Below are 144,179 nucleotides of genomic sequence, written 5' to 3'. Positions count from 1 at the left end.
AATCATGCTCATAGGACATACTCTATATTAACGTGTTTGCCCCTTTACCTAGAAACAATGAATTAGGATTAAATACTTAGCACCATGCCTATAGGATTCTATTAATTGGCTCAACTGCTCGTACTACCATCCATGATCTTAATACTCCTCACCTAGAAATCATGACTATAGGATACATAAATAAGAACATATATTGTCTAATCGTTGTGCTGTTTAAAATAGCCTAAAACATGATCATTTAGAAATCCTGCCTATAGGACTTAACTAACGAAGTATGTTTGAGTTATCCATGGATGAGTTCTGAACTTGATTAAGTATGACTGGTCATCTGCGATTCCACATAGAAACTATGCGTTAAGTTTAATTAATTCAATGCGCATTAGCTCATGACTGCCCGTCCCAATTTTACAACCAGAAGAGCATGTTCGTATGGCCTTTCACCTATCCCTTCTGCCTCTGCCTCATCATTGTTAATTATTGTTATCTTGACATTCTTACGAGTCTATTTGTGGAGGTAAACATGAGACCCTTTGTGCTAATTGTACTTATATGGAGTCCTATTTGTTTAAATTATGTGGCGCCTAGTCTTTTAATTTGAGCATCTAGGACGAGTCTAGAACTACCTATGTAGAGGTCCAATGCCTCCTGGACTATAGGCATGGGAAGGGTAGGCAGAGTAGGGTACAACTTAGAATTAAATTAGTATGCTTTAGGTAAATAAATTAAAGATAGTAATCGGGTAGTTGGAGATGATAGTCTCTGCTTGCCGGATAATAGGAGCAATCCTTGCACCTTAAGGGTTGTGAAGTATTATTTATGTTGCATGGGTGATCCTTTAGGCTTAAATGTTCCTTATATACATAGTTTGTTGAAATCTAGATTTAACTAAGTTGTATCTTGTAGCCAAAAGAGTTGTACCAATTAGTATTAATGAATGAAGTATATTCTCCCGAATTATTCCTTCTACATTATTTGCGTATTACTTCTTCGATTAATTATTTCATTCCACTTAGAATAATTAATTGCTTACCTAGACCTTTGTTCCTTTAATTCAATAGTGGATTAGCTTGTGTGCTCACTTAGGATAACAAACTATAATTCGATAAATCCCAGATAGCAAAAAATTTAGCCGGGAACAATAGTTGTGGACCTCGAAGAGTGCCTAACACCTTCTCTTCGAGCTAATTTGAGCTCTTACCCGATATTTGGTGGCCTTAACTAGTTAAAACAGAGTTATTTGTAAATAGGTGCCCTAACACACCTTAAAATCATTAGGTGGCTACTCTTCTCTTTTAATACCCATTTAAAAGAGTTGTCACGCGTCGAAACCCGCTTTTCACAAGAAAATGGGGTGCGACAATGTCTACGGAGCCTCTAAACTGACATGAGAAAAAATGGAAGTCCCAGTGAAGGCCTGGGCTATAGCTCAAAATAATGTACAGGTATCAATAAAACATAAGATCCCCAATGTAGAGTAGGGCTCACCAAAATCAGCTAAAGGGAAGGTCCGCTCCTATCAAGAATTTGTGCCGCATGTTGGGGTACCACCTGCATCCATTAAACATACAACGTTCCGGGTAAAAGGGACATTAATACATATAGAATAGTACTAAAATGTAAAGCATATAGAATAACATATGAAAATGTTCTGGCTCAGATAAGAGTTAAATGAAGTACATCAAGAAACTACGAAGCGACCTATAGAATCACATGTCAAGTCTTATCATACTTAAGTCATTCTGAACTTCTTTGGATCAAGTGAGCAATGCGAGCTATGTGTGGGATACAAAATATAATGTAAATGTAGCAATATGTACAAAGAAAGACAAAGATAAAGGCACATATGTGTTTCACCAGACCGTCCATAGGGCCTACCTTTGCCTACGTTGAACTGTGCATCTCATTAGTCCGTCCATAGTTAACCTTTACTATGTGCCTATACGTTTCACCAGACCGTCTGTAGGGCATGTAACAATATGCACAAGTGAAGGACAACAAAAGTGGCACCTATGCATTTTATCAGACCGTCCATAGGGCTCACCTTTACTATGCACCTATGTGTTTTACCAGACTATCCATAGGGCTCACCTTTACTATGCACATATGTGTTTCATTAGATCGTCCATAGGACATGTAACATATGATTATGAAAATTACCATTCATGTATAATATATACAGAGTTAACATTAGTTATTTATGGAAATGTTACAAATTGATTTGATGAAGTCACTACCGGTGAGAGAGATACGTTTGAGTCACATGTAGTATAGATTTCTCATGTAAGTACCTAACCATTCTCGACGATCACGAGGAGTACTATAAGACCATATGAAAGCTCAAAGCAATATGAATAACATTACCTTTAGAATCATAAGATTCCATATCATTGCAATACTTTAAATTTATGTTCATAATCATTTGGGAACCGGGGACATTCTTAACATGTCCGTCATGTGGAAACATAGTTTAGTATACTAGAATATGTGTGGAGAATCAATGAATAGATTAGAATGTCACATGGGCCTAATTCATCATTGTAAGTTTTATCATCGTTTAACATAGAAAATATCTCCTTCATTTCATAAAGTACTTGTTTGTCATCTTAAGGTCATTAACCAAGTTCATCATTCTTGGAGACTTAACATCAAAGTCGTTAGCATTTATTATTTTAGAAGCATAAATGCTATAATTGAAACCATTGGAAAGCCTTAACTTAAACTTCCTGCTTATTTGTAACTTGAATCTTTATTACGTTATCACAATGACAATATCATGGTATGTGGAACTGAATATGTGAAGAGATTATATGGATAGTATATAGACGCTTGGCTCCCCCAACTATAGGCTAAGAAGGGGAAACCATGAAGTTATGATATCATGAATGGGAAGAGAACATGAAATTTCTTTTAAGCAATCCTATGAGAAAGAGTTTAGCGGTACATACCTCAAATTCGCCCCTTAACAATACTATGATAATCTACCACGCTAAACAACTTCAATCTACAATAATGTAATCCGATTAGACCAACATTAGTAAGAATTTTCATGTTCAAGATTATTTAGGCATTTTATCAAACATCTAATATGCATATTTGTCTGCACCCTATTATAATAGAATTTCTTCATCTAACAACTACCTTCCATATTAATAGTTTACCTTAATATCATCCTTAATTAATCCACAACCTCCATTAGCACATGCATGTCCAACAATTCACTCCCAACTCATCAATCTCATCAATTAACCATTTTACAATCTATACAACACCAATACAACCAAGGTTAGGCACTTATTCTTTCCAATCACCCTCCCAAAAGTCCAAACACATATTTCTTAGATAAATAATTATAATAATGTAGTTAGAGATGGTAGACATACCTTTTGTAGTCAAACTCTTAAAAATCCTAACTTGTCGTGTTCTTGACCAATTTGAAATTTTGAATGGAAATCTTGGTACATGGGAGGGGTGTATAGGATAGATTCCGTTTGTTAGAGCAAGCCCTAGCTCAAAGAAATAAGTTATCCACTCTCTCTCCCTGACCTTGGGGGTATTTATAGGGTCCCTGTGTGTGCTGTCGCGCCCCTGGTCAAGTGAGCGTACACTTGGGGAGAGACGAGTCAGAAAACCTTTCTTCTGTGTGTAGCTGAGCACGCAGATAGGACAATGTCCAGTAAAACAGCCATAACTTTCTATAGAAATATGAAAATGATAAACAGTTTAATGTGTTGGAAACTAGCCTCAAAGAGCTTTCGTTTAAGAAGCACCTCACCACAAAAATCAATATACTGTGGGAGTTGTACTCCTTTGAAGCTGAGTCTTATGCGTACTCATTTGAAAGTTTAGCCCATTGCATAGTTCCCAACTTGGCTTAGTTCTAGGGCTCTCCTTAGACCCTAAACCACTTTCAATACACCTCCTACATTTACTATCATGATCATCTAAGTTTGTTGTAGTCCATAATCTGTGGAAGGCAAAACAGAAATTAAGCGACTCTTGAGTATGCTTTAAGGCCTCAGACTTATAGGAAATTTTGAGGGGCCTTACAATCTTACTCGCTTAGGATCATTCATCCCCGAATGATGACCTAAAACCGGTGTGACGAGTATGAGTCATTCAAGCTCCAATATACTCTTAATCCTTTGTTACTCACCATCAAGCCTCAATGCTTCAAAATTTGACTAACCCCCCAAATTTTCAAAACTTTCAACAGACTTTCCTTCATTTCTGGGACAATACACATGTCATGGAATCACAACAACCAACCTAAAAGAACATCACCAAGCCTTACCAGTCATCACAAGCATGAAAAACATTGAACATAATATTTCTACTCTATTCCGGACGTCGACTTACATTACATGAAAGGTAGTACATGAATAAAAGGAACTTCTACTAACCTATATATACCAGAATTTGGCTCTTCAAACAAGTGGGGATATATTCTCCTCATATCTTCCTCCGTTTCTCAAGTGGCTCTTTCAGTATGTTGGTTCCGCCATAACACCTTGATGGATGCAAGTTCCTTGGTTCTCAGCTTTCGAACATGTCTATCAAGGATGGAAACAAGAACCTCTTCATAGGTCAAATCTTCATTAATTTCAATAATCTCCACAAGGGCAATGAGTGACGGATCCACTTGCTTTAACAGGGACACATGAAACACTGGTGCATGGAGGACAACTTTTGAGGTAATTCAAGCTCCTAAGCCCAATGTATTATAGACTCATTTCCCTTTCTTAACAAATACATAATGTCTTCATGGGAAATTTTTTTAGAAATATCCATTCATTTTCCGCAAACTCCAAATCGCTATGCCGAATATCCGAATAGGACGTTTGGCGACTTTCAGTCTTCTTTAACCATTTCTTGACGATCTTGACTTTCTCCATAGCTTAGTGAACGAGGTCTGGTCCTATCAACTCTACTACACCATCTTCGAACCACCCTAAAGGACTCTCACATCTCTTACTATACAAGGCACCATACAACACAATAATAGCCCAGTACACGGTAAAATCTCAACCACGACCTTCATTGGCCTTAAACTTCTCGAAACACATTACCGTAATAACTCGTTGCCTTAAATGCAACTTGACATACTAGGGTACATCACTATAAACACTATATGACTTCCCCTGTTATACCTAAATGTCTACTTTGAAAAGACAACTTAAAATATGATCTTCAGATTTCTAGAATCACCTTTGAGCCTCATGTAGCATTCGTGAAACATCCTTACCACATTTCTCTATGCTTGGAAGATGAAATCGATAGGTTGAACATAACTAAAATCAACTTGAGTTTCCTCACATGTGAAAGCTTATGTACATGCACCTATAGAGTGACTAAAGGCATACACCTCATTACATACTTTTATCTTACATATAACCCCTTAGACGTCCTACCATCACTAACCTGGCAAGGTCGACTATGGTTCCTCGACCACGCCGTGTGATGGTACAATCCCTATAAACCTACATTCCTACTATAGACTCTCCAACCTGAGTAGGTAGGGGGAACGGCTCATGAAGCTATTCCAGCTCAATCCCGATCCCATCCCAGTTTCCAATGCCATCTTACCTCATCATACCCATATGAGCTAAACTTACTAGGGTTGGAGGTTCACACATGTAAAAAGTATAATTCCATGATCAAACATACAGGGCATGAAACTCTATGGTCATATTCATTCAAACACATCATAGAATGAGGTGGAGGAAGTTGAGGGACTTACTTGTTGTCCTTTGATTATTGGGGCAGTGCTTTAGCTGATGACCCTTGACTCCACACTGATAACATGCATCAGTACCATGACGACATACCCCAAAACGATGGATCCTACACTTAGGACATGGGGAACTCTATTGCGGCTGAAAGTTCCCGCCTGACTGAAACTATGGATAAGGTCCCCTATTGCCCTGGTCTAGCCTGACACGACCCCACTGTTGCTGACCAGGACTTGATGGTGGTGCAATAGCTAAAGACTGGGCAACTGACTATGACGGTCCAGATGACCATCTCCTAAACAATGCCTTTCCACTACCACCACTACTGTAGGAGCCACTAAAATTACCTACAAACCGGGACTTCTCGTTTTTTGTCTGGCTCCATCCCGCTTTTTAACTTCTAGATATTCGTGGCTTGAGAAAATGCCACCATATTCCCATAATTGATACCAGAGTTCAAGGCTGCTGTAATGGCCTCATTTATGACTAAAGGATTAAGGCCTTGCACAAACCGGTGCAACCTAGCCTCCATAGTAGATAACATGTAAGGAGTATACCTCGAAAGAATCACGAACATCATATGGTAATCTCACACACTCATATTACCTTGCTTCAAAATCTCGAACTCAGCAGTACAGGCTTCCCTAGTCTCAGCAGGAAAGAAATTGTCAATAAAAGCACTTGTGAACTCATTCCACTTTGTCGCAGAGTCACCTTCCTTGCGGGACTTTTTCCACAACTCATACTAAGTATACGCCACTTCCTTTAGGCTATAAGAGGCCAATTCCACTGCTTCCGTCTCAGTGGAATGCATAACGCGAAGGATCTTATGCACCTCATCAATAAACTTCTGTGGGTCCTCCTCTGCTTAATACCTGTGAATCCGAAGGATCCAATTGGAGGAATCCATTCACCCTGGAACTATCAAAATCTCCTTGGTGATTGGAGGAAGCAGATGTAGCATTCAGTCTCTGAGCTTGGGAAGCCACTATCTGAGTCAACAATTAGATGGCTCCCCTAAGGTCTCTGTCGGAAGCACTAGGATCAGAGAACGAAGCTGGAGGTGGAACTAAAGTATAGGTGGGAGGAGGCATCTATACATTCTTAGTCGGAATCTCAACAGGAGTACTAGAGGTAGGACGTGCACTAGCTGGGGGAGTACCTTGACCCCCTGTGCACTCACTTGCAGCATCAGGCACTTCATTAGCTGCCACTCTTAAGGTGGCATTTGCCCTTTGGCTACTCTTCACCTTCTTCCTAGGCGCCATGTACTGAAATTTAGCATAACACACGAGTTAAGAGGACAGACTTATAATCAAGCTCTATCGCACGATCTAGAGTGTCAAAGAAGCGTGACATTCCTAAATGCCCAAGTAGCCTCCTAATTATAGATGTGGTTGACTTCACACTGATAAGAAGAACTCTACTAGACACGGCTCCGAGACATCCTAGGATAATTTAAAACCTTAAGCTCTAATATCAAGCTTGTCACGCCCCGACCTCGGGGAGCAGGACCGGCGCTCAATCGAGGTATCCCCGTCAAGCAAGCCTACTTGGTGCCTACTATCTACCATTATCCATGAATGCTTTACAAAGAAATAATGCATACATGTTAACCAATAATATATAGAGAAACATACTACGTTGATCTTCCATTATTTAATCAATCTCGTTAACAGTTGACAAAACATTACAAGCCATTAAAATTCTTTAAGTGGAAGCAAAATGACGTACAATATCTCTAATCCCCATATATATACATGACCCACAATATGTCTACGGAGCCTCTAAACTGACATGAGAAAAACATGGAAGTGCCAATGACAAGGCCCCAAATATACCTCAAAATAATGTACAAGGATCGATACAACATAAGAGCCCCGATATAGAATAGGGCTCACAAAAATTAGCGGAAGGGAGGGTCTTCTCCTATCAAGAATCTGTGCCGCTTGTTTGGATACCACCTGCATCCATTAAAGATATAGCGTCCCCGAAAAAAGAGACGGTAGTACATATGAAATAGTACTAGTATGTAAAGCAGACATAATAATGTATGAAAATGATGTGGCTCAGACTAGAGGTAAATGAATTACATCAAAAAACTACGAATCGGCCTATAAAATCACATGTCAAGGCTTATCATACTTAAGTCATTCTGAACTTCTTTGGATCAAGGGATCCATACAAGCTATGTGTGGGATACAAAATATAATGTAAATATAGCAATATGTACAAATATAGACAATGAAAATGACACATATATGTTTCACCAGACCACCCATAGGTCCTACCTTTGCCTGCGTTGAACTATGCATCTCACCAGTCGGTCCATAGCCAACCTTTACTATGTGCCTATGCATTTCACCAGAACGACCATAGGGAATGTAACAATATGCACAAGTGAAGGACAGCAAAAGTGTCACCTATGTGTTTCATCATATCGTCCATAAAGCTCACTTTTACTGTGCACCTATGTGTTTCACCAGATCGTCCATAGGGCATGTAACACATGATTATGCAAATGACCATTCATGTATAATATATACAGAGTTAGCATTCATTTAGCTTATGGAAGTATTACAAATCGATTTGATGAAGTCATTACATGTGAGAGTGATACGTTTGAGTCACATGTAGTAAAGATTTCTCATGTAAGTACCTAACCATTCTCGATACCATTCTCGACAATCACGAGGAGTTCTATAAGACCATATGAAAGCTCAAAGCAATATGAATAACATTACCTTTAGGGTCATAAGATTATGTATCATTGGAATATTTTAAATTCATGTTCATAATCTTTTGGGAACCGGGGACGTTCTTAACAAGTTTGTCATGTGGAAACATAGTTTATTTCACTAGAACATGTGTGGAGAATCAATAAATAGATTAGATGGAATGTAGACCGAATTCATCATTTGTAAGGTTCATCACCGTTTAACATAAAACAACTCTCCTTCATTTCATAAAGTACTCGTTTGTCATCTTAAGCTCATTAGCCAAGTTCATCATTCTTGGAGACATAACATCGAAGTAGTTTGTATTTATTATTTTAGAAGCATAAATTCAATAATTGAAACCATTGGAAAACCTTAATTTAAATTTCCTTCTTATTTGTAAATTTGAATCTTTATAACGTTATCATAATGGCAATATCATGATATGTGGAACTGAATATGTGAAGACATTACATGGATAGTATATAGCCGCTTGTCTCCCCCAACTATAGGCTAAGAAGGGGAAATCATAAAGTTATGAAATCATGAATGGGAAGAGAACATGAAATTTCTTCTAAGCAATCCTATGAGAAAGAGTTTAGTGATACCAACCTCAAATTCGCCCCTTAACAATACTATGATAGTCCACCACACTAAACATCTTCAATATACAATAGCATAATCCAATTGAACCAATATTAGTAAGAATTTCCATGTTCAAGGTTATTTAGGTATTTTATCAAATACCTAATATGCATATTTTTCTACACCCTCCTACAATGGTATTTCTTCATCTAACAACCACCTTCCATACCAATAGTTCACCTTACAATCATCCTTAGACAATCCATAATTTTCATTAGAACATGCAAGCCCAATTGTTCACTCCCAGCCTATCAATCTCATCCATTAAACTATTTTACAATCTCTACAATACCAACACAACCTAGGTAGGAACTTATGGCTTCCAATCACCTTCCCATAAGTCCTAACACAAATTTCTTACATAAATAATCATCATAATTTTGTTAGAGATGGTAGACATACCTCTTGTACTTAAACTCTTGAATCCAACTTGTGGTGTTCTTGACCAATTTGAGAATTTGAATGGAAATCTTGGTTCATAGGAGGGGTGTATAGATGGATTCCCTTTGTTAGAGCAAGCCCTAGCTCAAAGAAATATGTTAGCCACTCTCTCTCCCCGACCTTGGGGGTATTTATAGGGTCTCTGTGTGCTCTTCCGTGCACCTGGGAAACTGAGCGCACAACTGGGCATGCAGATGAGGCAAAAAACCTTTCTTCTGTTTGCTACAGTGCACTTGACAACCCTAGCGCACAAATGAGCACGCAGATAGGACAGTGTCCAGTAAAATGGCCATAAATCTCTATAGAAATGTAAAATTGACAAACAGTTTGATATGTTGGAAACTGGCTCAAAGATCTTTCATTTGATAGGTATCTCACCACATAAATCATTTTACTATGGGAGTTGTACTCCTTTGAATTCGGGTCTTACGTAAACTCATTTGAAACTCTAGCCCATTACATAATTCGCAACTTAGCTTAGTTCTAGGGCTCTCTTTAGACCCTAAATCACTTCCAATACACCTCCTACATTTACTATATCTAAATGTGACTTCTGATGACTCTGAGTCATCAAAAATGGCTGAATATGCTTTACTTTCTCTACAGCCTGATGGACCATATCAGGTCCAAGCAAATCTGATTCGAACCATCCGATAGGAGATCTACACTTACCTCTTTAATCTATCCTGGCAAGTCCAAATATTCTACACGAACTTATCTAAGGGCTCAAAACATATACAAAAATATCACAACTCAAAATTAAGGTTGAAATTAAACTTATGAACTCTTAACTTTACAACTTTTATGCAATAGTGTTAAATCACACCCGAGCCCCTCGAGTCCTAATCCGAACATACACCTAAGTCCAAAATTATCATATGAGCTAATTGGAACATTCAAATCATTAATCTAAGTTGGTTTACTCAAGATGTTGACTTTGGTCGGCTCTCATAACTTACGGCTTCAAGTTCAAGTTTTAAGTATTTCGAAATGCTCCCGAATCCTTCGGGACCCAAACCACCCATACCCGTAAGTCATAAATCACTAAATAAACCTATGAAAAATTTCAAATAAGAGAATAAGATTCTAAAACTCAGAACAACTGGTTGGGTTGTTATATCATTAAAGGGCTCATATTAATGATCACACCCAACTATACCTTATAAAAAGGACTAAGCTGCCGTTGCAAATATAACCTAGTTTACAAGTCCGGAGTCGAATCCCAAAGAGAACTAACGCTTAGCTATAGTTGTTCAATATTGCTAAGAAACACAAGTCCAAATAATTTTCTAGTTTTAAAGATTTGATTTTTTATTTCTACTAATTAACTAACAAATATTATAAACTAGTAAAATTATCAACTAACAAGGATGAAATTGGAGACAAGCCTAAAGAGGTCTAGAGTTATGATTTCACCAATTGTCGGAATCCTTCCCGCTACGTCTTCAATAATTTTGCCTAAATATTCTCTACCGATCTTGAGTACTTCGGGTGTCCTAATTCTCCCTCGAGCAACTATCACAATTTACTAGACGTATTCTCTCGAACTATGCTAGCTAGCACTAATTCACTGCTCACTACGATCGCACCAAGGTTTGGTTATCTCCAATCCCACCTTTAAACCCTCCGTATTGATCTCTCACATATGTTAGGAGTGATGTTGTTCAACAACTACCTAAATGTGTACTCTCTCTCGGGCAATATACATACTAAATAGGCACAGTTAAATGATTGTCATTCAATCAACAACAATAAACACGTAGTTGAACAAGTAGAGAAATCCAACGGCTCAAATATATAAAAACATAACAAGAATTTATCCTACAAAAGGTTCTATCAAAACTCTAGATAACAAATTAGCTATTCATAATAGTTTGCAAAATTACAATACAAGAATTCATAACCAATAATGAAAATAGGAAGAAGGAAGTGAAAAACTCATAGAAGAAATCTCTGTCTTGCTCCTGGCGTGTTCTTGCATTCTTAAGTCGAAATCCCATCTCCAAAAACATCCCTTTTTGTTGAATCTGCACTAAAAATGGCTCTCCTCATTCAGACATGTTTAGGGAGAATTTATAGGCTAGGGATGAAGTCCTTGAGTCCAAATATGGGTCGGAGTCTTTTAACCCGCTACTTTTAATTACCTGGTTATAGACCTCGCGAAGCCTGGTCTGTAGCGCGGTCAACCTGGCTATAGACCTTGCGAAGCCTGGTCTGTAGCGCGGTCAACCTGGCTATAGACCTCGCGAAGCCTGGTCTATAGCGCGGTCAACCTGGCTATAGACCTCGCGAAGCCTGGTCTATAGCGCGGTCAACGTGGCTATAGACCTTGCAAAGCCTGGTCTATAGCGCGGTCAACCTGGCTATAGACCTCGCGAAGCCTGGTCTGTAGCACGGTTTGGGTACTTGTCATTTTTGTGCTCTTTTCTTGCATTTTCGTCCTCTTTTTGTGCAACCTTCACTCGTCTTTGTCTTCTAATGCTACTACACATAAAACAACATAATTTAGCTCAAACGTCGCACAATTAACCACTAAACTAACAACATGTAAGGCGAGTAATATACTAAAAGTATAGCATTTCGGCCTAACATCACCACCCCACACTTAAACATTGTTTGCCCTCATGTCAACCACCAATTAACACTAACCTTGAGCACTTTATTTTCTTTTAAAACATCTGAAGCACACCATACCTATGACTATGGTTGATAGCAACAATTATACTTTAGCATATGCCTTCAACACACACTTCCCTATACTCTATGCCATACTTCAAAAAATTATTTAACAACAAGACAACATGCGTATAGCAAACCTAGCCTCATAAACCGACTCAATATCACAATGCATTTGTGGCTTGAACACTTAACATCATAGAGACATCTAATAACGTCACATATCCCTTACGAAACCATGTGCCCTCACCACAAGAACATGAGAGTAAGTTGAATCCACACATTTGAATCAAATGCTCAAATATATTTTAAGGACTCACATATATCAAAGAAATTTCTCACTCTCACAAAGACGTCACATGCATGCACAAAGTACCATAGGCTTGCCCATTATGTAAACCTCCACTAATGTAGGCTTGCTCGATCTAAAATCAATTAGGACTTTTTCATGGTTGTAATGTGGGTTACAGGACGGGTAGAATATATTTTAGGAATAGTGGCTAGCCCTCCTAAGCACTTTAACACATCACAAAATTAACTTTAAGCGCAAATTCCTCAATCCCCTTCAATTTCACAAACAAGATCACCCCAAAAATATTCTCTCTTTCCTAAAACACTACTTTACATTATACCCCACTAGCAAGAACAAGATAATAATTTATTCATCTATATTTTTCCTTCTTTTCTTCTCTTTTAATTTTTACTATTATTTTCCCTTTTCAGTTTACGCTAGTGGTGTATTATTTTACAAAATAAGTGCACCCTTCTTTCTTTCATTGGTTCTACTCGAAAGCCACCCCACACTTATTCCTTACTTCTTCTAGCGCTCATTTCATAATTAAAGTACTTTAAGAGGTAAAAGGATCAAAATAATGTCAAATAAGAACAAAAGAGTATAGGCTCATAATGTGGGTGTCAAATTAAAGTCTATAGGCTCAAAAGAGTTTACTAGGGATAGATTTTATTTGTGGTAGAAATTAAGTTCAAAAAGATAAAAGAAAGCCTAAAATCATTTTTCAAACCAAGCATGCCTAGGATTTCGCTTCAACTCACATGCCGTGCAAGTTCTAGACTCAGTTACAATGACATGGACTACACAAGAAGATCTTACCACACATGGCACATGATTCACTAAGGACGGTTCCATTCCGATTCTCAAATAATTGCAAGTATTCACGGAGCCACAAAATATTAAGCATCAAGCACAAAGTGAACACGAGCCAAAAAACGAAACATAGGCGTCAATAGACATGATATCTAACTCAACAAAGCATCATAAGCAACTTCAAACCATAGGGAAGGTAATACACATACTAGAGCTTAAATATGCTACTATCAAACTAGTCAAAGGCGCCTAGCAAATCTCATTCTTCCCATCCTTTTATTTCCTAAATCCTACTCTACTCTAAAGATAAAAATAACTACTACCCGGTTCAACTATATCCAGTGGAAAAGAATTGAGGCACAAAGAAAAACCACAGGGATAATTACTACCTAAAAGAATAAAAAGACATATTTTTGGATTTTTCTATTTTCTCTAAAAATTTTTTTTGTATTTTTGGTTAGACTTTAAACCCTCAAGAAAATTGTCTAGGATATCCATCATCGGGAAAAGTCTAATATTTTTCTATTTTTCTAAAAAAGCATTATTCAATTAAACAAATACAGCTAAAATAAGCATAGATAGTCATCCAGGCAATCTCCTCACCCCACGCTTAAAATTATGCATTGTCCCCAATGCACACCATACTAATAAGAGGGTAAAAGAAACTCCCTGTAGGCCAAAGCACTAACAGCTCATGGGGTACTCAGACTTCTCCCAGGCCTGGTCCTTCGTGTGGGTACCTTACACTTAGTTCCAACTATCTGGTTTGTTGTTGCATCCTTCCAATAGCTTTGCTTTCCATGCTCTTAGAAAATTAAAAATCGACACTACAAAAATAATATAATTAAAAAAATAAAAATAAAAATAAAAAAATAAAAGAAAGCAGTAAAGCTGGGTTGCCTCTCCACAAGCGCTTGATTTAACGTCGCTGCACGACGTGAGTCACTTTTTGCCTCCAATTCGAACTTATGAATTGGACCCTAAGTTTTGATTCTACTCTATGATCATGCTCTTGGGGCGATACGAATTGTTGTGAGCCAAAAATTAAATGATTCTTTATGCACTTTTTGGTTTTCAACCGAGGAGTGTCACTATGCCTAGACGGCCTTGAAAATTTCAGAATATAGGGCTCATCTACCTCTTCCTTTGACTCTTGCATTGGCTCATATAGATCAATTTTTATTTCACCATCTGAACATAATGTAGAGAAGTGTTTGGAATGAGGTCCAACGCGCTCAAATACATGAACTTCAAGATTTTTAACCTCCTCAACACCATTCACACTAGAATCAACTAAATTTGTATCTTCAACGTCCCTGGTTGTCTCTAGTATTACTTCTTCAACATCGGCATCCTCAAATTCTAGTTGGTTAGATTGTTGGTGTTCTACTCTGACCTCCTTCATTAGAACCTCAATTTCGGTATCTAATTCATGCTCTTCTTGGCTACTATCCAAAATATTGGCTTGTTGAGCATTAAATGCTTCAACTAGTTGACTCACTTGTGCCTCCAGGTTGCGAATAGTAGCATCTTGCCTTTGTATGTGCAGTTGTTTCTCATTATTTTGTTCCATAAGGCACCTTAGCATATCCTTTATCTCTTTCAGGTCATCATCCCTAGGTTCTTTGTTCCTATTAATTTCACAAGAAAAAGAAGAACCATCAAAGTAAGGGGCTGGGGGAAGATAAAAAATATAAGCACAACCATGAAAGTGACCATCTTGACCACCACACATATCACACACATTCCATACATAAGATTGAGTTGGTGCACAAAACTCGCTCTCGGGAATATTTTGATAATTTTGCCATGGGTGGTTTCCTCCACAATATGCATAAGGAGGATCAAAGGTAGAATTATCAACATTAAAACTCTCATAATTCCAAGATGTCATGTTTCTAAAATCAACAAGTGAAACAAAAAGTAAAAAAAACCAAATACAAGAAAACAAAAACAAAAGTTCGAACTTGCAACCAGCAATATGTACACCTACAGCTACACCGTTAGTTCTCCGGCAATGGCACCAAAATTTGATCACACCCAACTATGCTATAAAAAGGACTAAGCGGTCATTGCAAATATAATCCGGTTTACAAGTCTGGAATCGAATCCCACAGAGAACTAAGGCTTAGCTATAGTTATTCAATATTTCTAAGAAAGACAAGTACAAACAATTTCCTAGTTATAAAGATTTGATTTTTTATTTATACTAATTAACTAACAAATATTATAAAGCAGGAAAATTATCAACTAACAAGGATAAAATTGGAGACAAGCCTTGTCACGCCCCAAAATCGAGGAGCGCGACCGGCGCTCAACCGAGTGAACCCGACCGAGCAAGCCTGTTAGATTTCATTCTACCCAAACTCATCCATGAATAGAGATAATACATATTATCATTAATTAGACGAAAATATGTTCATGTCTACAATACCAATTCATCTCCAATAATTTTATCATTTTTAAAGTCTCAAATGGACAAGTAATACATCCACAACATAACATAGCTTGTCTTTCCCCAACACCAATACACAACCCACACTATGTCTACGGAGCCTCTATAGATAAAGAAGAGTACAATGATAATGCCGGAAATAAGGCCCCGGCTATACCTCAACCATAATACATAGAGAACAAAATATACATGACCCGGGATGAAGTGGGGCTCACCAAGTCAGCTGGGTAGAAGGTGTACTGCTATCACTGATCAATGTCTCCTGCTGTAGAACCACATGTATCTATTTAAAGATGCAGCGCCCCCGGCAAAAGGGACGTTAGTACCGTCGAATAGTACTAGTATGAAAACTAAACACCAATTTAAGAATTTAGAAATACAAGATAATTATGATGAACCAGTGCGGCAATAGAATAATATAGATAACCGCCTCAACCATAGCAAGCTTATTAAAAGCTATCAACAACATTTATAGGATTTAAGATGAGATCCTTTATAATCATCATCACATAAAGCGGCCCCGCCGCCTCACCCGATGTATGCAGGTGGAGGTGTACGTACAATACCACAACTAAAATCAAGCGGCCCTACCGCCTCACCTCAATGTATGCGGGTGGATGTATAACCATAGTACCAAGAACCTACACAAAGCGGCTATGCCGCCTCACCCTAATGTATGCGGGTGGAAATACATCAACGATATCAATACTAACACAAAGCGGCTATGCCACCTCACCCCAATATATGCGGGTGGTGGTGCCACAACAATACCAAAATCATACACAAAGCAGTCGTACCGCCTCACCCCAATGTAAGCGGGTGGAGGTGCAGTCCCACAATATCATAATCCCTACACAAAGTGGTCATGCCGCCTCACCCCAATGTATGCGGGTGGAGGTGCAGTCCCACAATATCATAATCCCTACACAAAGCGGTCATGCCGCCTCACCCAAATGTATGCGGGTGGAGGTGTATCACAATCACAATCTTTACACAACTTGGCATAATACCTTTCACATAAATCACGACTAGAAATTATAACATGTGGATACGTAATCCATAGTTTATGACACATCCTCAATTTATAATGCAATATGATAAGAGCATTTGAAACACGGATTGAACATATATCTTCATCACAAAACTTATCGAAATAATCGATTTATAATCAACATGTCGGAACTTACAAGGATAATGAGAATTCCAACTCTAAAAGAAGAGTTTAGCCAAATACCTCAATTGAGCTTCCTTAAACTCTAAAAGGTTCCGGAATTCTTAGAAACTTCAATCTATTTTAGAAATATAACAAATTGAACCACAATTAGGAAGATGATTATGGTTCTAGCTCATTTGAGCATTTTATCAAACACTAGGTGTGCATTAAGGTTTCAAGGCCCTTTCTATGGAGGATTCCATCATCCCACAACCCAATCTTTACCATTTTTAGCTCAACAATCTTCCTACATCCTTTGATAACACATGCATGTAAGATAACCAATCCTCTTGCCCAGAAATTATCTTGCTTATTATTCATTTCTACACAAAATTCAAAATTAAGGGTTAGGGTGTAGAATCTTACCTCTAGGATGAAGACCTAGTGAGTTTTCATTCTTAATCTTCCAAAACTTGGGCAAGAATTGAAGGGCAAATATTGGAGAACACCTTCTCACTCTAGGGCACCCTCTCTCACTCTAAAATGTCAGATAATAGCTCAAAAATGACCCAAAGAGTGTATTTAACGAAATAGGGTCGGGTTTTAAAAACCCAAAAATGGAGCTCCGGAACAAGGTATGCGATCGCATAACCGATATGCATACCGCATATCGGTCGCATAGTTGGTTACAAAATAGCCAAAAGAACTGTCTGTGTTGCTTCCAACTGACCCAATTAACTGCCTCACTTTGCGTCCATTATGCGGTCCGCAGAGTGGTTCTGCGGTCGCATAATGGACCACAGAAATGCACTGTTCCACCAAATATTTTCCTTTACTTTCCGGTGCATTGTTCAACCCAAAAGGTCCGAGCCGCGACGAGCACGTAAGCCTAGTCCGGCACCATGAAACATTATTCTCTTTGCAAATTTTACCAGGCCCTACACTTAAGTACTTTGAATTTTTTCGGGGTGTTACATTCTCCCCCGCTTAGGATCATTCGTCCTCGAATGAGGGTCAAATTTTGTTATTAGCATCTTATGCAACTCAGTCTTTCATACCACATACCAGCAACCCCAAATTTGACTAACTCCCTAAATTTTCAAATATTTCGCCAGAGTTTCCTTTGTAATTAGGCCTATCCACCTGTCAGAGAGCCCCAGAAACACATCCTAACAGCATAAACATAATCCAACAACGTAACATAATACAAAACAACACCAACTGTGGCCTCACAAGCAATTATATTACCAGAACGGAACACCCTTAACACCAAATGTACAAGTCATACATATTTCATAGGAATATCCCTTAGCATTTTCATAAGGCACAACTCATAATTACATGGTTATTCAAATAAATAAGGATATGTTTTCTTCATATCTTCTTCTGCCTCCCAAGTAGCCTCTTCAACCTGTTGGTTTTGCCATAGCACTTTCACGGATGTAGTTTCTTTGTTTCTCAACTTTCGGACTTGCCGATCAATAATAGAAACTGGAATCTCTTCATAAGTCAATTCTTCATTTACCTCAATAGTCTCAACCATAACAATGACTGTCGGGTCTCCAACTACTTTCTTTAACATAGACACATGAAACACCGGGTGTACTAATGACATCTCAGGTGGTAGCTCAAGCTTGTATGCTACCTCACAGATCCTCTGAATGATTTTGTACGGTCTGACATACCTCGGACTCAATTTCCCTTTCTTACCAAATCGCATTACACCCTTCATGGGGGAAACTTTCAAGAATACCCAATCATCTTCTTGGAACTCCAAATTCCTATGACGAACATCCGAATAGGATTTCTGATGATTCTGAGCAATCTTCAACCGCTCCTTAATGATTTTAACTTTTTCCATAGCCTGATGCACAAGGTCTGGCCCTATCAAATCTGCTTCCCCAATTTCAAACCACCCAATGGGAGATCTGCATCTCCTACCATATAAAGCCTCGAACGGTTCCATTTGAATGCTAGCATGATAGCTATTGTTATATGCAAATTCTATGAGTGGTAAATGATCATCCCAGCTACCTTTGAAGTCTATAACACAAGCGTGCAACATATTCTCAAGCGTCTGAATAGTCCGCTCTGCTTGCCTGCCAGTCTGCGGATGAAAGGTTGTACTAAGATTCACTTGAGTACCCAAACCTTGCTGAAATTTCTTCCAAAAGTTAGCAGTGAATTGTGCCCCCGATCAGAAATGATGGAAACTGGGGTGCCATGCAACCTGACTATTTCTTTTATATACAACTGAGCATACTGCTCCACTGTGTCGGTAGACTTAACCAGCAAAAAGTGTGTTGATTTCGTGAGTCGATCCACAATCACCCAAATTGAGTCAAACTTGCGCAGAGTGCGTGGTAATCCTACCACAAAGTCCATATTAATCATTTCTCATTTCCACATTGGAATTTCTATATTCTGTGCCAACCCACCGGGCCTTTGGTGTTCGGCCTTCACTTGCTGACAGTTCGGACATCTTGCTACAAAGTCCGCCACATTCTTCTTCGTATCATTTCACCAATAGACTTCCTTAAGATCATGATATATTTTCGTAGAACCTGGGTGCACGGAATACCTAGAAGTGTGAGCTTCAGTCATAATTCTTTCCGAAGACCATCCACATTTGGAACACAGAGTCGCCCTTGGTACCTTAGTGTACCATCATCCATGCCAAGAGAAAAGGCCATGGTCTTATGTTTATGAATCCCCTCTTTCAACTGCACCAACAATGGATCGTTGTATTGCTTCTCTTTGACTTCCACAACAAGCGATGATCCAGCCTTATTTTGCACAATTACCCCTCCTTCACTAGAGTCCGCAAGACGAACTCCCAAACTAGCTAATCGATGAACTTCCTTGGCTAATGGCCTCTGATATGCCTCCACGTGAGCCAGACTACCCATAGATTTCCGGCTAAGAGCATCTGCCACAACATTGGCCTTTCCCGGATGATATAGAATATCGATGTCGTAGTATTTGAGTAACTCAAGCCATCTTCTCTGCCTTAGATTCAATTCCTTCTGCTTGAAAATATATTGAAGGCTTTTATGGTCCGTGAATATATCAACATGAACCCCATATAAATAATGACGCCAAATTTTCAATGCAAATACCACTGCCGCAAGTTCTAAATCATGTGTTGGATAGTTCTTTTCATGATTCTTTAGTTGCCTAGAAACATAAGCTATTACCTTCCCATGTTGTATTAATACACATCCAAGCCCGATTCTTGAAGCATCACAATACACCACAAATCCATCTATATCCTCTGGTAGAGTCAACACCGGTGTCGTAGTCAATCTTGCTTTCAATTCCTGGAAACTCTTTTCACAAGCATCTGACCATTGGAACTTAATTGCCTTCTGCGTCAATTTAGTCAATGGAGAGGCAAGAGTAGAAAACCCCTCCACAAACTTTCTGTAATATCCAGCTAAGCCTAAGAAACTGTGAATCTCTGTTGGAGTTGTAGGCCTCGGCCAATTCTTCACCGCTGAAATTTTCTGAGGATCAACCTTAATTCCCTCACTAGAAACTACATGACCCAAGAATATGACTGATTCAAGCCAAAATTCACACTTTGAAAACTTTGCATATAACTGGTGCTGATGCAGGGTTTGCAGAACTACCCTGAGATGATCGGCATGGTCTTCTCGACTTCGTGAATATACAAGAATATCGTCAATAAACACTATCACAAAAGAGTCGAGGAATGGCTTGAAAACGCGATTCATAAGATCCATGAAGGCTGCTAGGGCATTTGTTAGCCCAAAAGACATCACTAGAAATTCAAAATGCCCATACCGGGTCCTAAAAGCTATTTTCGGAATATCCCGCTCCCTGATCTTCAATTGGTGATACCCGGATCGTAAATCAATTTTGGAGAAGTACCTAGCACCTTGCAATTGGTCAAACAAGTCATCTATCATTGGCAGTGGGTACTTATTTTTGATTGTTACCTTATTAAGCTGCCGATAGTCAATACACATACGTAGTGACCCATCTTTCTTTCTTACAAAGAGAACAGGTGCACCTCAAGGCAACACACTAGGTCGGATGTAACCCTTTTCTAACAAATCTTTCAATTATTCCTTTAGCTCCTTCAATTCTATCGGTGCCATTCTGTAGGGTGGAATAGATATAGGATGTGTGTCTAGTATCACATCAATCCCAAAATCAATCTCCCTGTCTGGTGGGATCCCAGGGAGTTCATCCGGAAAGACTCCCGAAAATTCATTCACAACAGGCACGGACTCAAGTGTAGGTGCCTCGGCATCGGTGTCCGTAACCCGAACCAAATGGTACATACATCCCTTGTTGATCATCTTTGTGGCCTTAAGATAAGAAATAAACCTACCCTTCGGCACTACATCATCACCCTTCCACTCAATAACTGGCTCATTTTGAAATTCGAACCTAACAGTTCTGGTTCGGCAATCAAGCTTGAAAAAAACATGAATAAAGCCAATCCATCCCCATTATCACATCAAAATCGACCATTATCAATTCAATAAGATCGGCCACGGTGTCTCGACCATGCAATGTGATAACACAATACCTATAAACCCGCGCGGCCAAAATATACTCACCAACCAGAGTAGATACAGAGAATGGCTCATAAAGTTGTTCTGGTTCTATCCAAAATTCCATAGCAACATAAGGTGTGACATATGACAAAGTGGAACCGGGATCAATAAGAGCATATACATCATGAGATTGGACAGTCAATATACCTGTGACAACATCTGGAGAAGCCTCTGATTCCCGACATTTCCGCATAGCATAAAATCTGTTGGATCCTCCCAAATTTTGTGCACCACCTCTAGCTGCACCACGCCCTGCAGGTGCTGGGGTGCCTCGAGCTGGAGGTGCTGTGGATGTAGTAGCTGCAAAATTAGCTGGTTGTGCCGCGCCTCTACCAATATTTCGGCGGGACGAGCGGCAATCTCTCTGAATGTGACCCCGCAAACCACACCCATAGCATACTGGTAGGTCCATGAAACAGGACCCAAAGTGCATCCTCCTACACTTAGGGCATGGAAGTCTCTGCTGATGAAACCTTTTGTCGAGCCGACCCTGCTGGTGGGCTCCTCTGTTGCCCTGACTGGGTCCAGATGACTGTGCACCCATTGAAGACTGGGCGAATGATTGGGATGGTCCTGATAACGCTCCCCAGAATGCCGATCTACCACAACCACCACCGGAAGAACCACCAAAGTTGCCCGCGGATCGGGCCTTGCTGCTACTCTGACGCTCCATTCTATTCTTCAATTTGCGGGTCTCTGTGGCTTAAGCAAATGCCACCATCTTACCATAGTTCATATCGGAATTCAAGGCAGCTGTAGAGGCATCATTGATAACCAAGGGGCTAAGGCCCTGTACAAACTTGTGCACTCTAGCCTCCATAGTGGGCAACATGTGAATAGCATACTTGGACAGGAGTACAAACTCCATATGGTACTCCCACACTTTCATACTACCCTGCTTCAGGCTTTCAAACTCAGCGGCACGAGCTGCCTTAGTTTCAGCAGGCAATAAATGATCCATAAAGGCATCTGTGAACTCACCCCACCTTGCCGGAGGGCTTCCCTCCTCACGGGATTCCTTCCACAACTCAAACCAAGAATAGGCCACCCCTTTCAGGTGGTAGGAGGCCAACTCTACTCCCTCCATCTCTGGAGCATGCATAACCCGGAGAGTTTTGTGCATCTCATCAATGAAGTCCTGGGGGTCCTCCTCAGGATCAGTACCCATAAACACTGGAGGATCTAACTGAAGAAACTTGTTCACCCTGGAACTAGCAGATTCCCCTGGATGACTGGAAGAAGTAGGCCCAACACTCGATCTCTGGGCCTGAGAAGCCACTAACTGTGTCAACATTTGTATGGCTCCCCTAATATCAATATTAGACACACCAGAATCGAAAGCTGGAGCTGGAGGTGGAACTGGAATATCAGTTGGAGGAACCGTTGCACCTTCTGTAGGTGTAGGGACAGGTGCAGTCTGATCAGATGTAGTAGAGTCAGGCAGTGTGTAACTGAAGGAATATTCTCACTCCTTGGGTGCTCACCCGCATCATCAATTATAGGGTCAACTGCCACTCCTGGGGTGACATTGGCTCTTTGGCCAGTTCCTGCCTTCTTCTTAGGTGCCATGTACTGAAAATTAGAGCAACGCAGGAGTTAAAGGAGGAACAATCTTACAACCAGCTTTATCGCACGATCGAGAACATGAAAGAAGGGTATTATTCCTAAATGCCCATGTAGCATCTTAATTATAGATGTGGTCGATAACACACCGATAATAAGGACTCTACTAGACACGGCTCCGAGATATCCTAGGACACTTTAAAACCTTAGGCTCTGATACTAAGTTTGTCACGCCCCAAAACCGAGGAGCGCGACCGGCGCTCAACCGAGTGAACCTGACCGAGCAAGCCTGTTAGATTTCATTCTACCCAAACTCAACCATGAATAGAGATAATACATATTATCATTAATTAGACGAAAATGTGTTCATGTCTACAATACCAATTCATCTCCAATAATTTCATCATTTTTAAAGTCTCAAATGGACAAGTAATATATCCACAACATAACATAGTTTGTCTTTCCCCAGCACCAATACACAACCCACACTATATCTACGAAGCCTCTATAGATAAAGAAGAGTACAATGATAATGCCGGTAACAAGGCCCCGGCTATACCTCAACCATAATACATAAAGAAAAAAATATACATGACCCCGGGATGAAGAGGGGCTCACCAAGTCAGCTGGGTAGAAGGTGTACTGCTATTACTGATCAATGTCTCCTGCTGTGGAACCACATGCATCTATTTAAAGATGCAGCGCCCCCGGCAAAAGGGACGTTAGTACCGTCGAATAGTACTAGTATGAAAACTAAACACCAATTTAAGAATTTACAAATACAAGATAATTATGATGAACCAGTGCGGCAATAGAATAATATAGATAACCGTCTCAACCATAGCAAGCTTATTAAAAGCTATCAACAACATTTATAGGATTTAAGATGAGATCCTTTATAACCATCTTCACACAAAGCGGCCCCGCCGCCTCACCCGATGTATGCAGGTAGAGGTGTACGTACAATACCACAACTCAAATCAAGCGGCCCTGCCGCCTCACCTCAATGTATGCGGATGGATGTATAACCACAGTACCAAGAATCTATACAAAGCGGCTATACCGCCTCACCCCAATGTATACGGGTGGTGGTGCCACAACAATACCAAAATCATACACAAAGTGGTTGTACCGCCTCACCCCAATGTAAGCGGGTGGAGGTGCAGTCCCACAATATCATAATTCCTATACAAAGCGGTCATGCCGCCTCACCCCAATGTATGCAGGTGGAGGTGCAGTCCCACAATATCATAATCCCTACACAAAGCGGTCATGCCGCCTCACCCCAATGTATGCGGGTGAAGGTATATCACAATCACAATCTTTACACAACTTGGCATAATACCTTTCACATAAATCACGACTAGAAATTATAACATGTGGATATGTAATCCATAGTTTAGGACACATCCTCAATTTATAATGCAATATGATAAGAGCATTTGAAACACGGATTGAACATATATCTTCATCACAAAACTTATCGGAATACTCGATTTATAATCAACATGTCGGAACTTACAAGGATAATGAGAATTCCAACTCTTACAGAAGAGTTTAGCCAACATACCTCAATTGAGCTTCCTTAAACTCTAAAACGTTCCATAATTCTTAGCAACTTCAATCTATTTTAGAAATATAACAAATTGAACCACAATTAGGAAGATGATTATGGTTCTAGCTCATTTGAGCATTTTATCAAACACTAGGTATGCATTAAGGTTTCAAGGCCCTTTTTATGGAGGATTCCATCATCCCACAACCCAATCTTTACCATTTTTAGCTCAACAATCTTCCTACATCCTTTGATAACACATGAATGTAAGATAACCAATCCTCTTACCCAGAAATTATCTTGCTTATTATTTATTTCTACACAAAATTCAAAATAAAGGGTTAGGGTGTAGAATCATACCTCTAGGATGAAGACCTAGTGAGTTTCCCTTCTTAATCTTCCAAAACTTGGGCAAGAATTGAAGGATAAATATTGGAGAACACCTTCTCACTCTAGGGCACCCTCTCTCACTCTAAAATGTCAGATAATAGCTCAAAAATGACCCAAAGAGTGTATTTAACGAAATAGGGTCGGGTTTTAAAAACCCAAAAATGGAGCTCCGAAACAAGGTATGCGATCGCATAACCGATATGCGGACCGTATATCGGTCGCATAGTTGGTTACAAAATAGCCAAAAGAATTGTCTGTGTTGCTTCCAACTGACCCAATTAACTGCCTGACTCTGCGTCCATTATGCAGTCCGCAGAGTGGTTCTGCGGTCGCATAATGGACCGCACAAATGCACTGTTCCACCAAATATTTTCCTTTACTTTTCGGTGCATTGTTCAACCCAAAAAGTCCGAGCCGCGGCGAGCACGTAAGCCTAGTCCGGCACCATAAAATATTATTTTCTTTGCAAATTTTACCAGACCCTACACTTAAGTACTTTGAATTTTTTCGGGGTGTTACAAGCCAAAGGAGGTCTAGAGTTATGGTTTTCTCAATTATCGGAATCCTTCCCGCTACGTCTTCTGTAATTTCGCCTAAGTATTCTCTACCGATCATGAGTACTTCGGGTGTCGTAATTCTCTCTCGAGCAACTATCATAATTTACTAGACGTATTCTCTCGAACTACGCTAGCTGGCACTAATTCACTGCTCACTACGATCGCACCAAGGTTTCGTTATCTTTAATCCCACCTTTAAAACCTCCATATTGATCTCTCACATACGTTAGGAGTGATGTTGTTCAACAACTACCTAAATGCGTACTCTCTCTCGAGTAACATACACACTAAAAAGGCACAGTTAAATGATGGTCATTCAATCAACAACAATAAATACGTAGTTGAACAAGTAGAGAAATCCAACGGCTCAATTATATAAAAACATAACAAGAATTTATCCTACAAAAAGTTCTATCAAAACTCTAGATAACAAATTAGCTATTCATAATTGTTTACAAAATTACAATACAAGAATTCATAACCAATAATGAAAATAGGAAGAAGGAAGTGAAAAACTCATAGAAGAAATCTATGTCTTGCTCCAGGTGTGTTCTTGCCTCCTTAAGTCGAAATCTCATCTCCAAAAACGTCCCTTTTTGTTGAATCTGCCCTAAAAATGGCTCTCCTCGTTCAGACATGTTTAGGGAGTATTTATAGTCTAAATGCGGGTCGAAGTCTTTTAACCCCGCGACTTTTAATTACCTGGCTATAGACCTCGCGAAACCTGGTTTGTAGCGCAGTCAACCTGGCTATAGACCTTGCGAAGCTTGGTCTATAGCGCGGTCAACCTGGCTACAGACCTCGCGAAGCCTGGTCTGTAGCACGGTTTGGGTACTTGTCATTTTTGTGTTCTTTTCTTGTATTTTCATCCTTTTTTTGTGCAACCTTCACTCGTCTTTGTCTTCCGATGCTCCTACACATAAAACAACATAATTTAGCTCAAGCGTCGCACAATTAACCACTAAACTAACAACATGTAAGGCGAGTAATATATTAAAAGTATAGCATTTTGGCCTAACGTCAATTAACTTTTGGGACAGTTAATAAACCAAAAGTCCATATCAACCTTTAAATACTCTTTGAGGCCAAATCCGTTACCAACCAACTTCATAAACAGATTCCAAATATTTTTCCTCTCAAATCCTTCTTATTCTCCTTCTCTCTCTTTCTCTCTCATCTATCTCTATACTTCTCTCACATGAATATCTCTTTCCTGACTCATTTCCTCCATTGTAGATAAGTTGGAACTTGGAATTTGTGAAGGGAATGGACACTAATAAGATATTTTCACCCTGTTGTTGTTTAACTTTTATCATTGTTTAAGGACTTTGTGCAAACTAGTCTCGGGGTATAACTTTGGTAGATAAGTCTTTTCAGAATAGCAAAATTTTCCTAGTTCATAAGTTATGATGGGTGGGGCATAACTTAGTACAATTTATTCAAAAATTAATTTCAGATTGACAAAGTTTGTTTTGTTCATTAGTAATGACAGGCGGGTATAACTTGTACAGTTAATGCTATCGTCATTTTACATATCTTTCTTAAATTGTTCACAAGTGTTGACGGATTGACAAAATTTATTTGTATTGTTCAATCATTTACAAGTTTTGACGGACTTAAAAGAAGTGACATTATTTTCATTCTACCTATTTTTTAAAACTGTTCACAAGTGATCTATTATCTTCTACGGAATCAATGTTCTTCTCCACATTCTACAAAATCGATTTAGCAATTCCCGATAATGATCAAACATCCACATGTACGCACGAATCTATTCATCAACTTTTATGCAGCCACCCATGAATCAAGAAAATGCAATTATAGGAGACGGAGCATATACCATTTGAATAGCAGATTGATACATGCGTATAAAGACTATTTCTGTTCATATAATGAATCAAAAATCACATTTTCGCCCCAAAGCAAAAAATAATAATCAAGGTTTAAAGGGAAGTAGGCCCCATTAATTTAAGGAGCAAAATTATCTGGGTTACTAAAATTACATGCTTATCAAGTGTTTAGACAAGTATTGATACAAACAACTCACAGTTGATAATAGCCATGTATTTGGATTAAGCCATAATCCACTAGAGCAACTTATTCTGATGATAACTTTCTTAATCTACACTGGTTAGTGTACTCAATCATCATAATTCATCATTTCGCCGACTCAATTACAAACAATGGATAAACACAAGTAGCACCAAACATAAATAAAATGTTCTACAAAATTCGCAAATATGTAACACGACTTGGAAGATGTAAGGAGTCCAACTACAATTTCAGGAACACAGTCGCCGTAACCCAGTGCTTAATAAAAGATTCAAGTACGATGAGGATTTAGGAGAGTAATTGTTAAAAAAAGGTTATGGAGAATAGGATTTATCAAAGTTTGAGGCGTGTCAAGAACACTGTCCTTAAGAATATTTTGTCTACACAATAAAGAATAAATTAGGCGTGTCCCCCAAGATTCAACAAGTTCTTCCAATTATTAAACCGGGAACAGAACTAGCACAAAATTCAATAAAGAAACCCAGCATATAGGAGGAAGAAGAAGATTCAGAAAGTTGTGTCAGAAGATTGTGTCTTTAGCTCTCCAAACACCATGTTTATATAGGTGTTGCTCCAACGGCTAATTTCTAACGGCTAGTTTGACTATTTTAAGATGAGAGAAAGTTAATAAAAATAAGGGACACTTCCTTTTGAGATACCCACAAATTCCAACAATCCCTCACATATCTCAAAAGGAATATAATAATAAAGAGGGAGATTATAATTTGCTGAGTTTCGGGTATAATGAGATACATCCGGTGTCTTATTAACTATGAACCATATATACATAAAATAAGATTTAACTTATAGAATAATTGGTGACGTTGACAACTTCTATGCACCAAAAATTCTTGTTGTAAGCTAGAGATCTTATTCATCATATAACACCCCCACAGTTTCTGTTGTTATCGCGGTTTTGTGCTAATAGGCCATACGCGTGCCTAGTATTTATGAGTGCTCTAGAAATTTTGCGACAAATTTCATAGGAGCTGCCCCACTCCACACTGACACACCTCCTTTTTCCCAAAGAGATAGGGGATAAGGGAGTTTTTCCACTTAAAGTGACATTATTCAAAATGGGATTATTTATTTAATTCAGAGTCGCCACTTGGAATAATTGTTATGGTGTCCCAAGTCACCGGTTTATTTTAGAATCCCAAATCGAGGAAAATGACTCTATTTTTGGTCTGCAAACACAGAAGACCGGGTAAGAAATTCTGTTAATCCGGAAGAAAGTGTTAGACATTTCCGGATTCCGTGATTTTAGTACGGTCGCTTTAATCATACCTGGCTAAATTAAATTATTTAATTACGTATTTTAGAACCTATGTACATTTTACCTTTTACCGCTTTTAATTACTTGATTATAGCGTTATGGAATTATCTCGAAATGAATCATGCGTACATGTACCCATTTTGTTCGGGTGTCAAAATCGTGTTACGCGTACGTGTACACAATCCATAACACTTAATTATTTCCTAAGATTGTTTGGTCAAGATCGCGCGAACGCGTACCTTGATTTATTTTGAATTATTTTGAGAATCGTAATTATGTCACGCGAACGTGTACACAATCATGATAATAAATTAATTTAGAGCGTGCCTAAAGCAACTACGAATATTCATGGGTCAATTAATTTTCCTAAATTTTAGTTAACATGTGAAAGGTCATAGATTATGGAAAGAAGATTTGGAGAAGACGTGCATCACTATTCTTAATGGGCTCATATTAACGTAACAGCTCGCAGTCCTCTGATTTAAAGGCTAATTATTTATTCAAATTTAAACTAGCTAGTAAGGTTCTGATATTTTGCCCCATCTTTAAATAACAGCCCCTTTTATTTAATAATTCTAATTTTTTGCCATTTTATTCTTTTTATAAATGTAGCCTCTATTTCGTTTCAAAGCCATAGCCACTTAAATTAATATATATATATATATATATATATATATATATATATATATATATATATATATATATATATATATATATATATATATATATATATATATATATATATATTAATTCCTATGACTAAACAAGGAACAACAATGTCAACACTTGGATCTTAATCATAACAAATGAACATCAACTTACTAACGATAATCCACACGAAATAGGCAAAGAACGAGGATGAATTTAATGATAAGGTAATACCTCAATGACATATAATCAAATTGACAAGAATAGATCCAAACCGTGAAACATCTATAAAGAAATAATTCATGGCATTTTTCAAACAGAACAAAAAAAATACATAAAAGGGCCCAAAGCAACAACAATATATATTATCCCAACATTCTGAATTTAAAGGAACCATTAATAGATTCTATAAACATAAAGCAGCTTAATTTTATGCCATAGTTTAAAACATGAATCAATTCTTCATACGAGCAGAAATACAAGCATTTAGTATGTACCAATTGTGATTTCATATCAAGACAAAGCTGAAAATACAAATGTGAGAAGACACATACCTAATTTCTCTAAAATTAAGTTTATAGAAGAGAAAGCCAAATAAAGGCTAAAATGACAAGCCGAAAATCAACAGCAGCTCACCAAAGCAATATCCACAGCATCAAGAAAATCCAGGAAGAAGAGAAGTTGAGCTTTTAAATCAGTTTTTTTCAAACCTTCTTTTGAATTCTAAGTTTCCTTCAGTTTTTTTCAGCTTTTAGCCAGTGTCAAATAGAGTCAGATTAGTGTGAATTTATGTGTGTGTATCGACTGGCCTTTTTTAGAAGAGAAAGAGTGAGGTTTGTCGATGAGAATGGGGGTGGCGACCGAAAGATTGAAGAAGGAGAAGGGGAAGGCTGTTAGCGTTTTTTCAAAATGGGGAGTCCGATATTCTGAGAGAGAGAGAGAGAGAGAGAGAGAGAGAGAGAGAGAGAGGGGGGCGTGAGAGAGACGTGTTTTTTTTAAGGGGGGTCTCCGTCGTTCTCTGTTGGAGAAAAAGAGGTAAAATTAGGGTTCCCTTAATAGAGTGGGGGAGATGAGTGTTTTAAGAGAAGAGTATGGGCCAGGCTATGGGTGGATTGGGCTTCTAAAGAGATGGGCTTGATACAATTGCAAAATTTATCACTTTGGACTCAAATTTTAATTAAAACCAATTTGTGTGGCTAAACTATTATATATATTTTACTCACTAATTGACTAATGACCTAATTAATTAACTAACCTAAGAATACATTTTTTTTTATTTTTAGATATTTATATAATGCATTTAACAATATAATTAAATCCTAAAATGCAATTTAAAATCTAAAATGCTATGAAATTAAGATTTGAACATTTTTATGATTTACAATATTCCTAACATGCATAAACAATGTGAATAAATGCAAAGTAAATAAAGAAAAACTTCTAAAATTCATAAAAACAACAAAAAATTATTTTTGGATTATTTTTAGGAGTAATTTCCTATGTGGGGAAAAAATTAGGTGATCACACACACTCGTATAGGTACACTCATCAAGTGTATTTTGCAGCGCAATACACCACCTACAAAAGGCTATGAATTATTGGATTAAGAGTTTAATAACTCAGCACACATTCCTTGCAGTCTTGCACTATATACATGCACACCATAGGAAGAAACATAATTTAATAGTGCATATTTGATCAACCAATGACTTGTTATTACCCATATGAACCTACTTCATATATATGATCTCCAATCACATAGGTTGGGCTACCATCATTCTTGATATATCTCAAATTGGCAAAATCCCAACCCCTCGATGTTTCGCATATAAGTCAAAGGATCGGCCAAATCCTCTTTTGACTACACATAATATGTATAAAAATTTCTCTCTAAGCAATTGCTTTATCACATTATATCTCAAGAAAATGTGTTCACTCTTCCCATTGAAAGATTTATTTTCTTACAATGGCTATTGCGCCTTGGCAATCACAATTCATCAACACAAATATTATCAGCTTAATTCCTAGTGGAATATTCACCAAGAGGTTGCTTAATCAGCCTCATTGCCATGTAATTTCAATACCATAATAACCCACTAAAAGGTGATCACACAATCACTAGTGAACTTTTTCTCATCTGAATCAAATTTTCAATATCATCACTGTATCCTTCAATACAGTGGAAAATTCACATACAGAATACTAATTTATAGTATTTCTCAACAACAACAACAACAACCCAGTATAATCCCACAAGTGGGTTAGTATATCTCAAGGCATAATATCATCTCTAATAAAATGAAACTTGACTTCCATACAAGTGCGTTTTGAAACATCTTTCAACACATATAGGATTTTGTTTTCCTTTTGGTATTTTCCATACTATAATACCAAAGTGAAAAATTTTAAATATAGAAGCAACTTTATCTTCTACAGGAATATCTCAAATTAGGAGGAAACAAGTCATAATTCAACGATTATTTTATCCAAACGACTAAAAGACCCGAAGCAAAATAATTTTCTGAGTCAGAAGCACAATAATAATAATAATAATAATAATAATAATAATAATAATAATAATAATAATAATAATAATAATAATAATAATAATAATAATAATAATAATAATAATAATAATAATAAATAAATAAATAAAAATAAATAAATAAAAAATTCTCTCACTCTGTAAAAATATTTCTGTATTCAGTTTTTATTTGAAATAAAATCAGAAAAGGTCACTTGGCCACAACCTCGGCAGTCTCAGGTACTATTTAATTATTATAATTAAGATATTCATTTAGCCTAAATGATAGGCTAAATAGTGTTGTGTTGAATTTATGCATACTAGTCTATTCTTAAAACATGTTTTGTCGCTAATTTTATACTATATCACCCAATGATTCTGAGGTTGAGACTGTAGAGTCCAGGAAGTCTAACAGTCCAGGCAGTAAACCTTGGTTATGGCAGCATAACCGGTGGTCCTTAAGACTGGTATTAGCAAGGTGGGCGTTGAGAGTCATAAGGAGGACCGTGGTTTAAGGTTTTCTTGATAGGACTGTGGCTTGATAGGGCTGATGTCTCAGTAAAATATTATCCTATAGCTCCATTGAAGCGATCCGGTATTAACTTGGTATCAGAGTGTCACGACCCAAAATTTTGACCTATCGTGATGGTGCCTATCGTGGTACTAGGCAAGCCAACATTTATGAAATAACTCACACTTAACAGAAAACGGATTTAAAACAATTTAAATGATAATAACTTCTCATAAACAGGATAGAAAATCTAAAAATACAACGCGGGAATTCCCAACATCGGGGTGTCACTAAGTACATGAGCATTTATACATCACAAGTCTGGAAAACACTGTTTAATATGGTCTGAAACTAAATACAATAAGAGGAAATGTAGGAAGGAGAGACAAGGTCTGCGAAACGCCGGCAGCTACCTCGAAATCACCAGAAGATCAACTGTGTGCGGAAATCAACACCCACTATGTCCGGGAACACCTAGATCTACACACGAAGTGCATGGTGTAGTATGAATACAACCAACTCAGCAAGTAACAATACTAAATAAAGAACTGAAGGTAGTGATGAGCTTTACAGTTATAGTTCAATTACAGTGATTTTTTTTAACATGGAAGGTAGGCATGCTTTCAAGTTCGACAATAAGGGCCAAAACAGTAATTTCATGTCAAGTTCAACTAAAACAGAGTATAATATCTTTCAAAAATTATAAAGACAGTGATACATGGCAGCTAAGTGCAATAAATATGAAATCAAATGCATCCTCTTAAGGCCCCAGTCACTCAGCCCTCCCATTCACTCAACACTCGGCATGTCGCACTTGCACTCGCACTCAGTAGGTACCTGCGCTCACTGGAGGTGTGTGCAAACTTCGGAGGGGCTCCTTCAGCCCAAGTGCTATAATCTGCATGGACAACTCACGTGTTGCACGGAAAACTCACGTGCTATAATATAATATCTGGATCCACACGGACAACTCACGTGCTACACGGACAACTCACGTGCTATAGTATAATATCTGGATCTGCACAGACAACTAACGTGCTACACGGACAACTCACGTGCTATAGTATAATACCTCACAATCAGGCCCTCGGCCTCACTTAGTCATCAATCTCTCCAGTCTCTCGGGCTCTCAGAACTCATAATAAGCAACCCAGAAAGAGATGATATGGTGCATCAAAATGAACAATAGAGACCGAGGTGTAATATACAAATAAATTATGACTGAGTACCAACAGCAATTTAGTAGATAATTCAACATGTACACGATCTTTGTGGGTCCCTACAATGCCAACACATAGTCTAAATATGATTTGTGGTTAAATTTCTCTAATACATAGAGAATGTACAGATAACAACAGATTATACAACTACACAATTCCACAAAATTTGACCAATTCGCAATTCCTACGGTGTACACCCACACGCCCGTCACCTAGCATGTGCGTCACCTCAAAACCAAATACATGACATGTAATACGGGGTATCGTACACTCATAAACAAATTTAGAACTGTTACTTACCTCAATACGAGCAAATCTCTACTCCAACACACCCTTGCCTCGCGAAACGGCCTATGAATGCCTCGAATCTAGCCATAGACAATGCGATAAAATCAATACGGGCTAAAGGAATCAACTCCATAAGAAAATGCTAAGCTATTAATCAAAATCGAAAATCGGCTCAAAAATCATCCCCCAGGCCCACGTCTCAAAATTAGATAAAAGTCACAAAACCCGAAAGGCCACTCAACCACGAGTCTCTCCATACCAAATTTATCAAAGTCCGACACCAAATCGTCACCCAGATCCCCAAATCAAACTCTCCAAATCCCTAGCCTCAAACTCCCTATTTACAACTTAAATACAGACAACTAGGTGGGAAAATCAATGGAAGAGAAATATTATTGATAAAAAATGAGCACAAGGGACTTACCTCAAGAATTCCCTCGAAAACCCTCTCAAAAATCGCCTAAACCGTGCTTGAAATATTTGAAATGAAGCCAAAAATCGCGAACCCTTATTTTAATAATCTGCCCAGGCTTTTCGCACCTGCGGCCAAATATACGCACCTGCTGAACCGCTTCTGAGGTAAATCCTCTGCTTCTGTAGAAATCACTTAAGTCCCCCAGGCCCGCATCTGCGCTCCAGGTTCCGCACCTGCGGAGGTGCTTCTCCGGCCTTCTACCCGCTTATGCGAAAACAACCCTCTCTCTAACCTCCGCATCTGCGGAGCCTCGCTCGTACCTGCAGGCTCGCAGATGCGGTTATCCCTTCGCACCTGCACCCTGCCCAGGCCAGCCCAGCTCCGCTTCTGCGTAACACCAGCCGCATCTACGGCATCGCAGGTGCGGAAATAACCTTGCATCTGCGACCTCTGCTCACTTCCTCCCTGGCCGCTTCTGCGGTTCCTTTCTTGCTTTTGCAAGAACGCGCCTGTGATTCCTACTCCGCATGTGCGATTACACCATAAGCTGGTGAGCTTTAGCATTCCCACAAACTTTAAATCGATTTGATAATCATCTGAAATCAATCTGAGGCCCCCGGGACTTCAACCAAACATACCATCAAGTCCCAAAACATCATACGAACTTAGACTAGCCCTCGAATCACCTCAGACAATATCAAAAACATGAATTGCACATAGATTCAAGCAAAATAAAATTCAAACTTTCAATTTTTACAATCGATGTCGAAACCTATCAAATCACGTCTGATTGACCCCAAATTCTGCACACAAGTCACAATGGACATTACGAACCTACTCCAACTTCCGGAATCAGAATTCGACCCCGATATCAAAAAGTTCACACCCGGTCAAACTTTCCAAAAATTTCAACTTTCGCCATTTCATACCTAATTCCACTACGGACCTCCAAATCACAATCCGGACATGCTCCTAAGTCCAAAATCACCTAAGGGAGCTAACCCAACCATCAAAACTCCGTTCCGGAGTCGTTTACTCAAAGATCAACATCCGGTCAATCATTTCAACTCAAGCTTTCAACCTTGAGACTTAGTGTCTCATTTCATTCTGAAATCACACCGGACTTGAACCGACTACCCCGGCAAGTGACATAACAGATATAAGGTATACAAATGAATAGTAAATGGGGGAACGAGGCTACAACTCTCAAAATGACCGGTCGGGTCGTTACACAAATCCATGTGAAAGAGTAAAAATAGGTGCTAAGTTCAACACAGGTTTTTCTAATGAATATCATTAGGAAGCAAACTACTGTTAAAAACAACATGAAAGAAGAGTATGATATGCCCCAATAATTAGATCTTCTTAATAAATGGATGATTCCTAGAATACAACCTAAGGTTATATACCAACTAGGTACCTTTGAAAAATTTGGTTTAAAACTAGTTAAAACTACTGAAGAGACTATCACAGTAGATAGTGATCATGCTACTTTTAGATTATTATCTGAAAATGATTTAGCCCCTTATAGGGAAACTCATTAATTTTGGCACTTTGGTTTAATACAAGTTGCCTTCAAGCCACTTACTTTAAGAGGCTTACCTGAAAGCTTTATAGCAGCTCTCAGAGATGGCAGAAACAAAAACTAGAAAAAAATCCCCTATAGGGACAGTACAGACCAGTTTGGCCTATGGCCCTATTTATTTTAATGCATATCCTAACTTGCAAATTTTTTTTGAGTGATGAAAAGTCTTTAAATGCTTTAATATTGAGTATTAAGCTTCATGGTTATGACTATATGCCAGGAACAGAAGTTATATGTATCGGTTATAGGATTTATTACAAACCTTTATATACTTTAAATCCTATGTGCAAAATTATAGATTTCAAAAATGAAACTATTCTTATAGAAACTAATTATTTCTCTGGAATATGGTCAGACAATAGTGAGACCATAAGGACCATACTCCAAAATCTTAGATGTCATACTTTAATAAATTTTAGATGGTATAAGGATGTTTTCTTATCCAGGGTAATAAAATTACCAGAGTGTAATAGCACTCACTGGAAGTCCAAATTTATTGATAGACTCCCAACACTCTTTGCTGAAAGGGTTAGAAAAACTCTTCGTGGGACAGCAATGAGTATAGATTATAATAGCTATTCCTATGGAAAGCTTATTAGTGTATGTACACAAGAAGGCTTAGCTCTATGCAATGAAATTAAGTTAAGCCATGAAATTAAGAAGCACCGTCTTAATGAAAGATAACAATTAGGAGAATTCTGTGAACAATTTGCCATAGATATTCCTAAGGATAAAAAGGTGTCTCATAGACAAAAGAAAGAACCCAAACCTTATAGGTATAAAACAAATAGAGGATCTTCTGATAAGAGATTTGAGCGAAAAGATAAGAGAAGAAAGGCTTATAAGCATAGAAAGGATTTTATAAAATCCAATACGCCTAATGCATGTTACAAATGTGGCAGGGTAGGTCATTATGCTAGAGATTGCAAAGTCAAGGATAAGATTAAGAACCTTGACCTAGATGATAATATTAAGGACTCTTTACACAAGATTCTGTTAAATTATTCTCGGGACAATTTACCAGAAAATAGTGATAGAGAAGATTCATCAACTGATGAAGATCTAAGGGCTCTACCGGAGGAAGAATACCTTTCCTCAGAAGACGAATGTGTAATGATCCGGCCGGTCGTTTTGAGTAGTATAATACCGTTTCCCCATTTACTACTCAAATTGTGAATTTCAGTTGTTATTTGGCTTGCCGGGGTAATTAGTTTGGGTCCGGTGAGGTTTTGAAATAATTTGGAGCACTTAGTTCCAAGGTTTAGAATTTAAGTTGAAAAGGTTGACCGGATGTTGACTTAGGTGTAACGACCCCGGAGAAATTTTGCTAAGGAAATTAAGGTTTGGTGGTGCCGAGGTAGATAAATTAATACAAAAATTATAGAAATTTCTCGCGTCGAGCTTGCTCGCCGCAGCTCGGACTTTTTGGGTTGAACAATGCACCGATGTGTAAAGGTAAATCTTGTCGGAAAAGGGTCATTTTTGCGACCACTATGCGCTCGCAGAATCACTCTGCGGACCACATAATGGTCGCAAAGTGGATCAGGTGAGGGGCAAGATTTGAGAAAAATCTGCGGTGCACTATGCGACCGCAGAACAAGTATGCGGACCGCATAATGACCGCAGACTGGGTCAGTAACGCCCAGCTTTGGAGGCCAAATTATACGGCCGGTATGCGGACCGCATACCTGTTATGCGATTGCATAACTGCATCGGAGCTTCCATTCTTTCTAATTTTTTACCCGACCCAACTTCGATTTATAGCCCTTGAAGCTCATTTTTGAGCCAAAATCTAATATTTTAGAGAGAGGTGAGAGCATTTTAGAGAGAGAAAGTGAAGACTTAGTCATTTATCCATCAATTCTTGTTCAAGGTTTGAATATTTCACAAGGATCTTGCTAGGGCTTCAAAGAGGTAAGAATTTCTTTCCTCAATTCTTCAATTTCGGGTTTGGAGTAAAAATGGGTGATTAATAGTATGATTCTTGGGTGTAAGAGTATTATGTATACATGCCAATAATGTTGTGGAAGGATTGTTAAGTTCAAATGAGTAAGGATTGGGTTGAAAATGGTAGAAATCTTCATAGACTTTAATTGAAGATTTGAGAGTCGAGTTAATGTCGGATTTTGGTGAAATTTATATGGTTGGACTCGTGGTTGGATGGACGTTCATATTCTGTAACTTTTTTTTGGGTTCTGAGATGTGGACCCTACATGAGATTTTTGAGTTAATTTCGGATTTTATTGGAAAAATTAGTATTTGCTTATGGAATTAATTACAATAATTTGTATTGACTGAATCGAATTAATTGTGGCTAGATACGAGGCTTTCGGAGATCAATTCTCATGGCAAGGGCATAGCGGAATAAATAATTACACGGGTTGAGGTAAGTAACAATTATAAATCTAGTCCTGAGGGTATGAATTCCCGGATTTTGGTATCATGTGATTATTTTAGAGGTGGCGCACATGCTAGGTGACGGGCGTGTGGGCGTGCACTGAGGGGATTGTGACTTGGTCCGTCCCGAAAAACTGTAAAGTTGAATAATTTATTGTTATCTATATGATCTCTATGTGTTGAAGAAATGTGACTATAAATCATGTTAGAAATCATGCTTAGGCTATGCTATAGTACTGTTGAGACCCGTAGAGGTCGCGTACTTGTTGAATTATTTGCTAATTGGTGTCTTGTACTCAGTCATGATTTTTTTTGCATATTATACCTCAGTTTTTCTGGATATTTGTTGATATACTATGTTATCTTTGTTTAGGCTGATCTTTGTGATTTCTGAGAGCCCGAGAGACTTGAGAGGTTGAGGACTGAGTAAGGCCGAGGGCCTATCGGTGAGGTAAGGATATTATGGCACGCGAGTTGTCCGTGCAGGATATTATAGCACGTGAGTTGTCCGTGCAGATTATGGCGCTTGGGCTGTAGGAGCCCCTCCGAAGTCTGTACACACCCCCAGTGAGCGCAGGTACCCATTAAGTGTGAGTGCTGAGGGTTGAGAGTCGAGTGGTTGAGCTGTTGTGATGAGCTGAGTGACTGTTGCCTGAGAGGCTGTACTTGCTTTACATTTGTTGTTGCACTTGGTTGCTATCTGTCATTGTTGTGAAATCTCTGAAAAAATTTATATCCGGATTACTTGAAATTGAACTGGATAAAATTGATTTGACTTAAACTGCCGGATTTGAAAGCATGTCTATTCTTTGCTGGAACTACTGAAAGTGAACTATGACTGTGTAGCTCGTCATTATCTTCAGTTCCTTAGTTATTATTGTTACTTGCTGAGTTGGTTGTACTCATACTACATCCTGCAGTTCGTGTGCAGATCCAGGTATTCCTGAACATAGCGGGTGTTGATCATTTTGCGCAGTTGATTTTCAGGAGATTTTGAGGTAGCTGCCGTGTTCCGCAGACCTTGTTTCTCCTTCTCTATCTCCTTGTTTACTGTATTTGGTCTCAGGCTATTATAGACCGTATTTTTCAGACTTGTACTCATATTAGATGCTCATGTACTCAGTGATACTAGATTTTGGAAGTGTTGTATCGAAAATTGCTAGATTTTTGGTATTGTATTAAACGTTACATTTTTAAATTTAAAGGAAATCGTGGGTTATTGATGTTGTTGGCTTGCCTAGTACTGAGTTAGGCGCCATCACGACAAGTTAGGATTTTGGGTCGTGACATCCAAATTCTACCAATGTGTGTGCCAAGACCTGGTGTCACAAGTGTATTAGCATCTAGTAGATTATACAAAACCTCAAATACTGTCTGAAATAAAAATAGACAGAATGAAAAAAAAAGTATAAAGAGAGACACTAGTAGCTGCGGAACGGATCAGAGAAACAGCTCACCACTATGCCTATGGATAACGTGGGTGTAAGACAATAGGTCCCCCACTAGTACTTGTCTCAGTTCCTGCACAAAAAGTGCAGCAAGTATAGTATGAGTACGTAAACAACGTGTACCCAGTAAGTATCAAGCCTAATCTCGAAGTGGTAGAGATGAGATGGCCGACTTTGACACTCACTATGGGACAATTTAGTCAATGAATGCTTAATTGATTAAGTTGGCTTGCTTAGCCGTAGTGTTGGGCGCCATCACGACCTATAAGTGAAATTGGATCGTGAAAGAATGTGGACCCTGCAAACAGAATCAAGATCAGTGTTGTAATGACAACACAGATGATGAATGTTTTAATATTTATTCTCAATTCAAGGACTTAGAAGTCAATGTCCTGACTAATGATAGTTTATTCGAACTTCTCAGGGTTATTAAAGACCCAGAATTAAGGTCCCAGATTATTGATCAAATGGACAAAATTCGGGATAATATTCCTACAAGTCCAGAGATTGAAGAAATGCCTTCTCAAAAGGGACCATATATAATGTCTGATGTCAAAAGGATTTTAAAAGAAAAATCCCAGGCCATTGATAGGCCAACTACTGTTCAAGACCTGAAAAAAGAGATTAATAATTTCAAAGGAGAAATCTCAGACTTAAAGGCTTCAAATATAGCCTTAGACAAGAGAATTATTAGATTAGAAAATTCTCATGTCCCTATAAGTCAGGAATTCAGCACTAATATTACTAAAGAAGGTTTGGATAATATCGATGACGGTACCTCTAAGGATGCGACAAGAAGTGATTTTCTAGGAGTAGTTAATATGGCTGATAATGAGTTTTTACAAATATTTCAGCTATTTACTACTCAAAAAGTTTTAATAAAAGTTACTCTTTTAATAGATTATAACTTCAAAAAAGAGTTTACTGCTTTATTTTATAGTGGTGAAGATTTAAATTGTATAAAGGAAGGAATAATACCTTCAAGGTATTTTCATAAAACTACTCACATATTAAGAAATACTAGTGGTGATAAGATGTGTATTTCTTATAAATTATCAAAAGTTTATATTTGCTAAGGAAAGGTTTGTATACCTAAAACTTTTGTCTTGGTCAAAGATATATCTCAGGAGATCATATTAGGAGTCCCATTTTTCCATCATATAATTCCTTTTACTAGATGGGATGCCAAAGGTTTTACATGAACTTATAATAATAAAGAAATTAGTTTTGATTTTATAACTCAACCATTTAAAAGATATTTAAATGAAATAACTGAGAATATCTCTGCAAAAAATAGACAAATTGATTTCTTAAAAAATAAAATTTGTAGTCTTACTATTGTAGAAGATTTGAAAAACCCAAAGCTTATAGAAAAAATTAATTTTTTAAAAAATCCGTTTTCATTACAAATATGTGGGGATCATCCAAACCAATTTTGGAATAGAAAAAAGCACATAGTTAGTCTTCCCTATGAAGAAGACTTTTCTGAAGATAATATTTCTACTAAAACAAGACCTTGCCAAATGAATTCAGAATTTTTGGAATTATGCAAAAAAGAAATAGATTCTTTGCTGCAAAAAGGTCTTATAAGACCTTCAAGGTCTAAATGGTCATGTACTGCTTTTTATGTTAATAAACATGCTCAACAAGAACGAGGAGTTCCAAGGTTAGTTATTAATTATAAGCCCCTTAATAAAGTTTTAAAGTGGATTAGATATCCAATCCCTAATAAAAAGGATTTATTGAATAGATTGCATGATGCCATAATATTTTTAAAATTTGATTTAAAATTAGGTTATTGGCATATTCAAATATTTGAGCCATATAAATACAAAACTACTTTTAATATCCCAATGGGTCAATATTAATGGAATGTCATGCCTTTTGGTTTGAAAAATGGGTCAATATTGGGTCAGAAAATAATGAATGATATCTTCATGCCTTATAAAAATTTTATAATTGTTTATATTGATGATATTTTAGTATTTTCAAAAAATATTGAAATTCATTTTAAATATTTGGATCTTTTTAGAAAAATCATAATTCAAAATGGCTTAGTCATTTCTAAACCAAAGATGGCCCTTTTTCAGACCAATATAAGGTTCTTATGTCATAATATTCAAAATGGAAGAATAGTTACGATCCAAAGAATATTGAGTTTGCATCTAAATTCCCTAATGTCATAACTGATAAGACTCAACTTCAAAGGTTTCTGGGAAGCCTTAATTACATTTCCTCTTTTATAAAGGATCTTGCTAAGGATACTTCAATTCTTTATGAAATATTAAAGAAGAATCCAAAAGCATGGACTGATGATCATCGTAAATCAGTCAGACGAATTAAGCAGAAGGTTAATTGTCACGGCCCAATTCCATATCAGGCTGTGATGGCGTCCAGCACCGTTGCTAGATAAGCCAACAATGAATAACCTAATGATTTCCCATTTTAACGATTTTTTCCACGTAGTGATCTTTACTTTTACTTAAAAGATTTAATGAAAATCGATTTAAATGATTAAATGAAAACAGCGAGAAACATTAATAACCGTAAGAACAAAACCCAAAATCATAAGTCTACTATTACGTGCCAAGATCTAGTATCACAAGTATATGAGCAACTTAGTAGAATATACAAAAGATATCTATCCTACTGCCTGAAAAGGAATAGACATAAACAAAATAAAAAGTGGGACTTCGGCATGCTGTTGAACGACTCGGAAGGGCAGCTCACCATGGAATCTCGAACCCAGATCAAGAATGCGCGCCGGATGGATATCCAGATGCACCTGCCTCAGATCCTGCACAGTTAAGTGTATAAGTATAGCGTGAGTACATAAAACAATATGTACCCAGTAAGTATCCTGCCTAACATCGAAGAAGTAGTGACGAGGGGTCGACTTGACACTTACTAAGGCTAATGATAATAAATTTAAAATTACAACTGAGCATGGATTACAATAAATATACTAAAACTCAACAGTAAGTGGTGGCAAATACCCTTTTTCACAATTATAAATTCTAAATTTATCTTCCATTTAAACATTGGAGCAATATCAGTTATGAGTATAAAAGCCCAAAATATTCATGCACAAATAACGCCGAGGACGTACGGCCCGAACCAACATAACGATATTTAAATTGTGTACTGCCGAGGGTCGAACGGCATGAACTATAGGTGTATCTATTTAATCTGCCGAGGTGCTCGGCCCGCTCCACTAATAGAAAACACTTAAAGAAACACAAGTTTTTTAATAGCAGTCAAGTATTTTATCCATACCCTTAATTAAGTGAAACTTATCCCTTTGGGATCCTCTTACAATTATGGACATTTCGATTTAAACAATTCAATTGACAAGTAAAGGCGCAATTATTTCAAGTATGGCATGATGGGGGTCCTAGACTACCTGGACTTTAGCATAAGCAGTAGCTACGCATGGACTCTCATCACTTCGTACGTACGTAGCCCCCCATAAATAGTCACATATATAAGTTAATTCGCCTATGGGGAAATTTCCCTCTTACAAGGTTAGAAAGGAGACTTACCTCGTCTCAAAGCCCACTCCCCAATTCAAGATCGTGCTCAATCCTCCAAAATTGGTGCCAAACGACTCGAAACTAGTCAAACATTATATAAATTAATCAATTTATGCTCAAAAGTTCATACCCCCATTATTAAAGCAATTACCCAACCCTAAATGCAAGATTCCTAAAATTTACCCCCGGGCTCACGAGCCCGGATTCCGGTAATTTTCGAAGAAAGTTGTTACTCATAACCTTAGGAACATAATGATATGATTTTCACTAAGTTCCATAATAATTTTTGTAACACCCCAGAAATTTTCGAAGTACTTAAGTGTAAAGCCCGGTAAAATTTGCAAAGAAAATAATATTCCATGGTGCCGGACTAGGCTTACATGCGGCTCGGACTTTTTGGGTTGAACAATGCACCGAAAAGTAAAGAAAAAATTTTTGGCGGAAAAGTGCATTTCTGCGGTCCATTATGCGACCGCAGAACCACTCTACGGACCGCATAATGGCCACATAGTGAGGCAGTTAATTGGGTCAGTTGGAAGCAACTATGCGATCGACTATGCGACCGCATAACTATTATGCGGTGCATTATGCGACTGCATAACAGCTATGCGGACCGCATAGTGACCGCATACACAGATAGTTCTTTTGGCTATTTTGTAACCAATTATGCGACGGATATGCGGTCCGCATATCGGTTATGCGATCGCATACCTTGTTCCGGAGCTCCATTTTTGGATTTTTAAAACCCGATCCTATTTCGTTAAATACACTCTTTGGGCTATTTTTGAGACATAATCTGATATTTTAGAGTGAGAGAGAGTGCCCTAGAGTGAGAAGGTGTTCTTAAATTATTTTTCTTCAATTCTTGCTCAAGTTTTGGAAGATTAAGAAGGGAAGCTCATTAGGTCTTCATCCTAGAGGTAAGATTCTACACCCTAAACTCTAATTTCGAAATTTTCTGAAAATGGGTAACTAGCAAGATAATTTTTGGGCATGGGAGTTGTTTATTTTACATGCATGTGTTATCAAGGGTGTAGAAAGATTGTTGAGCTAAAAATAGTAAAGATTGGGTTGTGGGATGATGGAATTCTCCATAAAAGGACGTTGGAACCTTAATACACACTTAGTATTTGATAAAATGCTCAAATGAGCTCGAACCATGATCACCCTCCTAATTTTGATTCAATTTGTTATATTTCTACAATAGATTGAAGTTGCTAAGAATTTCGAAATATTTAGAGTGTAAGGAAGCTCAAATGAGGTATGTTGGCTAAACTCTTCTCTTAGAATTGAATCCCACTATATTCATATAAATTATGTAAGTCCCGAGTGATTCATTATGAGACTGGACATTCCGAGTAAGATTGGGTTGAAAGATATATATTCAACAAGCATCCTAAATGCTTTATTCATGTTATGTTACCAATTGAGGATGTGTTAAAATACGGGTTACTCATTAATAATGTTTCGACTTTAAGTCAAGTTCAAATGAAGGCTATTATGCCAGATTTTGTGAAATATCTCTATGTGCCTTAGACTCTAAATTGCTCACATGTGTACTACACACCTTGATTTGAGTTGTATTTATTGTTGATGATAATAATGATATTTGAAATTGATAAAGTGAGCATGAAATACTGAATATGGCCAACGTGCCAAGAATGACCTTATAATTATGGCCATTAGTGCCAATGAAATAAAAATATGTTTAAAGTAATATGAAATGCGATGATTTATATAAAAAGGTTGATGTCTCAAATAAGACAGCCTAGCCGGTCGGGTCGTGATCGGACACCATGTCGCACACATGGTGGTGATTGTGCTGGAAATTGTAATCGAAATTGTGATTGTGGTCGATGTCCCTAATGGATAGCCTAGCCGATCGGGTTGTGATCGAACTCCGTGTTAAAGACAGTGGTATTGATATTTAGAGAAATTGTGGTTGATATCTCTACTGAGATAGCCTAGCCGATCGGGTCGTGATCGGACTCCGTGTTAAGAGTACGGTGGTACTGGTTTTGTGAATAATGGTATTGTGAATAGCGGTATTAGTATGGTGAATTATGGTACTGGCATTGTGGACAATGGTATATCAATACTAAAAATCTCCCAATGTGAGATATGGAAATTAATTTGAATACTGTCTTGATCCTAAATTAAGGTTTGATGTTGATTAAGGCTTTCATTGACATTATGATACTCTTGTTTGTATTATTTGTCATTCTATTGAGAGAATGTTTAGTTATATATACTAGTGCTATTCGACGGTACTAACGTCCCTTTTGCCAGGGGTGTTGTATCTTTCAATGGATGCAAGTGCTTCCACAGCAGGAGATATTGATCAGTAATAGCAGTGGACTTTCTTCCCAGCTAACTTGGTGAGCCCCACTTCATCCCGGGATCATGTATCTTTTGTAATTTGTGTATTCGGTTTGAGGTATAGCCGGAGCCTTATTGCCGACATTATCATTGTACTCTTCTTTATCTATAGAGGCTCCGTAGACATAATGTGGGTTGTGTATTGGTGTTGGAGAAAGACAAACTATGTTATGTTGTGGATGTATTACCTGTCCATTTGAGACTTTAAAAATGATAAAACTATTGGAAATGAATTGGTATTGTAGACATGAACACATTTTCGTCTAATTAATAATAATATGTATTATCTCTATTCATGGATGAGTTTGGGTAGAATAAAATCTAACAGGCTTGCTCGATCGGGTTCACTCAGTTGAGCGCCGGTCGCGCTCCTCGGTTTTGGGGCGTGAGAATTTTCATGGTAAAATCCCATTTTAATCAACACCTAGGTTTTTCATCTAAACCCATGGATTCTACAAATTTTTATGTTAAGATCTACCCATAATCTATATATTAAACTCACATTAAGTAGAAATTACTTACCTTACAAAGCTAGGTCGAAATCCCCTCCTTCAAGGCTCTCAAATCGCCCAAGAGTGAGATAAAAATGTGATAAAAATGGCCTAAGTCCGCATTAAATGAACCCTCACTGCCTAGCGACTTCTGCACCTGCGGTGCCTTGGCCGCATCTGCGGTCTCGCACCTGCGGCAATGCCTCCCAGGTGCACTTTTCCCCCACCTGGCTAGTCTCCGCATCTGCGGACAGAAGTGGCCACTTCTGCGGGCCTAGTCGCACCTGCGACCAAGGCTCTCGCACCTGCGGTCGCGTAGGTGCGCCCAATCTTCCGCATCTGTGATCCCTGGGCTACCCTTGATCTCTCGCTTCTGCGGCTCGTGGCTCGCACCTACGGCTGGCTAAGCGCAAGTGCGATTATGACAGATCTGGGAGCTTCAGTTGTGGCTCCATGATCCCAATTTGGTCCGAGCCTCGTCCGAGCGACACTCGGGACCCCCGGGACCCCGCCCGGATATACCAACAAGTTTAGAATATGCGGACTTGCTCGAACTCTCAGAACACATGAAACAACATTAAAAATAAGAATCAAATTCCAAAGCCAGTTGAATCAAACTTATGAACTTCAAGTTCTTCTATTCACTCAAAATGTGCCGAAACGTACTTAGACTACTCGGATTGATACTAAATTTTGCGTGCAAGCCTTAAATGACATTATGGAGCTATTCCCGGTCTCGGAATTCAGTTTGGACCTTGATAACACCAAAACCCGTTCCAAACCAAATTTAAAGAACTTTTTAAAACCTTCAAGAACTAACTTTCACTATTAGGCGCTGAAATGCTCCCGGGTCATCCAAAACACGATCCGAACATACGCCCAAGTCCAAAATCATCATACGAACCTATTAAAACCGTCAAATCCTAATTCCGAGGTCGTTTACTCAAAATGTTGACCGAAGTTAAACTTGGCCTTTTAAGCCAACCTTAAGGAACCAAGTGTTTCGATTTCAACCCGAACCCCTTTTAAATCCCGAACCGACCATCTCCGTAAGTCATAAAACAGTAAAAGTACGTACGGGAAGTCTTATTTAGGGGACGGAGTTCTAGAAAGCAAAACAACAGGTCGGGTCATTACATTAATAATCTTCCATGTCTTACACTTGTTAATCCAAGTTGGGCAAAAATAATTGAAACCGATGCCTCAGATATTGGATTTGGTGGAATATTAAAATAATGTTATCCAATTAATAAATAAGAATATCTTGTTCAATTCTATTTGGGAAAATGGAATAATTTCTAAAAGAATTATGCTACTGTGGCTAAGAAAATCCTTGCCATAGTAAAATGTGTATTAAAGTTCCAGAATAATTTATACAATCAGAAGTTTTTAATAAAAACTGATTGCCAAGAAGCAAAGTTTATCTTTAATAAAGATTGTAAACATGATATTTCTAAATAGATGTTTGCAAGATGGCAAGCCATGTTAGCTCCATTATATTTTGAAATAATTTATAAAAAGGGAACTGATAATAGACTCCCTGATTTTCTTACTAGAGAATACTTGAATTAATAATCTCTCTATTTTTGTATGACGGGATATGAGACCCGTATATAGGCTTCTTCGGGGAAGAGGATGAGGAAGGACACCTTCCTATGGCTGAGGGAATATCTTTGCCCAAATTGGAAACCAGCAGTTAATAGCTGCTAATATAGCAGAAACATCTGGGATTAATACTAGACACCCGATGTACAAAGAATTCCTGGATTTTATGAAATCCAAACAAGGTAATAATGATAATCCATCATATCCATCGGCCTTGACAGATGATAGTCATGAGGCCATTGAGGTTTATAACCGAAATGAGAAAAAAGAGTTAATAACTCTTTTAAAACAGTCTGACCTAAAATGGAAGGATAACCCTTGGCAACTTATGGCCAGGTACTTTGATACAACATCATATGCTACCTTTACATATAAGTATAGGATGCATTATGAATTGGGCCTAACATCTACAGGCTCAGCTGAATTTTAGCACTTTTACCCTGCTAATACAAAGAGAATTTATAATTTCTCTAAAATTATCATAAAAGGATTCTAGCCTCAGATGAATGGGGGCTTAGTACATTCAAGGAAAGGGAATATGCCCATTCTGAGCAAAAACTCCCAGTGAAATTTAATTATTGGGATTACGTGGAAAGCTTTAATAAAGCTTTGATATATGAAAATGCTAATAAAAAGCATTCTTGGTTCATAAAGCTTTATTCTAATATGTATGAACAGCAGATCCCGAATTGGTTCTGCAATTGTGGATATTATATGGTCCATCATTGAAAATCCTTGCAGAACAGTTTAAGAGTTTATAAACTCAATTAATAATAATAATAATAATAATAATAATAATAATAATAATAATAATAATAATAATAATAATAATAATAATAATAGTAATATCCATTTGTTTATCATCTATTACTCTTAAAATTCCAGAATTACTGAAAAAGTTGGTTTATTTGTATTTCTTCAGTGTTTGCAAGTTCGAGTATCAAGTAGCAAAACTATTAGATTTGATATTCTCCATAAGAACAGTGTAAGAAATATCCTTAAGATTGTTGAAAAAATTGGTTACGGAAAATAGGATTTATCAAAGCTTGAAGCGTGTCAAGAACATTGTCCTTAAGGATATTTCACCTACACAATAAAGAATAAATTAAGCATATCCCCCAGAATTCAACAAGCTCTTCTAGTTATTAATATGGGAACAGAACTAGTAGAAAATTCAATAAAGAAACCCAGCATATAAGAGGAACAAGAAGATTCAGAAAGTTATTTCAGAAAATTGTGTCTTTAGCTCTCCAAAGACCATGTTTATATAGGTGTTGCTCCAACGGCTAGTTTGACTATTTCAAGACGAGAGAAAGTTGATAAAAATAAGGGACACTTCCTTTTGAGATACCCACAAATTCCAACAAAAATGTCAATTCAGAAGGACTTCTACATTGATTTTTATTTATTAAACAAGACAAAATGGCTTCCTGGCCACTTAAACATGCACCAGTTTGCCAACTCGGTAAATAAACTTACACATTTTCCATTTTAACACCTCAATTTGATGAACCGAATACTAATAAACACTTCTAATTGAACGTGATCTTACATGTGTAAAATGTGGGGCCTACTTTTTAAAAAATACAATTTACCAGATTTTAAATTTCTTTTCTTTTCTTTTCTTTTCTTTTCTTTTCATCTCTTCCTCTTCACCATAGCAACAGTGAACCTTCTAAGATATAACCTTCAACCATCAGTGAGAACCACAAATTGAATACAATAATAGTGCTGAAGAGGTATCCAAACTGGCATAACAGTTTCAAGAACGCGGGGAAGGGTCACCATAAATGCAAATGAGATCTGTGGGTTCATCAACACCGTCACCAAACAGTGGCAAATATTTCAAGTGGAGTTGGCCAGACGAACGATCTACAGAGAACAAATTTACTTTTCTATAAATTTAATTTCAGATGTTTGAGAAGTGTTTGTGGTGTATTTGGGTGTTATCTAAGAGAGGTGGACAGAGATAGGTAGTCGTCGGTGAAGTGTTTTAGGCCATAAGATTCCTCTTTTATGGTAAAATATGATGATGGTCGTGGTCTGATTTTTGCGGTGGTGCTTGCCGATTTTATTCCTCTGCGATGAAGGTTCTGGTGGTATTAAATTTAAGGTGATTTTTAATGGTCAAGATTGAAAATAGAGGTTGTTGTAGAATTTTTTCTTAAAAATCTTTTCTGATGGTAAGGAGGATGATGGAATGGTATTGATTTGATGGAGTTGTGGTTTTTTAAAAGAGTAAGGTTGGAGAGGAGAGGTTTGTGGACAGAAATGGCACGGCGGGTGAAAGACCAAAAATTCAAGAAAGGGGGAAAAGGAGGATAAGGGAAAGAAAGGTTGGGTAGGGGCATAGGGGTAGGGAGTAGATTTTTAGTTCTATTATTTTTAATCTTTTCTTTTGTAATTGATGTTTTCTTTTCCCCACTTTTTAGTATTTTTTCCACCAAAATTCTATTCTAACGCTCTTTATTAGCGTGATTGTCACACACTTTGGCCACATCAACCCGTTGTTGCCACATAAGCATAGTCAACAGTCAAATATGTTAATTTGTATTCAGTTCATCAAGTTGAGGTGTTAAAATAAAAAGATATAAGTTTATTTACCGGATTGGCAAACTGATACAAGTTTAAGTGGCCACTTTGCAGAGATAAGGTTAAAGTGGAAGGTCTAACAGATCCTTTGAAGCATTACCATAGTACCGAAATTTGCATATCAGTTCAAAACTTAATGCAACGCTTCAACCACCTAACCCTATATAATCAGTGGGTAATGTACAAAATTGTAAAAGTCTTCACATACACCTACCCTTATTATTGGAGGGGTGACATTTCAGTAACTTTGTGCTCCTAAACAAAAATTTGGTACACAGTTCTATATTTTATTTATATCAGTGGAGATGAGATATAACTGCAAAAGCAACTTAATGCCATAAAATAGTTTGCATTAAATTCCTGCAATCAAATACTCTTCTTTTTAAGATATACATTTCAACATTACCTTTAAGATGTACATTTCAACATCACCACTGTCGAATTACATAAAGGAGCACTTGATAAAGAAGCTAGCATGAAACAACAATTATTAAGGAGTTTGGACGATTTTTGGGTGAGTTGCAGCATAAATAGAACTTCTTGCATCAGTGTTGAGGTGGGAAAGAAGATGCTGAACATCTGGACGCAAATTTTCTGCTGCTCTTCCAAAAAGAGCCAAAATTTCAGATCGAGGTTTGCTAGACGCTTGCACTGGCCCTCCCTGCCCCTCGTAATGAATTACATGATGCCTGAGGAAATAAATTGTTTAAGCATGGCAATAAAGTGACATGTGAAGCAAAAGGAGGCTGCAACTGCTGAAGAATAAATTAAAAATGCAAAAACAATGCATCAAAGAAAGCTACAACTTTTATAGATAAGACACGGAGAAGAAAAAGATTCTTACAGGAAGTCAATAAGATCAGTGATTTCGGTTGCTTCAATAGGTGTTGATAGCTGTGAGTTCCTCCCAAAGACATCCACCAAAATATTCAAAAGCAGCGACAGTGTCTACAAGATGATTTTCCAACAGATGGAAGCGAAAGAAATGGAAACACAAATGACTTTAGCAATGTGCTCACTTTCCTAACTTAAACCAGTTCCAAAATAATTAATCGAAAATAAATTATGAACATATTCACATACTAGAGATATTTACGACTTCCATCATCCCTTGTCCATGAGAATGTAGAACATAAGAAAGATCTGGAGTGACTTTGATGGATACATATTTCTATCCACATTGTTATAAACATGAAGACCCAAACTGATGCGGATAGACGAAAATAACCCAGTAAAGTTGATGGACTTTTATGCCCTTTAAAATCTAAGTATTTTTAATGGAAAAACCAAACTTGTCCAGAAAGGAGAAAAATTTTCTAAACATTAAGCAGAGATGGACTTCGATAAAAATTAAGTGCATGTGAGCAAACTTTAATATCTGTGTCCAGGCCTCGCGACTATGTGTCCAGTGTATATTCACTTTCCTAACTTAAACCAGTTCCAAAATAATTAATCGAAAATAAATTATGAACATATTCACATACTAGAGATATTTATGACTTTCATCATCCCTTGTCCATGAGAATGTAGAACATAAGAAAGATCTGGAGTGCCTTTGATGGATACATATTTCTATCCACATTGTTATAAACATGAAGACCCAAACTGATGCTGATAGACGAAAATAACCCAGTAAAGTTGATGGACTTTTATGCCCTTTAAAATCTAAGTATTTTTAATGGAAAAACCAAACTTGTTCAGAAAGGAGAAAAATTTTCTAAACATTAAGCAGAGATGGACTTCGATAAAAATTAAGTGCATGTGAGCAAACTTTAATATCTGTGTCCAGGCCTTGCGACTATGTGTCCAGTGTATATTTACTTCCAACCCCAAGATTTTAGGGAAATGAGCAATGTACAATGTTTTATCTCTCTGTTATTATTCCCCGGTACTTGTGTTGGTGGCCGGTAATACGTACCCGGTGGAATAGTCGAGATGTATGCAACTATGTTACTCGGACTCTTCAAAAATGTTGTTGGGTGCGTGTCGGATCCTCCAAATTTAGTACATTTTTGAAGGATCCGACACGGGTGCGGTAACACTTTTGGAGAGTCCGAGCAACATAGGTACGCAAGCTAGTCCGGACACCACCATTATAGAGCATCGTGACTGACTATCAAAATCCTATATAGGAATTCAGGATCAGACCTAGACTAATCTTCAAGAGGAGATGGGCTTTTAAGAATGGAAATAACGACTAAGAGCAGGTTGCTCTAGCGTGGTCGGTTGGATCAGCCACATCGATCGTGGCGTCCGCCCAAAGCATTATTTGCCGATCATTGTTGAGCAGGCCGATAAGAGGTCCCAGGTTCAGCTTTCCGATCAAGGCCCTATCAAAGCACCGACTTGCAAAATTTAAGCAACCTATATAATATAATTCGAATTCTCAAGACGCTTTTGCTTCGTTCTTAACTTAGTATACACCGTTCATTCATATTTTCTTTTCACAGGGAGTAAACAAGGAATATTATGCAGGAGAATGACATGTGAGCATAAAATAAGCTAGGTTTTCCCTGAATACTGTAAATCAAATTCAAATCCCCTAAGTTAACCCTTTACTGATCTCACATTAAGAGAAAAATGAACATTAACTCGAAAGATTTTGTACCTTACTGAAAAGGGTGTGAGCATTGGCCAACCTCGGAAGCAAAGGACCCATAATACGAAATGCTATTCTTAATACCGCAACAGATGTCACAGGCCTAAGGTGCTTAATGATAAGATGAGTTCCCTCGAGCCATTCTTGTGGTAGGTTACAGAAGAAAGCATGTAACAGTGCAACAACATTACCTAGAAGACCAACAATTATGTCAGTGGGCTAGAATTTCACATAACAGAAAGCAAAGTTAAGAAAGGCAAAAAGCAGCTAAGTTATACCTAGAGAAAGAAAAGGAACACTGATTGAAAGAAAACATAACTATCTCAAATGCAGTGTTATCAAAAGCGATCACTTCTCGCTAAAGCCACTGAAGTGACACGAGGATTAATGCACTTCAGCATGTCGACCCAATGTGCTTCAATGATGTGCTCAGATTTTGCGCTCAAATGCAAGTCACTTGAGGCGAGAAGCAGTCACTTTGTTCGAGCATTTCTTTATTTTTTTTTATTGAGAAGATAACAAATTGAAAGCCTTTAGGAGTAATAGATAATGAAAATTTAGGAATTGACTTATTAAGGAGGACTCTGGAAGGATGCTTAGTACCGGAAAGGAGTATCAGTTACTCCCAAAACTAATACAAGTATTTTGATAACAATAAAGAGCATTTCAATGGTATGCAGACATGACCACAACTGCGCCTTGCTGGCTTTAGTGCGTCCTGTACTGGAATTATTTAATCCCCTGTTTTTAAGCTAGTTGACAACTCTTTTATAATTAAAAGGTGAGAAATAAGAAACATTATATACATTCCCTTTTGCCTGACCTACTTCACAGTTTAGATCGTCTCATTTTTCCTTAACTGGAAAATTTACCATGTTCAAGAATTCAAAAAAAAAAAAAGAGGATAGTATGCATTTCTGTTACTTTGATCCCAAAATAGAATCTTTACATAAATAAATACATATACATATACATATACATACATATAATACATAGCCAGCCCCTTAAACTTGTCACTAGTTTTTCACTTAAACTCCTCAACTGCAGCAGTGACCTTTTAGACACTCGAACTATATTTAAACTGTCTATTGAGCACCTCATGCTGACTTGGCACAAAGTGTGAATCTCACCCAAGTTTGAGCGCGTGAATGAATGAAATAAAGGTGGATGACTAAAAAATATCCAACATCTTACTCTCTCTCCACACTTATCTTCCTTCTCCTCCATCTCCGATTAGTTCCGGCCACCATTTTTTACCCCCTTTGTTTTATTATTCCTTCTAATTAACACCATTAATTACATGAATCATTTGTTATTGTTTTAGATGTTGCATTTGAACAGCAAGCAACGCACATCAGTTCTCTTCCATAGACCAACTGATACAATTTCTCCATATTTAGAAGTGATATTTCAAACTACAACAACATGAAAGCAGATGAAATCAAAAGAAAGAAGACTGCTATACTGCTAAAGCATCAGAGAACTTGCACTAAGCACTACAAATGCATTCACCCCTTTGGAAAGCACTCATTCCCCTTTTTCATCTTTGTATTATTCGACCACAATTTTGAGCGCCATTCAAGTTACCTTCTAATCTAGTATCAAATTGCTAAGTGATAGCCAAACAAAAGAAAAAAAGAAAGAAAGAAGGAGAGAGAAATAGAGATAGACCCACATCAAGATTTCGGCTTCTCTGATCCTCATAACCAAGAAAATCGAACCCCTTTTGATTGCCTATTTCTGTCCCTAACAAGATTAAGATCAACAACTTCCCCAAACTAGTTAACATAGGAAGGAAAATATTAACAAGGAAGGGCAATGAAGACGAAGCAGGAGGAGAGATGAAGAAATCGGAGAAGGGTATTTTGTCTTTCTTTATTTTCCACATGTCATTAAATGATTCGTTGGTCTGCTATGTTTGAGCGCTTGACAATCATGCGGTAAACTTTTGTGGAAGAGTTTATATGAGGTGCTCAATAGGCACAGTTTCAATATAGTTCGAGTGTCTAATAGGTCACTGCTGCAGCTGAGGTGTTTAAGTGAAAAATAGTGACAAGTTTAAGGGGCTGGCTATGTATTTGGCCATATATATATATATGTACATATACATATTCATACATACATCCATACTTCCTCCGATTCAATTTATGTGAACCTAATTGACTTGGCACGAAGTTCATGAAAAAAGAGACTTTTGAACTTGTGGTGTAAAATGAGGCACATACATTTTGTGTGGCTATAAATCATTGCATAAAGGTAAATTGTTTCCATATGTATTTGGCCATATATATATATGTACATATACATATTCATACATACATCCATACTTCCTCCGATTCAATTTATGTGAACCTAATTGACTTGGCACGAAGTTCATGAAAAAAGAGACTTTTGAACTTGTGGTGTAAAATGAGACACATACATTTTGTGTGGCTATAAATCATTGCATAAAGGTAAATTGTTTCCAAATATGGAAAGGGGTCATTCTTTTTGGCACGGATTAAAAAGGAAATAGGTTCACATAAATTAAAACGGAGTGAGTGTGCTCGCGCGCGCGCGAGTGTATATATATATATAGAGGGTTTTGCTAACCTACCACATAGTTGTAGTAGGTTAGTATTGTATACATCTTTTGTTTTCCTTAAATACCCCTAACAGCATGTTATCAATGCATAAGTGAGATGGATATTTTTGTCTTTCTACCCAATTTGGTTTTCCCCCTTTCTCTCTCACATTTTGCTCTTCCCAGTCTCTGCGAAGTGCAAACTGGGTGGACCTGAATCTTTTCTTTTTCTTATAATTTTGCTTTATATCCCGATCTTCTCCATTTATATTTGCTGCGAAAGGCTTATATTTCCTAGGATTTGTTGTCCAGCTTTATGGAGTATAAAGAAAAAAAAAAAGGGCAGCCCGGTGCACTAAGCTCTCGCTATACGCGGGGTCCGGGGAAGGGTCGGACCACAAGAGTCTATAGTACGCAGCCTTAGCCTGCATTTCTGCAAGCGGCTGTTTCCACGGCTTGAACTCGTGACCTCCTGGTCACATGGAGTATAAAGGACATGAAAAAAATCAAATCATAATCAAACCATTACTCCGTTGATGGGAGCAATTTACACTGCTGAAAACATTATAGTAGAAATGTCTTGAGACCTTTCTCATTTACTTTGTTTTGAGGATTAATAATGGAAAAGTAAAATGAGTACAATTACTAATGGAAAGGAGGAGTCACCGGAGAAAGAAATAAAGATGAAGAAATAAGAAATAGGGAGGGTGATTCATCGGTGGGAATTGAAAAAAAGAAAACTTCGCCAATGGAGAAGAACAAAACAGACGGCCTTTCTGGCTGTGAAGGATGAGGGTTTTCGGTATTTTTGTTGGAATGACAAAAACTCCCCTGGTATTAAAAGGACGGTAATGTTTTTAGGAAGGGCAAAAAAATGAAAGCAAAAGTTATAGAAGGTAAGCAAAACCCATGTAGATATATTCCAGTTACTGCTCTTTCGGGAAAATAACAATATTGGTCCATGAATTATTACATTATTCCAATTTTAGTCCCCATATTATTCAACCAGTATTTTAAAAATCGGGGGCGTGAAGCGGGGCATTTTACTTAACGTGAGCCGAAGCATAAGCCCCGAGACATTGAGCGTAAGCCCCATGAACCTTTAAATTTTTCAATTTATAAATTAATAAAATAGTATAATAAGCACAAAAAGTATATAAAGTATATTAAAAGTTTAAGAAAATCAAAAAGGATTAAGAAAATATCTAGCATTTTCTTATAAATATAAATAATGCAATAGTGTTAGTTACTATGAGATAAAAATCAACTATCATGCCTTATCTTTCGAACAATTAAAAAATTACAATTTACTGAAAGATATTATCAAACTACACAGTTTACCTCTCTAAAAGTTAATAATCAATAAACTTTATCAGTAATGTAATTTAAAATATTATTCCTTAATAGTAAATATAAAATTGCTTGTAAATAGCAAAATAATAAAAGTCTGATAATTTTAAGAGACATAAAACTAAGATATGAAGACCTATAATAAGTGAAGATGTAAATCTTGACTATCTATTTTCAGAAGAAATATTCAAATGATATTCATCATCCCGATTTTCTCAATTAGTAAATATGCAATACCATGACTCATTATTTTGAGTTACTCTCAATCTTCATATTTCTACAGATGAGTAGAACTTTAATCATTCATTTGTTAGTGTTAGTTTACAGATATGTATAGTGTAGTCTTATCCCACATTGAAGAGGAGTAATATCTCCTTGTAGTGTATAGCTATAAATAGGGACCTCTTGTATTGTATTTATTATCCCATATCAATAATATATTTTCTCTCGTACTTTCTCACATGGTATCAGAGCATTAGTGAGAAAAGATCGTTGTGCGTCATTCCAGCCTTAACTGGGAAGAAAGAACTTAGTCATCGTGCAATTTTTCCGGTGAGCTAAGGCTTGTCTAAGTGAAAGTCACTTTCTGTCGGTGTTGTGCTAAAACCAACACCACCACGAGGTAGATCACCCTCCGACGACCAACCCCTGAAACTTTATCTGGTAGAAAAGCCGCCACGCTCCTCCACGCGCTGGCAACAACTTTTCCGGCGAGGGTTCCAGCCATTTTTTCGCGAAGCTTCTTCAGGACAGTGTGCTCTCCTCAAAATTCCGAGCCTACCCATCTAATTCAAATCAAATTCCGACCACTTTTATATTTTTCCGGCGTGAACAGTGACCTTTCCGGACATTTTTTGAAAATATTTCTTCAGGACAGCTTGCTCGCAAAGGAATTCCGAGTCTATCCATCCTGGTTATGACAAATTCCGACAACTTTGGAATTTTCCGGCGAGCTACAGTGTTTCCGGCGTGAACAGTGTTTTCGGCGCAGAGCAGCGTTCTGTTTTCCTGCCATAAACAGTGTTTTTCAAGCTATTTCTTCAGTTTTCTCACAGGAGTTACATATTTCCACTATTTCAAGTTAACCCTACTACTTGGGAGCTTGTTCCTCTTCCTGCAGGTAAGTCTATTGTTGGTTGTCGTTGGGTTTATGCAGTCAAAGTCGGCCCGGATGGCCAAGTTGATCGGCTTAAGGCTCGTATTGTTGCAAAAGGATATACTCAGATTTTTGGGCTTGATTATAGTGATACTTTCTCTCCCGTAGCTAAAGTAGCATTTGTTCGTCTCTTTTTGTCCATGGCTGTTGTACGTCATTGGCCTCTTTATCAGTTAGACATTAAGAATGTTTTTCTCCACGGTGATCTTGAGGAAGAAGTTTATATGGAGCAACCACCTGGTTTTGTTGCACAGGGGGAGTTTAATGGTTGTGTGTGCAGATTGCGCAGGTCACTATATGGTTTGAAACAGTCCCCTCGGGCTTGGTTTGGTAAGTTTAGCACAATTATTCAGGAGTTCGGCATGACTCGTAGTGAGGCTGATTACTCTGTTTTATCGGCATTCTGCTCCTAATCTGTGTATTTATCTAGTGGTTTATGTTGATGATATTGTTATTACCGGTAATGATCAGGATGGTATTACTAATCTGAAGCAACATCTCTTTCAGCACTTCCAGACTAAGGATCTGGGCAGATTGAAGTATTTTCTAGGTATTGAGGTTGCTCAGTCTAGCTCAGGTATTGTTATTTCACAGCGGAAGTATGCCTTAGACATTCTTGAGGAGACTGGAATGATGGGTTGCAGACCTATTGACTCTTCTATGGATCCGAATGCTAAGCTTCTGCCTTGACAGGGGGAGCCTCTTAGAGACCCTACGAGATATAGGAGGTTGGTTGGCAAATTGAATTACCTCACAGTGACTAGACCTGACATTTCTTTTCCGGTGAGTGTTGTATGTCAGTTTATGGATTCTCCCTGTGATAGTCACTGGGATGCAGTTGTTCGCATTCTTCGGTATATAAAGTCAGCTCCAGGCAAAGGATTACTATTCGAGGATCGAGGCCACGAGCAGATTGTTAGGTACACAGATGCTGATTAGGCAGGATCGCCTTTTGATAGATGTTCTACGTCTGGATATTGTGTTCTAGTAGGAGGTAATTTGGTCTCGTGGAAGAGCAAGAAACGGAATGTAGTTGTTCGATCTAGCGCCGAAGCCGAATATCGGGCCATGGCTATGGCGACGTGTGAGTTAGTTTGGGTCAAGCAGTTGCTCTAGGAGTTAAAGTTCGGAGAAATCAGCAAGATGGAACTAGTGTGTGATAACCAAGCTGCTCTTCATATTGCGTTAAATCTGGTGTTCCATGAGAGGACTAAACACATTGAGATCGACTGTCACTTTGTCAGAGAAAAAAATACTTTCAGGAGATATTTGTTACAAAGTTTGTAAAGTCGAATGATCAACTAGCATATATTTTCACTAAATCTCTTACTGGTTCTCGTATTAGTTACATGTGTAACAAGCTCGGTACATATGATGTGTATGCACCGGCTTTAGGGGGAGTGTTAGTTTACAGATATGTATAGTGTAGTCTTATCCCACATTGGAAGAGGAGTAATATCTCCTTGTAGTGTATAGCTATAAATAGGGACCTCTTGGATTGTATTTATCATCCAATATCAATAATATATTTTCTCCCGTGCTTTCTCACAGTTAAAGAATTTTGAGTGTCGACAGTGCTAATTAGGGAACTTGCCGCATGATTTGTGTTAGGAACTGTTAGACGAGCCTTGGGCGTTGAGCGCTAGGCATGTTTCGGGCGCACAGTCGAGCGTTTGGGGCGTAAGCCTCACAGAACTAAGTCCCACACGTGAGCCTTAGGGAGTTTTGATAGTGCCCCGCCACAGGGGCCTTTTAAAACACTCTATTCAACAACAGACATTTGACCTTTAATTCAATCACATGTGCACTCTTAATCTCTGAATTGATGAAAGCTGAGTAGTCAAAAATTAACAAAATAAATATTTGAAATATCAAGAAAATATAAAGAGAAATTAAAAAGAAAAACAGTAGCAGAATGTGATAACTGTCGACTTCCTACTCTGCCTTGCCACTGTTTATCCTCTTCTCCCTCGTCATCTGGAACATAATACTGTTGGCTAGCTTTCTAGCCAAGGGCAAGGGGTCGTGTAGTGGGATGAGAAAACTATAGTGGACAGGAAAATAGAAGGGTGGCGAGGAAGGGGCCAGGAGGTCGTGGTCATATTCTGGCTTTTGTGCTCCTTCCATTTCCATGTCTCTGCTAAACTCGAGTCCTCGGAATGGTATGTCACCCAAGATGATGATGTTATCTTAAACTTTCTAATATAGTGTCGGAACAAGCTTTTAGTCGTATAGCATCCTAATTGGTTTGCATCTTCATTTTTCTATGTACACCAAAATTTTATTCACGCAAGTGTTCCGGTATTACATGCAAACTTTGATAGATAAAACTACTGATAAATCAGAACACTATTTACAAATAGACAAAGGCGATGATTACCTTCATTTTGTAACACTCTAATAGAAGCGCATGATTAACTTTGAATGACTTGAGCATGTTTTCTCTGGCGAAAGCAGTAGGAGGATGAACAAGAGGTTGGAGAGGATCAGCAAGTGCGAAGTTGGAGGAGGAAGTGGAGTCGTCATCGAGTTCTACTGCGTTCTCTTTTTTTTTTTTTTCTGTTATTAAATCAAAATTCTCTAGTTCTTTCTATCTTCCATTAGTTTCCGTTAACTCCAAGTAGTAAAGTGCACGTATTGTCCAATTAAAGGCAAAATATGTGTAGTTAAATAATACGGAACTACAACCGGAATAACACATTACTTCATATACCAAAATTGCAATTCTCCCCTTTTTCCAATCAACATTTTGGCTTCTTATGATCACACCGCCAGTCAATAGAGGTCAATCAATAGAGACAAGGGGAGTGAGCAAACAAACAGGTGAAGCCATTCCAGATAGTTTGAGAAAGCGTACCAATGGCTGTTGAGGTATTGTCCTGTGCAGCCCAGGTGGGGTCTAGTAGAGCATAGCTAACAGCAGATTCTAGTTCACCCACTGATCTTTTTGCATCAGTAAGCCACCAACTTTCTTTGATTATGCGTGCAGCTTCAACATATAGCTGTACATGAAACTCCGGAGGAAGTTGTGCCAAAAGAAGACCACAAGCTTGGATCAACAAGCAAGACAGCTGTTGGCAAGTATAACCACTACGTGAAACAAAATTAGAAGTATTCATTCCTGAAACCGATGGAGTCGTCCTAGTTGCACCCAAAGAATCAGAACTTCCCCCTGAAGGAGAAGTAGGCAAGATAGAGCCTTGTCCAGAACTACCAGGAGCTCCATGTAGCCCATTGCTGGATTGGACAAGGGTTGGTTGTATGTGTACAACAATTTGAACAAGAGATGAGACAATCTGAGAAGGAGAAACAGGTAGAGAAAGTAATTCTATTACAGCTGTTTCAAGAGTCAGCTGGGTGAATGTCCCAGGGTCTTGCATCTGATAATATGGTTTCTGCCCTTCAGAAGAATTAGTTGGCCCAGGTTGTGATGTGGCTTGGATCTTGCCATGGGGAGCACGCGTAGAATTATTTGCAAAATCTCCCATTGCTGCACATTTGGAGCTATTATTTAAAGCAGGAATAACATGATTCACCAGTCCTAATAAAAGAGTAGCAAAGTAGTCCAATGGTGGGCACATGGCTGCATTTGATGAGTTGATATGTTGCGGGAATGACTCGGAAAATGGAATCTGAAAGGAAAAAAGGAAAAAAGAATGATTCAGTGATTATTAAAAGAGAAGGGCAAAAGCAATTAGTAAGTTACAAAAGCATCAACCATCATCACCTTTTTAATATCCAAGATATTTAATATGCGGAGTATTAGCTTTCCAGGAAGATGACCATAGAAATAAGCCAGTATATCACGAACAAATGTAAAGTTCAGGGGATAGCAATGAAGGAAGGTCGAATAAACTTGAAGAGCTCTATCAGCTGCATCCATAGCGTCATTTTCAATGAGTCTATATATGATTAGGGGGATGATCGGAAGCAGGCGTGCAGCAATATCATCAAAAAATGTGGGATACCTGAAACCATAATGATCAAACAAGAAAAGGTTGATACTTGATAGGTGTATCCTCGAGATCTAAAATCTGAGAATTAAACAATATATTACTACCTATGAGCATAACAAACAAGAGCTGATGCAATGCGTATATATATATACACACACAACATACACACACATGGATGAGCAAAGAGCTGATAAAATTAACACCGCCACTTGCATCATCAGTAAATTTCAACAAATGGAAAATAAATAAATGAAGAACAGTGAAGTTGATTAGGTTTGCAGTGCCTAAATGCAAACAATTCAGATATTTATGATGGTTGTTCCAGGAGAATGGGATGATAGATGAAGATGTATACAAATAAAATCAAAATCAGATGGTTGAAATGGAGAGGTCTACAAGGGTAACATGATAGAAGGATGCCTACCAAAGTGAAAGGTAAGTTCTATAGAACAGTCATAAGACCAACGCTATATATGAGTGAATGTTGGACCAGCAAAGTTCAACACATCCATATGAATGTCGCAAAGATGCAGATGCCAAGAGTACTAATAAGCTAAGCTGAGATACGGTCACCCATTGCATAGAGGTTAAAGAGATACCTAGCTTATCGGGTTGGGATCAGAGACCAGTGTTGTGAAAAGCGCTCGCTTCAGCGCTTAAAGCGCGAAGCGCAGCGAGGCGGCCACAGTGTCGCTTCTATGTTGTGAAGCGTAACATGTAAAAAGAAGCGTGCGCTTCTGCCAAAAAAGCGAGAAGTGTGACTGAAGCGAGAAGCGACTGTAGTGAGCGCTTCAGTCTTTTAAGTGACTGCCAACATTAAAAATAAAAAAGTTGTGTCTTTTTTCAAAACATCATCGAGCAGCAGAGCGAAGCAGCGACTAGGGTTTCCATTTTCAGCACTTTTCAAGTTCAAGCCCAGGTATGTGCCTTTCTTCTTCTTTTTCTTTTCGTTTCACTATTTCAGTGTTTAAAATAGCGGCGAAATGCTGCCATTGTTTTTTGCTTTGTAGTTAATAAGTTATTATTTTCGTTACATGTGTTGTCTATACAGTATTTATTTTAAATTTTTTTTTTTAAAATCCGCTTCACTTCAAAAAAGCGACGCTTCGCTTCTCGCTTCAGCAAAATGGGGCTTGTCGCTTTTCCTCGCTTCACGCTCTTCACAACACTGGATCAGACATTGGAGATACCTAACTTATTGGGTTGAGATCAGACCGTTGTCACTAGCTTGACATTCCCATAATGTTCAATCTTCCTCCCAATCAGATTCCTTACTGATCACTGTGTCAGAAATGTCCATTCCAACAACAATTTGTATTCCTTCATAATTTTAAAGATGAGAAGACAACACGAGAAAATTTAGAACACATAAAGAAAATATATATTTTTTTGCATTTAGCATTTATCCACAAAGATTAGTATGTTCCAGTTTGGGTGCTAGACCTTATACCCTCATTTTTGAAACTACTGTTTATGTTCAGTATTCTAGAGTTGTTCTCGAAGGGGAGCCTTGGAGCAACGGTATTGTTCTCATGTGACCTATAGGTCATGGGATCGAGCCGCGGAAGCAACCACTAATGTTTGCATTAGAGTAGGCTGGCTACATCACATCCCTTGGGGTGCGGCCCTTCTCCGGACTCTGCGTGAACGCGGGATATTTTGTGCACCACGCTGCCCTATTCTAGAGTTGTTCTCAATATACTTATATACAGGTTCTACAGATTTCAGTTGAGTTAAATTTCAAAAAGTGATTAGCTTAATGGGAGTAAGATCATCGAGTGCTGTTACAGTCCCATAATTTGGGTCATGACAGAACACAATTATAAGTTCTACAACACCCAAAAATATTAAACAACGAAAAATAAGCATTAATACACAGAATAAGCATTTTCCAATGATCAGTGCTCAAAAGACCTAACTTGCAGCAAATAGTGTTTAATAGAATTGATTCTTCAAGCTAAATGCCTAATGGGTCTAGTCGTACTGGCCAACCAAGTTAGCTAGAGCCTCAGAAAGCTGCCAACGACTATTTGTTACCATTTTCAAAAAGAAAGCTGCCAACGATGACAACAACATTGTTATTATAAATTTTTCGACTAGTTACATACCAATTCAGACAAGAAAAGTAGGTTATTCTCTTGGTTATCTCAATGCAGGTATAATACATCGAACAGAAGAAGTTGAATTCTGAGGCTGGAAAGGCAACGTAGTTTTAATTCGATCAGGAGAATCATTAAATCTATCTAAATCAGCATCAGGAATACTTCATGACAAGTAAATATATGTGACGACCCGACCGGTCGTTTTGAGCTTTTTAACATTTCGTTCGGTGGTTCGAGTCCTTGAGTAGCTTCATATGATGCATTATGACTTGCATGTATAGTTGGTTTTGATTTTCGAGAGGTTCGGAGTTGATTAGGAAGAGTGAATCTCAATTTGGAAGCTTTAAGTTTGAAGGGTTGACCAAGGTTTGACTTTTGAGTAAATGACCTCGGAATCGGGATTTGATGGTTTCAACTTTCAACAAGTTTGTATGATGATATTGGACTTGGGCGTGTGTTCAGATTTGGATTCGGAGGTTCCTAGAAGGTTTTAGCTCTATTTGTCGAAAGTTGACAATTTGAAAGTTTGGAGAGTTCATGGGTTTGACCAAGAGTTGACTTTAATGTTATCGGGCTTCGATTGGTGTTTCGGAACTTGGATAGGTTCTTTTAGTTGATTGGAACTTGGGTGCAAAATTTGGTTGAAATCCAGAAGGTTTAGGCATGATTTGGACGTGTTTGGTTAAGTAGGAAAGTTTGGAAGCTAAGAGATAGATTTTGATCGTCGATTCTTGGTTTCGATGTTAGTTGTAGTGTTTTGAGCATTTAGATAAGTTTGGATAAGGTATTCGGACTTGTTGGTATGGTTGGATAGGGGGCCGAGGGGCTCGGGTGTGTTTCGAATTGGTTTCGGACCATTTGAAAGTGATTTAGCAGATCTAGTACTGGTGTGTTGCACCTGCGATGGTTTTCGCGCAGGTGCGAGGTTGCAGAAGCGATGCATTGGCCAGGCTTCAAAGAAGTGGGGGTTCGTGCGGAGGTGCGAGATTGGGCTGGCTCAGGTTTGCATTTCTGGTCGCATCTGCGGAGCCGCAAATGTGACAGTTTCTCCGCTGATACGATGGGGGGCTTTGTAAGTGGGGATCGCAGATGCGATCGATATGTCGCAGAAGCGGCCCTTTGTTCCGTAGATACGAGACCCTTGGCAGACTTTATATTTTCGAGAGTTAGCTCATTTTTTCATTATTTTGAGTTTTGGAACTCGGTAAGAGGCGATTTTTTAGGATATTTTCATCACTAATTTGTGGGTAAGTAATTTTCACTTGAATTTGATTATATATCTTGAATCCTTGTGGAATTATACACTTTAATCATGGAATTTTGAAGAGAAAATTAGGGTTTTTGTCTACAACTTGCGAGGCAGAATTTTGGGGATTTGAGGGTGGATTTGGACTCGGTTTTGGAAAATAATCACATATTTGGACTCGTGGAATTATAGGTAGTCGGGATCTACCCCTTGACTTAGATTTAGACTATGTAGGCCCGAGTTGACTTTTGTTGATTTTTGGGGATTTGATTAAAAATTGAAGCTTTATTGTTTGGATTTGATTCCTATAGCTTTGTTTGACGTTATTGAGTTATATTTGACTAGATTCGAGTCGTTTGGTGCTGGTTTTCGAAAGGAAAGGCGGTTGTTGGTTGATTTAAGCTTGCCGGGATAAGGTAAGTCTCTTGTCTATTCTTGTAAGAGGGAATTCTCTGAGTGATCTATTTGCTGCATGTTGCTTGATTTAGGAGCCACGCATATGCGAACTGACGAGCGTATATGCGTAGCTAAGTTATGACCTTATCCAGTAGAGATTGACTTATGATTATGCCTTGTTTGGACTATGTGAGCTTATTATCCATATTTCGTTGATTCCATAACTACGTGATAATTCATAATTATGACTTAGGAGCTTGTTTAAGGTTATGACTTGTTGACCTGGGCATAAAGGATTGTTTGCCATGTTGAGCTTTAATGTTAATGTGTAGTCATACACTTGTCTTATTTGCAACTGTATGGTGGTGGTGGATTGCATGGTGGTAGGTGATAATGGTGGGTGGTGGCAGCGGTTAGTAGTGAATGTGAATGATAACATCTTCATGAAATTAAGTCTTTGTTATAGATCTTTATCATTCACATCCATTAAGTGATTGTGAAATAAAGAAAAACAAACACACTTAATAATTAAGATCTGAATAATTAAGATCCAGACTTTAAAAAAAACGTAATTAATGTCTGAGATCAGAATGATTAAGATTCAGACCCTCATTAAGTGCAAACAAATGAAGCCTTACAAACACAAAACATATGCTTATAGAAGATCTGGATAAACATTCGACATAGAGATATGTGTACTTACTTTGCAACCAAATATATACTTGATCCAACTGTTAATATCTAAACATTCAGCAATTATAAGGAACCATGATATTGCATATAATACTGTCCAAGATGTTACCCACTTATTGGAAAAAACATGTTCAATTTGTTACCTTTCCTTCCATGACAGATAGTTTCCAAGAGCTTTCTGCAATTCCACACGCTTGAAAGGTCCAGAAGAAAGCCAATGTTCAGGTGGGCCACGATTTATGAGATAAAGTTTCACTCTTTGTTGGAGCTCCTTACTGTCAAGTAAGTTAATCTGTTTGGAATTTTAACAAAAGGTGTCAAAAAGTGAGCAAAAGAAAAAAGGGACGTTTTGATGTACCAAATATATCACTATTTCGATAAATTTCAAAAGAACTATAACATTTACTGGAAAGTCTCCATATTTAAGAATGTGAATGAAAAGCTCTTATGATCATGGTCTGGTTCATAACAAGAATGATCCACTTGCACAGAAAGCAAAAAAAAAGGTCATCCTATGAGACACTGGATTTTGTTCCTATATGAGTGAAATCATTGTTCTTGTTAGATAGTTATGTACATAATATGAATTAGTCTTAGTCCCACATAGAATAGGAGTATTATATGTATTGTTTAAATAGGGCTCATTGTATTATAATTAAACAGAATATCAATAATAGATTTTTCTCCCATGCATTTTCACATGGTATCAGAGCAATCGTGAGAGATTTATCGTTGTGCATAAATACCAACGACTCCGGGAAGAAAAATCAGTCAACCGGAAGTCTTTTTCCGGCAAACACAGGTCTGCCGCAAGTAAAAAGCCACTTTTCGTCAGTGTTGTGCAAAAACCAACACCACCACAAAGTAGATCGGCCTCCGTCGACCAACCCATAAAAAAATCTCCGTCAGAAGACCCTCCAAGCGCTACCGGAAGAAAATTTTCCGGCAAAGTTCCGACGTCACGCGCCGGCGCATGGGCCACCTTCCGGCCATTTTTTGGCGACGACTCTTCAGGACAAATTGTTTCCCTTGCAATTCCGAGCCTACCCATCCAATTTAAATCAAATTCCGACCACTTTCATATTTTTCCGGCGTGAACAGTAATTTCCAAAAAATTTTTTTTTTTTTTTTCTGCGCATAACCATTATAATGGCATTCATATTAGAAGCCTTTGACTCACAATCCGTTAGATCCAATGCATTGAATCTAATCCAGATGATTTCTTTACCGGATTATATTGAGTTCCTAAAGTACAAAACATGTAAACAGACATCTTTCGGGATAGCTTCCGTTATTCAAACAGATAGTAGTGTGACTTGTGTCTCCCAATCTTCATCCTCTGAGTCTTGGGTCATTGATTCAGGTGCATCTGATCATATTTCTGGTAACAAATCTCTTTTCACTACTATTTCATACTCTCAATCTCTCCCAACAGTCACAATGGCCAACGGGTCTCAAACCATGGCAACTGGAATAGGTCAAGCAAGTCCACTTCCTTCCTTACCTTTAGATTCAGTCCTTTATGTTCCCGATAGTCCTTTTAATCTCATAGCCGCTAGTCGGTTGGCCAAATCACTTAAATGCTCTGTTTTATTTCTTGATGACCTTGTTTTTATAGGGGAACGCTAATACAGGGCAGATCATTGGTACCGGGCGTGAATCAGATGGACTTTATTACCTTATCCTTGCAAAATCACATGGACACATATCTTGTCCTCCTTCAACAACTTGTTTTGGCACTGATTCACCAGATTTATTACATAAACGGTAGGGACATCCCAGTTTGTCAAAACTTCAGAAAATAGTACCTGGTTTATCTCACCTGTCCACTCTAGAGCATGGGTCATGTCAGCTCGGTAAGTATACCCGCTCCCATTTCCCTCGACGTCTTGATATTCGAGCTGAGTCACCTTTTACTTTAGTCCATTCAGATGTTTAGGGTCCTAGTCGGATCAGTTCTACCCTGGGATTCCGCTACTTTGTCAGTTTCATTGATGATTATTTCAGGTGCACTTGGATATTTTTGATGAAAAATCGATCTGAGTTGTTTTCTATTTTTCAGACCCTCCACGCTGAAATTCAAAATCAATTTGAGGTTTCTATCCGCACATTTCGTAATGATAATGCCTTAGAGTATTTGTCTTCCCCATTTCAGCAGTTTATGAACTCTCATGGGATTATTCATCAAACATCTAATCTGTACACATCCCAATAAAATGGGGTAGCTGAAAGAAAGAATAGACATCTTATTGAAATTGTTCGTACCATACTCATACAATCTCATGTTCCGTTGCGTTTTATGGGGGATGCAGTTCTTACATTTTGTTATCTTATTAATCGTATGCCATCTTCAGCTATCCAGAATCAAGTTCCATTCTCTGTTTTGTTTCCCCACTTACCTTTGTTCTCTCTTCCACCCCGTGTCTTTGGGAGCACGTGTTTTGTTCATAACCTTACTTTAGGAAAAGATAAGTTAGCTCCTCGTGCTCTTAAGTGCGTATTTTTAGGTTACTCGAGAACGCAAAAGGGATATCGATGCTATTCTCCTGACCTCAGGCGGTACTTAGGCGGTACCTTATGTTTGTTGATGTTACCTTCTTTGAATCCCAATCATACTTCACAGGTCCAGGTAATCACTTAGATATTTATGAGGTGCTACCAACTCCATCTTTTGGAGATTCAGTCACTATCTCCCATTCATCTTCACCTATAGCTCCAGCTCCACCACCTATTGCTCCAGTTTCACCGCCTACCGCTCCAGCTCCAGCTCCAGCTCCACTACCTATAGCTCCAGTTCCACCGCCTAGTCCAGTTCAACCTTCTACAGCTCCATCACTCCTGACCTATCATCATCATCCGCGCCCAGCATCAGGCCCAGCTGATTCACGTCCTGCACCTGACCCTGCTAATACTGCGGACTTGTCTCCTCTTAGTCAACCGATTGCACTCCGGAAAGGTATACGGTCCACACTTAATCCTAATCCCCATTATGTCGATTTAAGTTACCATCGTCTATCATCACCTCATTGTGCATTTGTATCATCTTTGTCCTTTGTTTCCATCCATAAGTCTACAGGTGAAGCACTGTCTCATCCAGGGTGGCGATAGGCTATGATTGACGAGATGTCTGCTTTACATACGAGTGGTACTTGGGAGCTTGTTCCTCTTCCTTCGGGTAAATCGACTGTTGGTTTTCGTTGGGTGTATGCAGTCAAAGTTGGTCCAGATGGCCAGGTTGATCGACTTAAGGCTCGTCTTGTTGCCAAAGGGTATACTCGGATATTTGGGCTCGATCACAGTGATATTTTCTCTCTCGTGGCTAAAATAGCATCAGTCCGCCTTTTTCTATCCATGGTTGTTGTTTGCCATTCGCCTCTCTATCAGTTGGACATTAAGAATGTTTTTCTTCACGGTGACCTTGAGGATGAGGTTTATATGGAGCAACCACCTAGTTTTGTTGCTCAGGGGGAGTCTAGTGGCCTTGTATGTCGGTTGCGCCGGTCCCTCTATGGTCTAAAGCAGTCTCCTCGAGTGTGGTTTGGTAAGTTCGACAAAGTTATTCAGGAGTTTGGCATGACTCGTAGTGAAGCTGATCACTGTGTGTTTTGTCGGCATTCTGCTTCAAATCTCAGTATTTATCTGGTGGTTTATGCTGATGATATTGTTATTACCGGCAATGATCAGGAAGGTATTACTAAGTTGAAGCAACATCTCTTTTAGCACTTTCAGACTAAGGATCTGGGCAGATTAAAGTATTTTCTAGGTATTGAGGTCGCTCAGTCTAGCTCAGGTATTGTTATCTCACAAAGGAAGTATGCCTTACACATTCTTCAGGAAACAGGAATGACAGGTTGTAGACCTGTTGACACTCCTATGAATCCGAATTCTAAACTTCTACCAAGACAGGGGGAGCCGCTTAGCGATCCTGCAAGATATAGGCGGCTGGTTGGTAAATTAAATTACCTCACAGTGACTAGACTTGACATTTCCTTTCCAGTTAGTGTGGTAAGTCAGTTCCTGGATTCTCCCTGTGATAGTCATTGGGATGCAGTTGTCCGCATTCTTCGATATATAAAATCAGCTCCAGGCAAAGGATTATTGTTTGAAGATCGAGGCCATGAGCAAATTGTTGGGTACTCAGATGTTGACTGGCAGGATCACCTTCTGATAGACGTTCTGAATATTGTGTTTTAGGAGGTAATTTGGTGTCTTGGAAGAGTAAGAAACAGAATGTGGTTGTTCGGTCTAGTGCAGAAGCAGATTATCGAGCAATGGTTGTGGCAACATGTGAGCTAGTTTGGATCAAACATTTGCTTAATGAGTTTGAAATTTGGTGAGGTCAGCAAGATGGAACTTGTGTGTGATAACCAAGTTGCCATTCATATTGCATCAAATCCGGTGTTCCATGGGAGAACTAAACACAGTGAGATTGACCGTCACTTTGTCAGAGAAAAGATACTCTCAGGAGATATTGCTACAAAGTTTGTGAAGTCGAATGATCAGCTTGCAGATATTTTCACCAAGTCCCTTACTAGTCCTCGTATTAGTTACATATGTAACAAGCTCGGTACATATGATTTGTATACACCGGCTTGAGGGGGAGTGTTAGATAGTTATGTACATAATATGAATTAGTCCTAGTCCCACATAGAATAGGAGTATGATATGTATTGTATAAATAGGACTCATTGTATTATAATTAAACATAATATCAATAATAGATTTTTCTCCCATGCATTCTCACAGTTCTGCCAGCTCGCAAAGATGTATTCTTCACTCTAACACTTGTCATTTTCCTTCTTATCGTCAAAAGTCAAGTGACTTTCTCTCTTATTCACGGCAAAATGAACAAGAATGGGATATGATTGTTGACCCAGCAATTCTCTGTAGAAGTGCAATATCACTCTCTGGGTACTGCAGTTCCATAACTTTTGTTCTCTTACCATAAAATTCGTCTTTCTGTCATACTCGGAAAGGAAAAGATGGAAGCCAACTTGTTTCAATATGTCAGAGGGGAGTTCATAGTTGCTTCTACCATAGTAGCATGAACCAAAGCAACAGATATTTAATCCACTTTCTATAAAAGGAAAGACGCATGCCAATCGTTAGGAGAAAGAACCATGTAGAGTTATAGACTTGAAATAATTAACAAAATCACTACCTACCTTGTTAACCTATGGCTGGATATGTAAGATGCTAGAGGAGCAGAAAGCTTAAAAGGTGTTTATGTCAACGGCAATAAGAACCAATGTTCCTGAATAGTGTTATGGGACACCTTGAGACCATAATATTGTACATCTTCAGCCGTTAAACCAGATAGGCCTGCTTTTATGAATTGTCTTGGATGATAGAGAAGGAATGAGATTCCTGACTGGGAGGCTTGGAATCTTATACTAATCAAATGCTTCTGAAATTATCCATTTTTAGTAAATGAGTATACTTTGATTTCATAGAAAACCAGAGCTAGAACTTCTTTTCGCCCTTCATTTAGTTCTTCTCCCCATTTTGTAATTGTTGAAGATAGCTCCAATAGCCCAAACATAAGAAGATTGGAATTTAGCAATTCCACATGACAAATTACAGTTCGATCAGCTGGACAGACAGTAAAACATCATAGCTAAAGAGAAGATGATGCCTTCTTCAAGCAAGCTAAAATTATCACTTTGTCCTCATAACACTATAGCTTAAGAATGAAAGTGTAAACAGCACCAAACTGAGTCTACAACAGATGACAAAAACATGATGTCAAAATACCATTTCCCCTGAAGACAACATTAGAATTGGGAGAAGATGCCGTCAAAAGAATATTATAAACAAATAACAGTACGCAAAATTAAGCATCATAGGCTTACACCGCTCTTCACAACTGACTAAAACTAATAAAGACATAAAACTAATTGAGGAAGATCATAAAGAACATACTACAATGCGCAAAGCATGTGGATTATCGTCGCGGTCAATAAGTGCAAGTAGCAGGATATCTGGAGGAAGAAGCTCATGGGTCCAGATGAAAACTGAAAGGTTTCCACATGCTTTTAGCATAAGATCCTGAGGAATGAAAAGAGGAAGACATTAGAAAAAAGCAAAGCAAGGAGGGTGAAAACTTGATAGGTCCAAAGAGTCAATAAGAAAGGAGTATGACAAAACCTGCAAGGGATGTCCACGCTGTAGTTCCAAGTGAATATGATGAAGCAAAACATCTACCATTGTATAAATATTTGCAGTCACCTCTTCAGGAGAAAACTCCCTCAAGACACGTCCCTGTATCCAATTATTAGCAGGAACGTCGTCACGCGAGAAAGATGTATTTTAGTAGGGATATCTCCATATGAGAAAGAAGTCGATGAGATGATCACTACACAAAAGCTTCTAATAACTTCAGGGAAAAAAGGCCGAGTCTTACAAGGTTTGTGCAATTAATATTCTCTGGATGTCCATGCATTAGTATCCACGCACCAGCACAAAGATACTGGCGGTGTTGAGGAAAACTGTGGTTAATATAAGTCATAACATATGTGGGATCAGCCGATGGAGAAAGAAGCTGTGTGCATTGATTGATAACAGTTGTTTCTGCCTGCAGATAAAACATCTTGAAGTCAATTGTATGTTCTCCAGAAAAACAACATGAGCAAACTTATACAGGAAACATCTTGCCAGTGGTTTGCAAAATACCTCAAATTCATGAATATTTGGTCACTTATTTTTCGCTGAACCCTATACTGTTTAATGACAACAAATAAACCTATAGTCTTAATCATACTCTTTTCCTTTCTTGATTCTTGTTTACTTCCGGAGATCACTCATTAGCAATTTGACTCCTCACAAAGCAGCTGGGAATAAATTCAATCATTAAGATTACAGCTTCTGCTTGATAGAACCGATACTAACGACTCAAGTTCAAAATCTGAAACATTTGTGACTAAACAAATTAACCTTTGAATGTTGGGCGCAGAAAATAAAAGTCTGGATACTGAATACTACCACTAAATGCAAATTTGAGCTGCTCTCTATGATTAATATGCAACCAACAACCATAAATTCAACAAGTACTTCACTTCCCATAATAAACGATCATATGGTTGCTTAGAATTTTGCTATTTAAATCTCTACTCATGAACGATGTTGAGGCTGTAAAGGTTTTAATTGGCACTTAATGTGGTAAGTGATTTCCATTTTACACTGTCAAACACATCCAAAATCTAATTGCTTAATTTGTTCAGCTTTAAGTCCTGATAAAAATTATCAGACAGGCTCTTCGATGTATCAAGTAAATATATTAGGGCTTAAGCGAACATTTGGCATTTAAAACTGGCAACTGCATGAGATGCACAGGTAATTCTGACAGAAATAAATTTTAATAAACCTGAGTAAAATAAGTACTTTCGCTTTTTCAAATCATGTGGTGGAGTTTGACTAGGCACCGAATTTAAGAAAGAAAAAAAAGACTTCTAAAACTTGTGGTCTTAAACATGACATAGCATATATGTGTCTAAAAAGCATGCCATTAAGGGTAAATTTGGAATTTTAAAGTTAAATTGTCTCCAAATATGAAAATGTGTCATTCCTTTTGGAAGGACTGATAAGGAAATGGTGACACATAAGATGGAATAGAGGGAGTAATAAACAACTAGTTAGATTAAAGAATGAGCTTCATCATTCTATATCGACTTTCAGAACACGCAAAAGAAATTTGATTAATCTTTTAGCACGCGCAAATTATGTATCTATGATGAGATATTTTGTCTTTTCGGGTCACATTTTCTACTGATGCTTTTAAGACTATCGAGGTGCAGTTTAGAACCCTTCTCTTCTTTTTCTACTTTAATGCAAACTTTTCTTGACTCAGGTTTTCCTTCCATTTCATGAACTCAACATCCATCATGACCTTTTCTACCAAAGTGACATGCGGAAATGTTTGGAGAATAAGTAAACCCATAAATCACAAAGAAACAAGCACCTAAGAGAGAAAACGGTTTAAAGCTTCAGATAATTCGTACGGAGAGGAACCATTTCATGTACCTGCTGCCATGCTTGGATTGCCAAGCCCCTTTTATCCATTCGCCCACTCAAAGCATCGCGTAAAATTGAAGGAAAGTAGCGCAAAGTTTTCTCAGACCAGGTATGCTGGCTAGTTGCTAGAATCTGTTCTAGCATTGTCTGAAGATACAGTAACTGATCAAACTCCCCGATTCCACGAGTTTTGATTATGATTGCAAGAGTAACAATTGTTATTCTATTTAAAGTCTCAGTAAACTCAGTTGGACCCTGCAAATGCATTGAGTAGCTCAGAAAAAGTTATAATTTGAGTTACAGAGCATTCACAAAAGTTCAGCTGGAGAAATATTCCTACCTTCCCTTCCCTCTTCACAGAGAAAAAATCTCTCAACGACAAAATCAGATTCATACATAAATTCTCAGCCAATCTGAAAATGCGATGATCTCCACGTTTCCCCTTCAGTGTAGAAATCATTTTGGTGACATCATACATCAAGGTCTTGCTCTTGCCTTGATACCTAGAAAAAGGAAAAAGTTTATTGACTTTATTTTTTATCAGTTATTTAGAGAATCAAGTTACAGAATCCTAACAATTGAGGAGGTGCAAAAAGATGGTATGCTATCTAAATGTAGAAATGTGAATGTACTATTCTTTAGTAAAAGCAACATTGATCATCAGTCACAGACACAAGTAGAGAATAGATAATAGAGAAGAATCTGATGAATTCCCAAGATGAGTAAACTCACCTGTAGAGTGAAAGGAAACGGTAGTTAAGAATTTCAAACACCAAGATCGTGTTTCCAGGCTTGGTCAATGTGGTGGGATTCCTCGATGTCAGATGCTGCAATAGAAGTTTGCATCAAGAGCAAAACGTAATGAACTCCAGTAGAAAAGTGTGCAAACAAAAACACAAGTTAGACTAACCAAGTCTCCTACCAAGAAAATGAAACTGCCTAGAAAGAAATTCCAGCAGCAGTCCATAATGGGAAGCCACAATTCATCCGAATTAGCAAGAAACTAGAGGAAATTCACTAACATATTACACTGATTTCCCATCAAAAGATGAACAACCCACTGACCAACAGAATACGGAACTTAAGTGCTTCTACAGAAACGTAAGAAGGCAGTAGAATGGCCAACCATAACGTCGCCATTCTGGTACTAAAACTGACTACTATAGTAACTATACAGTTTGCAGAGGGGATAGTGAAAGGAAGTCGCTGCCTATAGGTGAAGGACAAAGCCCGAGGAAGGCCTATGCGACAGTAAGACTGTGTTATGAAGCTACTTAATTATTTAAAAGAAAAATAAAGGCACCTGCATTGAGTCATGTTGGTGTAGGGTGTAGGGTAGGCAATAATACTTACTGAATTGCCTGACCATCTCCTAAAAGCTTAAGCTAGAGAGAGCACTCTTTTATTTACTTAATTATGTCTTCGATAATACTGCTTACCAATATGTCCTATATTTGTGAATCTCTTTTTTCTGTCCACACCTCACAACTGGCCTCTCTCATACCTCTCTCAGTTAACTTTGCCCTTACATAATCCTCCTCTGCTTCCTCTCTTACCTCCCAAGTCTCCTAGTCTTAACCCCTTCCTACAGCAGTACGACGTTGTAGCCCTTCAATATGTTAAAAGTTGCCTGCTACGCACACGACATATTAGTTCCTTTTGTTGAACTGTGAAAAACCCCAACATCCACCCTCCTTCTCGATGAAGTTGAGCAACTACTTCCTTAACTCCATCATAGACATCTTTTACTTATGGCATTATTTCAGAAATGCTTGAAAATACCTCTCGTGCAAAATAGTGGGTTCTCAATCTTTGTAACTTATTTCAGTTTACTTCTCCAGATACATTTTCTTCGAGTATACCAAAATCCTCATATTCCTGGTCGACCCCTTTATCCACCCCACCCTTCTCACCCTCTTTTCTCCCGATTCCTTTAATCCTCCCACACCTTTTTGCTTTCCCTTCTTCTGTAATGCCAATTACCTTAATTTTAGGAGCAATGGCTTAGCACCCATTTTATCATCCTTCTCCACTGACCTTAGCTTCAGATTCTTCATCTTTCAGGATTTCTTCATTCACTCCATTAATGTCTTTGACCTCTGTGAGAAGGCACGGGAGAAAATATGTTATTGATATTGGATGATAAATACAATACAAGAGGTCCCTATTTATAGCTATACACTACAAGGAGATATTACTCCTCTTCCAATGTGGGACAAGACTACACTATACATATCTATAAACTAACACTCCCCCTCAAGCCGGTGCATACACATCATATGTACCGAGCTTGTTACACATGTAACTAATACGAGAACCAGTAAGAGACTTAGTGAAAATATCTGCTGGTTGATCATTCGACTTTACAAACTTTGTAACAATATCTCCTGAAAGTATTTTTTCTCTGACAAAGTGACAGTCGATCTCAATGTGTTTAGTCCTCTCATGGAACACCGGATTTGACGCAATATGAAAAGCAGCTTGGTTATCACATACTAGTTCCATCTTGCTGATTTCTCCGAACTTTAACTCCTTGAGCAACTGCTTGACCCAAACTAACTCACACGTCGCCATAGCCATGGCCCGATATTCGGCTTCGGCGCTAGATCGAGCAACTACATTTTGTTTCTTGCTCTTCCACGAGACCAAATTACTTCCACGAGACCAAATTACCTCCTACTAGAACACAATATCCAGACGTCGAACATCTATCAAAAGGTGATCCTGCCCAATCAGCATCTGTGTACCTAACAATCTGCTCGTGGCCTCGATCCTCGAATAGTAATCCTTTGCCTGGAGCTGACTTTATATACCGAAGAATGCGAACAACTGCATCCCCGTGACTATCACAGGGAGAATCCATAAACTGACATACAACACTCACCGGAAAAGAAATGTCAGGTCTAGTCACTGTGAGGTAATTCAATTTGCCAACCAACCTCCTATATCTCGTAGGGTCTCTAAGAGGCTCCCCTGTCCAGGCAGAAGCTTAGCATTCGGATCCATAGGAGAGTCAATAGGTCTGCAACCCATCATTCCAGTCTCCTCAAGAATATCTAAGGCATACTTCCGCTGTGAAATAACAATACCTGAGCTAGACTGAGCGACCTCAATACCTAGAAAATACTTCAATCTGCCCAGATCCTTAGTCTGGAAGTGCTGAAAGAGATGTTGCTTCAGATTAGTAATACCATCCTGATCATTACCGGTAATAACAATATCATCAACATAAACCACTAGATAAATACACAGATTAGGAGCAGAATGCCGATAAAACAGAGTAATCAGCCTCACTACGAGTCATGCCGAACTCCTGAATAATTGTGCTGAACTTACCAAACCAAGCTCGAGGGGACTGTTTCAAACCATATAGTGACCTGCGCAATCTGCACACACAACCATTAAACTCCCCCTGAGCAACAAAACCAGGTGGTTGCTCCATATAAACTTCTTCCTCAAGATCACCGTGGAGAAAAACATTCTTAATGTCTAACTGATAAAGAGGCCAATGACATACAGCAGCTATGGACAAAAAGTGACGAACAGATGCTACTTTAGCCACGGGAGAGAAAGTATCACTATAATCAAGCCCAAAAATCTGAGTATATCCTTTTGTAACAAGACGAGCCTTAAGCCGATCAACCTGGCCATCCGGGCCGACTTTGACTGCATAAACCCAACGACAACCAACAGTAGACTTACCTGCAGGAAGATGAACAAGCTCCCAAGTGTCACTCGCATGTAAAGCAGACATCTCGTCAATCATAGCATGTCGCCATCCTGGATGAGATAGTGCCTCACCTGTAGACTTAGGGATAGAAACAGTGGACAAAGAAGATATAAAAGCATAATGTGGTGATGACAGACGATGATAACTTAAACCGACATAGTGGGGATTAGGATTAAGTGTGGATCGTACACCTTTGCGGAGTGCAATTGGTTGACTAAGAGGAGACAAGTCCGCAGTAGGTGCAGAATCTGATGCGAGGCGTGAATCACCTGGGCCTGATGCTGGATGTGGACGACGATGATAAGTCAAGAGTGGTGGAGCTGCAGAAGGTTGAACTGGATTATGTGGAGGAACTAGAGCTATAGGTGGTGGAGCTACAACCGGAGCTGTAGGTGGTGGAACTGGAGCTATAGGTGGTAGAGCTACAACTGGAGCTATAGGTGGTGGAACTACAACTGGAGTTGTAGGTGGTGGAGCTGGAGTAACTGAATCTCCAAAAGATGAAACTGGTAGTACCTCAGAAACATCTAAGTGATGACCTGAACCTGTGAAGTATGATTGGGTTTCAAAGAAGGTAACATCAGCGGACATAAGGTACCGCTGGAGGTCAGGAGAGTAGCATCGATACCCCTTTTGTGTTCTCGAGAAACCCAGAAATACGCACTTAAGAGCACGAGGAGCTAACTTATCTGTTCCTGGAGTAAGGTTATGGACAAAACAAGTGCTTCCAAAGATACGGGGTGGAAGAGAGAACAAAGGTAAATGGGGAAACATGACAGAGAATGGAACTTGGTTCTGGATAGCTGAAGATGGCATACGATTAATAAGATAGCAAGATGTAAGAACGGCATCCCCCAAAAACGCAACGGAGCATGAGATTGTATGAGTAGGGTACGAACAGTTTCAATAAGATGTCTATTCTTTCTTTCAGCTACCCCATTTTGTTGACATGTGTACGTACAAGATGTTTGATGAATAATCCCATGAGATTTCATAAACTGCTGAAATGGGGAAAACAAATACTCTCGGGCATTATCACTACGAAATGTGCGAATAGAAACCCCAAATTGATTTTGAATTTCAGCGTGAAAGGTCTGGAAAATAGAAAACAGCTCAGATCGATTTTTTATCAAAAATATCCAAGTGCACCTGGAATAATCATCAATGAAACTGACAAAGTAGCGGAATCCTAAGGTGGAACTGACCCGACTAGGACCCCAAACATCTGAATGGACTAAAGTAAAAGGTGACTCTGCTCGATTATCAAGACGCCGAGGGAAATGGGAGCGGGTATGCTTACCGAGCTGACATGACTCACACTCTAGAGCTGACAAGTGAGATAAACCAGATACCATTTTCTGAAGTTTTGACAAACTGGGATGTCCCAACCGTTTATGTAATAAATCTGGCGAATCAGTAACAGGACAAGTTGTAGAAGGAAGACAAGATGTGAGTCCATGTGATTTAGCAAGGATAAGGTAATAAAGTCCGTTTGATTCACGTCCGGTACCAATGATCCGCCCCGTACTGCGTTCCTGTATAAAAACATGGTCATCAAGAAATAAAACAGCGCATTTAAGTGATTTGGCTAAGCGACTAATAGCTATGAGATTAAAAGGACTATTGGGAACATAAAGGACTGAATCTAAAGGTAAGGAAGGAAGTGGGCTTGCTTGACCTATTGCAGTTGCCATGGTTTGAGACCCATTGGCCATTGTGACTTTTGGAAGAGATTGAGAATACGAAATAGTAGTGAAAAGAGATTTGTTACCAGAAATATGATCTGATGCACCTGAATCAATGACCCAAGACTCAGAGGATGAAGATTAGGAGAAACAAGTCATGCTATTACCTGTTTGAACAACAGAAGCTATCTCAGAAGATGTCTGCTTACATGCTTTATACTGAAGGAACTCAATATACTCTGCTAAAGAAACCATCCGATTATTCAAAGCATCGGTTCCCATGTCGCTACAATTTGTAGTAGTATGGTTAACTTGAAATAGTGGAAATAAGTAACTTCTGTGAGAAAACTGAAGAAATAGCTTGAAAAACACTGTTTACAGCAGGAAAATAGAACATTGTTCTGTGCCCGGAACACTGTTCATGCCGGAAACACTGTAGCTCGCCGGAAAATTCCAAAGTTGTCGGAATTTATTGTAACCAGGATGGATAGACTCGGAATTCCTTTGCGAGCAAGCTGTCCTGAAGAAATATTTTCAAAAAATGGCCAGAAAGGTCACTGTTCACGCCGGAAAAATATAAAAGTGGCCGGAATTTGATTTGAATTAGATGGGTAGGCTCGGAATTTTGAGGAGAGCACACTGTCCTGAAGAAGTTTCGCGAAAAAATGGCCGGAAAGTGGCCGGAACCCTCGCCGGAAAAGTTGTTGCCGGCGCATGGAGGAGCGTGACGGCTTTTCTGCCGGATAAAATTTCAGGGGTTGGTAGTCGGAGGGTGATCTACCTCGTGGTGGTGTTAGTTTTAGCACAACACCGACAGAAAGTGACTTTCACTTAGACAAGCCTTAGGTCACCGGAAAAATTACACGATGACTAAGTTCTTTCTTCCCGGTTAACGCTGGAATTACGCACAGCGATCTTTTCTCACTAATGCTCTGATACCATGTGAGAAGACACGGAAGAAAATATGTTATTGATATTGGATGATAAATACAATACAAGAGGTCCCTATACAGTACAAGGAGATATTACTCCTTTTCCAATGTGGGACAAGACTACACTATACATATCTATAAACTAACAACCTCAACAACAGTCGAAAAATAAGGAATCTCATTTCTAGCCACTTCCTACTGTTTTAACTGTTGATTCCACGCCATCTTTGTCGATTTAATACGAGCTGAAGAATATCACGCTACAACTGTTGGCTGGCGTTGACTACTTTTGTTTGATTTTAACTTGGTCCTGATTTGAGCTATCTTCTATGCTCATTGTTCCTCTAACTATCTCATTTTATTAAGATCAGTACAAAGGCAGGAGGTCTGATGCATTTAACGAGAACTCATAAACTGCTGAAACTGAAAAGATTCCTTGTGCATAATAATTACAAAAAAGGCGACTAAAGACCCCAAATAAATTTGTATTTCTGTACAAAATGTCTGGAAGATGAAAAACAACATAGAACGGCCTTGCATTAATAAAATTCAGTACATGTTAAATATCATCGATAAAGTTAACAAAATAGGTAAAACCAACCCCAAACATTGTTTTTGTTCGAAGAAGTAAGGGATTATCATTAATAAGCATCAAGAAGATGCAGAGCAAAAGATATAAAAATTACAATACTGTTTGATGGTGTCTGCTCATATACAAAAACTAATCTAAAGCTAAGGAGCAGACACAATCCAAAAAGTTCTCATAGATAGATACAGGGGCCTGATTGAGCCAACTAAATACATTCAGTAAGCATCTGCCGTTGAAAGGAACAAGCATGCTTACTAAGTTGTGGGAAATTGGAAATTCACCAAAATGAAAATAGCTAGCCTGATAACCGTCTGATACTCATTGGAGGATACTGGAAATTGAATGGAAAGGGTTCCTAGGGCGCCCACGAAGGTGTGCTTTTTTGCATGGCTAGCGGCAAGGGGAGTGATTTTGACTGCTGAAAATCTCCGAAAGAGGGGAATTACACTTGTTAGTTGGTGCTACATGTGTAAAAGCTCAGGAGAAGAAGTTGATCACCTTATGTTGCATTGCCCTGTGTCCTCAGCTTTGTGGAGGGCAATCCTGAATCTCTTTGGTGTTCAATGGGTGATGCCAAGCACTGTAAAAGAAATGTTATATAGCTGGGGCGGTTTCCGTAGAAGAAGAAAGCAAAAGGCGTGGAAATTCGCTCCGTTAGCTCTCATGTGGGTAGTATGGGGGGAGAGAAATAGGAGAGCTTTTGAGGAGATTCAGTCTCCTTTTTCACATCTTAAGAATAGCCTTTTATCTTTGATCGCTTTTTGGTGCACTCACTTAGCCCCTACTTGTATAGAAGATTGGGCGTCTTTTATAGAGAATCATGTTCTGATGTAAATTCTCTACGTCGTTGGTATACTTTGTGTACACGGGAGTTCTCTCCCTTTTGATTAATACGATTTACCTTATCAAAAAAAAAAAAGAACACTTTGCTCGAAATCTTAAGAGGCAAAAAAAAGATTCTCAACTAATCCCTAAAAAAACACTCAAAAATATATAATTTGGGATATTACATTGTATAAACACTGACATCAAAAGGGGATAATTTAGACTATCCAATAATGTGAATCTGCGACTAATACCAAAGATCTAATCTTGCTTACAGCAATAATAAATTGGTTTGGATTCTCTCTACCTACTAGTAGTACGACAAAGATGGCTAATAGTAATAATAATAACAATAAATAGCTTGTACATTACAAAACAATAACAAAGAGATGATCAAGTCGGATAAGTCTTATGAAATAACTCATAAAATGTGTGTTATGACTAAGAGAAAATTCCAGTTTTATGCTTACTAGGGCCGAGGACAAGCTAATGACATTGCACAGCAGGACAAAAGTTCTGCTACTTGACTGAATAACCACTTAAAGTGCCACACATGTAACATATACATTGCATAAAGGCACACCGAAACAATTCACGATATTATAGCCCCAAAAACAATTCTTATATCTACAAGACAGAGAATGGCTGTTAATGTCAGATGATGCATAGACAATCAAAAATCATTATGAAATTTAAGCTTATTTTGATCTTCTGCAAGTTTCTTATACTAGCATCAACTCTAAAGTGTTTACAACTTGTAAAATACCATCTCTTTCTGTGAAGTGCTTTCATGAAACACCAGCTTAAATTTCAGATAATATTTGGGAAGTAGAAAAATCATTGCAGAATACAACCTGAGTGGCCACCAGTGTTATTAAAAGCCATCCCTTTGTCGCTTAAAGAGATGAAGCGATGCGAAGCAAGGGGTTATCGCTTCATTACTGAAACCATGCGCTTCATAGAACTTTGCACTTCAAACAACGACACGCAAAGTTATCTCTATAAGAAGGGGTATGTTCTTTGAATCTCAACTTTGAGGAGTAAGATTAATACCAATGTTATTGTAAATCAGATACTAAAATTAGTTACTGTAATTGCAGGTTAATCATTATAGTACTGAATTCACAAATGTTTGGTATTCTTTTAATGTCGTAAATTCTGCGCTTCACTTCTCGCTTTTCACTTAAAAGTCCTAGATATCTCGCCAATTTTTTGTGCTTTTCGCTTTTAAAAACACTGCTAGCCATCACCTTTCATAATGGTAAAATACCATCAAGGAATGCTTTGCGCCTATCCAATCATGGTATTTTGTGCCTTGATGAATTTAATATATCCAACTAGTTGAAGGCCTAAAATACAAAGAAACATTGTGTTAGGGCCATGCTACTCATCTGAGATTTTGCTTCAGGCTTTTAATGGAGACACAGTGAGAGGAACAAGCAACAGATTCTTCATAAATACTTGTTCTCAACCTAGAGTGTGATGTCTGAAATCAGAGGACTCTATCCAATTCATAAGTTATATTTGGTGGAGTAACTCAACAATAGCATTTTCCTTTTAGACTGTTACGAAGCAAAATAGTATTGAACCATGATAAAAGTAACTTATGCAGATATTATAGCAAATTTGGCACATAACCAAAAGTGACATTCTCAGGAGGTTTCTTTTGCTTACTGGCTTAACGGAATGAATGTAGTTCTGAAGAAAATGCAGTGACATGCCAGAGAATTAAATACCAAAGAAGGAATATTAGGAGGGAAAAGAGGAGAAGTTACAGTTAAGAGTGAGCGAAACAACGAATGGGGAGAAATGAGCATCAACCTACAGTATGTTTCAACCACAGCAATGCTAGGCACAGCCTGCAATGAAATGATAGAATGATATTAATCATTCACAACTGGTACAATGAACCTTCAAAAGAATAAGGGAACGAGGAAATACTAGCTTGCTCCCAGTGAGACTGGAGTTGGTAATAAAGCTGCAGTAAATGTGAAAGGATAATAACCCTTCCAAATGACATGATCAAAGCAAATAAAACCACAAGAAAGAGTGGACAAGGGAGACCTACAGATCCATTCAATCTTATAGTATTAATCATGAGTACTAAACTTTTTATATATATAGAAGGCATGTAGATGAATTGATCAGTGATCTTGAGATTCTCTTGAGAAAAAAATTCTTTATTCTTTTTACTTTTGGAAAAGACCAACAGGAGGAAACCATAGTAAGTACCTGTCCAGAAAACATTGATTCTTCCATCTGATAAGCCAGTTTCAAGCACAAATTTGTGGAAAATCCTGATAACAATGATATTGGCAGCGGGCTAACTTCACGCATCACCACTAACCTCTCGTTAGACTGCAAAGTTGGTCCAGGTAAAAGCTCAGTAACCCCAGCAGAGGTTAACCAGTGCATTACAGTTTCACAAGCAGGCTGGGCCATTGTGTAGGACACAACCCAAAACATCCCAACCGATCTATCATCCAACTTCATATAATCCATCATGCGTTCTCCTGATTTTATGGAAATGACAAAAAGATGATAATCAAAAGCCATCTCAAAGGAGAAGGGTTTGGATAGGCGAAGTAATACTCCATAGCTAGAAACCGAAGAGATGCCCAGTTCCATCCAAACCTAGTATAAACATAAAGACCTCTCTATGTTCACTAGAAATGGCTGCATGATAGCACAACAGAGAAGAGAGAAGACCCCCCTCTGACTCACATAGATGGAAAAAGGTTTGAGCAATATTAAAATATAAGAACACACGCTCACCATCCACACGACATAGACTAGGACGCATTGAGAGGGCTGCATACCCATTCAACCCAAGTAGGTTCTGCTCAGTTCCTCATGAGTTACCAAACTAAAGCCTACCCAGAGCTCGACTGGACATGGAAAGTATCTTCAGATTGGGTTCAGCAGCTTGATTGCTGCTTGCCCTTGAAAAAGAGGTACTCCATCATTGCACGAGAAACAAATTACACTCTTGGTCTCCTTTATGTGACGTCACTTGACTAGACACTGAGCTTAAGATATTAGTTGGGCTTATATATTGAGTACAAGCGAAGAAAATATCAAATGATGGTTGAAAAGTTAGTTTGATTAATGTAACGGAAAAGTTGATTAATGTAACGGAAAAGGGCCAACTATACCCCTGTACTATTGAAAAACGTTTGAATATATCCTTTGTTGCACTATGTGGCTATTTCGGACCCTACCATTATACTATGGTACAAATATACCCTTATTTTGGACTAAGTGTCACATGGTTGCACTGGATTAAAAAGACACATCCCCATTTTTTAACCCAGTTTACACAAACATTACCCATTACCCAACCCAAAGTCCCCCAAACTTAAGAAAAGCTTCTGAACGAAAAAGAACCCTTATATCAATTGATAAGGAAGAAGAGCATGATCACGATTGCGCCAACCAGTTTCTTCCTATAAATCGAATGCGACGGGTGACTGACCATTGCTGTCCTTTTCCCTAAACTGGAATCTTGTGGCATTGTTGGCAAAATACTTACGGACTACTTCGCCTGCAGCATCAACAGCTTTACCGATAATTTTGGAAAGGTGATTTAGCCCCATGTCGCTCACCATTGTTCTGTTAAAATTTGAATGCAGAGAGAAGTTAAATCAAATAGTTTTGCCTATTTTCTATGATGTTGATCCTTCCAAGTGCAAAAGCAAATTGGGCGCTTCGGTGAAGCTTTGGCTATACACAAGGAACAATTTGGGGTTCAAAGCATTGAGAAATGGACAGCTATAAGGTGGGTGTACTGGTGAAGTAAGAAGGAAGAAAAGGGAGAAGATTTCAAAATCCAAATAGAAAAAGGAATTTGAGATTCCAACAGTAATTTGATATTTTTTCAATCTTCATTTTTTCGCATAATTTGACAAAGGGGGAGAGGTGAAATAATGTTTAAGTGAACTAGGTTTAAAAATGGGGATGGGTCCTTTTAATCACATGCAGCCACATGGCAGTCCCTCCAAAATAAGAGTATATTTGTACCATAGTATAACAGTAGGGACCGAAAATAACCACATAGTGAAACGGAGGGTATATTTAAACCATTTTCAATAGTATACGGTATATGTAGCCAGGTGCCCTAAATTTCTCCTTGTCCCCGAGGTACTGGAAAGGACATATTAAAATGGGTCTATCGTAAGCAGACTTACCTTACTTTTCTGCAAGGGGTTATTACTACATTTGAACTCATCTCCTAGTCACATAGCGACAATTCTTACCATTGCGCTTAGACTCCCCTTCTTAGTTTAAATTAACAAAACGGACACCCTCATCGAAATTCAAGTTTACTTAGTCTAAATTTGAATACTTGAAAATAGCCAGAATTATAAATAATATTGTAAAAAAAATGGTGTCCAATATTTTGGATGTTCCATACCAAAAAAGAGTTATAGAAATTGAGCCAGATACTCTAAAAAACTTCAGATTGCATGCAATAACTCCCAAACATTTTTATGTTTATTGCATAGCAATGAATAACTCATTGTAAGAATATAGGATTCTTAATTTAAGAACAAAGTTGCATATTACCAATTAAAAGCTCGGATTCAGTTGCAACAAAAACCGAAGAGGCTTGTAAGATTAACAAGGGAAGATTCGATTGTATTACTAACAGGGAAAAGGAACTCCTAAGAATTTCTTGTACGAATGTGTGCCTTTAAACTAGTATTGCGGCAAAATTCACTTTGTAGAAGTCAAACTTCAATTATTCGAGCATGAATATTTTTAAAAATTCAATAACTTTCTTCAAAAAAAAGAAATTTTTCATAAAGAATTCATTATTTTTACATATATAACTAAAAGAGCACCAAGAAAGTTCAATGTATGAACAGGGGATACAAGGATGAAAGCTCTGTCCCTATTGAGTATTGTAGGGCGTTAATGTACACACTTTTATCAAGTTTCCAAATGTCAAATTTCACACTAAGAGATCATCATTTCATAGTTTGATGGTAGATGGCCTTATAAAAATTAGGCCAGAATATTATCAACTCAGACCTCCAACACCAGCACTGTGTTGCTTAGCCTTGCACCTAAAGCACAGAAGTTGAAATCATACATGCATATCACTGTGTTAATATCAGTATTAAAAGTCATTGTTTTGTCGCTTAAAACAATGATGCAACAAGAGGTTATCGCTTCATGCAGTCCATAAAAATATGTGCTTCAAACAATGACACCCAAAGTGATCCAAACGAGCAACGGTTGATTATATGAATCTCAACTTTGAGGAGTTAGATTAATATCGACATTATTGTATATTGGATGCTGAATTTAGCTATTTTAGTTGCAATTTGATTACTCCCTGTTGCAATTTATGTGACACACTTTCCTTTTTAGTCTATCTCAGGAAGAATGATACATTTCTACATTTGGAAACAATTTAACTTTATAATTTTTATTTTACCCTTAGTGAGATGAATTATCGTGACACAGATGTCTATGGCTTGTTGTTTTTTTTTTTTGGTCACATACATATTTGTATATTAATAAAAAAATACACAAAGGGTGTGTAGTCCCCCATACTTGCAAGAATTAAAACAAACTCCTAATCCTTAGTCTTCTCGTACGGATTCTAATACATCAAAAATAGATTCAGGTTCTTCTAAGACTTCTTGTTTACACCAAAAATAAAACAGGACAAGACATTTCATTTTCAATTTTTTGATGCTACTGGCCTTGTCCTCAAAACATCTCTGATTTCTTTCTTCCCAAATTGTCCACCAAATGCAAGCAGGGACAATCCTCCATCTCTCTTTCTCGCTAGAAGATATACCCTCATTGTTCCAGCATGCTAGTACCTCAAGTATTCTTCTTGGCATAGTCCACCTGATGCCCCTCAAACTAATGAATATCCTCCATAACTGAGTTGTCCATCTACAATGTAAAAAGAGATGATTTATTGTCTCTGCCTCTTGTCCACATAAGTAACACTTGGAACAAAGTTGATAACCTCTCTTGATAAGGTTATCCTGAGTCAACACTACTTCTTTTGCCAATAACCATGTAAAGCAAGCAATTTTGTATGAAATCTTAACTCTCCATATCATCTTTCATGGCCAACATCCAATATGATTGTTTGAAAAATTGAACTCCTTGTAGGCAGATTTAACTTTCCTTGCTTATGCCCTTGCCATATCATGCAGTCTTTTCTAGTTGAAGTCCCTTTAAACTGCTCTAGAGTATTATAGAACTGTGTTACTCTGCCAATCTCCCAATCATTCAGAAGCCTTCTGAATGTTAGATTCCAGCCTTGGTTTGCCCATACCTCTCCAACTGCTTGCTGTTGATTTAGGGAGTGAATGTCGGGAAAAAGTTGTTTCAAAGCTCCTTGACCTATAATTGTCTTCCCAGAAGGATATCTTCATTAAATCCCTAACTCTGACTTTAGACTTGGTCATCATTTTAGGCCACAAATTTCTAATAGATTTCCAGAGACTGATCCCATATAGACTATTAACCACTTTGGTTGTCCATTCTTCTTCCATCTCATAATTTTCTTTAATCACAAGTTTCCATTAGGTTGATCTTCTGCTGCAAATCTCCATAGCCATATCATCATCAAGCTTTGGCTCTGGACTTTCAAATTCTTGATCCCAAGACCCCCTTCCTTTTTGCTAGCTAAAAGAGACACCCATTTAACCAAATGAATTTTTTTATTGTCACTATTACCTTGCCATAAGAAGTTTCTTCGTAATGCATCTATCCTTTTCAATACATTTGCTGGAATGGGAAAGAGAGACATCATATAAGTAGGCATTGCATCAAACACAGAATTAATAAGAATCAATCTACCCCCCAAGGACAGGTACTGATTTTTCCAATTTGTTAGCTTCTTCTCACATTTTTCTAACACCCCATTCCATATCCCTTTTGACTTACTCTTGGCCCCTAAAGGCATCCCCAAATAAACTATTGGCAACTCCCAAATCCGTCCTCCAAGAATTCCAGCTAAGCTATGAATTTCTTCCACCTCATTAACTGGATGTATAAAACTTTTGTTCCAGTTAATGTGCAATCCAGATGTGGCTTCAAAGAGAATGAAGATCACCCTCAGCATCATCAGTTGGTTCTTATCAGCTTCACAAAAGACCAATGTATCATCTGCATATTGAAGATGAGATATCACCAAATTGCTACCAACCCTGGAACTCACTTTGAAACCCCTAATCCAGTTGTTGATTTGAGTTGTCTGTATCATATGATTTAGACCTTCTGTGGCAATGATAAAGAGGAAGGGGGACAAAGGATCCCCTTGTCTCAAACCTCTTTGAGAAGAAAAGAATCCAGCTGGAGAACCATTCACTAGTATTGAAAATTTGACCGTGCTGATACAAAATTTGACCCAAGTAATCCATCTCTCTCCAAAGCCCATTTTCATGAGAGTTCCTAGAAGGAAATTTCAATTTAAATGATCATATGCCTTCTCAACATCTTATTTGCATAATATCCCAGGTTCTTTGCTTTTGGTTCTTATATCTACACATTCATTTGCTATTAAAATAGTATCCATAATTTGCATGCCTCATATGAGGGCCATTTGTTGTGTATCCACCAGTTTATTCACCACTTTCTTAAGTCTCTCTGATAACAGCTTTGAGATAATTTTGTAGACGCTACCAATAAGACTGAAAGGCCTGAAGTCTCTCAATTCCTAAGCTCCAACCTTCTTAGGTATCAATGCTACAAAGGTAGCATTGAAGCTTTCTTCAAATATTCCTTGAGCATGGAAATTTTGAACAGCAACTACCACTTCATTGTGAATCACTTCCATGCACATGCCTCAACACTTTCCCATATCTCCTGTTCTCCAAAAGGACTTTGCAGCATTTGATTCTCATTCTCCTCTGGGTAATCATAGGGCAATCCCTAAGATTACCTTGTGGTCTCCACACCTCTGATTTTGTATATAACTTCAGGTAGAATGTGACTATTTCTCTTTTGATGTCTACAATGTTCTCCACAGCTACTCCTTCAACTATCAACAGGTCAATATTATTATATCTTCTATGAGCATTTGCAGTTCTGTGGAAGAATTTTGTGTTCCTGACTTCATGTCACCTTGTTTCAACCAAAGAGCCCTGGATCTTTGTCTCCAAGCCACCTCCTCTTGTTTAGCAATCTCCTCAAATTCCATTGACAAGGTTGAGTATGAAACTCAGTGCACATGAGCATGATTAGTTGTCAAAGAGTAAGCCGTGGAGCATAAAGATTGTCATATACCATGATAAAAATAGATGAACTATAAAGGAAGTTTGAGTACTTAAAAAAGACATCACTTTCACTAAGAATAGTAATCAGCTTGTAAGGTTTTGTTAACATACGTTATGTTCGATAAAGCATATATTTGAGGAAGATGAGCAATATGTTATGAGATGATATAGTATGTGAATAAAATATTTTTCAAAACATTTAAGCCAACAAGCATGAAAAATTTGGAAAATTGTGACGACCCGAGCGGTCGTTTTGAGCATTTGCATTCCGTTCAGTGGTTTGAGGTCTTGAGTAGCTTCATATGAGATATTATGATTTGCGTGTATGGTCGATTTTGATTTTCGAGTGGTTCGAGATTGATTTGGAGAAATGATTTTTAATTTGAAAGCTTTAAGTTGGAAGAGTTACCAAGTTTGACTTTTGTGTATTTGACCTCGGATCAGGATTTTGATGGCTCTGTTAGGTCCGGATGGTGATTTTGGACATGGGTGTGCCCGGATTGGTAATTGGATGTTTCTAGAAGGCTTTGGCTCTAATTGGCGAAAGTTAGTAATTTGAAGGTTTGGAAAATTCATGGGTTTGACCGGAAGTTTACTTCGATGTTTATCGGGTTCGGACTGTTGTTCCAGGAGTTGGAATAGGTTCGTTATGTCATTTGGAACTTGTGTGCAAAATTTGAGGTGATTGAATTTGAAAATTTGAAATAGTTCACTAAGCTTGAATTGAGGTGCAATTCGTGGTTCTGATGTTATATTGTGGGATTTGAGGCCTCGAGTAGGTCCGCGCTATGTTTTGGGACTTATTGGCATGTTCGGACGGGGTCCCGAGGGGCTCGGGTGTGTTATAGATTGATTTGGACCATTTCGAAGTTTGCATGAGAAGTTGGTTTCTGGTGCTCCAGTTGAGCTTCGCAATCACGAGAGCAGAGTCGCGATCGCATTGAGTATTTGGTCAGTTGGGTTGGTAGTTCATCGCGTTCGCGTAGAAGCAATAGCGTTCGCGAATAAGGAAACTGGACTGGAGGAGATTGTTCTTCGCGTTCGCGTGAAGTCAATCGCGTTCGCGAATAAGGAAACTGGGAGCTGGTGGTGTTGCTTTCGCGTTTGCGAGGTCTATATCGCGATCGCGGAGCGTCGACTTAGTTGTGCATCGTGATCGCGAGCCTGGGGCCGCAAACGCATAGTGCAAGCTTCGCCATGTGGGTCCCGCGATCGCGAAGGGTACACCTGAGGCAGAGGTATTAGTATTTTCGGACTTTTACTCATTTTTATCACATTTTGAGATTGGGAGCTCGGATTTGGGCGATTCTTGAGGCGATTTTCACAATTTGGATTGGGGTAAGTATTTTTTACTCAGATTTGATTATTTTACATGATTCTATCTTTCATTGTGGCATTTCAGAGATGAATCTAAAAGAGAATTTGGGAGTTTTTGTCTAAACTTTTCTAAAGAGAATAATTGAGTTTTGAATATCGATTCGGAGTCGGAATTGGATGAAACTAGTATGGATGGACTCGTATTCGAATGGGTTGTCGGAAATTTTGAGTTTTGTCGAGTTCCGGGGTGCGGGCCCGTGTTGACTTTGAGTATTTGATTAAAGATTCGACTTTTATCGTTTGGGTTTGTTTCCTATGGCATTATTTGATGTTTTTGAGTTGCTTTTGGCTAGTTTCGAGCCGTTCGCAGGTCAGATTTGTGCGGAATGGAGCTTCTAGAGTATTGTTTTGGCTTGTTTGAGGTAAGTAACATATCTAAACTTGGATTTGAGGGTAATTATCCCCAAGAACTATGATATTTGAAATGTGTTGGGGGTGACGCACGTGCTAGGTGACGGGCGTGTGTGCGTGCACCAGGATATTCATGATCCGGGTAGACTTTAGACTGTTATGGGACTTGTTTTGCTATCATACCTCGTTATATCCGTTTTTTCTCTACTTGTATGATTATTTGAGTTATGATTCATGTTAGAAATCATGTCTAGGCTATGTGCTTATTTGTTTGAGACATGATAGGGCTATTCTTGCTGTTTTTGAGTTGTTTGCCTTAATTGTACATGATACTATATCTGTGTATGCTATCTCTATCTCAGTGCATGTTGTTGATGCCACATGTGTAATACTGTTGAATTGAGTATTGTGATGTCTCACAGGTTGTTGATGCCTCATATACTGTTGAACTGAGTACTGTGAGATGGGGTTAACTGAGACTTGAGCGATTGATGACCGAAGTGAGCTATAGAGCCATATTGTGATTTATATTTAGATTGAGTTGCATGCCGCAACGGTTTGATACAGTGTTTTGGATAGCGTGCGGCGACAAATAGCGACGAGGGCCCGCTTCACTATGGCGAGAAGCGAAGCGCTCGCCTTTTTTATGTGAAGCGACAATTTATACAAAAATAAAATATTAAATTTGCATATATATATACAAAACTAAAAGCTTAATAGCAATAATATATTAATAAATATATCAATTCAAAAATTAAAACTCAATAGATAGTCATAGTTGATTCATAAACTAAAACAAGCAACATCTATTCTTCTTCAAGATTTTCAAATTCTTGAACTTCAAAAATGTTAGCATTATATTGGCTATTATCTTTTTCATCCTCGGAGTCTTCATCAATTAGGGACCGACTTGAACTTGTAACTACTCTATTTCCCTTGTTATTTGAACTTGAAGAACTCCCTTTAAGACCATAGATATTCTCCTCAACTCCAGCCGCTATAGAAACAGTCTAAGTTGCTCGGACTCGGGTGCGGGTGTCCGATACGGGTGCGGATCTAGAGGTCAGATCCTTCATGATCTAAATTTAAAGATTCGGGGGTACGGATCCAGGTACGGATACGGGTGCAGGGATTCGGCTAAAAATAATTCAATTATTTAAAAATAGAGTTATAAAAATATGTCTAAATTATGAGACATTATGTGAAAAACTTACAAGGTATTCCGAGAAGAAGAAAATATTGAACAAGAGTAGAATTTTAGAAGGAGATAAAAGGAAAAGGACTGACATAGAAATTTATATATACAAGGTATTCCATTTTCTTCCATATCACCCTAGCTTTTGATTTGTTTTCAAAAATCATTGTATCTGTCCCAAATTTCTCCGTTGATTTTGGTCAAAGTACCCAAAATCGGTTGACCAGATCCAACACGGATCCCACACCCATACCCACACCCACGTCGTGTCGACACGGGTGCGGCACTGAAAGTGAAGAGTCCGAGCAACTTAGAAAACAGTACCCTAATCGAGATCATCTCCTACATACACTTGTTCATCTTCATGATTTGTGGGGCTCCAGTTAACCATATTCATTTGCCTCGTCAATGTTATCCAACAAAATTGGATCAATGGTATCGCGAGCGTCATAACGACGCTTCAATGTTCTATTGTATTTAATATACACTAGATCATTGAGACGCGATAACTCAAGTCTATTCCTTTTCTTGGAGTGAATTTGCGCATAAGTTGTAGAGATTAATTAATAGATGCCACTAATAATACAATATAGAATATATTATTATAATAAATTTGCTTCTTACATGCTCAAATACGTTCCAATTTTGCACTAGAAGTTAAGCTTAGTACTTTGACGGCAAACTTTTGCAAGTTTGGAGTTTGAGGACCAAATTGCATCCACCATTCAACTATAGAAAAATATTTTAAAAGTTAATAAGTATAAATAAATCAAATAAATTAAATTAAAACTATAAGGATATCTATATTAAAGTTAGTTACCTTGCAACCTTATGTCTCTGGCTCTAATAGTCGTCTGTAAACCAAATAGGCCATCTGCTTGTGTGTACTTACCAAACTCCTCCCCTATTTGATCTACAATCGTTGCATCGGGGACCAACTTCTCAAGACATTTATGGTATCCAACTCACACCTCTGAATCTAAAGTGCCATCTCTATTATTCTTGTAAAACAATCCCGGGTTCAAAATATGGCCTGTTGCACGCCAAGGTCGATGGAATTGATCCGACCACCTTCTATCAATAATCTCAAAAACTTTCTCATACTTCCTCATATCACGCTTAAATAACGCTTCAATAGTTCCTTTGGCTCTATCCATAGCTTCATAAAGATAGCCCATTGGTGGTTTTCTCTCCCCATCCACCATACGAAGTACCCTAATCAAAGGACCACCAACTTTAAGAGCCTGAACGACGTTATTCCAAAATGGAGAAATAAAAATTTTGGCAGTTTCTTTCCCTTCAGCTTCCTTTGCATATCTATTTTCTTTCCATTCATTTGAAAGAACTAGATTTCTCAAGTTTTTCTTTTGCAAGTAAAAACTATGCAAAGTCAAGAAAGCCGTTCCAAATCTAGTCTTGGCCGGTCTCACCAAATTTCTTTCATTTGTAAATTTCCTCATCAAATTCAACAACAATGGCCTCTAACTGATGTAAGAATATATCTTGACTGCCTAAGTGAAAACTGTAAGAGTAACAATAACAATTTTATAGTTAATACTTAATAGGACATAAGTATAAATAAAGTTAAAGCTTTAAAGATAACTATATTAAAGTTACCTGAAGCATATGGGTTCCCTTGAATATGTCACCAAATATCAAATTGATACAATGGGCAGCACATGGAGTCCAACAAATATGTGGATGCACACCTTTGCATCATCTTACCCGCACTAACATTCTTACTAGCGTTATCGGTAACAACTTGTACAACATTTTCCTTTCCAATTTTCTCAATAGTCTTTGCAAACAAGTTGTACATTTTGGTTGTGTCCGTAGAAGAGTTGCTAGCATCGTAAGATTCAAGAAAAATACTACCTCTTGGAGAATTCACCAGCACATATATGACCATTTTTTCATTCCGTGTTGTCCATTTATCCATCATAATGGAACATCAAAACTTGTTCCATTCCACTCTATGCTCCTCAACAATTTTGCCTATCTTCTTCACCTCTTTTTTAAGATGAGTTACTCTAACTTCATGATAGCTAGAAGGCTTCATTCCTGGGTCATATCAAAAGTTTTGTAGTTAACGCAATTGAAAGGGAGCCATGCATCGTACATCCATGTTGCAAAGGCACTTACGGCGCGTATCCCTCAAAATCTTCTTGGCTTCTAAACCTGAACCAGAATCACCTTTTCAATTTTCTTGTTGTTTTGCCGAGAAATAAAGATTGATAGGACCTTTTGTCACCGTACGCGTGGATGACCCACTAAAACTATTTCAAGATATTTTTTGAGTTTGGGGAGGAGGTCCCATTTCATCATCTTCATCAATAAGATTCATCGATGGTTCATAACTCATTTGAGTTCTTGTCACATTTTTCTTCTCAACAAATGCTTTTACTTCCTCCCTAACCTCAGGCGGACAAAGTGGACATTGTACTACATTTTTAAATCCACCAATCAAATGTTGTTTGTGACGAGTTATTCCATCATGGTATATTTTTCATAAAACACACATTTAATTGTGGATCTTGATGAACCTTGTATAGCATAATTCCAAGCTATATCATTTCTTTTATTACCATCGGATGACGTCATTTCAATACTGTTTTATAGGAAAAAATTATCAAGTCAATATGCAATTAATTCTACTCTATAACTAAAAAAGGAGGAAATTTCAGGTTTGAAATAAAGTTCTCTGCCTCTGCCCAACAGTGAAGCTATGAAGGAACTGAAAAACAAAAAACAGAGCAAAAAGAGAAAGAAGAAGAGAGAAGAACTGAAGAAAAAAAAGGAAGACAGAAGTCAGAACGGAGGAAAAATAGAGTGTTGCTCGATCAAAAAGAAAGCAAAGAAAAAAAGAAGAGAAGAAGAAGAAAATGGAAGAAAAAACAGAGCAAAAACAGACTCTCTATTCTGTTGAGTCTGCATTGTTGCTTGATGCCTCGATCAAAAACAGAGCCAAAAAAATAAAAAGAAGAGAAGAAGAAGAAGAAAAAGAAGAAGAAGAAAAAGGAAGAAAAAAAGAAAGGAGAAAGAAGAAAGATGAAAGAACACTGAAGAAAGATGAAAGAAGAAGAAAGAAAAAAGAAAAAAAAAGCAGAAACTCGAAGAAGAAGAGAAGCATACCTGATTGGGTCGACTTGGATGAAGAAGAAAATGGCAGAAACTCGAGATGTGGCTAGGTCGACCACTGTGGTTGTGGCTATTTGACCAAGGAGAAAGAAATCGTTGTAGCTGCTCTGCTGTTTGAAGCTTGAAGAAGAAAGAAATGTATGAAAGCCCTAATCGCGGGTCTTTTTCTTTAATCCCATGCGCTTTTTCTTTTTTTTTAAAAGCGACGTTAAATCCGCATCTCGCTACACTGTCGCCTCTCGCTACACAAGCAGAGGCGAGCGTTATTTGTAAAACGCAACGCACTGTGCCAGCGCTCATTGTAATATCAGACTCCAGAGGGGCGGATCCTGGCCCAAGCGCTAATCAATATAACCGTTGCGGCGTGCAACCCGATCCAAATATCAAACCGTTGCGGCATGCAACCCGGTCCAAATGTTAGCGCTAATAGTGTGAGGCGTAGCGATGCAAGCTGAGTGTGGTTGTATGTGTGATGGTGAGGGATATTTGTGCCATGCACCCGTACAATGTTGAGTGATTTTGTGTGTGATGGTGAGGGGCATTTGTGCCCGGCACCGTGAGCGTGCTGAGTGTGAGTGTACTTGATAGCTTCACTAGGATGTTATTGACTTGACATGTAGGCATAATGATGTATTTTTCCTCATGCTAGATGGTAATGAAATGCCTTACCTGTTGTTGAAAGTTTGAAAAAATCACAGTTTCCTTGTTAAACTCGTGTTTTAGTGATTTCGGAGAAAGATTTGGGCTTTAACTATTATACTTGGAAAGCATGCCTAATTTTCTGTATTTGTGAACGAGTTGAACATGATATCACTTGAATTGTTTTATTCTACAGTCATCATTATATCATGTGTTGTTATTGATCATTGGTGTTGGACACTGGCCTTCTTCCGAGCTCGTCACTGCTTTCAGTCCGAGGTTAGGTTTGTTACTTATTGAGTACATGGGGTCGGTTGTACTCATACTAAACATCTGCACCTTTCGTGCGGATCTTGGAGTTGATGTTATTGTATACGCGGGAGCTGGTATTGATGATGTACCTGCTTTCCGGATATAGCTACCACATGTCCTTGGTAGTTTTAGATTCAAATTATGTTTATGTATATTCCAAGCAGATGTTGTATTTATTTTCATACCAGCTTTGTAAATCTAAGTCTTAGCAGCTCATGACTTGTACTACAGATCCTTGGGATATTATATGGAAGTCCAGTTATTTCATTTATTGATTATTTATAAATCTCTATTAGAATTGTGTTATCTGTTGTTTGGCTTACCTAACGGGTTGGGTTAGGTGTCATCACGATTAGGTGGATTTTGGGTCGTGACAAAAATGTTTTCCTCCATACCAAACACACCCTTAGTATAAACAGTCATCTTAGAGTTTATTTTCATTACCTAGTTATGAAATTATGAAAAGAGTTGGGGTTTTGTCCCATTTCTCTCTGATTAACCCCTCTTAGATTACGACATGTTAGGTAATTCATGTATGAATTTATTCCCCTTCTCCCTTGGATTATATCTTGTAATTGATTGTTATTTGGTTTGTTTCAAGTATCATGTATGAGTTCATTTACCTTCCCCCTTAGATATATCTTGTAATTGTTGCTTGGCGTTTACTCATTGCATTCATTATATGATTTGATCCTTTTCTTTCTTCTGTCCTTTGATTAGTGATTATTGTAGTGTTTGCACGGGTTCAACAAATCTGTAGTTGAGTTCTTGTATTCGTTCAAGCCTAGTTCCCAATCCATCTATCCATTTTATTGCTTTTCTACCAGTTTCAAGGAGTTCTTGTGGGTTGAATAGTTCAAATTCAATTTCCTTGAATCTTCCTAGGTTTGTGGTGATCAGATATAGAGGGGGTGTTTGGATTGGCTTTTAAGCTGGTCAAATCAGCTTTTAAGCTCTTTTTAGCTTTTTCCAGTATGTGAGAATATACTGGGTATGTTGTTGTTGTTGTTAGCTTTTTCCAGTGTTTGGCAAAGTTAAAAAGTGCTTAAAATAAGTTTAAAACTGCTTAAAACAAGCCAAAAGCAATAAGTTGGGCAACCCCAACTTATTGCTTTTTGGTTTAAAAGTTATTTCTGCTTAAAACCCGCCTTTTTTAAGTCAATCCAAACGGGCTCATAACCCCTTCAGCAAAATGATTTCAGCCACACTAACTCCAAAAGTCTAACACCTTAACTGGTCAAAACGATACCTTGGATACAACAGGAGTGGCATTATTTTTTTGGATAGTTACCTGGTGCACAGTCCATTTTCATTGTTTTGGTGGAATTGGTAAGATTAGAAGACAAAACATGAAATTTATAATGACCCAAAAGAGATGAAATAATGACATTAACATCAAAAAACAAAAGCAGGCAATACAGAGGAGGGGAGAGGCAATAGATATGTTCTTGGTTTACACCTTATTTGTTGAAACTAAAATCTACTGTGAAATGAACGAACATGTTTCAAACTTGTACAGTCAAATGAAAGGATTACCTTTGTTTACCTGTCTCCACCATTCATCAATTTGCTTTCCCTTTTGTAGCTGCTCATTATTCAAATATTCTCTTGTTGCTGTATTTAGTGTCCAAATGCGCAAGTTCTGACAACTGCTAATGAAATCAAGTAGGATACTTTGAGGATTATTGGGATCAGAGCTTTTCTCCTCTTTATGGAACGAAAGAATTTTTCTGGTTGTCTCCACCTAACAGCAAATTGTGTGAGTCACCAAAGAGATACTACAATCGGCTCAAACATCAAAAACTTACTTTAATTACTCAAAATTATATCTTAATGAATAGCGGGAAAAGAAAATCAAAAATAAAAAGGTACAAGAAGATTGAGATACTAATGCTTTTAGACATGAAAAGAACTGCCAATGACAGATCTCTGGTTCTGCATCCGGAGGAGGAATTTTCTTTTAAAATTATGGTACACCTCAACCCCCAAACCCTCCCCCGTCCCCCGATAAAACTTCCCAAGGAGCCAACAGCGGCTTTTCCAACTTGCTCCCTTGGTGACTCACCACCCCATGGTGGAGGGCCATCTCCACTACGCGTACGCGATCATTCCCTAGGAAATCTCGAAAACCAGAGACAGATAAATATGAAAATAAAAAAAAATAAAAAACCAATCAACTAGCACCAAAAACATCAAGGTCACTACAAAACGATTGTATTAAAGTGCAATCAGTTTATATCCTCTTTATCTTTAAAAAGTGATCAGTATATAGTTAAGATGGAAAACCTTTCTTGAATCTGTATTTAAAGCATTCATCACTAGTTCAACCCGAATAATTTGTGCAAGTAACCACGTAACATGGTTCGTCCTAAGTATTTGTTGATCACCCTCTTGAAGTCGCAATACTAACTTGTCCACAAACTCCACAAAATCAACGCATCCACTTTTCACGAGAAAAAAGAATATATCTGAGAAGATAAGCCACTCCTGCCAGCAATTGATTTCTGCAGAAGTAAGAAGAACAAATAAAAGCTATCAAACTAAGTCCATTACAAAGGGGGAAAGCAACTTACTAGGAAGCAGAGTAAATCCTTAAAGTTAACAATATACTAATTAAACACACATTATCTAAGAGCGGACATATTATGTGACCAAATATGCAAGAGGACTTTTCCTTAGAGGCACACATCCAAGAGAACAGTTCTCACTTCTCACCCATAGCAAACACCAAGCAGCACATTTAATTGTCAAAGTTAGACAAGATAAACCCATATAGCACAACTATTTTGAAAAACACTTTCAGGTCTTCTTGTACTTTTCTTTCAAGCACTTTGCTTTATGCCATGCCCTTGGATTTAGACCTTTCTGAATCAACTGTGGAAAGCAGTACTTTTTGTTCTCTATCAGATTAACATGATTTACTTGCACAAGACAATAAATATTACAACTCTTTTAATCAGGATATAGAAGGTAAGAATCCTGTTGACAATACTCTAGCCAACTAGTAATACTGATAATAACATCATAAGAAAGAGAAGGGGAAAAACAGAGTAATGTACAAATTGGCAATTGCTAACACAATCTCAGGCAGAGTTTGAAGTTTGAAAATGTTGCCTGAATTAGTCAACTTCAATAATTCAACAATTCTTTCAATCGCTGCTTCGCAAACCATTTCTGATGTAAAAACGGCACCCGGAGTTGGAGCCTGGGCATGAAGCCTGTGACAGGGAGCCACGAGAAGCACACGCCTCCACCAGTCTGGTGATGGACTGTTACGAAGAGCATGCTTTAGAATACGCAAAGCTCGCTCCCAATCCAGACTCCCTTTTTGAATGGATGCTGCAAGATCCTATTTCCAAATAAATGCAAGTAAGTTTACACATCACAAAGATTCTTTAACTAAGAGGCATTATAGATCAGCTTTTGCACAAGTGTCAGAATATCCTCAAGATATAACCACTGGTCGATGTAAGATACATAAAGGTCTGGCGGCATACAGATAAACATTAGCACAAACAAATAGAGAAAACTGATACAGGCAATATGTGCTATAGTTGTTTCATGCAGATTGAAACTGGCCTTGGAGCTCGAGTTACATATTTCATCTCTTGGTCAAACATCGTTTCCGATGCAGCACTTCTGACTGAGATAAGTAGCTCAGCATACATGAATATGCCTCCAATATGACTTAACAATCTGATTCAATTAAGTGTATAAGATAAAGAGTTGTACTTGATTTTTGTGTATCACTATCACCTAGAACCCCCGTCCTAAAGATTATGAGGAAAATGTAAATGTGATTTGCAAGGACTTGAATGGGTGACAATAGCTATAGCATACACTTCACTTGGTTGCTGCCAGTACTATCTTTTCATTACCCTAAGCCACAGATTATCTGACTCCAAAAAGGCACCCAAGGGTGTGGCCTAGTGGTCAATAAAGTGAAATGAAAAAAAAAAATGGGAGACCACAATTCGAATCAAAAACACTTGGTGATTTCTTCCAAGTCTGTCTAAGCCTTGGTGGGAAAAGTTACCCTTTACCTCTGCATGTGGGGAGATAGCAGGTACCACTAGATGAAAAAATGGAAGTGCGTCCAAGTTGGCTTGGACACCACCGGTATCAAGAAAAAGTAGTAGCAGTAATAATAATAATAATGATAATATTCCGACTCCCAAAGCCAACAGTACAACCAGTTCCCACACAATGAGTGTGTTTTCTGAATTTTTGATTCATAGGGACTCAAATCCTCCCCATCCCAAAAAAAATAAAAAACCTTGTCCCTTCTTTAGATTTGCAAGCAAAAACTTTTTGTTTGCAATATGGTCTCCTGTACCTCATCCATGCCTTGCAAAAGAGAATCCCTCATGCAACGCCAACAACTCTTATGAACTAAAGGATTAATAGTAGATAACTTGAGATGGACAACAAACGTAACTAACAAAAAAAGGCCCCTTATTGTGAAAATCTTATGATCTAAACACTTCCTGATACGTACAACAATAGTATCGCCAGAAGTACCAAAGCAAGGATTGCTCAAAGAATTCTTAATTGGCCAGGAAGGTATACCACTAGGAATATGAAACAAGGTTAAATAGTAGAGAGCATTAACAGAGAAACAAAGACTGAGTCAACCAAGTAAGGCCCTAAATATAGAGCAGATCTCTGTATGCATCTAAAAGCTTCTCAAATATTCAACAAGATACCATCAGGCATCAGCTACGGAATAAGGAATTGTCCTTAGAACTTCTAAGTTGGCAATCATCAGGCCATGAATACTATAACCGACTAGCCAATCTATCTAGAACTAGAATAGCTCCGTCTACATTTATAACTATACCAAATGAATTGATCATGTTAATTTTCATCCAAAAAAAAACTTAAAACTTAAAGCAAGTATCAAATTCGTGAAAGAATCATCAAAAAATGGGAACAATAACTAAGGCATCCAGGAGCTGAAGATAGGACCATTAGATCTCCTTTGACTGCTTGGTTAGAGCCACCATTCATCACATTTAATAGAAGTTAGTAAGGGTCAAATTCAGTAAATTTATCAGGTTTAATAGGAGTTAGTAAGGTTGAGAAACAATAAATTACAGGAAGTAATCACATGAAGTTCTATACAGAACCATTGAACTAGGTAAGGAGAGAAACCACCCATTCAACTAAAGAGGACTAGGTAACAAGAGACTCTACTCAATCAACTAAAGAATCAGAAATGGCCAGTGAATGTGGTAATATTTATAGCCAACCACATAAAACCGGCATTAGACATAGGCCACTATAGAACAGATCAGCAACGCCAGCCCATGGTCTCAGCACTAGTCACTCACTATAGTCTCAGCACTTATCGCCTTTTAACACCGCCACTCACTATGGTCTCAGCACTAGTCACTAGAAATCATATCCTAATATTCCAAACTGCCCAAGTCTTGCTGGAAAAAGCAATTAAATGTCAAAAGTAATTGATCAAAGAGCAATCAAGTTTGCCACCCTTCTGCACTCCTCCATAACAGTTCCATCATTTTTTTTATCTTTTGATAAGTAACAGGTCCATGACTAATTTAACCAAAGCTAAGGTTGGAAGATGTATCAAGTTGGTATACATAATAAGCTTCAGTAATAAAGCACTACAGTGATGTTCTAGAATTTCTTTTTGATATCACTAGATTTAGTGTACGCGTGTTGCGCGTGTTTCCCATCTCAATGAGTAATTTTTTATAAGAAAAATATAGTTTTAAAAAAACTTCAAGCTTTAACAATATAGATTTAGGCTTGTGCTGTTTAGTATGATTATATATGCTATTAAATGTTTTGGGTACTTAATTGAACATGAATTAATTATTTTGTATGATTAAAATAAGAATTTAAAGTATACATTTAGTTATTTTGAATTGAACAATTTTAATTTAGACATTGAAGGCACGTATAAAACCGTTGCTATCTTGATTTTATGAGTATGGCACAAAGGTTTTATTTTCAATTAGTATAATTTATATAAGGTAAAATGTCAATCGATTTTAAATTACTAGATATTAGGATTTCTTGCCTAGTTTAATAATGAAAGATTTAAAATGTAAAATTTTAATAAATACAAAGTCCGAAATATTAGAAAAGCAACTTAAATTACAATTTTGTCCATTGTGAAAGTTATACCTCGTCTCTATGAGTAATAATTTACATAAAATTTATGTTTCAATTATTTAAAAAATGTATAAGCTCCTGAAATTGATGAATGTTGATTCTATATAGCTAACTCGGTTCGAAGAAACTCTATCTCATAAAAGTCTTCAATTATCATTTAATATATTCACCTTAAACTTTGTTCCAACTTCATAATACTATCAGTTCAGTTTCATAAATTATCATACTTTCTTTTTAGTTTCAACATAACATACAACCTTGAAGTTTTAAGATTTTTTTCCAAAGGTCCGACATTTTAAGTATAACACATAAGAAAATACTTTGACAAATTCGTCGCTAAATAAATTAACTTTAATATTATTTAAAACTTCAAGAAAAAATTACAATTGACGAACAAAGAAAATTAATTAGCGTGTTTACTTTTGAGTTAGAATTTATGTGTGCCTATTTTTTAGTAGCTTCAAAGTAGTGCAAATATGACTAAAGAATTATGCAAATATGAGTTCTTAATTTTTAACGTTTTGATAATAAAAGAATCTTATAGTTTAATTCTACTTTAATACTAACTGGCTTTAAATAAGGACATTTATAAATGGTAAAATTTAATTGATTTTGAAGTCTAAATATTATGATTTCTTACAAAGTTTAAATAAGAAACAAAGTTAATATTCAAAATTTTAGCAGATTTGAAAATTCTAAATATTAGAATAATAATTAAATAATAATTTTATCCAATGTGAAATTTGTTGACTTTATTATTAAAAATTTTAGGAGAAAATTATATTAATAATTCGATATTCCTTTTAATTTTGCCAAATATAATGAGTATTTTTACTTTTGAGTTATAGCTTATGTGTGCCTCTCTTTTTGTAGCTTCAAAGCAGAGCAAATCTGATGGAAAAAGAATAGTGACATTTTGAACAATAAAAGAATCTTATAATTCAATTCAAACTTTAATATTAACGGGATCTAAATAGGGAAATTTATGTGAAGTGAAATTTTAGTTAATTTTACAGTCTTAAATTAATATTATGTTTTTCTACACAGTTTAAATAAAAAATATTTAATAACCAAATTTTTAGTTGATAGTGCCTATAAGACATAAATATATTCCAAATACCTAAAAGGTTGAACTCAGAGTCCTATTTGAATGAGCCGCAAGGATTCACGTTACATTAAATATTAGAGAGTCCTAAATATTGTATAATTTTATTCACGTAATATAGGATAGTTAAGATTGTATATTATAGTTATGATATATAATTCAACTAAGGGAAAAATATATAAGGCAAGTTTAGTTGATTTTCAATTCCTTAATATAGGAAAAATAATTAAATTACAATTTGTCTAGTGTGAAATTCATTTTTAGAGGGTAAAAAGACGAACGACATTTCGCTAAGGGGCTTCGTGCTTTTAATATAATATAGATAGGGACCAAAATCATTTAGTCAAAAATAATTGAAGCACATTAGAATACTACTATCCTTCTTCGACTAAAGACGGGCAGAAAACAAAGTTGTATATGAATTTTCTATCACAGATCGAACATATATTATTGTTGATGTTAAGGAGACTAATAGCCTGTTTGGCCAAGTTTTTTTGGGGGCCAAAAGTGCTTTTTTGGCCAAAAGTGCTTTTGGCCAAAAATTGAGGTGTTTGGCCAAGCTTTTAGATGAAAAAAAGGTGCTTTTGAAGAGAGCAGAAAAAAGTAGTTTTTCTCCAAAAGCACTTTTCTGAGAAGCACTTTTGAGAAAAATACACTTACAAGCATTTTTCAAAAGCTTGGCCAAACACTAATTACTACTCAAAAGTGCTTTTCAAATTAATTAGTCAAACACAAACTGCTTCTCACCAAAAGCACTTTTTTGAAAAGTACTTTTGAGAAAAGCACTTCTCAAAATAAGCTGATTTTAGAAGCTTGGCCAACCAGGCTATAAGAGGACAGCTAAAAATTGATGCTAAAATGTCTCTCTGTCTGGAAGATGTCTCAACTGCTCCTTCATTCTCAAGCAAACAGATTCCCTATTAACATTTCTTTTTTACTATTTACATATTTTTATCAGTAAGCTTCTACACAATATTTTAACATGTTTCTAATAAGATATCACATATACACACCTCTCCATGCAGTGGTTCCCCAAGCACACTAGGATATGTAATTGGTGAATATCTCATGTTAGCAACTGCTTCACCGGACGAACTTGCAGTGGCTTGAGGCAGAAGTCGAGGGGTCCCAAATGTAGGGCAGTGAAGGTGTTGATCCAACATTTGCATATGCATAGCCATCATATCTCGCCTCCGATGGATCTCCAAAATAAGAGTGAACAGAGCTTCATCATCTGGTATGTTTTCTAAAAACTGCAACCCACTCCGGAGAAGTTCATAAAATGGTATGTGGCATTTATCATTCTCTACCAGCAACCAAATAACATCTAAACAGCTGTGTAGCCACTCAATTAGAGCCTTATCTGGTTTCCAATATTTCGCACTATCAAATTCATCAACACCATGTAACTTTTGGTCCCAATTAATCAACCAGTTCAACATATGGTGGAAAACTTCGGCATGTGTTCCTGGCTTAAGACTAGAATCTAGACCAGTTAAAATAATTTTGCAACATATTTGACGCAGACTGCTTGCAGCATTATCCCTTGTCAATAAATTCACTTTTGCGATGGACTGTTGGCTAGTGCCATTAACATCAGAAGACTTCATGGGAGACAAAGCAGCAGAAGATGATGGTTCAGCTGTGGACTGAACAGGGGACCCAATACCATGGACAGTAGGCAAAGGAGATGCAGGATTTGATGAATGAAAATTAGAGGTACTCGCTACTGCGGTGGAAGATGGCAGCAATCCAGACTGTGTTAAATTAGCAGAAGAGACCGCACCAGATAGCTGATTGCCCTGACTTGCGGATATCTCCGTAGATGAAACTGAGGAAAGAAGAGAAGGCAAGAACGTATCCCAGTTTATGTATCCTATACTAGACAAACTGCATATGGCGAAGAGAAGAAATTCTGCATGAGGTGCGTGACTGCTGCACTGAATAACCAGAGAAATAAGAACAGATTCTGCCACTGCACGTAGTTGTTCCTGATCCTGGGATAATATGTAAGACACAAGAACAAGCATGTATTACAAGATTTTATCAGATGTAACAAATAGAAGATAAAAGACGCAAGGATCCAACAGAGCAATTATTTTCCAAGTGAAAAAACTTACAGCAAATTGGCTCTGAAGCTGTCCAAAATCTAAGACAAATTGCTCATTTCGTGGAGGAAGCTCTCTGTTAAGAGCAGTTACTCGCTTCTGTGTCTTATTCCTGTATATCTCTTGCATCAGCAATCAATCATAAGACTTTGTTTCTTTTTTAATCAGTGCAATCAATTGTAAAACTTTTGGCATCATAGAGCAAATATGCACTAGTTCGGAAGTTGAAAAGAGAAGAGAAGCATAATTGAAGATCACACTATGCCAGTTACCAAGTGCAACAAAACATAACTTCATAAGCCTATAGTCATCACATCTTATTTCACAAAATTTAAAAAAAATCATATCTTTTCATGCTTAAAAGAAACTTCAAGTTCCACATATATGATTGCTTAATGTCAGATCCAATGAGAAGAAACATGAGCAAATCATCTAAGCACTCAACTCCTCATGTAAGAAGACTTCTGCTTCTTTCACTTTTGGAGCAACATTTTAATCTCACCTGCTGATTTTACCAGATTTATTGATTTAAGTATCTGTACTTGCTTCTAAGATTTACCATCTGAAATAAAAATATTGTTGTGTACTCTTGCCATGAAAACAGAATGGTAGGTACATATGGGATTCAGTCCCCCCACCCAATACCCATACAAGAAAAAGAAAGAGTTAACTAGAATTTTCAAATTCCCAAAACGTAAGGTTAGAACCCGTTCTGTTTAGTTTATCCTGGAACATAGATGCATAAAAACCAAAAATCTCAATTTCTTTTTGTGCTCTTCTTAAGTAGAAGCAAGAAATGATGTTGATTGCAAGTATAATAAACCTATTCTTCTCTGATAATAAGTAAAGCCCTTGTGCAACTCCAAAAGGTAAACCTTAATGTTGCCTTGTCTTCAGTCTCACCTCCAATTCCTCTTTGCTGTGTTCATGAATCAGTAACATGAAATATGACTGGAAGATAATAAATAAAACGTTTGGTGCATTAGATGCCGAATATATGGAGGACCAAGTCCAACAAACCCCAATTCATAACCGGCATCAAATAAGCTAACTTTTTCATGTTTTTTCATTTAAATAGCTGTGGTAATTAGACTTTCCCCCCACCCCCACCACTCCTTGACTTTACCTAAAATAATTTTGTAATATGGCCAAATTTTCATGACATTTGCCATGACATAATATCCATTATAACAAATTTGTGATTCATGACATTTGCCATGACATAATATCCATTATAACAATTTTGTGGATCATGACATTTGCCATGGCATAATATCCATTATTAGACCAAGGATTTCTTGCTATAAATAGAGGAGTTTCTCCTCATTTGAAAACACACCAATTCAAGAGCTTTTCACTCTTGTCTTTCTTTCTCCTCCTTTATTTCGTTATAGAGTATTTTGTAAGAGAGTGAGTGTTGGGAAACACTTGTGTGAACCCTTTCTTTGGAGTGATCTTGTGAGGTTATTCTCTTGGGGTATTTGGGACTAATTAGAGTATTTACTCTAATTTTGTACTCTCTTTTGTACTCTTGTTGGTATAATAAAATTGCTCCTCTCCGCTTGTGGACGTAGGTCACCTTGACCGAACCACGTTAAATTTGTGTCTTCTTTATCTTCTTTAATTGCCGTTATTATCAACTTACATTGTCTTTGTTATTGTCATTATAACGTTGTTTGGCTAAATTCCGCACTACCCGGTAACCCGATCTTAACAAATTGGTATCAGAGCCAGATCTAACCGGGTTAGTTTAAAAATCCAAAATGACTCTAACAAAGTCTTATGTTGAGAAATTTGACCGAAGTGCAAACTTCGGAATGTGGCAATTAAAGATGGAAGCTATCCTAATTCAGGATGGCTTAGATTTGGCACTGCAAGGAAAGGAGAAGATGCCGGATAAAATGACGGACGAGGAGTTTGCCGTCATAGACAAAAAGGCAAAAGCAGGTATTATTTTAAATCTTTCAAATGAGGTTTTGCGTGAAGTTGCAGCAGAAAGCTCAGCCAAAGGCATATGGGAAAAGCTTAAAACCCTATATATGAAAAGAACAGTAGAAAACAGGCTTTACCTAAAGCAAAAACTCTACACTTTTCGTATGGCTGAAGGTACCTCTATACTTACACATCTTGATACTTTTGATTCTCTTCTTATGAATTTAAGTAACATAGATGCTGAAATCAAAGATGAGGATCAAGCTGTGTTATTGCTTGTTTCTTTACCCAGTCGTTTAAACATATAAGAGATACTATGCTTTATGGAAAGGATAATATCTCTTATAAAGATATCAAATCTATTTTGAAATTAAAAGAACAAATAGATAGAGATATTACTAGGAAAACTAGTGGGAACCAAGGGGAAGGCATATTCATAAGAGGTAGATCCAATAAGAAAGATTTAAATAGTGAGAAACCTAAATCAAGGTCAAAATACAGATACAGAAATGTCATGTGCAAATATTGTCATAAGAAAGATAACATTATTTCTGAATGCTTTAAATTGAAAAACAAAGAAAAGCATACAGAAAACAAAAATGAGCACAAAAATACTGACACTGCCGAAGCAAGTGTAGCTGCTGATGAGACTGAGGGAACTATTTTTTAGCAACTAATAATAGTTTCAAATCTAACAATAAGTGGATTTTAGATTCGGGTTGTTCTTATCATATGTGTCCCAGTCGGGATTTATTTACCACATATGAATCTATTAGAGGTGGAGTTGTCTTGATGGGCAACAATGCTGCCTGCAAAGTTATTGGAAAAGGTACAGTCCGAAACAAAATGCACGATGGTGTGGTGAGAACTCTCACCGATGTTAGACATGTTCCTGACTTGAAGAAAAATTTCATCTCTTTGGGCACTCTAGAATTTCTTGGGTGCAAGTACATAGGTGAAGGTGGAGTTCTGAAAATTTCTCATGGTGCTCTTGTGATCATGAAGGCACGCAGATCTGGTACGTTGTATACTATGGTATATATATTGTTACAGGTGCTGCTGCAGTTTCAATATCAGATAAATCAGATTCTGACATCACCAAATTGTGGCATATGTGATTGGGGCATATGAGTGAAAAAGGTCTTTCCATTCTCAGTAAAAGAGGTCTCTTATGTGGCCAAAGTACCGGAAATATGGAGTTCTGTGAACATTGTGTGTTCGGGAAGCAGAAAACAGTCAGCTTCAAATCTCCAGCGATTCATAGAACAAAAGGTACTTTGGATTACATTCATTCAGATCTTTGGGGTCCTTCAGGTACCCCATCAAGAGGTGGTGCCAGGTATATGTTAACTTTCATTGATGATTATTCAAGGAAAGTTTGGGTTTATTTCCTGAAAAATAAAAGTAATGTTTTCTTAAATTTCAAACAATGGAAAGTTTTGATTGAGAAGCAAACAGGAAAACAGGTTAAGCGGCTTAGAACAGATAATGGCTTGGAATTTTGTAATGATGAATTCAACGAATTTTGCAAGAATGAAGGAATTGCTCGACATCGTACTGTGAGAATGACACCTCAGCAAAATGGTGTGGCAGAAAGGATGAATAGAACTCTTTTGAAAAGTGGCTCGTTGCATGATTTCAAATGCTGGGTTGACAAACGCCTTTTGGGCAGAAGCTATCTCTACAGCTTGTTATATTGTCAACCGAGCTCCTTCTGCACCTTTGAACTTTAAAACTCGAGAGGAAATGTGGTCAGGTACTCCTGCTAATTATTTTGATTTAAAGATATTTGGTTGCCCTGCATACATGCATGTAAATGATGGAAAATTAGAGCTAAGGGCTAAAAAGTACATTTTCCTTGAAGCGAGAAAAGGTAACAACCCCCATTTCGCTTAAAGCGAGAAGCGAGAAGCGAAGCGCTCGCTTTTTTGAAGTGAAGCGCAATTTTAAAAAAAAAATTAAAATAAATACTGCATAGACAACACATGTAATTGTAAGCAAATGTTCAATACTTCAATGTAAAAACTAAATAATAGCATCAATTAAAGAACAAAATGAGCATCCTATTCTTCTACAAGATTGTCAAATTCTTGTATTCCACTATCATTATTATATTGCTCGTCATCTTCTTCAACTTCTTCTTCTTCATCAACTAGGGACAAAGTAGCTGCCTTTTTTCCCTTCCTCTGTGAAGTTGAGGTACTCCCCCTCAAACCATAAATCCTCTCCCCAATTCCACGCGCCTCCGCAGCATCACCCCAAGTGAAATCAGAAGTTTCCTCAAATACCTCTTCATCTGCATGATCTTCCGGGACTCCAGTTAGCCATTCATTAGCATCATCGATGTTGTCCAAACTAATTTGATCAATTACATTGCGAGCGATGTAACGACGCCTCAATGTTCTATTGTACTTAATGAATACTAGATCATTGAGACGCTTCAAGGTTAGTTTGTTCCTCTTTTTGGTATGAATCTGCAAATAATAAGTAATTAGTAAGATTAGGACAATTGAGATATAATTTAATTATCTCAATATACTAAATCTTTCTTCTTAGTTCTTACATGTTCAAACACGCTTCAATTCCTTTCACACCCGGATGAGCTACATGTTAGACTTAGAACCTTGATGGCAAACTTTTGTAAATCTGGAGTGGAATGGCCATATTGCTTCCACCATTCAACTGTAGAAGTAGAACAAATTTTCAAAACATAATATTGATAAAGAAATAACTTATTAACTATAAAACAACATATAAACACTCGCTCACCTGGTGACTTCTGTCTTTCTTTGTCTAATCGCCATATTTTTTCCAAAAGGTTGCTCAGCATTCCTATAAATACTAAATTGCTCTGTTATTTTATCTTGCACTGATTCTTCAGGTATCAACTTCTCAATACATTCATAGTATCCATTCCACAAAGGTTCATCTCCTAGAATCCTCTCTTCATTGTCATAAAACAGTTCCGGGTTCAAAACAAGTCCAGCTGCATGCAAAGGGCTATGAAGCTTACTATCCCACCTTTTATCTATGATCTCAAAGACTCTTTTGTATTTTCTTTGATCACTAAAAGAGGCTTGAATAGCCTCTTTTGCCCTATCCATTGCTTCGTACAGGTAGCCCATTGGTGGCCTTTGCTCCCCATCCACCAAACGAAACACTTTAACTAAAGGACCACCAATCTTCAATGCATGAACCACATTGTTCCAGAATGAAGGAGAAAGTATAACATCTGCAGATTCTCTCCCTCGAGCTTCCCTTCCATAGGCACTGTTAGTGTACTCATCTGAAACAAACAACTTTTTCAAATTGCTTTTTTACTCATACATCCTATGCAAAGTCAACAAAGCAGTAGCAAATCTTGTCTTTGCAGGTTTCACCAAGCTTCTTTGTTTAGTGAATCTCTTCATCATATTCAATAACAAAGGCCTTTGAACAATATAGGAATGCGCTCTAATTGCCTGATTAAAGACTGAATTGAAGGGTCTTTCCTTGAAAATGTCACCGAAGATCAAATTAATGGAATGTGCTGCACACGGAGTCCAATAAATATGCGGTTACCCAGCAGACATCAAATCACCAGCTTTAACATTTTCACCGGCGTTGTCCGTGACAACTTGAACAACATTTTCTGCTCGAGTCAATTGTACTCTTGAACAAGGAGTACATTTTGGTTGAATCAGTCGAAGAGTCGCTTGCATCAACGGACTCAAGAAACAGGCTTCCCTTAGGAGAATTCACCAAGATATTGATGATCATTTTTCCATTTCTCGCCGTCCACTTATCCATCATAATGGAACAACCAAACTTGTTCCATTCTACTTTGTTCTCCTCCACGATTTTGCTCACCTCTGCCACCTCTTTTTTTAGATATGACACTCTAACTTTATGATAAGTTGGAGGCTTCATTCTAGGACCATATTGGCCTACGGCCTCAATAAAAGTAGAAAAAGTGTCAGTATAATTAACACAATTAAAAGGAAGACCTGCATCATACATCCATCGCGCAAACATTGTAACTGCACGATCCCTCAAAATCGCTTTGGCATCAATTTGAGGATTACCACTTTGTGCTTCCTTATCTCCAGATTTTTACGGGAAGTAACAATCCATAGGACCTTTGGTCTTGCCAGTAGATCCACAACTAGAAGACATTGGTTGCATCCTTCCCCGCTTTTGTGATTTTGGTGGAAGCGACGAAGCATCGTCACCTTCTTCAGTTTCATCATCGTCATCAAGATTATACAGTTCTTGTTCATGAATCATTTGAGTCTTTAACTCTCTTTTTTTTTTTAAGGAATGCTTTCAAATCTTCCTTCACATGCGACGAAACTTTAGGACAAGATGCGACATTTGGATCCCCACCGATTAGATGCGCTTTTTGACGATAGATTCCCCCATTTGAAATCTTGTCATAAAAAAGACATCTAATTGCCATCTTGTTGGTCTCGCAAACTCTTTCAGAGTAAGCCCAAGCCGGGTCTTTCCTATCTTCTTTTGGCGTCATTAAAAGAACAACAACATAACACATAAGAAAGGCAATAAGAACTAAGAATAAAGGATATAAAAAATTAGAGGAATTCTCCGTCAAAAACTGAAAAAATTGGGCAGTAATTTTCTAGAAAAAATTCGCCAGCTTTTCGCCGCTTTTTGGACGTTTAGAAAGAAAAAGAAAAAGAAGAAGAAGAAGAAGAATGAAAATCAGAAATTCAGAACATACCTGTTGAAGTCTTGAACTTGAAGTTGAAGAAGAAACAACCCTAGTTGATGCTTTGAGATTCTTTCGGAAATCAGAAGTAGATGAATAAGAAAAGTTGATGTTGTTGGAAGTTGAACCCTAGTCGCTGTTGTTGAAGAAGTCCAGACCAGTGTTTAAAACGGGTTGGGTATTTTAAAGCAGAGAAGCAGACGCTTCTTCGCTTCGCTTCGCTTTCCCCGCTTCTCGCTTTTTACAGAGAAGCGGTCGCTTTTACTTTGCTGAAGCGCTGCCCTTCACGCTTCGCCTCGCTTCTCGCTTAAAGCGAGGAAGCGGGCGCTTTTTTAAACACTGTTTTAATGATATTTTCCCACCTGTTGTTAAACATAGCTCTATTCGTGTCTTGCTTGCCTTCATTGTCATGTATGATTTGGAATTAGAACAACTTGATGTTAAGACAGCTTTCTTACATGGCGAACTTGAGGAACAAATATACATGCATCAACCCGAAGGATTTGAAATTGAAGGAAAAGAAGATCATGTTTGCTTGTTGAAGAAATCCTTGCACGAATTAAAGCAGTCTCCAAGAGAATGGTATAAAAGGTTTGATTCCTTTATGTTGGGTCATGGTTATTCGAGGAGCATGTATGATAGTTGTGTTTACTTTCGGAAGTTAAATGATGGTTCATTTGTGTACCTATTATTATATGTTGATGACATGCTCATTGCTGCTAAGGATTTAACAGAAATTCACAATTTGAAAAGTCAGCTGAAAAGTGAATTTGAGATGAAAGATTTGGGAGCAGCTAAGAAAATCCTTGGCATGTAGATCAAAAGAGATCGAAAAGCCAACAAGCTATTTCTGACCCAGAAGAAGTACTTGGAGAAAGTCTTGGAGAGGTTTGGCATAAAAGATGCTAAACCAGTTAGTACCCCTCTTGCTGCTCATTTTAAGTTATCAGCTGCTCCCGCAATCAGAGGAAGAAGAGAGGTACATGGCACAGGTTCCTTATTCCAGTGCAGTCGGCACTATTATGTATGCAATGGTTTGTACACGTCCAGACATTTCACAAGCAGTGAGCGTGGTAAGCCGGTATATGGCTTGCCCTGGTAAAGCACGTTGGCATGCTGTGAAATGGATTCTCAGATACTTGCGAGGTACTTCAAACACATGTTTGGAGTTTGGGAGAAATACTAACACTTTGGTTGGTTTTGTAGACTCAGATTATGCAGGTGATCTTGACAAAAGAAGATCACTGACAGGCTATGTATTTTGCATCGGGGGTTGCGCTATTAGTTGGAAAGCTACATTACAACATGTAGTAGCTTTATCTACTACCGAAGCAGAATATATGGCAGTGACCGAGGCGATCAAAGAAGCTTTATGGTTGAAGGGTCTATTTGCGGAACTCAGTTTACACCAAGGTGGTATTACCATTTTCTGTGATAGTCAAAGTGTCATTCACTTGACTAAAGATCAAATGTATCATGAGAGGACGAAGCACATTGATATAAAGTATCATTTCATCCGAGAAACCATTGCTGAAAAAAAAGTCTATGTTCAGAAGATCAACACTAGAGACAATCCTGCTGACATGTTCACAAAACCTCTTCCAGTGTCCAAGTTCAAGCTTTGCCTGAACTTGATTGGCATTTATGAAGAATGATTTTGCCCATTGGGGTTTTTGCGGGGAAGGTGGAGCAAATTTACTATATATAAGCCGAAATTAGGCCAAGGTGGAGATTTGTAATATGGCCAAATTTTCATGACATTTGCCATGACATAATATCAATTATAACAAATTTGTGGTTCATAACATTTGTCGTGACATAATATCCATTATAACAAATTTGTGGATCATGACATTTGCCATGACATAATATCTATTATTAGGCCAAGGATTTCTTGCTATAAATAGAGGAGTTTCTCCTCATTTGAAAACACATCAATTCAAGTGCTTTTCACTCTTGCCTTTCTTTCTCCTCCTTTATTTCATTATAGAGTATTTTGTAAGAGAGTGAGTGTTGGAAAACACTTGTGTGAATCCTTTCTTTGGAGTGATCTTGTGAGGTTATTCTCTTGGGGTATTTGGGACTAATTAGAGTATTTACTCTAATTTTGTACTCTCTTTTGTACTCTTGTTGGTATAATAAAATTGTTACTCTCCGCTTGTGGACGTAGCTCACCTTGACCGAACCACGTTAAATTTGTGTCTTCTTTATCTTCGATCTTAACAAATTTGGAGACAGATGTATATAGTTAAGCTGTTAAGCTTATAAAAGTCATAAACAATGAAAAATATTTAATTCATGCGCAAGATAGTGCTTCAAACTACAGCCAAATTATACATGTCAGAAAGAAAAGACAACACTTACGGAGGTTCTCTAATAGAATCATCTGATTTTTGCCCAGAATTTTTCTGCGAAAGAACATTGAAAAAGAAAATAAACTTTGCAACGAAACAAAAACTTCAAGAATGGAATAGTGATTAAATTTGGGGGGGATTTTTTTTCAAAAAAGGGGCAAATATGAAATTAAAGATAGATTACCAGTCCTAAGTAGAGGTTAAAGAGATCAAGGATGGCGGGTCGAGAAGGATGAAACTGATGATGGTGGCTTCTGAAAACTGAGGAAGAAGAAGAAGACCTCAACTGGGGCGGGGGCGGGGGCGGGGGCGGCGGCTGCTCCATTTCTGGTCTGGCTTGATTTGAATGACTGGTTGGAGTCGGAGCTCGCAGCATCCTTTTCTTCTCAGTTGAAATTCGAGTGGACGGTTTTCTTCTTGTTCTCACTCTTGGATTTTGCTTTTAACTACTACTATTCAGGAAACGAAATAAAAAGCAGGTTTTGGGTCCGAATACAACCAAGACAGAGACTGAGCTATGGAAAATAATTTCCCGTCAAACATTTTTATGCACAAACGTTCCTGAAATTTATTTATTTGGTAAGTAAAAAATTTTAATATCTATATCTATATCTGAGCAAAAAAAGAATGATGTGTCGCATCTCATTGCCCAGCATTCATATTTATCCTTTATCTTGATTTTTTGCCCTTTTTCTCTTATTCTTTATGTCCAATTTAATGTATAAATGCCACAATTCATTATCAAGTGAACAACCGTTTCCACCCATTCAAAATTGAAACGCCTCGTAAATAAAGAAGGTTTAATTTCACACATGCTCATCCAATTTATTATTTATTTCACAAAAATTATTTATCTATTTTTTATCACTTGAAAGTTACCCAACTTTACCTTTATAACTTAAAAGTCATTCTAGTTCAAAACCTATAAAATATCCAATAAAAAATATGACACAGCATTACATTTAATTAAAAAATCTAACAATAATGTCACATAAGCTTAAATAGACCATATCTAAGTTAGATCCATTTCTTCCTCATCCCGATTTTGGTCGGTGTTTTTAATATTAGTTTTAATTTATTTTATATGAAAAACCGACCGATTTCGGTCGGTTTCTTAAAAAAAAAAATCGCGGGATTCTAAAATAGTTTCTCGCATTTTTGCGCCAAATTCGGTCAGTTTAGTAAAAAAAATTAGAAAATCGACGGACTTCAATCTCACATAACATATAAATGTACCATTAACAGACAAGAACAACAAGTTAATAAAAACCTATTTTCACAAATTACTATTCCATTAAAGTCAAAATATTGATAAGAAACACCAACAATGAAATTGCATAGTAGAAGTTCACTACTAAAAATTCGGCCAAAACCGACCGCGGCCAACCGACCGACTTCGGTAGTTCAAAAATACGCCCAAAAAACCCGACTGAAGTCGGTCGGTTTTCCAAAATATTTTATTTTTTATTTTTTTACAAAACCGACGGACTTCGGTCGGTTTTTTGGTGCAAAAATGCGGGAAACTATTTTAGAATCACGTGAAATTTATTTTTTAAGAAACCGACCGAAATCGGTCGGTTTTTCATATAAAATAAATTAAAACTAATATTCAAAAAACCGGCCGAAATCGGGATGAGGAAGAAATGGGACCCCGTCCTTGGCCTCGAGGAGTGGTGAGCAGCACGGAACTTGTTTCAATCAAATGGCGACTTAGATATGGTCTATTTAAGCTTATGTGGCATTATTGTTAGATTCTTTAATTAAATGTAATGCCATATCATATTTTTTATTGAATATCTTATAGGTTTTGAACTAGAATGACTTTAAGTTATAAATGTAAAGTTAAGTGACTTTTAAGTGATGAAAAATAGATAAATGACTTTTGTGAAATAAAAGATAAGTTGGATGGCCTTTAGTTAAATTAACCCAAATAAAGAATCGTTTCTTTCTGGTGGAACTTCAGAAGCCTCACATACATTTTTCTATCAAATATCAACTATAAAGCCCAAAAGTCTCATCACCCAAAAAACAATGTTTTAAAAAAAGAAGAAAAGAAAAAAAGTGTTATGAATATATTATATTATGGATGTTCATTTAGTACTCCGTTGTAAATAAGCTTCCTGAAGAAATTTATCCATATGAGATTCCGCCATAAATACATTTATCTATTTAGTACTCTATTGGAAATAAGCCTCCTGAAGAAGCTTATCCTTTCGGTACTCCGTGGTACTCCGTTATGGATAAATATTACCCATGATAGAAGATTATCTATATCTGGCACAACAGTTTAGAGCAGCAGCTTACACAACAGCTTACAAGCAGCTTAGAGCAGCAGCTTACACAACAGCTTGCAGTAGCAGCTTATACAGCAGCTTGCAGTAGCAGCTTACACAGCAGCTTCCTTTCTTCTATAAATAGAGAAGAATTCAGTTCATTATGTACAGAAGTTTGAAGTTTGAATAATATATCAGTTTCTCTCTATACTTGTCTTTACTTTATAATCTTTATTTTATAACACGTTATCAGCACGAGACTCTGCCATCTCGAGAAAATACTTTGAAAGTATCAGAGGTACGAACTTTCTTTTTCTAAATAATGTCAAATCTTTCTAAACTTGAGTTTGTAGCCTTGGATATATCGGGCAAAAGCTACATGTCTTGGGGTGCTTGATGCCGAAATTCATCTTGATGCGATGGGTCTGGCAGACACCATCAAAGATAAAAATCAGGCATCAAACCAAGACCGTGCCAAAGCAATGATATTCTTACGCCATCACCTTGATGAGGGCCTGAAAATGGAATATCTTACTGTTAAAGATTCAGTCATACTGTGAAGTAATTTGAAAGATAGATATGACCACCTGAAGATGGTCGTTCTTCCACAGGCACATTATGATTGGACTCATCTAAGGCTATAAGATTTTAAATCTATCAGTGGGTATAATTCTGCTATGTTCAGAATTATTTCCCAATTGAAACTATGTGGTGATAATATTACTGATCATGATATGTTGGAGAAAACTTTCACCACTTTTCATGCCTCGAATATGCTCCTGCAGCAGCAATATCGAGAGATGGGATTCAAAAAGTATTCTGAACTTATCTCACATCTTCTTGTAGCCGAGCAACATAATGGGCTATTAATGAAAAACCATGAAAGCCGACCTACTGGTTCTTGTCCATTCCCTGAAGTGAATGAGACGAACTTCTACCAAGCTAAACGTGGAAGAGGACGTGGCCCCAGTCGTGGTCATGGCCGTGGTCGGGGAGGAAACTCTAATCATGGTAATAATAATGCATCAAAGAACCCTCCTCACCACCAGCAGTGGAAAAGGAAGGAACAAAAGCATGAAGCGGTGCAAGCAGCAAAGCCAGAAAATGCATGCTATAGATGTGGAGGAAAAGGGCACTGGTCACGTACATGTCATACGCCAAAGCACCTGGTTGAGCTGTATCAAGCCTCCCTGAAGAAGACAGAGAAAAATGCTGAAGCAAATTTTATTTCTGAAGATAATTTAGACTTCATGCATTTGGATGTAGCTGATTACTTTGCACTCCCAGAAGGAGAAACAAGTCATGTGATCGGTAGTGAATCTGTAGAGATGTAAATATTTTAATTTTTGTTATTTGTAGTAGATAGTATGGTTATGTAATTGTTGTACATAAATAAAAGTTATAATATTTATTATCATATTTATTTTGTTTATGTCATTTTGAAGAATATGGATAATCCTCAAATTATGTTTGGATCAAAGACCAATCATGAAGATATTTGTGTAGTTGATAGTGGAACAACGCATGCCATATTCAAAGATCAGAAATACTTTTCTTATTTGCATAAGGAAAAGTAAATATTTCTACAATTTCTGGTAATATAAGTTTGATTGAAGGCTCCGGAAGAGCTATTGTATTTCTGTCTAAGGGAACAAAACTTATTATCGACAATGCATTGTACTCCTCCAAGTCCCGAAGAAACTTGTTGAGTTTTATAGATATCCGCCGAAATGGGTATCATGTTGAGACAATAGATGAAATGAATGTGGAATATCTTTGTATTACAAAGAATATTTCTGGCCAGAAATGCATTGTAGAAAAGTTACCAACTTTATCTTCTGGCTTATATTATTCAAAGATTAGTATAGTTGAAGCACACTCTATTGTAAACCAGAAGTTTACTGATTCAAATACTTTTGTGCTTTAGCATGGCCGTTTGGGCCATCCTGGATCAATAATGATGAGACGAATTACTGAAAATTCGAGTGGGCATCCATTAAAGAACCTGAAGATTCTTACAAATAATGAATTTTCTTGTGATGCTTGTTATCAAGGCAAAATGATCACTAGACCATCACCAATGAAGGTTGGCATTGAGTCCCCTACCTTCTTAGAACATATACATGGGGATATATGTGGACCTATTCACCCACCAAGTGGGTTGTTTAGATATTTTATGGTCCTAATAGATGCATCTTCAAGATGGTCTCATGTGTGCCTATTATCATCTCGCAACCTGGCGTTTGCAAAGTTATTAGCCCAAATAATTCGATTAAGGGCACAATTCCCAGATTATCCTATAAAGTCTATTCGCCTTGATAATGCTGGAAAATTCTCATCTCAAGCTTTTGATGATTACTGTCTATCAGTTGGGATAAAAGTTGAACATCCGGTAGCTTATGTTCATACTCAAAATGGCCTTGCAGAGTCATTTATTAAACGACTGCAATTGATAGCAAGACCACTACTTATGAAAACAAAATTGCCCACTACTGTTTGGGGCCATGCTATCTTGCACGCAGTATCACTTATCCGTCTCAGACCAACACATTATAATAAATATTCTCCGTCACAACTAGTTTTTGGTCATGAACCAAATATTGCCCATCTACGAATTTTTGGATATGCTGTATATGTGCCAGTAGCACCACCACAGCGCAGTAAGATGGGCCCCCAAAGAAGGTTAGGAATATATATTGGGTTTTAATCACCCTCTATTATTCGCTATCTTGAACCATTGACTGGAGATTTATTTACTGCTCGATTTGCATATTGTCGATTTGATAAAATAAATTTCCCACAATTAGGGAGAGAGAAAAAAGAAATCAAAAGAGAAATTGTGTGAAAAGTTTTATCATTATCTCACTTTGATCCACGTACCCATATATGTAATCAGGAGGTCCAGAAGATCATCCATTTATAGAATATAGCAAATCAAATACCAGACGTATTTACTGATTTGAAAAGGATAACTAAGTCACATATCCTTGCAGAGAATGTGCCTATCCGAATTGATGTCCTAGCAGGACCATCTATTAGCATGAGAGCCAGTGAACCTAAAGCACGCCTGAAGCGTGGTAGGCCTATGGGTTCTAAGGATCGAAATCCTAGAAAAAGAAAATCGACAAATGATCAAAATGATATTATGAAGGGATCTCCTGAAGAGACCCAAGATCTGATTAGTTATGAGATTCCTGAAGAAATCAATAAACCCGAGACTCAAGTGAGCGAAGAACTTTTAATAAGTTCTACTGGTGATGGGATTAATTTAAATCGATCTGAAATAGTGGTGGATAATATTTTTGCATATAATATTGCACTTAACATTATGCAAGATAGTGAGGATTTTGAACCCCAATCTGTCGAAGAATGTCAACAAAGATCTGATTGGTCAAAATGGTAAGGGGCAATTCAATCAGAATTGAACGCACTTGCTAAAAGAGAGGTCTTTGGACCAGTAGTCCAAACACCTGCTGGTATAAAACCAGTTGGTCATAAATGGGTTTTTTTTGCGAAAAAGGAATGAGCAAAATGAAGTTGAAAGATACAAGGCTCGCCTTGTCGCACAAGGATTCTCACAACGACCTGGAGTCGATTATGAAGAAACATATTCACCCGTTATGGATGCTATAACATTTCGATATCTCATCAGTTTAGCCTTACGTGAAAGGCTTGAAATACATATGATGGATGTGGTTACGGCTTATCTGTACGGGTCACTTGATAATGAGATTTACATGAAAATCCCTGAAGGATTTAAAATGCCTGAAGCATATTCAAAATCTCGAAAAATGTACTCAATCAGATTACAAAGATCTTTGTACGGTTTAAAACAATCTGGGCGCATGTGGTATAATCGCCTCAGTGAATATTTGTTGAAAGAGGGTTACATAAATGATGTTATTTGTCCATGTATTTTTATAAAGAAAATGGCATTAGAATTTATTATACTTGCTGTTTATGTTGATGACATAAATCTCGTTGGAACTCCAGAAGAGCTCCAAAAGGCAATTGAATATCTTAAGAAAGAATTTGAGATGAAAGATCTTGGAAAGACAAAACTTTGTCTTGGGCTGCAAATTGAATATTTAGCAAATGAGATCTTTATGCATCAATATGCCTATACAGAAAAGGGTCTTAAAATGCTTTTACATGGACAAAGTGCACCCATTGAGTACACTAATGGTTGTTCGATCACTTGAAGTGAATAAGGACCCGTTCCGACCTCCAGAAGAGGATGAGGAACTCCTGGGTCCTGAAACACCCTATCTTAGTGCAATTGGTGCACGTATGTATCTTGCTAATGCTACAAGGCCTGACATAGCATTTTCTGTTAATTTACTAGCAAGATATAGCTCTTCTCCTACACGGAGACATTGGAACGAGATTAAGCATATATTGCGATATTTAAAGGGAACTCTTGATATGGGTTTGTTTTATGCTAACAAAGATAGTGCAGATCTTGTTGGTTATGCAGATGCAGGTTATTTATCTGATCCCCATAAAGCTAGATCTCAGACCGGGTACGTGTTTACATGTGGAGGTACTATCATATCATGGCGCTCCACAAAACAATCTATTGTTGCTACTTCTTCAAATCATGCTGAAATAATAGCCATTCATGAAGCAAGTAGGGAATGCGTATGGTTGAGATCAATAATTCATTTTATTCGAGAAAAATGTGATTTGGAATGTGAGAAAAGACCCACAATTTTATACGAAGACAATGCTGCATGCATAGCCCAATTGAAGGGAGAATTTATAAAAGGAGATAGAACGAAGCACATTTCACTAAAATTATTCTACATACACGATCTTCAGAAAAATGGTGACATTGATGTGCAATAAATCCGTTCAAGTGACAATCCGGCAGATTTATTCACCAAATCTTTACCAACTTCAACTTTTGAGAAGATGGTATACAAGATTGGAATGCGGAGACTTAAATATTTAAAATAAAGTTTTCATCAGGGGGAGTAAAATACGCGATGTACTCTTTTTTCCTTATTAAGGTTTTTTCCCACAGGGTTTTCCTTATAAGGTTTTTAATGAGGCATCTAGCAATGCGTATTACTAAATATGTGTACTCTTTTTCCTTCACTAGGATTTTTTCCCACGGGATTTTTTCTAGTAAGGTTTTAACGAGGCACATTATCTTTTAATGAACATCCAAGGGGGAGTATTATGAATATATTATATTATGGATGTTCATTTAGTACTCTGTTGTAAATAAGCTTCCTGAAGAAGTTTATCCATATGAGACTCCGCCATAGATACATTTATCTATTTAGTACTCTATTGAAAATAAGCCTCCTGAAGAAACTTATCCTTTCGGTACTCCGTGGTACTCCGTTATGGATAAATATTACCCATGATAGAAGATTATCTATATCCGGCACAACAGTTTAGAGCAGCAACTTACAAGCAGCTTACACAGCAGCTTGCAGTAGCAGCTTACACAACAGCTTCCTTTCTTTTATAAATAGAGGAGAATTCAGTTCATTATGTATAGAAGTTTGAAGTTTGAATAATATATCAGTTTCTCTATACTTGTCTTTACTTTATAATCTTTATTTTATAACAAAAAGGATCTAAAAGCATATCCACATCTCCCAATTTTAATCATTTTCAAATGTCATATGTTTGCTTATTTATTTCACCCCTTTCAGTATGTCCGGTAGTGTAGAATCTTTCGTAAAGATTTTTGCTATTTAATTTAAAATTTTAAATTAGGATGTATAATTATATGTAATTAAGATATTGCTATTACTGATGGTTTCAATTAATTTTGCTCTTTTGTGTTTGATAGATTATCATACAACAGAAGCTCAAACATTCGAAGGCAAACCGACAACAAATACTGCCTATATATTCGGCCAAAAATTGTGTATGATGTGAAGTTTTCTCATACTTTAGAGATCTGAATATATATTTTGTATGTGTAGGATTTGAAATTTTCTTATTTTTCTTTTTCTTATCATACATTTTTTTAAAAAAAAAAAATTGTTTAAAAAAATTTGTTTATATCCTTTTTTTCCTGGGTTTAGCGTGCACTTGCTTCTTTTGGTATTCGTATTATGTTAGTCTTCTGCGAATGGTTATGCATATATATGAAAAAAGAAATATTGGTAAAGTTAATAATATTTAGTAATATTTATAGGATTATCTTTCCCTGTTCGTTATTGATATGGAGCGGGGAGGAGGGGGGAGGGGTAGAGGGTGAAATTACACTTTTTGTGACTTATAAGGAAACAGTCATTTTGCCTCTTTCTTCTTCTTCTTCGTGAGACTCTTCTCATTTTGAGTTTGAATTTTAAGTCCTTTAATAATAGAAGAAAAATCACATATTCATTTGTCTTTGGAAGATTTTATGTAATTTTTGTTTTATTTTTTCTTTGAGTATAACTATTTGACAGTTATCTTCTTGTGAATATGTAAAGTTGTTGCGTTTTGGTTTCACGCCTGTGAAAGTCCAATTTTAATTATAAAAAGTATTGTTCTTTTTTTTATTAGATAAATGGAAGTATAAAAATGAGGAGAGAAATCCGTGTTTAGGTGATTGTTCTTTTAGACTGGATGTGAATTTGGAATACTTACAAGAAAATGTGATATTTCTTTTCATGAACAAGGTGACATACATTGGGAAGGGAAAACAGGGGAAGAGCAAGAGGGTGACTGCTCAATGAGTTTTTTCCTGTAAATGTATATTACTTTCTTGACACAATTAAACAAAAACAGCATACTGTATGTCTGCGTGACATAATAACGTTTTTTTTTTTTTTTTTTTTTGCCTTTTGCCTCCCATTTTTCTCACTTATCTAACTTTTAGAAGTTTAAAGTCTACAATTATTCAACTTTTCTCCTTCTCTATAATTATTTATTTATTATATATTTTAACGATCATTTATGTGCTCTTTTATTGTTTCAAACTTTTCATCTCCCCCCAATTGTTTATTTACTTGATATATTAATATTCATTCATGTATTCTTTTAGAGTTCTCTTTTTATGGCATTTCATTTAATATTCTCTTTTTATTTACTTTCTTTGGGTAAAATTATTTGACAAATAATCTACTGGAGGAAATGGACGAATGCATCCATCAAATTGGAACTCCATTTTTATGATACTTTTTTTGTTGTGAATTATCTTTATTTCTTAATAAGGACAAAATATTTTATCCATGGACGCATAGGAAGGTAAATTGAAAGTCGAGTCAACACCATTCCGATGGTACAACTCATGTAAAGTATTTGTAAAACTCTTTTTTACTTGTCCACGTCAATTCTTTGTGAATTGCTTTTCACTTGCACATACAAGTTTTTAATACTAATTTCGATTAATTTGTTACCTCTGTAATAAATACTAAAAAAATATTGTAGAGTATTAGTTTAGGGGAATATATGTGTATGCATGCATGTGTTCATGTATTTTGGAAAGTATATCTTAATGATATATTTGTTTCTTATTTATGGTACATAAAAGTTTTATTTCTCAACTATCAATTAAATTTGCAGAAAGAAAAGAAATGTCTGACCGCGCGAAGCGCGGATTAATTAACTAGTTATAATATAAATCATAGTTACTTTCATGAAATCTTTGAGTGTTAGTTGAAGCAAGGAATGTGAAGTTAAACGTTAATAATTTAATATAGTTATAAGGAGAATGATTTTCGCTAAAGGGAAAAAAATCTAGAAAACTAAAGTATAATCTTAGATCAGTTTGAGTTTTGTATCATACTAAGAACTCTGGCATTTCATATATACTTACCATTCTTTTTCAATATTTATAATTATACTCTAATAGAAATATTTTTTTAAGGAAAAATTAGACCTCTTTTGAAATTTAAAATATTATAACTTCTTTCAATCTATTTATATATATCTATATCTATCTATATTATATTAAAAGCATGTAGGTCTTTAGCGAAATACCGGTCGCTTTTTTTTACCCTTTTAAAATAATATTCATACTGGACAAAATATTCATTTATTTATTTTTTCTAATATTTAGGATTAGTTATTAATTATTTTCCTAATGTTTAGGACTTCAATCAACCAAATTTTATATATTAAATTCTACCTTATTTGAACTATAGATTTGTAAAAGAAAAATAATACTGTAATTTAACCCCATTAATTCTTTCTAAAACTTTTAGGTAAAATTTTTGAACACCTTCATTTCCTTTTAGGTTTAGGGCTCTTTGTATACATATTTTAGGTCAAAGTCCAAAAGTATTTTAGGTCAAAATTTGAGAGCTTTCAGATCCTTCTAGGTTTAGGAGTATTTCTTTCTTTTGTTATAAAATTTTAGGTTTAGGAGTTCTAAACATATATAAAGAGTAAAAACACCAAGCTACTCACACTTTCCTCTGATTGAAATTTATCAACTCTAAATATTATAACAAAGGTTTGTGATGTATATTTATTTGTTTCCAATTGCTATTGATAATATCTTGAATGGTTCCGTTTATCTTTCTAATCATTGTTTATTATGAATGTGTTAGAAGGAAGTGTGTTATAGATCCAAAGAAAGTTAAGCAATTTAGCTGTAATTCTACGCGAAATGCAAAGTTGTAATTATATCATAAGTTCTTTTAAGTCATTTAACCCTGGTACTTGAAAAATATCAGTACAAGATGTAAACAAAATATGTTTTCTATACATACTGAAATTTCTGTCTATAACCAAAAGAAAAATTATTATGTAAAAACAGAAGCAATGATTAAACAAATGGGTTGCTCATCCGTTGACTCATTCTAAAATATTATTACAGTATAAATCATGATTTAAGATAAAACATTCTTGGAATCTAAAAGACCTTTTTTCTTTTAAAATTTAATTTAATAGTATCTGTCATTTGAAAAACTTAAGTGATACAATAATAGAGGTAATTGGATATTTTTCCTTCATCTATATTATTCTAAAGTATTTTTCCTATAGTTAAAAAAGGTTAAGGTGAGTTTTTAAATTTTTGGTAACTACTTTAAGCTATATTTTATACTTGATAATGCTGAAATTTAAACCTTAAATGAACTACATATTTGAATTTTGAAGTTAATTGTAAACTATCAAGCATATTGACGTTAAAGAAGCACATTTATTGTAAAAAAGTCCTCGTTGCCGGTTACAAAATTTTAATTTTGATATGACACTTTTAAAGAAACCATATTATCTCATTTTTCTATATTCGCAATGCTATATGCACATATAAATTCATAATTTTAGCATACTTTTAAAATAGAACTTATATTAAACAAAATCGTCATTTACCTATTTTTCTAATATTTAGGAGCTTGAAATTAAATAAAATTTGACTAGTAAGTCTGTCCTTATTTGGTGCTGTATAAAAATCCTAATATTTAGAATAACCCTAACAAAATAATAAAAATATTTAAGGTACCTAACAACCTAAAATTTATGGAGTAATTTATATGAAGTCAATTATTACCACAAAGTTGAAGTTTCGATACTCTTTAAAAAGGCTAAATTATTCCTTCAATAAATAAATTATCAAATTTTAAAACTTTAAATTCAACTAATTAAGTGTTGTCATAATTTTAATATAGTGTGATTTAAGGATCTACATTTGCACTACTTCTTTTTGATAGACGGGTGTAATATATATTTATATATATAAAGCACGAATTCATAAATGCATTTCATGCCAGATAAATTATAATTATAATTAATAATTAATTTATGGCTTAACTAAAATTTATGATTTTGACGACTTCTACAGGGCAGAGCTTTTTCCTTCATTGAGTTAGTTAAATAAAAGCAACAATCATCAACTTCATAGTTTTACAATTTTTTCGTTAAATTTTATTATATAACTCAAATATGAATTTAAAATAATGTTATGTGATTTTCTAGAAATCTTGTATTCCTTGAGTCGAGGTTCACGCGCAAAGCGTGTATCCTGAGACTGGTAATTTACAAAATTATGCACTACATAACTGAGCATACACATGCAACGCACGTGCCGAGAAACTAGTTATATTAAAAGCACGAAACCTCTTAGCAAAATATCATTAGTCTTGTTTACCATTTATTAAAAGTAAATTTTATACTAGACAAAATTGTCATTGTAATTTAATTATTTTTCTAATATTTATGACTTCCAAATTAGCTAAAATTTTGGTTATTAAATATTTTTTTGTTTGAACCATGTGAGAAATTCTAATAGTTAGGACTAAATACCTAACCATCCCCTTAAAGTTGGTTTTAACTTTCATTTCGGCACATCAATTAAGGTCAGTACCTATTGGACTCAACTCAAACAAAAATGTTCTTATTTAACACAAATTTGATAATCTCAAAGCATGCTTGGTGCGTGAATATCACTTGGTATCTACTTGGCTAAGATGACTAATGAAAAATATCAAAAAGGATAAGATACCCCAAAATTTGAAGAAAAAAAAAGAAGAAGAAGAAAATAGAAAAATCCATGTCTGTGCCGTCCTGAACCCACCGCAGCCCCCTAAGGTTAGGTTTGTTACTTATTGAGTACATGCGGTCGGCTGTACTCATACTACACTTCTGCACCATTCGTGCAGATGTTGGATGCTGATGTTGATGTGTACGACGATGGATTTGAAGATATACCTGCATTCCAGTTATGGCTATCACTTGTCCTTCGTAGCATTAGATTCGAATTCTGTTCATTTACATTTCAAACATATGTTGTAATTATTTCAATTCAGTTTTGTAAAAATCTAAATCTTAGAAGCTCATAATTTGTACTACTAGTCCTTGAAAAATTCTTTGTATAAAAGCAGTTGTATTATCATTTCTTCTCTTAATAAATCTCATTAAATTGGATAATTATTAATTGGCTTACCTAGCGGGTTGGGTTAGGTGCCTTCATGACTAGTATCATTTTGGGTCGTGACAAGTTGGTATCGGAGCTCTAAGTTCATAGATTCTACAAGTCATGAGCAAATGTCTATTAGAGTCTTGCAGATCTGTATGATGACGTCCATACCTATCTTCGAGAGGCTATAGGCCATTTAGGATAAATTTGCCATCTTTCTTTCCTTATCATGCGGCAATGATTCAGTTTGAAGCGTAATTCTTTGAATCCCTTCCACGTATTCATATGCGCATATGAGCGCTCGGTATCAGCTGTACATCGACGGCTTGTGATTCCATGGATGATGTACGAGATGTGATTTCTGTGTGCTGATGACGGGCCAGTCTGGAGGACTTTAGGTCGGGTTTTGACTGTAGCTTGAGCACGGTGATTTCGGTTGTGTGAGCGTGTGCTTTTGGACTTATATGACCGGTAGTTTTCCTACGGGTGGAATTTGTGGCTCGGTGAGTGGTTGGATGGCTATATGATGAAGTACGATGTGACTGCGGGATGTGCTCGGATGGTCTGAATATGACAAGAAGAGTTTGCTTGAGATGTGAAAAGGACTATTGGATGCTCGATTTATGTAGATGTGTTATACAACCTTGGGTTATAAAGATTTTTGAGAGATTCTTTCATGTTATTTCATTTGTGGAATGAAGTAGATTTTCATGTCTTGTTGATGAGTTCATACTCAGGAAGATGCGTAGTAATTGTGGCTGCGAAAGGGTATAAGAAGATGCTAATTTGAGGCTAAGCATGTGAGTTATGACCTGCGGGGTAATCTACGGATCTGTGATCCTTATGATGTTGTGTGGAGGCTTTCTTTTCTACCAGTGGGTATGGACGTTGGGATTTGAGTTTGGATCGGTTGTAATAGTTGACTTGGTCGTCACGAGAATTAATGCGAGCTTAACAAAGGATTTGATGTATTATATGGTTTGTGTTACGTGAGCTTATGAAGGATTGAGTTGAATCTCACTGCGGTATTATGGCAGTAATAGAGTATAGGTATGGTGAGCTATCAGACGTTTTATTCTATGGCATTGAGCTAAGTGAGGGAGTCTGCTATCGACGATTTGATTGCATGGTTACATGTTGTATTGGTTTGGTCTGAGGCATACTTGGGGATCGGTTATAACTTGCATAGGTTGAAATCGAGGATGACTCGAGGAAAGAAAATTTCTGGATGCATGATGTATTACACTTTATGGGTATATAATAATCTTAGAATGATTCGAGTTTGTTATTTCTTTATAGATGTGATGTACTAAGGAAAAGGGATGCACTCGGGTGCTTAGAGGTGCAGACTACTTCTTTGGGTGTTATTGCGCTAATGGGGCACAGGCCGTTCGGCCCTTTTGGGCGGTGCAATTGAGATGTGAGCATATTAGATGACTCTCGAGAAGGTTCTAATAGATTCAGGAGTTATATGTAGCAATTGGGAATTTTCAGGATTGGTATATGACTAGAATCTAGGATTTACATTGAATGGTGTCGAGATTCGCGGTATTTCTATGTCATTATGGATTATATATTTCAGTATCATAAAGGTAAAGGAAACAACTTTAGATTCACGGAAGGTCTCTTCAAAGTATGGGTCTCGGTTGTGGTACTTTTGGGATGCTTAATAGGGAATACATCGGCTTATGGGCCTTAGGGCGATGTGGACTTATGTTGGGACCTCTTGTGGTGAGTTTTGGGTAAGGATCGTGGTATTATGGCAAGGAGAAGTGTCAACTTGAGAGTAATTCGGACGGGACTCGGAGAAATGGGACAACTTGGTAGTAGGTTGGATCAGTACGGCAATGGATACGATCGGTCCTTTGGGTACTTATGATATGGTTAGTTTTATAGGTGTTTTGTGTCAATACTCTGGGATTTGGAAACCCACGTGGCTTGGTTGAGTTAAAGAGGTTCAGTTTTGATGGTTTGGTTATGTGCAAATGGGTTTCAGTGAGTTCTCGATGGTTTCTACCACAATTTGAGATGGATATTTCCTACTAGCGAGAGGAGAATGTTGCGTATGGTGATTTTCTCCTGTGTGAGATCAAACGGAAGGTTTCTGACTGATTGAGTATGTATTCTGCTCGTGACTCAGAGTTGATTATGATATGCTCGTACTTTTCATATGATGTGTCATGGGCTGCTTTCCATCATCGACCCATGACCCCTTGGACGCGCCCCGTGGCGTCCCGGAAAGCCTCCCAACGCCTAGCGCCACGGTCGGCCCCGTGGTCTTGGCAGCGCGAAGTGACAAGCGCGCATGCGCCTCTGTCGCCCCACCGATAATCAGTGCCAGCGCCCAGTGGCTGGCAAATGCCATCAGTGCCGCGCGCACCGACAATGCCGCGCACACAAACCATCAAGTTGCCAACAGCGTCGCCCGCACAGACAGTGCCTCGCGCGCAGACCCAATGCCAAGCACCAGCACCCAGCTGCTAGCAGATCCAAATAGTGCCGCGCGCGCCAACAGCCATGCGCGCACAGACCCTGATGCTCAAGACAAAGTTGTTGCCATCGGACTTGCTTCCATAGAAGACTAAGTCCTTTTTATTGTAATTATAGAGTAGTTTTACTTCATTTATTTTCAGTGTGCTTCTACAGCTTTCTTAGGTCAATTCATGTAACTTTGGTTTATTTTTTTTAAGCATTATTAAGGGGGACCAAAGCATTCAAACATTCAAGCATTCAAACAATTCTCTGTACTGGTGTCTCTCCCCCCCGACACCGGATTGCATCTTGTAATAGCTTTCATCATCATCAATACAATCATCAGCTTTCATCATCAATTGCTCATTTTTCGTTGCTCAATTGCTCACGACATTAGTTTTCCCGTACGACACTGACAATCTAGTCTAGCGTACGATGAGGACCTCAGTTGGCGCATAGCAACTGCACTGACATCAGTTGCTTAGCCTTACATCGCCCTTCCAAGGAACTTCAGGAAGGTGCCGCGTAACAGTTGGTATCAGAGCCTAGGTTCGACATCGGACGAGGGAACTCATTGCCATCATCATCACCATTTCTGACCATGGTGAATTACGAGGATCGCATCACGACCCTAGAAGAGACGGTTGGCGCATTACGGCCCATTGTGGATACGTTGCCTGATCTAAAAATCAGCTCAGTACAAAGGTTGGATGACCTGGACCGCAGAATGCGGCAGGCAGAAATTGACATAGCAAACATCAGTCACGACTCTGAGGAAGATCGGGAAATGGCTGCCGTCGAGGCAACCAAAATTCATGGCAAATTTGAGGACCTCCAACAGGAGCGTGCCGAGGATTTAGCCCATCGGGAACTAGAGGCAGACAGACTGACCGTCATGCAGCAAACCATAGACAACTTGACAGGCCAGCTCAATGTTGTCAATGCTTCCCTTCAAAGCCTGCTCGAAGGAGACGAAAACCACATCAGGGGTGCCATGAACATTGCCCCCATGCCACAAAAGCTAAAAATTTCGGAGCCCAAGCCATACAACGGAGCCTGTGATGCTAAAGAAGTGGAAAACTTCATCTTCGACATCGAACAATACTTCGATGCCGTTGGACAGTTGGAAGAATCCAAAAAGGTAGCAGCTGTTGCCATGTATCTTCAGGGTGATGCAAAACTCTGGTGGCGAGTCAAATATGAAGCCATCAAGGCCGGTGAAGATACTCTCCAGACATGGGCAGAACTGAAGGCCGCCATACGCCTGTAGTTCTTCCCCGAAAATGTGGAATACAATGCATGGAGAAAGTTGCGTGAACTCTGCCACACCAGGTTGGTGCGGGACTACGTGCGTGAATTCTCCACACTCATGCTAAACATACGGGATATGGGGGACAAATACAAACTGTTCGCATTCATAGAAGGTTTGAAACCTCATGCTCGTATGGAGTTGCAAAGACAACGGGTAGATACTCTGCCCAAGGCCATTCAAGCTGCAGAGTGCCTTGGGGATTATCAGTTGGAAACTCAGAAGGATAGGCCCTAGCCGCCTGTCCGAGGGGGATACAACGGGAGCAAACCTAGCAACGGTGGCCCCAACAGAAATGGAGGAGATCGAGGTGCATCCAAATCTAAAACTCCTTCCTCAAGCAACAACAGTGTTGCATCAGTCAACAACAATCATGGGAGAAATCCCCCATCAGAATGCCGTCATTACGGCGGGGAACATTGGAACAATCAATGGCCCAATACACAAATCAATGCTCAACAAACTGTTGACGATGATGAGTCAGATGAGGACGGCTCAGTCGGCGCAGAACAAGTAGGTGCCTTCAACACATTTGTTGGCTCCATTCATGATACCTTGGCGGGAACCAGTGCTGGCAACCCCAAGAAGAACGCATTCCCAATCGACAAGAAAGGGAAAGAAAAGGTGGACGAAAGGCCTCCCACATCACAAAAGAGGACCCTAATGTTCGTTGACATGAAAGTAAACGGCTGACCTATTCGGGCATTGATAGACACGGGTGCTAGCCACAACTACCTGGCCTCAACTCAGGTGCAATACCTCGGTCTAGCAGTGCAAAAATTCAAAGGTCGTGTCAAGGCTATCAACTCTCCATCTTAGCAAGTGAGTGGAATAGCCAAAGAAGTGCCAATCAAGCTTGGCCCATACAAGGGAATATTCGACCTACGCATAGCTATCATAGATGACTTCGAACTGATAGTGGGATTGGAATTCCTCAGGCAGACCAACATCATCCCGGTACCATATGCCAACATGCTCCTAATGATGGGAGACAACGGGGCCAAACCCCGCACCATACCGTGCATACCCATGAAGATAGCCGCTGGAAACATCATGGCCATGTAGTTAAAGGAGGGAACCAACAGACCTGAACCCACGGTTCCGGCTGCCCTCAACATCATCAAACAGACATCACATCATCGGGGTCTAACAGCTCATGTCGCCCCTCATTGTGTGAAGACTTGTCAAGCATTCCCAAAGGACAAGTCAGATCACTCAGCACAAGCGGGAATCTTGGAGCCGCTACCTATCCCACAGAGACCTTGGGAAAGCATTTCCCTGAATTTCATCACAGGATTTCCCAAGGTCGGAAATTATGCAACCATCATGGTGGTAGTAGACCAATTTTTCAAGTATGTTACCTTCATCGCAGCCCCACAGAACATATCGGCAGAAGATACATCTCGACTCTTCTTCTCTCATGTTGTCAAACATTGGGTTATGCCCAGCAAAATCATTAGTGACTGCGACCCACGCTTCACTAGCAAATTTTGGACCCAACTCTTCAGTTGCCTCGGATCCAAATTGAGTTACAACTCAAGCCATCATCATCAACAAACATATGATCAAACAGACCGGTTCAATGACATGCTGGAGGAATATCTCCGCCAATTTGCAACTGGATCACAAACACATTGGGTAAAGCTTCTGGATGCTGTTCAGTTGTGTTTCAATTCATAAAAGTGCGCCCATACAAACAAAAGCATTTTTGAAATTGTTATCGGACAGCAACCGCTACTCCCACAAAATGTGAATGCACCAAACGTGCCATCATCTCATCGAGCTGCCAGTTTCTCGACAGAATGGGAGCAAACTTTGAAGATAGTGCGGAGCTATCTTGTCAAAGCCCAAGAGAGGGCAACGAGGTATGCCGAACAAAACCTTCTCTTTGCCCAACATCAAGCAGGGGACAAAGTGATGGTAACAACCCCGAGGCGGAACTTATTTGCAAAGAGGACCCAAGATCCTCGCCTATTGAAAAGCTACATCGGGCCTTTTTCCATTGAAAGGCACATCGGGAAATCTACATACCAGCTGAACACACCAGCCTGGTGAAAAATCCATCCAGTCTTCCATGTCAGCTGCCTCAGGCCATTTCAGAAATGCATGAAAGATCATTCAGAAAGACATCTCACAACACCGAGGGGAACAGACCTCCCAGCCAACAAGAGCCTGACCAATCATCATCATCCGGCAGGTAAGGCTCCGAGGACGTCGCCAACTCAGGTGGGGGAGAATGTCATGGGCTGCTTTCCATCATCGACCCATGACCCCTTGGACGCGCCCCGTGGCGTCCCGGCAAGCCTCCCAACGCCTAGCGCCACGGTCGGCCCCGTGGTCTCGGCAGCACCAAGTGACAAGCGCGCATGCACCTCTGTCACCCCACCGATAATCAGTGCCAGCGCCCAGCGGCTGGCGAATGCCATCGGTGCCGCGTGAACCGACAATACCGTGCGCACAAACCATCATGTTGCCAATAGCACCGCCCGCACAGACAGTTCCCCGCGCGCAGACCCAATGCCAAGCACCAGCGCCCAGCCGCTGGCAGATCCAAATAGTGTCGCGTGCGTCAATAATAATGCGCGCGCAGACCCTGATGCTCAAGACAAAGTTTCTGCCATCGGACTTGCTTCCATATAAGACTAAGTCCTTTTCATTGTAATTATAGAGTAGTTTTACTTCATTTATTTTCAGTGTGCTTCTACAGCTTTCTTAGGTCAACTCATGTAACTTTGGTTTATTTTTTTAAGCATTATTAAGGGGGACCAAAGCATTTAAACATTCAAGCATTCAAATAATTCTCTGTACTGGTGTCTCTCCCCCCGATACCGCATTGCATCTTGTAATAACTTTCATCATCATCATCAATACAATCATCAGCTTTCATCATCAATTGCTCATTTTTTGCTACTCAATTGCTCACGACATTGGTTTTCCCGTAAGGCACTGACAATCTAGTCTAGCGTACGACGAGGACCTCAGTTGGCGCATAGTAACCGCACTGACATCGGTTGCTTAGCCTTACGTCGCCCTTCCAAGGAACTTCAGGAAGGCGCCGCGTAACAGATGGCATGATAGATGCGATGTGTTGTGTGGCATTGAGATTGGCTGTGCAAGGTCACAGTTCCATTTTGAAATGAGGGCCATGAATTATTAGGTAACATGGAAGGTTCTAGATGACTAGATGAATGATATTACTACTTGATATTGCCTGAGGAGAGTGTACATTCGAAAGGCGCGCTGAGTTTGACTTACGGATGCTTCATTAGTATTGCGGTACTCGCCTGGTTAATTGACTGCTTATATTTAGAGTTTTGCTATGCGACATGGAAGAATTTTAGAAGTATTCCTTGTGGGATGATCGTGTATGAGAGACGTGTTAGACATTCGGGCGGTGGAGTTGGGATCAGACATGGTGATTCGTGTGTTCTATGGATTTAGAGAATGAGAATTCTCAGAAGCAGATTATTTCATGGTTGTGGACTGTGAATATATGGCTAAAGCTAGCCAGATGATGGCATGTATTATGGTTAGGTCATTGTGGAATTTAGGAGGGTTATTTATCTATTTGTGGATGACTAGGGTTGATTTGGGGCCCATTGGTAGGCCTAATGAGGATGTGTATCCTACACCGGGTCGGATTGGTTGACTCCGTATTGCTATTATTGAGGGTTGTGCCATTCGGTTAGAATTGATCTCATTCGCATATGATACGTTCTATGTGTTACTCCTATATTCTACGAGAGGTTGTGATTTTTTGGTTGTATGCACACATGGTGCGGTTCTGTTAGGACCTTATAGCAGAATTCAAGCAAGATGGTGATTGGGGTGTGGAATGGTTGATTGCGCCTTGGTTACGGTCTTTTCCGGTTGTGGTAAAATGTATTGGTTGGTTCTTCATGGTTATGGCCATGCACTTTGTGTACTTGATGTCAAATTATGCGTGGTTGTTGGTTTTGAGCGTTGTGGCTTGAGGTATTTCATGTGGACCTGTGTTTGGACGGGGTCACGCATTGCAGCGAAATTATGTTGAGATATGATCTTTTGTGTTAGATTCGTGTGTCTTGGGATTTGGGATTTACTGTTATACTCGAAAAACATGTCTATTTTCCGTAACTGTGAACGAGTTAAGCATCTTATCTCTGAGTTATTTTCCATTACCATTTTTGTTATATTGTTATGAACTGAGATTGGTTATTGGAGTTGGACTCTGACCCTTGTCCCAGCTTGTCACTACTTTCAACCTAAGGTTAGGTTTGTTACTTATTGAGTACATGGAGTCGGTTGTACTCATACTACACTTCTGCACCTTGCGTTGGATGCTGATGTTGTTGTGTGTAGCGGGAGCTGGATTTGAAGATGTACCTGCATTCTAATTATGGCTATCACTTGTCCTTGGTAGCGTTAGATTCGAATTCCGTTTATTTATATTTCAAACAGATATTGTAATTATTTCAATTCAGTTTTGTAAAAATCTAAATCTTAGAAACTCATGATTTGTACTACCAGTCCTTGGGAAATTCTTTGTATAAAAGTAGTTGTATTATCATTTATTCTCTTAATAAATCTTATTAAATTGGATAATTATTAATTGACTTACCTAGCGGGTTGAGTTAGGTGCCATCAAGACTAGTTGGATTTTGGGTTGTGACAAAACTTAACTATTTAGAGATTAGACAAGTTTTGAAGAGGAAAATACGAGTGGAACAATTGCAAGCAATAGATTTTGCACAAATTATTCTTCCAATTCTTTCTAGTTTGTAGTTTAATGCTTTCAATTATGCATATGATTGTTGGTCATGAGTAGCTAAACTTTTATCTAGAGTTTTATTGGACCTTTTGGAGGATGAACTATCGTTATATTTCAATATAATTTTGCCTTTGAATTTCTCTATGTATTCAACTACATACTTAATTTAGCTAATTGAATGATCATCAATTACTGGTTTCTATCTAGTGTATATCACTTAAGAAACAATGCATATTTAGGGGGATGTTAACAACGTTACTCCTAAAGTATATAAGAGATCAATACAAAGGGTTTAATGGTGGATCTAGAGATAATGAAACCTGTGACGTGATCATGGTGAGCAGTAAGAAAAAGGGCAACTAGCGTAACTCGAGAGAATGCAGTTATTAAATTATTTTAGTTACTCGAGAGAGAAGTAAAATAACTGGAGCTCTCATGATCTATATAGAAAAATTAGACAAAATTATAGGAGACATAACAGGGAGGATTCTGACAATTGGGGATATCATAATTCTAGGCTTTCTCATTCTTGTCTACAACACTTAGTTCTATTAGTAATATTTACTGTTTTGTTACTACTTGCCTGTAATACTAAAAGAGCAACAACTTGATATTTACAAACTCTAGAGATTGATTAACTGAATTCTTGTGAGACAAACAATTATAGTTAATAGATTAATTCTCTGCGGGATTAGACTCCAGACTTTAAGATCGAATTATATTTACAGCGATCGCTTAGTCCTTTTATAAAGCATAGTTGGACGTGATCAAATTTTGGCGTCATTGCTGGAGAATTAACGGTGTTATTGATTACTGTTAGGAGGATTGCTAGAATTCTTTGTTTTGTCAATTTTCTTGATTATAAAGTCTAAATTCATTGGAACTTTAATGTTTGCAATCTTGTATGTCACATGCATATGCCTAGGAACTCCTCAAGAACTGCTGAATTGTTCGAAGTATTACTGGAACCTAAAAAAGCTTATAGGGCGTTGAATCAGGCAAACAAGAGAAACAAATAACAATAAAAACCTAACGACCGAATCAAAATTGAAATGGGTGACGTCGAGAATAACAACGGGTATAATAGAAATAATTAGGCGATCCAAAAAATAGAGCGGTGGCATCTCTTATGCCGGAAGTTTCTCTATATGATTTGCGGTGGCATCTCTTGTGCCAGAAGTTTCTCTATATGATTGGGCTCAACCCACCGCTCACAACTGGCAATCGCAATTGCAGTCCCTCAGATACAAGCGGAGACATTCAAAATCTCGAACAATATGTTGCACCTGCTGTAGAATAATAGGTTGTTCTCTGGTCCTAGAGGATCCACTACATCTCTTAAAGAATTTTTTTTATCCATTTGTGTCACTCAGAGGCTGTCTAACTGACACCAGAAGCAATTCGGCTCTTATTGTTTCCATTCGCATTGACTGAAGAAGCTCAGACTTGGTTAAATTCGCTCCCCATCAATTCCATAAACACTTGAGAGGAATTAGTTAAACAATTCTTGAACAAGTTCTATCCCCCCAATAAGACTGCGAAGCAGATTGATGAGATTTTGTAATTCAGGTAGAAGCCGATATAAACTCTACAAGAGACTTGGGAACGATTCAAGGGAAAGTTGGTGAAGTTTCCCCACCATGGTATTCCAGATTAGATTTTAGGACAAAGGTTCTATATGGGTTTAGCTGACAGTCTGAAAGCTAATGCTGATACTTCCTGTTGCACCTTATTTTACACGAAATAAGACAACATATAATTTATGGTACTCTACATAGTTAATTAGAGTTTAGAGTTGCCGCCTAGTATTTAAGGTACACTAGGACACCTATACTACACTATATAATGTACACTTTGATTATGGTATGCGAAACCATTGAGATTCTAGGCAAGGATTCAAGTTATCTAGGGGAAGGGGTTAGGCATCCCTCAAGATCCAAAAAATGTGATTCCGGTTGGACTTGATTGATTAAATAAGGGATTAGGCAAAGAAAAAATTAATTTAATATTTATAAATAATTATGAAAGAGATTTGAAATGATATATATGAATACTTATGTAAAACAGAATATATATACAAGGGTGTGAATATAGTATGTAAAAAAAATTAGATTTTTTGATGACTAGTGAAATGTGAAGAGAGTGTATTAATAAATAAAGTATATATAAATTAATCAAATAAACTTTGAGTTAAAAGGAATAATCTCAAAAGAACTTTGGTTCTGATCAAGGTTAACAATTTTAAGATAAAGACTAAAATGTAAGAAAATTTGTCAAGAAAATGATTGAACAAAAGTTTTAAAAAAAGAAGGAATTATCATTGAATAATTTTTGTATAATGAATAAGGTAAAAGAGTTAGTTTAATATTTACAAGAAAATTATGAAAATAAATTAATAAATAATAAATAATTAGTTATGTGGCAAGCTAAATAAAATGTGAGTATTTATATGTATGTGTAATAAAATGTAGATTAAAAAAAAGTGTATGAAAGAATAATGTTTTAAAATTAACGTACAAGATATAAAGAATGCGATTTTATATTTTAAAAAAATTAATTGAGTAAAATATTATAAAAAATAAGCGGTGTATGTACTTGACAAAATAGGTAGTATAATAGAGGATAATTTATAACAAGTGAAGTAAAGTAAAAGAGGGTATAAATATGGTGTCTTGCGATTCTAATAAAGTGCGAACGTGTTTTGTTTTAAAATGAATGAATGTATGTAAAGAATTATTTCCGAAAGTGTGTATAATAGGACTAAGTGTATGGAGTTTGATTTAAAGAATTAATTTTGTAAAGAGTAAAGATGATTAACTATAATTATGATGCCTACAAAAATTATTTATAAAATTAAATTTAAGTATGGTAATACATGTAATAGAAAATGCAACAAAGTAATACCAAGGATAGTAAAACTAATATGGTAAAGTGTAAAAGTAGAACAAATGAGTCTATTACCAAGTATCAAAGTTGAAAGAATGCTATTCAATCCAAATCGGACAATCATATGATAAATTGAACTAAATATATTGCCCAACCTAATTGTCACGACCCAAAATCCCAACCCATCGTGATGGTGTCTAACACACCGGCCAGGCAAGCAGAAATATAACAATAAAGAACCAAAACAGCAAAAATTTATAGAAATAACATAAGTGTGAAATCTCAATATGACAAGATAGTGCTAATACAAGATAAATCCCCCAGAAACTGATAAATATAGAGTCATGAGCTCTACATCGAAATACAAGTCTCAAAACTAAGTAGCCATACTGTCTGATCTGAAACAACAATACATAAGAAAAGACAAGTCAAAACTGCAGCCAAGAATGCAGCTCTACCTCGCCTCTCGAAGCTCAGTCCAACAAGAAAGTCTACTGCTGATAACTGGTCCCCACACCTAGATCTGCACAATTAAGTGCAGAGTGTAGTATGAGTATAACCGACTGAATGTACTCAATAAGTATTGTAACTAACCTCGGCGAGGTAAAAGAAGTAAGAACTATAAATGATACTAGCTATAACCTGTATAGTTTCATCATTTTAACAAGTACAGAACAATAATGAAATAAAGTCATAAAGCACATGAATAAACATATGTGTGTGTATGTGTACAGTTACTCAAATACTCTGCTCAGTCAATATTCCACATATAGATATACTATGCAGTTAAATCAGGTAGTTAAACACGAAAATTGCAAGTAAAGATGAAATGCAAAAATCCAAACAAACACTAGCCAGATTTCCTCAACCTTTTCATACCGAACCAAATCACTGATCATTTTTCCTCAATATTCGCGTGTATACCATCAAGAGAGAAACATAAGAGGGTGACCCTAGGGGGATGGATCCATATCCACACGCTGCATGGATAACTCACGTACTGCACGGACAACTCACGTGCTGCATGGACAACTCACATACTAATAGAATCAATCGTATAGACAACTCACTTGCTAATAATATTAATAATTGGATTAGCACGGACAACTCACGTGCTAATAATCAGAATCCGCCTGACATAGTCATGGGTTACCAGTCCAGCTCATAACACAGAGAAAGCAAATATGCGGGAATACATGTACATGATCAATAATTATCAAGTTTCATACTCCTGGACTAGTATAAATAACATGCTATAGTGTAGACATATGCAAGGTGTGCTATCACAGCTAGAACAAATAATTTTCATCAAGAAATAACAGTTTATCAGGTTCAATCGGGAGAATAACCTCAACGATATCGCAAATATGGTACAAATAGCTCACGAGTACAAATAGGAGAAACATCTCAACTTGAAGCTTAGCAATCATTTCAATGCATGTCATAGCCTAAGCACTATCCGAGCATGGAAATAATACCCCGGTGCACGCATATGGACTCAACCCCACACATATGCGCCCCCCATAACATGTAGCTATCACAAATAATTCAGGCAACTAATACATCAACCAACTTTAGATAAGATACTTACCTCAAGCAAGCTAAATCATTCCTCTAACAAGCCCTACTCCCGTCTATCGACCTCCGGATGATCCGAATCGAAGTCAACCCGGGGCCCACACCTTGGAACCTGAAAAAATTCATAAATGCCGAATACCCATTCAATTACGAGTCCAACCATAAAAGGTCATCCAATTCTGACATCAAAACGACCTTCAAATCCCTATTTTCATTTTAGAAAGGTTTTACTAAAATCCCCATTTTCTTCACTTTAATCCACCAAATAAATGATAAAAACTAAGATGGAATCATGCATAATGAATGAATCCGAGTCAAAAGCACTTACTCCTATTCAAGACATGAAAATTCCCTCCAAAATCGGCCCAAATCGAGCTCTACAACTCAAAATATGGTATAATAATTCTAACCCTCGAAATGACTTTTTAATATCGTGTCTGGGTGCTTACCTTTCGCGAACACGGAAGAAGCCTCGCGTTCGCGAAGCACGACTTCGCCTTAAGCCAAAATTCCCCTTCGCAAACTCAAATAACCACAAATGAACATAGAATAAGAAATAAACAGGGGAACGAGGCTATAGTACATAAAACGACCGGCTGGATCGTCACATTCTCTCCCTCTTAAATAAATGTTCGTCCTTGAACTGGTCTAGAATCGTACCTGGAGTCTCAAATAGGTATGGATAACTGCTCCGCATATCCCGTTCGGTCTCCCAAGTAGCCTCCTCGACTGGATGGCCTCTCCATTGAACTTTCACTGAAACTATGTTCTTTGATCTCAACTTTCGAACTTGCCGATCCAAAATGGCCACCAGCTCCTCATCATAAGTCAAGTCCCTTTCTAGTTGTACCGTGCTGAAGTACAACACATGGGATGGGTCACCATAATATTTCCGGAGTATAGAAACATGAAACACTAGGGGAACACCCGATAGACTAGGTGGCAATGCAAGCTTGTAAGCCACTTCTCCAATCCTCTCAAGCACCTCAAAAGGCTCAATATACCGAGGGCTCAACTTTCCCTTCTTCCTGAATCTCATCACACCCTTCATGGGCAAAAGTTTGAGCAAAATCTTCTCACCTACCATGTATGTAACATCACGAACCTTCCAATCAGCATAGCTCTTCTGCCTAGACTGCCGTGTACGAAGCCGATCCTAAATCAACTTGACTTTCTCCAAGGAATTCCGAACCAAATCAGTGCCCAACAACCTAGCCTTTCCCGGCTCAAACCAACCAACTGGAGAACGACACTGCCTCTCATATAAGGCCTATTAAGGAGCCATCTGAATACTCGATTGGTAGCTATTATTGTAGGCAAACTCTGTAAGTGGTAAGAATGGATCCCAAGAACCCCCGAAATCCATAACACAGGCGTGTAACATGTCCTACAAGATCTGAATGGTTCTCTCTAACTGTCCATTCGTCTGGAGGTGGAATGCTATACGCAACTCAACCCACGTGCCTAACTCTCATTGCACTGCTCTCCAAAATGGCGATGTGAACTGCGTGCCTCAATAAAAAATAATGGACTCCGGCAGACCATGAAGACGAACAATCTCACAGATATATATCTGAGCCAACCTCTCAGAAAAGTAGGTAGTCACAACCGGAATGAAGTAGGAAGACTTGGTCAGTCTATCCACAATAATCCACATTGCGTCGAATTTCTTCAAAGTCCATGGGAGCCCAATAAAGAAATCCATAGTAACCCACTCCCACTTCCACTCAGGAATCTCAAGTCTTTGAAGCAAACCGCTCGGCCTCTGATGGTTGTACTTCACCTGCTGACAGTTCAAGCACCGAGTCACAAACTCTACTATATCTTTCATAATTCTCCTCCACCAATAGTGCAACCTCAAATCCTAATACATCTTAGCGGCACACGGATGAATGGAATACCGCAAACTGTCAGCCTCTTCAAGAATCAACTCACGTAGCCCATCCACATTGGGCACACAAATCCGACCCTGCATCCGCAACACCCCGTCATCTCCAGTAGAAACCTCCTTGACATTATTGTGGTCACCGTGTCCTTAAGGACAAGCAAATGAGGGCCGTCATACTAACTCTCTCTGATGCGCTCATACAAAGAAGACTGATAAATCACGCAAGA

At 37.7% G+C, this 144,179-nt stretch overlaps 1 protein-coding gene and 4 long non-coding RNA genes across 7 annotated transcripts; 1 reads left to right on the top strand and 4 right to left on the bottom strand.

The window, feature by feature from the left end:
* Nucleotides 1–25,929: 25,929 nt before the first annotated feature.
* On the bottom strand, nucleotides 25,930–30,577 carry LOC138896639 (uncharacterized). Its single transcript, XR_011410017.1, has 2 exons — nucleotides 30,106–30,577; nucleotides 25,930–26,488 (listed from the first exon to the last, which is right to left on the bottom strand). It is a non-coding gene; the product is annotated as an uncharacterized lncRNA (long non-coding RNA).
* A 20,275-nt stretch (nucleotides 30,578–50,852) lies between these two features.
* LOC104101837 (mediator of RNA polymerase II transcription subunit 23) lies at nucleotides 50,853–116,509 on the bottom strand. Of its 3 annotated transcripts, XM_070182257.1 has the most exons (21): nucleotides 116,168–116,507; nucleotides 115,994–116,037; nucleotides 107,002–107,101; nucleotides 105,895–106,878; nucleotides 100,747–100,981; nucleotides 99,919–100,136; nucleotides 99,169–99,376; nucleotides 84,604–84,884; nucleotides 84,147–84,230; nucleotides 75,343–75,437; nucleotides 74,951–75,113; nucleotides 74,620–74,865; nucleotides 73,004–73,174; nucleotides 72,748–72,861; nucleotides 72,523–72,648; nucleotides 66,744–66,892; nucleotides 61,935–62,175; nucleotides 61,065–61,839; nucleotides 53,148–53,329; nucleotides 51,384–51,487; nucleotides 50,853–51,228 (listed from the first exon to the last, which is right to left on the bottom strand). In XM_070182257.1, the coding sequence occupies exons 1-21, from the start codon at nucleotides 116,357–116,359 to the stop codon at nucleotides 51,030–51,032; spliced, it is 4,911 nt and encodes a 1,636-aa protein (XP_070038358.1). In that variant the 5' UTR covers nucleotides 116,360–116,507; the 3' UTR covers nucleotides 50,853–51,029. The 3 variants fall into 3 exon arrangements, with proteins under 3 accessions (XP_070038358.1, XP_070038359.1, XP_070038360.1); XM_070182258.1 differs by lacking the exon at nucleotides 84,147–84,230 and having other exon boundaries at nucleotides 116,168–116,508; XM_070182259.1 differs by lacking the exon at nucleotides 51,384–51,487 and having other exon boundaries at nucleotides 51,038–51,228; nucleotides 116,168–116,509.
* On the top strand, nucleotides 74,027–74,870 carry LOC138896849 (uncharacterized). The gene is made up of 2 exons (XR_011410286.1): nucleotides 74,027–74,137; nucleotides 74,602–74,870. It is a non-coding gene; the product is annotated as an uncharacterized lncRNA (long non-coding RNA).
* LOC138896850 (uncharacterized) lies at nucleotides 76,354–84,140 on the bottom strand. The gene is made up of 2 exons (XR_011410287.1): nucleotides 81,108–84,140; nucleotides 76,354–76,707 (listed from the first exon to the last, which is right to left on the bottom strand). It is a non-coding gene; the product is annotated as an uncharacterized lncRNA (long non-coding RNA).
* LOC138896848 (uncharacterized) lies at nucleotides 110,910–115,982 on the bottom strand. Its single transcript, XR_011410285.1, has 3 exons — nucleotides 111,691–115,982; nucleotides 111,485–111,603; nucleotides 110,910–111,395 (listed from the first exon to the last, which is right to left on the bottom strand). It is a non-coding gene; the product is annotated as an uncharacterized lncRNA (long non-coding RNA).
* Nucleotides 116,510–144,179: the final 27,670 nt, after the last annotated feature.

Source organism: Nicotiana tomentosiformis, chromosome 8 (assembly GCF_000390325.3).
Source record: "Nicotiana tomentosiformis chromosome 8, ASM39032v3, whole genome shotgun sequence".
In the NCBI taxonomy this organism is placed as follows: domain Eukaryota; kingdom Viridiplantae; phylum Streptophyta; class Magnoliopsida; order Solanales; family Solanaceae; genus Nicotiana; species Nicotiana tomentosiformis.
This window is presented reverse-complemented; position numbering and strand designations above follow the sequence as displayed.

Excerpts from the sequence above, each read along its gene's own strand:
- LOC104101837 (XM_070182257.1), bottom strand. The coding sequence starts at position 116,359 with ATGCTGCGAGCTCCGACTCCAACCAGTCATTCAAATCAAGCCAGACCA. Across the intron at positions 116,038-116,167 it reads TTAACCTCTACTTAGGACTG|AAAAATTCTGGGCAAAAATC; the intron begins GTAATCTATCTT and ends GTTCTTTCGCAG. Across the intron at positions 72,862-73,003 it reads ATATTAATTGCACAAACCTT|GGACGTGTCTTGAGGGAGTT; the intron begins GTAAGACTCGGC and ends AATTGGATACAG.